This window comes from Dermacentor silvarum, chromosome 1, assembly GCF_013339745.2.
Source record: "Dermacentor silvarum isolate Dsil-2018 chromosome 1, BIME_Dsil_1.4, whole genome shotgun sequence".
NCBI classification, from domain to species: domain Eukaryota; kingdom Metazoa; phylum Arthropoda; class Arachnida; order Ixodida; family Ixodidae; genus Dermacentor; species Dermacentor silvarum.
The window spans coordinates 91,425,431-91,561,649 of NC_051154.1; the positions used below are offsets into that span (position 1 = coordinate 91,425,431).

General features: G+C 46.1%; 3 protein-coding genes across 6 annotated transcripts; 1 reads left to right on the forward strand and 2 right to left on the reverse strand.

Moving 5' to 3' along the window:
- Positions 1 to 22,616: 22,616 nt before the first annotated feature.
- LOC119432193 (probable aminopeptidase NPEPL1) lies at positions 22,617 to 78,998 on the reverse strand. 2 transcript variants are annotated; one of them, XM_037699485.2, is made up of 12 exons: positions 78,850 to 78,998; positions 76,824 to 76,974; positions 68,946 to 69,128; positions 66,780 to 67,040; positions 62,803 to 62,884; positions 53,749 to 53,891; positions 49,139 to 49,216; positions 43,703 to 43,803; positions 43,544 to 43,598; positions 36,661 to 36,906; positions 33,711 to 33,821; positions 22,617 to 23,003 (listed from the first exon to the last, which is right to left on the reverse strand). In XM_037699485.2, the coding sequence occupies exons 2-12, from the start codon at positions 76,971 to 76,973 to the stop codon at positions 22,854 to 22,856; spliced, it is 1,560 nt and encodes a 519-aa protein (XP_037555413.1). In that variant the 5' UTR covers position 76,974; positions 78,850 to 78,998; the 3' UTR covers positions 22,617 to 22,853. The 2 variants fall into 2 exon arrangements, with proteins under 2 accessions (XP_037555413.1, XP_037555412.1); XM_037699484.2 differs by lacking the exon at positions 78,850 to 78,998 and adding an exon at positions 78,469 to 78,799.
- A 217-nt stretch (positions 78,999 to 79,215) lies between these two features.
- LOC119432177 (ATP-dependent DNA helicase Q4) lies at positions 79,216 to 106,582 on the forward strand. Of its 3 annotated transcripts, none has more exons than XM_037699483.2 (22): positions 79,216 to 79,398; positions 79,485 to 79,518; positions 79,800 to 79,855; positions 79,932 to 80,069; positions 80,139 to 81,169; positions 81,265 to 81,488; positions 81,584 to 81,727; positions 81,863 to 81,991; positions 83,089 to 83,181; positions 83,256 to 83,392; positions 89,187 to 89,438; positions 92,595 to 92,777; positions 95,151 to 95,307; positions 95,407 to 95,508; positions 95,590 to 95,765; positions 96,350 to 96,475; positions 96,552 to 96,636; positions 96,737 to 96,867; positions 103,588 to 103,756; positions 103,824 to 104,010; positions 105,246 to 105,381; positions 106,240 to 106,582. In XM_037699483.2, the coding sequence occupies exons 1-22, from the start codon at positions 79,306 to 79,308 to the stop codon at positions 106,465 to 106,467; spliced, it is 4,011 nt and encodes a 1,336-aa protein (XP_037555411.1). In that variant the 5' UTR covers positions 79,216 to 79,305; the 3' UTR covers positions 106,468 to 106,582. The 3 variants fall into 3 exon arrangements, with proteins under 3 accessions (XP_037555411.1, XP_049526785.1, XP_049526782.1); XM_049670828.1 differs by having other exon boundaries at positions 106,243 to 106,582; XM_049670825.1 differs by having other exon boundaries at positions 95,410 to 95,508.
- On the reverse strand, positions 105,564 to 109,098 carry LOC119432220 (solute carrier family 25 member 44). Its single transcript, XM_037699486.2, has one exon. The coding sequence runs from the start codon at positions 108,776 to 108,778 to the stop codon at positions 107,828 to 107,830; it is 951 nt and encodes a 316-aa protein (XP_037555414.1). The 5' UTR covers positions 108,779 to 109,098; the 3' UTR covers positions 105,564 to 107,827.
- Between the last annotated feature and the right edge of the window lie 27,121 nt (positions 109,099 to 136,219).

The window sequence follows — 136,219 nt, forward strand, 5'->3', positions numbered from 1 at the left end:
CACATCTAGGAGGTGCAGAAGTGAGTCTTAAGGCGCAACCGCATGCACGTGATTTTCGAGGGACAGCGACAAGTGACGAGCGACAGGTATTGCCGTCGCGAAGGGCGCTCCGTCGCTGTCGCTGGTCGCGTCGACGGTTTTTGGCCAGCCAGAAAATATCACAAGGTAAATACACCTGGTAGCGAAGCTTCCATAGAAGCCCATACGTTCAAAACATGGCAGTTCATCGGCGGTTCATGGGGCTTAGCGCCATCTGTGTGAGGAGGGAACACTTCCAGCGAAATAAAAAATAATTTAACGTCATATCCGTTAAAAACAGAAGTGACGTCATTTTGTTCTCAAAGGCGCGAAATTTGTTTTCGGAGGCCTGCCATTGTAGCTGTATATTCAAATGCCCCGCCATTCGACTTGATGGGCGTTTCGAGGTTTCAGTGCGGAAAGCGATGCAGGAAAAGATCATCCGTACGGGTGTCGAAATCGCATCGTTGCACAGAAGATACTTTCCTTCGAGGCCGACAAACGCTTTCAGCGTAGAGTGCTCGTAATTTCGTCGGACGCCAAGCCCGTCGGCCAGCGCAGTCCACCGAAAACAACTAAAGTAAACAATTATTTGGCGGTCGCAACTCACTACTTTTGACTGAACAGGTTAAGAATCAATGAAACTGTTCACGTCGCCAAATTCAGACAAACGTCGACAATCAAAGCAACACGAGGGTGGGGGCGTATTGTAACAGTCAACTTTACGAACGCGCCTTTCTGCCCACTTCAAGAGTTACATTGCATTGCAAGTGATAGCGGCGTCAACGCCCGCCGCTATCGGTAGACGCCCGTACGGTGGGCGCCGAAAAAAGGTATTTATTGATAATTATCAGGTAAAATAGAGTTGTTCTTTTCTCGCCATGCGTATATAAAATTGATTAAGAATTTTATTTTCGTTGAAGGAATTTAACTGTGTCTCGCTTTAATTAAAAAACGCTTTTACCTTTCCCAATGTTTCTTCCCTCCAAACGTAGTCGCGCTTCAATCGCTGCTCCCATAACCACCCTTGCTGATGTCGGTGACAATTCGTTCTGAACCGCTTTTCGCCCGAAGCTTCGCGACCTATGTGGATCGTCCTTGAATATCACTTTTCGCCCGGAAGTCAGCGTGGCTACATCCGTTGGGGACAGCGATTGCGCAAAAACATGGCAGCAATCAGTCCGTCCGCTTCGATCTGAATTCGCTCTTGCAACTTGCTCTCGGCCGTGACAGCAAAAAATAAATAGTACAATCAGTCATCGCTTCATCTCATCTCTAGCTGAGGACAAAGTATCGACGCTCTCTTGTCGTTATTATTGAGATCGGTAGCTTGTTTTGACGCTGTTAGGCCTGAGACGCTAATGAGACGCCATCGAAAACCCGCCGTGGTTGCTCAGTGGCTATGGTGTTGGGCTACTGAGCACGAGGTCAAGGGATCGAATCCCGGCCACGGCGGCCAGCGTTTCGATGGGGGCGAAATGTGAAAACACCCATGTACTTAGATGTAGGTGCACGTTAAAGAACCCCAGGTGGTCCAAATTATTCCGGCATCCTCTACTACGGTGTGCCTCATAATCAGATCGTGGTTTTGGCACGTAAAACCCCATAATTTGAGACGCCACCGAAAGCCGCGAAAGCGTTAAATTTTGCTCACCAGATGGCGCCACGGCATTTTACGCTGGCGGCATGGGACGGATTTCGACTGAGGATGATAGCACATCAACGCGACAGCGTTAAGGGCCCCGTGTCGCAGAAAACCAGGCGTCGGTATCGGCGTGCGGCGTCCGCGGCCAAGAAAATCATCCCGCACCACCCCGACCACGCAGGTCCTTCGCATGGTGCAGAGGCGTTAGCGAACTAATTGAATTTCTCAAAGTAAAATACGTCAGAAAAATCGTAAAGTACCACTTAACCACAACCTACAAGCATGATAGCGTCGGATTGTAATTTTAATATACGAGAAAACATCATTGTGTTACGAGGAAACTCGAACACAACAAACCCCTTTTCCAGCATTTCTACCATTCATACAGCGGCGCGTTTCGCCACCCGTCGGCGGTAGGAGCGCTGCGACCCTAGGGTGCCTCGATGCCAGCGCCGCCGTTCAGGGTGGTGCCAACCTTTGACCGCCCACGCGCCGCCGCTTTCTCGCTGCGACGCCATCTTGAGTCACAGCGAGCGGTTGCGAGTGCTTGGTGCCGGTGCTTAGTTCGAGACACAGTGCGCGCGGATGCTTCGCTGACGCTTCTACTTGCTGGACAGTGTTCAGCCGCATGAATGACAAGCTTGTCAAGTGCATCGAGTCGACATGACGGGCTGTTGTGTTCCCAAGTGCACCGGATCGACGCGTAAAGGGCTTCGTTGTTTACGCTTCCCCCGGGACCCAGAGCGAAGGAAGAGATGGGAAGCCCAAGTAAAGCGGTATCACTGGAAGGCAACGGCTAGCTCCTACATTTGCGAGGTAAGTGTCAAAAAAGTTTAGACTATCGCATCGTGTTTTTCATTTAAATAAGAAAGTATTATCTGATCCTCGCTCACGTACCTACGTTCGCTCACGAACTAAGCACTGCACCGATGCTGAGTAGCCTATGGTTTGCGAGCGCGCGTCGCATAGGCTTTTGCCGTTTTGATCGGCGCAGTCTATGCGAGTAGTACCCTTATTTTAAGAACTGACGAAAATGCTTCGCCGCGAAATAGCCTTACATTAGCTACAAATCGTCATGTAAACCACCTATTTTACTTTTTCACGGGAAACACACATCGTGTGTCTCTTGTTTTTTTTTTTTTTTTTTTTTTTGTTTGTTTGTTTTTTTTCCTTCAGTTTCTTTTTTCGCTACTGGTTATTTGGGACTAAAGAACGCAGTGCTTCTTCTGGGGAGAGCGGCTGTTGTGTAAGTGGCAAGCGAAGCATTGCGATTTTCTCTATTCTCAGCAGATATCTTGCGGATCTCAGGTTGTTACGTTATATAGCTGATTTTTTAGACGAATATATTTGTAGCGTGGTGCTCGTAAGCCGATGGTCGTTCGTGCTCATTCCCGATCGTAGTGGGTACTGTGACGCTCTTTAAATGCCTGTGCACGGTATGCCCAGGTGTACTAGAGTTAAGGGGCATCATGGGATCAAAATGTTTCGGCGCTTTCTGGCATGGTGTCTGTTATAGCCTGTGCATTTCTTCGAAACGTGTGAAGCGAGGTAATACAACATTACTTCTGCAACAATTTATTTTTAAGCACTGTAATGGGTTCTCTGTATCTACAAGGCAACTTTTCATATCAATAATCACTTTTGTTGTTTTACTTGTACTTAGAAACACTTTGAAGAGGACCAGTACGAGGGAAATCGACAGGATGGGCGCCGTCTGTTAAAGTCAACAGCCCTACATCATCATGGACTATATTTTCGAAGTGAAAAACATTGCTAATCTGTACTTGACTGTCTTAGTTTCATTTACGGTTTTTGTACGCGATATGTATGCAGTGTTGTTTATTTTTTCAATGTAGTTATCAGTGTTTTAATGGTTATTTATAAAATGTTCTGTACTCGCCATCGATGTGTTTGGCTGATGCGACGTATTCGATGGTATAGCTGATGTATTCTGGCTGAATATCTTGATTAATATTACCCGCGTTTGCGTTTTCTTGTTTGCATTCTTGTTTTCGATTTATATTGTGTGTAATAAGGTAGATGTACTCACTTGAATCCCCCCCCCCCCCCATGTGATGAATAAATTTTTAAAAAAACTCTCACTATCCCGAATTGTGTGTCGAGCCTACCTTGCGATTTTTTTTTTATCTTGTCTTTCAACATAACCTTCAGGGGCCACACAGTACATATAATTTTTCATGTACATATCTCTTTCATGATTGATTGTACTAGACATTATAAGTAAATGTATTTTGTGCATCGTTTGGTTTCTTGTGTGTACTGCGCAAGATTGACACAGACAAGTTACGTTACATTTTCTCTACAGCACTAACTAAACCTTATTTTCACATCGCAGTTATTTTTACACCAGCTTAATCCTGTCAGCACACAGTTTTGTGAGCAAAAAAAAAGCAAAATTGCGCGTAGATATCGTCAAATAATTGCAACGAACGCGAAGAGCACGCGCAACGCAAGGGAAACTAACCGCCGTGCGCGAGTGGCTGGCTACGGTAAAGGAGGCGTGACGTGTAAACCAAAATACAACAGCGAAAAAGAAAAACTTCCACACACAGGGGGTCGCAAACCTTATATACCAAGCATCGAAGCGCAAAAAAAAAAAAATAGTGCGTATTTCAAACATACACACGGCATATTAAATGTAAATTGAATTAGGCAACTTGGGGCATGTTCCCGGCGCCATACATTTACGTCTTGGACCTTCGACGAGTTAACGGCTATTGGTTATAAAGATGTGCAGATGCGATACCGATAAAAAAATCCTAATCAAGGCTAAGTCCTTGGAAGTGCGCCGCGAGTAACACTATTTATGAACGCAAGCGTAGCTGAGTCTCAGCTCGTGTGACTCAATATGGCGGCGCCAGCGGGGTTGTCTCCACCCTGGACGGCGGCGCTGGGCATCGAGGCACCCTATGCGACCCTGACCCTTCTGAAATCCCTATATAAGAAAAGTACCACCATCTACTCTTTCCTCCGCCGCCTCCTCTCCTAAAGCGCTTGCTTTTTTCTTTACTTTTTGCTTGCGAAAGCCAAGTCGACGGTGGCGCACCTAGAAAGTCCACGTTGAAGCTTTCAGGCAGGGCGCGCGCCGCCGCCGGCGACTGCGGCTGCGCAGAGGACTTTCAACATGGCTTTGAGGCGGAAAAAAGAAAATATAAAGAAGTGAAAAGCGCGCGCTATCATCGTCCAATCGGAGATACAGGAGAGAGAGAAGCGGCGTTTATCAAAGGATGGCGGTACTTTTCTTATATAGGGACTTTAGACCCTTCTAGGGTGCCTCGATGCAGCGCCGCGGCGCTGGCATCGAGACACCCCTGACCCTTCCTTCCCCTGCTCCGCGTACATGCGCTTGCCTTCGCGCTCGCACGATCGTTTTCCCGCGCATTTTATTCGGTGCTCTGTCAGTGTTGTTCAGTATGCAGTAATTTGTGGGCTCCTGAAGACGGTCGTACAGCTTTTAGTACGCGCTGCCACAGCCAAGACTTGGCGCCGTTCATTGCACATTGGTATGTAACTGCTGTGTGATGGTGTATTGCTGTCTTCCGTATTGCAAGTCCCGTTCCGGGAAAACACCCGGTGTATCTTTTCACCAGTTCCCAAGCAATGAGTTTCTAGCCCGAATTTCTAGCGCTTTTGGACAAGATATTTGGACAAGATAGCATCAACGAATAAAGGGGAATTATAAGATGGACATAACAAAGATCGTAGCCTTCTCCTCCGGATACGCTACTCGACAGATACATAATTTCACTATAACTGCTTTTTCCTCACGCAGCAACTCTTTTAAGTATTCTTTTTTTCCGCGCGCAATAGTGGACTGGAACCAGCTAATAAATGACGTCGTCTCCGCGCCAACATTAACTTCTTTCTTATCATGTTTACAGTGACATTATTTTGTTTGTGCCATGTTTGCAGTGACAGTGTTTTACTTCTTTAGTGTAACGTTGCATGTGCCCAACCTGTACGCTTTGTATTTATTCAAATAACAGTTTCTTTTTATTGCGATAGCAATTATATGGACACTCCAAAGCAGATTTCTGCCGTCGCCGTCGCCGTGAGGTTCCGTATGACGTCAATGGAGATGAAATCGTCGCCGCGAGCCGCCGAACGCTGTATGTGCGAGTGAAAGGGCGCGAGGGACGCGCGCTTTCACGGGGAGTGCACGCACGGTGGAGAACAAACATGCGTTCTGCGCCATGCTCCCTTAAGGGTTGCAGAAGTAGGCGTCTCTGTCTCTTTCCTCCTTTACAATCACCATATATGTAGAGCAAACGCGCCCTCTTCCGACGCGCGAAAGGCCGGGGAGGGGGGGGGGGAGGGGGAGGCGACGTTTAGCTGCGGCACCAAGTGCCTATTTATATCAGAGGCTCCGGCAACAGTCACCAACGCCGCACGCATATTGTGCGAACGCGGGCAAAACGCCGACGGCGTCGACAACAGTTCTGCGTGTTGCCGGTGCTGCTGCATGTCCAAGTTTATACAGCTGATTAAGCTACTATCATTACTCCGTATAGCTCTCTACAAATTTGCTATCGCAATTGATGCTTCGCCTTTAAGGTGAAACTGCGACAACTTTTTTTATTAACCTGTGCATTTTCTGTACATACCAATGTATTCGTTATACTTGTACCACCCTGCTAAAATCACCGCATGGTCATTGCAGTATTTATAAAATAAAAATAAATAAATAATAGCGTTTTTTTTTCGATAAAGCCTCCGAACACCTGCCACGCAGGAATGTACTAGAAGTACTCGAAAGAGCAGTGCAGCCCTATTTACAACGCGCTCCCATCTTGAGCTGCCCTGAACGTGTTGACGACAGTCATGCGATACGATCCGCAAATCTAATTGCCGAGAAGTTTCTGAGAATACTCCTTGTAAATCAGTCAAACCAACTGACTCACGAAAACGACAAGCCTTCGGCCTATGTACAAAAGCCGCCAAGGAAACACTTTAGATGGTAATTGTGAATAAGACACATTTCTGAGCTACTGTAGTCCGCAAGAGTTTTCGCCTGAAAGTATGGCAACCATTGTAAGTGCATAAGAGCAATAAATATTTATTTTCATTCCTCAAAATGCATTTGATGGCGGAGAGCTGTTCTCCCGGTGCATGCATCCCCAGTGAATTTAAAGAAGCTCGATGTATTAATACAGTTACACTGCATTCATTTATAAGAAGCCTAGATGAACCATTTACGCGTCCTCTACAATTAGGAGGCTTGTTCTTGAATGCACGGTGAGGTAAGAAGCGCGCCCGACCCAATCTTCCAGCGTTGCGCGCGCTGCACAGATCGGCTGGGAACAGCTGAGCAGGGTAGGGTGCCTCGATGCCAGCGCCGCCGTTCAGGGTGGTGCCATCCTTTGACCGCCCCCGTGCCGCCGCTTTCTCGCTGCGACGCCATCTTGAATCACAGCGAGCGGTTGCGATTGCTTGGTGCCGGTGCTTAGTTCGAGACACAGTGCGCGCGGATGCTTCGCTAACGCTTCTACTTGCTGGACAGTGTTGAGCCGCATGAATGACAAGCTTGTCAAGTGCATCGAGTCGACATGACGGGCTGTTGTGTTCCCAAGTGCACCGGATCGACGCGTAAAGGGCTTCGTTGTTTACGCTTCCCCCGGGACCCAGAGCGAAGGAAGAGATGGGAAGCCCAAGTAAAGCGGTATCACTGGAAGGCAACGGATAGCTCCTACATTTGCGAGGTAAGTTTAGACTATCGCACCGTGTTTTTCATTTAAATAAGAAAGTATTCTCTGATCCTCGCTCACGTACCTACGTTCGCTCACGAACTAAGCACTGCACCGATACTGTCTGAGTAGCCATATGGTTTGCGAGTGCGCGTCGCATAGGCTTTTGCCGTTTTGATCGGCGCAGTCTATGCGAGTAGTACCCTTATTTTAAGGACTGACGAAAATGCTTCGCCGCGAAATAGCCTTACATTAGCTACAAATCGTCATGTAAACCACCTATTTTACTTTTGCACGGGAAGCACACATCGTGTGTGTCTCTTGTTTCTTTTTTTTTTTTTCTCAGTTTCTTTTTTCGCTACTGGTTATTTGGGACTAAAGAACGCAGTGCTTCTTCTGGGGAGAGCGGCTATTGTGTACGTGGCAAGCGAAGCATTGTGATTTTCTCTGATTTCTCAGCAGATATCTTGCGGATCTCAGATTGTTACGTTATATAGCTGATTTTTTAGACGAATATATTTGTAGGGTGGTGCTCGTAAGCCGATGGTCATTCGTGCTCATTCCCGATCGTAGTGGGTACTGTGACGGTCTTTAAATGCCTGTGCACGGTATGCCCAGGTGTAGTAGAGTTAAGGGGCATCATGGGACCAAAATGTTTCGGCGCTTTCTGGCATAGTGTCTGTGTAGCCTGTGCATTTCTTCGAAACGTGTGAAGCGAAATAATACAGCATTACTTCCGCGAAAATTGATTTTTAAGCACTGTAATGGGTTCTCTGTATCTACAAGGCAACTTTTCATATTAATAATCACTTTTGTTGTTTTACTTGTACTTAGAAACACTTTGAAGAGGACCAGTACGAGGGAAATCGACAGGATGGGCGCCGTCTCTTAAAGTCAACAACCCTACATCATCATGGACTATATTTTCGAAGTGAAAAACATTGCTAATCTGTATTTGACTGTCTTAGTTTCATTTACGGTTTTTGTACGCGATATGTATGCAGTGTTGTTTATTTTTTCAATGTAGTTATCAGTGTTCTAATGGCTATTTATAAAATGTTCTGTACTCGCCATCGATGTGTTTGGCTGATGCGACGTATTCGATGGTAGCTGATGTATTCTGGCTGGATATCTTGATTATTATTACCCGCGGTTGTGTTTTCTTGCTTGTATTCTTGTTTTCGATTTATATGGTGTGTAAAAAGGTTGATGTACTCACTTGAACCCCCCCCCCCCCCCATGTAATGAATAAATTAAAAAAACTCTCCCTATCCCGAATTGTGTGTGTCGAGCCTACCTTGCGATTTTTTTTATCTCGTCTTTCAACATAACATTCAGGCGCCACACAGTACATAGAATTTTTCATGTACATATCTCTTTCATGATTGACTGTACTAGACATTACTAAGTAAATGTATTTTGTGCGTCGTTTGGTTTCTTGTGTGTACTACGCAAGATTGACACAGACAAGTTACGTTACATTTTTCTCTACAGCACTAACTAAACCTTATTTTCACATCGCAGTTATTTTTACACCAGCTTAATCCTGTCAGCACACAGTTTTGTGGGCAAAAAAAGCAAAATTGCGCGTAGATATCGTCAAATAATTGCAACGAACGCGAAGAGCACGCGCAACGCAAGGGAAACTAACCGCCGTGCGCGAGAGGCTGGCTACGGTAAAGGAGGCGTGACGTGTAAGCCAAAATACAACAGCGAAAAAGAAAAACTTCCACACACAGGGGGTCGCAAACCTTATATACCAAGCATCGAAGCGCAAAAAAAAAATTGTGCGTATTTCAAACACACACGGCATATTAAATGTGATTGAATTAGGCAACTTGGGGCATGTTCCCGGCGCCGTACATTTACGTCTTCGACCTTCGACGAGTTAACGGCTATTGGTTATAAAGGTGTGCAGATGCGATACCGATAAAAAAATCCTCATCAAGGCAAAGCACTTGGAAGCGCGCCACGAGTAACACTATTTATGAACGCAAGCGTAGCCGAGTCTGAGCTCGTGCGATTCAATATGGCGGCGCCAGCGGGGTTGTCTCCACCCTGAACGACGGCGCTGGCATATCTAAACTTTCTTGACACTTACCTCGCAAATGTAGGAGTTATCCGTTGCCTTCCAGTGATACCGCTTTACTTGGGCTTCCCATCTCTTCCTTCGCTTTGGGTCCCGGGGGAAGCGTAAACAACGAAGCCCTTTACGCGTCGATCCGGTGCACTTGGGAACACAACAGCCCGTCATGTCGAATCGATGCACTTGACAAGCTCGTCATTCATGCGGCTGAACACTGTCAGCAAGTAGAAGCGTCAGCGAAGCATCCGCGCGCACTGTGTCTCGAACTAAGCACCGGCACCAAGCAATCGCAACCGCTCGCTGTGATTCAAGATGGCGTCGCAGCGAGGAAGCGGCGGCGCGGGGGCGGTCAAAGGATGGCACCACCCTCAACGACGGCGCTGGCATCGAGGCACCCTAGCATGCACCCTAGAGCAGGGTGGGGTCGCAGCGCCCCCCTCCAAGCAGCGGCGATAGGCATGAACTAGCCCCGATGCGAAGGATGCGAAGGCCGTAAGAAGCATGGAGGAAGGAAACCCCAGGAGAGGCCCTGGCCAGCACGAGCGTATTGGAGAAGGTGTGGCGGAAGTCACGTGCTGTTTTTCGCAAAGGAGCACTGGGATGGGTACCCCAAATGTCAACGTTGCCATGACAACCGCGCTCCTGAAGCTTCGCTGCTGCTCTCGGTCTATGAAAAGTGAGATAAGATTTTTCCGCCGGTGTCTTTCCCGCAGCACCTTTTGTTCGCGAGAAAAGCTGACTTTGGGGTTTGGTGTGTAAGCTTGAAAGTTGTGTTTTGGGTCTGTGAGTGTGAGTGTCGGCCAGCAAATAGATACACTCAAGCAATCACGGCGCGGGTCATCGTCGTCTTCAACGTGCCCCGTAAAAACACAGGAGCGCGTCTGCTTCACTAAACCTGCTACAGAAGTGTCGTAAGCTTTGTTTTGACGCGTGTCGGCAGCACACACTTCCGGCAGCTCGTAACAATGCAAGTTCAAAGTTCGCGCCCATCTGCTCCGGCGAGCTGCAGAACCCCTGATTGGAGGCGCAAAGAGAGGTGGCACACCAACATGGCTGCACTTCCGGCTTAAAAAAAGTGACGTCAGGGCCTCTCATGTTTTGTTTCTTTCCTCCATGGTAAGAAGCGAGCGCGCGCGCCAGTTGAGCCCGGCCGTGGCCCGGGTAGGTTACTTGCATAAGCACCCTCCAGATGGCGCTCGCCTCCTCAGCAGCGGCGCGCCGAGGCGAAGGTGCAGAAAAAAGAAAGCTGCAGTTGCCGGGAAGCATGACAAAAAGTCAGGGTTCTTCGATTGATGTCACGTTCCACTCTTAAGGCGAAGCTTAAACGTCCTCCAATTTTTTGAGAGGAAGCTTTAGCTCGGGCCAAACTCCGAGGCGGCCTATCTAAATACATGTAAAACGCAGAAATGCTTTTCTGAGATAACCCCTGGACCGACCTTAACGAAATTTGCTGCACCTGAGAAAGTCAAATTCCAGTGACTGTTGAACGCAGAATCTCGATTTAAGGCCTGCATTTTGTTAAAAGAATTTTCAAAAATTCGAAAAAAAATAGAAGCATGAAGTTTACAAATTAATAGCTCTGCATCAAGACCAGATATCGCGGTTCATTATATTCATTAGATCATTCAAAGCGGACAAATTCGATACGTCAATTTATATCTTGCATGAATTCGTTACGTTGTGTACGAGGGTTCTGCAAAAACTGTATTTCCATATTATTATTTTTTCAGATTCATGTGTCCCATATCAATTTTTTCCACTTTAGATGCAATTTACAGAATTGTAATATCACTTTTCATGGCCGAGTTAATAGTTGCAAACTTGATAGTTTCGTTTTCTTAAAATGTGCGATCTTTGCCTATTTTTAATTAAAGAAAATTGACGACCGAAATGAAAAATCCGAAACCAACAGTCACCAGATTCTAAGTTCCTCTCCAAAATGCAACAAACCTCGTCTAACCCGGTGCAGTGGTTGCCGAGAAAACGAGTTTTTACGTGTATTTAGATAGGAGCACCCGAGCTAAAAGCTTCCTCTTAAATCTAGATGAAACGTTGACTTCTTGATACGTTTGAGATTTCGTTACGCGCACACGATATCATTTATTCGCACAACAATGAAAATCCGCCGCTACACTTTTTCGCAATATCGCGGTCATGTGGTTGCTCCACGCCGCGACACGACAGCGCGACAGGGTGTGCCTGTCCCGTCGCTTGAATATCGCGTGCATGAGGTTGGGCCTTTAGACAAAAGGCCGAAATCGAAGTTTAGGTACCGCGAATATGCCCGAAGTCCCCGATTCACGAACAATTGGGGCCGCAAAGTTGTAGGGTTTTACAGTATACTTACCTTTACGTGATGCGGACCAATGTATCTCTGGTGTTATTACGCACGATGTTGAATACAGTGGGACTAGAGGCACGCAAGCATACTGCGATTTGTTTTGGAAGGGCCCCACAGTGCCCAATCCATTGTAAACACATATAATTGTATTTATACTTGCACCTGCAAGCTGTCGTACACGTGCGTGTTATATAGATTGAGGGCAAGTGAGCGACTAATATTGTCACGTAGTAGTGACGGTCAAGAAAAGTCACAAGACTGTGAATGACGAAACGGACTTTTTATTGGGCGAACCTGTGCCCACAAAAGCAAGTTGCACTCGAAGCACAACGATAGCGGCGAACACAGCCGGTGATCGTCGAAATCTGATCAGTGGCGAAACGCGTCGGCTTTTATACATGAGTCATCAAAGGTTTCAGATTAATCCCTGGTGCCCGCGTGTCTTCCAGAAAGTACTAGACAATTCACGTCGCTCATACAATCAGATTACATAAGCGTCGGTGACAACAGACAACGGATAGAAGCATCGATAACGTCCCAGAAACTTCCGCTACATGCAGGTGCGTCCTGTGCCTAGTGATAACGTTTAACATTTGTCAGCACGTTTAACATTTGTCAGCCGGTGAAAGATAAACATGTACGTGTAAATATATTAATATTTGCTAATGACACAGGCTTGTGTGACACACGCCCTTACAAAACATGTTCTGTTCTGCACAGTCTGCAAATATATTTAATGACGCATCAATGCAGGTGGCTGAAACCAACACTATCACATTCTTTTACTATGACATTACAGGCTTTTCCACCATTTTGTAGCTGTACATTTGATGGAGATCAATTATTTTATCGCCACACAGCACTGCACCCAGCCTTGGTTGCACAGAAATTAACATGAGTGTCAGAACTAAGTTATTGTAAGTTATTTGAGCCAAGCCTGTAGCGTGGGGATCGTTTGCCAACTACGGGAGCCTTTGCGCTTTCGTCCAACGCTTCCCCTCCAACGTGCCCTAGCAGAGGGACTACAGGGCCTTCAGAGACATTTGTCGAACCAGTTCGGATTAGTTCCTCCAATATGTTCCGGTTCAGGTTCAGCTCCAAGATGACGGAAAAATAACGGTTCGGTTCGGCTCTGGTTCAGATGAAAATAACGATTCAACTCCGGTTTTTAATTTGATCGACACCCTATCTGCAAGGGCAACGAGGTGCGCATGTGCCGCACGCACTTGCACAACATCAACTTGCGCCGCACCTTGCATGGCACTCTCGAGAATTGGTTCAGAAAGTGCAGCCAAATCGAAGACACCTATACTTACACTGACAGGATAAAACTCTCTACTACCGCTGTCAGGTGGCCTCACTGCTGTTGGGTCTAGCGGTCCTTCGGGACAAAGGGGCCCTCATCGACAGACATGACGCTATCAAGTGCTCTTTACCACGCTTGTCGTTTATCACGGCCGAGGAGTATAAGTCAGTCACCTGGGATTGATGAATGAGCAATCAGTCCCCTGACTGCAATGGGTCATCAGCCTCGTGCGTAGCTAAAACAGCAACATTGCTCTTGGTGTATTTTGTGAAGCACCAGCGCCCGCCCGAACTACGACGAGGCACAGCGCCGACTGTGACGCGCCAACCTGGAGCCCCTTCCGAGACAACAGCCACCGCCCTCCCTGGAAATGGTGGCTTCCGCTAACTGACTGCCACGGAGAGGCAACTGATTCTTGCAAGGGGCCAGCGTCAAGCATTCTGCGGGAACCGCATCAATGTTTGGTTCCCAAGGTGTCAAGCGTTGCCTGTGTGCGGGGGCGATCAGGCGACATTGGAGGCGGAGCCCGGCGGGATGGGGACACATCATGGGCGGGATATGGCGAACTGATCGAAGATGGTCATTGACTAAAAAAAACTAAAGTGCATTCCCTCGTCGAGTGAAAGAGAGAAACGAAAGGGATAAAAAGCGGGACTTGAGTGTTTTGACAGGCTCGGAGATGTAAACGCTAGATCATGCAAATATGTTAGAGAATGTAGACGGCTCCAATATCATGGAGCCTTTCTTGTAAAATATGTACATTTTTATATAAAACCATTTTATGGTCTCACTGGACCTCTCCTTATCCCGGCCCCTGGCACGGCACCATCCATGGAACCTTCGCGGCCGCTCGGACTTCCCAACACCGCCAAGGAATGACCGAGCAATGATTATAGCTTTGGTCATCCGATGAAAACCAGCGTACATGCTCGATCGAATCGGCGCGACGCTCTATATGCTGTAGAACGCATGCTGCTCCGTGACTGCGCATTGTTAAATTATAAGGTTTTACATGCCAAAGCCACCATCTGATTATGAGGCACGCCGTAGTGGTGGACTAGGGATTAATTTTGACCACCTTGGGATTCTTTAACGTGCATCAAATGCACGGTACAAGCGTTTTTTTGCATTTCGCCCCCATTGAAATGCAGCTGCCGTAGGTGGGATGTGATCCCGTGACCTCGTGCTTAGCAGCACAATGCCGAAGCCACAACCACAGCGGGTGCATGCTGTTATGTTATGGGCGAGGTCTTTAAGCAAGCAAGAGCCTTCAGCCAGCTGTCCAGGCCGCCTGGACTTGATGCTGTCAGGCCGGTTTCCGGAGTTCCCGTATTGTTGAGCAAGAAGTTGGCGAGAAGCTTTGGAAAACTGAACTGGACGTTCAATTACATAAGAAATCGAGCACAGGCCAAAGAAATACATAAAGACAAGTAAAATGTATACATAGGTTGCAGGGAGAACGCTTCTTCTCGACTGGTTGCATCGTGTTATAGCTGCCTTCCTTTATTCATACGGCTCCGTCACGAGTTTTATTTGCTCCGCCGACCCCAGTAAACCACAGCTGTCCTTGCGATGTACAAATTGAGTCCTAATGCCCAAGTCCAAGACTGACATCTGCTAGGCGTAACAGGCAGATGCATTTTGGCCGGAGAAATCCAGGACGTCTAAAGTATGTTGGTTTGACTTAAAAAAAAAAAGACGGCTTATAGATTTTATCACATGGCCTCTAATGTATATACATTGTAACAACACGACAAATATATATATTTTTTTCTTCGGACCACACATCAACAGTTGTCTTCCGATAAGCCTTTTTTTTCCAGTTTCCCTATGAGAGAATGATATCTTCTCATTCGTTCAAATTATGGTTCGAAACGATCATGCCTAAATGTCATATGTGTAGATCTACTTTATTTCCCAATACAATTTACTTTAAAAACTTTCGTTAATTCAATGTGCTACTTGTGCCAGGCGGGGGGTCCAGAAAAAGAGTAGACTGCGCTTCTTCGTCTCGCTGTCTCGGGCAGTGCACTTGTGCGTGTACGCGATGTACAGTAAAAGCTCGACGATACGAATCTCACGGGGTCACGAAAAATATTCGTATTAGCCGAAATTCGTATCATCGAAACACAATTAAAACTACTGTCGAATCTCGATAATTCGAACTCGAAGGGGCCCGCAAAATTGTTCGAATTAAAAGGACGTATTTTTGAAGTATTCGTGCACCATAGCACGATGCACGAACGGTGCGAGTCGTGAAATATCGCGGCGCGCAAGCGCATAGCAAGCGCGGGCCACGAAACTCCAAACAAATCACGGCCCTATACAAATCGCACAGGCTCAGATTCCCACCACCGGCATCGAGCCTAAACAAGGCGGACGAGCGCTGGCTCCTCCGTCTCTACACCAACACGGTATTGTGCCCGGCCATACTCAGACACTTTAACCCGGCGTTCTCCGGGGCCTGCCCACACTGTGACCATCCGTTCGCGGACCCATTCCACATGGTGTGGGCCTGCCCATCAAACCCGGCGGTCCCGCCACACCCCTTCCCATCCCCCCCTACCCGAGAGAGCTGGGAGGCTGCCCTGCTCGGCTGCTCGACCCTGGAGGATCAACGCGCCCTAGTGGCCCGAGCGCGTGCTGCAGCAGAAGCCACAGGGGTTCCGGACTAGGGACCCCTCCTAGATTTTGTGAGAGGCCGGCCCTTAAGGCCGTGCCCAACTCTCTCCTGTCATCACCCAATAAAGTTTTTCACCACCACCACCACGAAACTGCCCACGCCGGCTAACGGTCGCTTCCCGATAACGACAGAAAACGAAGCTTCAGGGAGCGAGCGGGCGGCGCCGGCACACGGGTGCGCGCGGAGACCCTCGAAAGTGAGGGAGGAGGGCGGCAAGGAAGCGGACGCGTCAACTCCGCCGCTTCGGTGGCTCCCCTCGCCCTCCCTCTCAACTCCCTCGTAGCTCTCTCACCTTCGACTTCGTGCGCACATCTCCGTGCGCACATCTCCGTGCGCGCCCGCCGCCGTGCTGGCGCCAGCTTATTTTAGCCGCCCCCTGAAGTTTCGTTTTCCGCCGTTATCGGGAAGCGAGCGTTTGCGGGCGTGGCAGTTTCGTTGGCCCGACTGTGCCTCCGCCGCTGCTTCCCTCTGCGCTGCTGCCGCAGCGTGCAAGGTCAACATGTGACTAGAAAATAGAGGAGAAGGGTTCACTGCCATTTTATCCGCGTGGCTGAGACTGAGACGTCGGCACTAGTGTGTGCTAGAATACGGTTGTCTAGAACACTTTAGTCGGCACGTACACGCTTGTTCTGGCGCGATGCAGAAACGGCGACCTTGCAATTTGAGAGAGGGGAAAATTTCCGCCGCGGGTTCTTTTTTTTTTTTTTCACGTTCCTTCGCGCGCGGCATTGAGGGGTCTCTCCTGAGCTTTTGCTCTATGGCGGTGTCGGAGCAATGCCGGTCGGAGGCGCCGCCGCGTTATTTGGCGCGCTGCTAAGAGCATTGTCGGTACGCGGTATGTTCGAAGTAAGCGTGTTCGAATTAACGAGATTCGACTGTAGCTAAATTAAAGAGTCAGAGGTGAACTCACTCAGGCACGTGTACGTAAAAAGCATTTATTTCTTGAAGCGCCACCGCTTCAAACTCTTCGCGCCCAGTCGCGGAGTCCGCGCTGTCCGGCGCCGCGCCTCCGCACCAAAAGGAGAGAAAGCGCGTGACTGCGCGCTGTTCTCTTTCGCGGCCGTCGGTGGGGCGGCGTTTATTCGTATCAACCGACGCAGGCTGAAAATCGATTCGTAACAACCGTTCTCTAGCACGTTGCAAAGTAATGGGGCTCGGCCGGGACCACAGAAAAATTCGTATCATCCGGAAATTCGTATTAGCCGTGATCGTATCATCGAGCTTTTACTGTATCTAATCTTGATGTGGGGGCATTCTGGCCATTGCACCTGTTGCACAGCGCCTGCTTCGAATGTAGTCAATATAGTAAACACTATGCAAAGGACCTGTAACGTAACATGGATGGGATATTGTAGTTGTAGGTACGTCTGTCCTAGTGAACCACCAGTATCCTATCAACATCCAGGTATGATCCATTTGTCCACATCTCATCATATCTCCTCCCCGTGGCGATTTCCTCCTCGATTCTCCTCGCGCGCCGGCTGCTTGCGCTGCACGGACAGGCCACAGCATTTCATGGAGGCGCATAATCTTGGCCAGCTACGCACCCCTCTGGTGTAGAAAATATTGAAAAATGGTGATAACAGCATCGAGAATGCTGAAGGCAATGTTTATGAGGACGCTGGTTTCTTCTTAAAGCCATATGAATGGGGCATGCTGATGTAAAAGGAGCTTTGAGGCGAGTTCTACACTCCATACTTCAGCGCCATGTCTCTCATACTCACTTCGTCCTTTCCAAGCACTTTTTGTTCCCGTCCTAATGATGAACCAACAAGCCCAGACCAGCACACTCCTTCTATACTCCAAACATTTTTTCTGCCACATGATAAGATGCTTTACCTTGTGCATCTCATCTAGTATTGCTTGTGGCACATACCTCTGTGTTTGGCCTGTGCGCGCATGTGCACCGCAGGTATCATATTCAGCGTGCCTCCTTATAATGAACTACTCGCGAGTGCATCGTCCGTCCATGTGTTAGTCTTCTCAATGTGAAAGTACCTTTTGCGCTGTGGTCTCCAAACTGAATAGGAAGGTCGTGCAATTTCAGTGCGATCAAGCAGTGCCGGCAACCACTCATCGACGATAATAACAGAAGCTGAGGAAAAGGATTTATAGAATATTGTTTAGGCATCGGTGTTAAGAAAGCTTTTAAAAAATACTTGGTATACCTATGAGAGAAGAAGGCATTCTATATTTTTAGGCAAGAGAAACACCTCTGGATTACGTATTTTGATAGTTCACGCCGAAATGCCAAATCGGCTCGTATTAAATCGATGAAAAAAGTTTCCTCAGAGAACAAAACTGCAGAAAGGTGGTTTTAAAGCATTCGCTATTAAAGCGAAGATTCCCGGCCTCCGCCTAGAAGTTGGTATCAACAGCAAGCGTGCGCGATCATGTGAGCGTGCGCACACTGCCTGATAAGAGAAAACCAAATAATAATTGTCACCCACTCATGCGTGCGTGGCAGCCCAATGCAAAGCAAATTCAAGAACTGAAGAAATGCAATGTGGACTAGCTAGTGCTCATTACCTGCAATACCACAGGTATACTTGCCATTAATTTTTTCAGGGCCTGAATTCATTGTATCTAAGTAACTGACACACACATCGAAGTAAGCTCGAAAGAATAGCTCCACTACACGCCACTATTTCAATTTTCAATAAAACAGGCAACAGATCCTAACAATCCTGAAAAGTGCGATCGAGAGGCTGTGTCTTCGCACATCATTGTTAACAGCAGAAAGCAGAATCTATAGTGCTGCATTTCTGAATAAATAACAGCCGACGACATGCAAGGTGATGATGTTCCTGCAGAATATTCAGCATACTGAGGACAACCCCATGGCAACGTACAAATAGTTGCAGCAAAAGGGCTAATGAGCAGGCTGGAAGAATTTTCGTTTAAATGCGGCATTAGGGGATGCTTTGATACGAGCAATAAAAAAAGGCGCCTTCTCGCAAACACTGTTCTTTGTCGGAACAAAGTTATTTCGGCCAATGTTGTGCAGCCACTGCTTCTTGCGCAAGCCATCCCGATTTCCTTGTGGTATTGCAAAAACTGCATAACCATCTTCAGGCTTCTTGCTGCAGTTACATATGCGCTACGGCACGGCATAGCACGAGCACAACACCGCAGGAAACACAGCGTGCAGCGTTCACTGGGCCAAGCCAGCTGAGCTAAGGAGAAAAATGGTGTCAACGAAAAAGAAAAACAGAAGCAAAATGCAAGATCCACGCGTTTCCAAGGGCAACGGCAGGGAGACCAATCGTCGTGCAGAAGAAATGCCGGAAAACCAGTTCCCGCTAAGGGGACGCGCAAGGGGCGAGGAAGAGGTGAAGAGGTCGCGCGGCGGCAGAGTTCAAAGAGTAGCGGTACTTTCAAATTCTCAAGAATTTTAATGCAACATTGCCACTCCCCACTTGGGGGCGGGTGATTTGAATTGCGCTAGAGGTATGCAGACCCTCCAGATACGATTTTCTCAAACTAGCTCTTTTTCTTGGCACGAAACAGGCACTGCGAGGTTTCTGGAATGGTATTTTAACTTAATATTTGCCTCTAGTGTCCCTTTAAGGGGACACTAAATAGAAAAATAATTTTTGCTGTATTAGTAAATTGCTTTTCTACAATACAAAAAAGTGAGAAGAGGCTTGGTTAGGCAGAAAAAAAATGCGAAGAATGAAAGACTGGTGATGACACTGCCTCGGAAGTTCCTGCGCCTGCTCACCCTGACATGATGGATTTTGATGGCATCTACTCAGGCCTAGCAAATCTTTTATCGCCCAAGGTGGATTACATGGTATTCTAATAAAGCTTGGCATATTTCATGAACTTTTACGGAGCCACAACAGCCCAAACACGAAAAAAATACTCTGAAATCCATGACATCACAGTCAAGTGCCGGCTCTCGGGTTTCAGTGCGAAATTCTGAAAATTTAGCTTTTCGACCTTAATTTTCTCTTTTAATAATGAACCTATTATAGTAAAATAACAGTTTTGAAATAATAGTTTATCAGTCTAAACTGATAAACCTTTATCATGATTAAATGTTTCTCTTTAGTGTCCCCTATTAAAAAAAAAAAAAAATAAGTAACGTTTTTTTTTTTTAGGGCAATATCTAGCAGATGATACAAAAGGACAACCCATAAGCCATGCCACCGTCCAGTGGCAGACAAAGTATGTTCCATAGCCAGACAACATCATTCAGTAGTCTTCCACTATGGCCTTAGCAATGATTTCGTGTGCCATTCAGTGTGTCATTATTTGCCCAGTTCTCTGTCAGCGATGTCCAAACCACACCAATGCTACCTCGTGCAATATGAACCCATGCCACATCGATTAAAAACAGCAGGAAAAGAGCAGTTGTTCCCAAGCCTGACTTGTTTGCAAGTCAAGCATCTAAATAAGTGTAGTACAGTTAAACCTGGATATAACGAAATTGACAAATTCCCGAAAAACTTCGTTATTAAGAGGATTTCATTATATGCAGGTTCGGCACGAAAATTCGAAAAAGAAACGCTTACCGTGTTAACTCGATTCTAACGCGCCCTCAATTGTAACGCGCACCCGTTTTCCGTTTTCGTCGAAGCACTCATCCTTGGAATGTCACACCAGGTACCGGATGCGTGGACGCGCACAAGCGCGATGCATCAGAAACGAAGAGCGAGCGTCACGATGGCGTCGTAGTGTCGTATAGTGTTACAGTAGAACCCCGCTGTTAAGTTCCCGGGGGCTGCGTTTTCCCGGCTGTTCGTTTTCGACCGGTCCCGGCACAGCTCCCATAGAACCCAATGCATTGGTAACCCCGCTGTTGCGTCGCAACTGTGGGACCGTTCCAGCATCATACGTTGCGAACTGCCACCCCGTGCCGGCCCGAGCGGCCATTCTGACTTTTCATGTCCCTTGGCTTGGTGGCTTGACGATGGCATTGGCCGCCCAAAGTGCCGGGGGCGACAACCTATGACGTATTTTCGGTTTCCGCCAGCAAAACTATGGCCCTTGAGATCCGTATTTGCTATATAAAGATGGTGTCTATGACGCGTTGTGGCCATAAAATTGGTTTTGGCTGATAGATATCCCGTATAAACTCCAAGGGCGATAACGCAGTCGCCGCGCGCCGTATGCTGTATGTGCGAGTGAAAATGTGCGAGGGGAGCTGACGACCGCGTCTAAATCTCGCGCACGCAAGAAAAGCAGGGAGGAAGCGCGCCTTCTTCCGTTGCGCTCGAGGCACCGGCGAGGGAGCGAGGGGGGAGGGATAGCGGGGCGGCGGCGCGCGGGCCGTATCTTGAAAGCGATCTGCGTTGGGGCAGAGTCTAGCGTAGGTGCGTTGGCGGCTCGTAGCTTTGTGCGTGCTGCGTGTTCTCGGCGCTCAGTTTGCGTTGAAGCGATAGACAACAGCACGAAGGTCACTTCGCTCGCTTCTCCAGCGGCGCTTCCACAGCCGCCAGCGTTTGACAGCGCGTGTCCGCGCTCATCGAGTGTGATGTGTCACAGCGTGTACCAGCGCGTCGGCAACATCAACTGGAAAAGGAGAGAGTGCCGGCTTGGCGGGCTAGGCCAGCTGCAGCAAGCGGCAGGATCAGGTTTGAATGAATGAAGGGAGGGGGAAAGGTCACACCCGCGGCGGCAAGATCGCTGGGTCGAGGGATGCAGGCCCGCCTCGCACATGCACGCACGCACACATGCGCTCGCTTTGCATTCCGTCGCGGCGGAGAAGGTGTTTCCGGTTGCTCCTCGCGCAAAAATGACAAAATTTGCGGCGAAATCTCTAGGTTGTCGGAGGGGAAAATTCGTTATATCGAGGGGGTCTCCCGCTGCCACTTCGTTACGTAGAGGTCTCAAATACATGTGCTTCTATGGAGTAATGGAGGGGAATAGAAAAACTTCAATATATCCAGGAATTCGTTATATGGAGGTTCGTTATAAGCAGGTTTAACTGTATTGGCTGTGGCTTGGTATGCTTATACTCTGCACATGTATACATGTCAGCAAGCAATGTGCAGGCTATAGGTTTTTACCAAGCGCTTTCTAACTTTATAACACTTTGTTGAAGTACGGCACATGTGAGAGTTTTGCATGGCCTCCGATACGGCAGTGTGCAATTGTCTCGATTGTCTGCGCAACACGATATTTTGCCATCTTGGAGGCGCTGGTCTCCCTGTACTGAGGTTGTCACCCCTCGTCATCAGAGAAGCAGGACATCTTTTTATAAGCTGAAATGAACTGCAGAAATCGGAGCTTGTTCCGCTGCCTAAAATTTTCAGCATAAGAGTTGGGAGAGCATACTGAAAAATATCCTATGGCATTTGCACACCAAAGCAACAATATGCACAATCGTGCAGTGAAAACAAGCCAACCCCTTACCCCCCCCCCCCCCCCCCCCTTGTTCCTGAGAGACCACATTCGCAATGTTTAGTAATGCCAGGCATGGACACCACCTCTACAACTTTATTCATGGAGCTTAATGCCTCAAAGCGACACTGGGGCTACGAGAGACACCGTAGTGAACAGTAGTCATTTTTTGGGCCATTTTACCCACTGTCTTGCCCTGAAGTCCACTACAGTTTATTACCTTAAAATTAGGATCCATAGGGAGCTCATCAGGTTTGACACTGAATGCATGAAATACCTGGGACTGACAGTCATTATGAACACATTTTCAGTTTACTTTGCTGGTGCAACTTGGTTTAGTATGAACATGAGGCCAGCTTTTGTATAGTATTGTCAGTAAGCGTCTGACAAAGTGATGAAATTTCATAAGACTCTCGGGACATTACACATTCTATACAAGGAAAAGCCAGGCCAAGCCATCAAGCCTTACGTCCCACAACAGTCAGATGGGTGAAAATGTTTAATTGTAACTCTTGTCACAGCCACACAAATATTGTAAGCACACAACCACAAGTCAAACATCATGGCCTCTACACAATTTAATGGGTAGCAGATGTACTCGTGGCATTGTCTTATTTAAAAACACCACGTCAAACAGACTGAAATTTTTCTTAATTAAAAAAAAAAAGCATACTGGAGTCTGGCCTAGCAATAAAGCCTTGAAAAAAAAAAAATTACGCTAGACCAACCGGATTTTCTTCGTGGCCCTTTCTACATCATCTGCATTGGCACTACACCAAGATGAAAGCTCTTTCAAAAGTGGGTTCTTTGAACAGTGTCCGAACAAGGTCAGGAGGAGTGCAACTCCATAGCCAGTTGCCCTTTCACCCTGAAATAAAAGAGCCAAAGCTGTTAAGATAAATTACATAAATTGCAAAACATACTACATTGCTATGGCATAACAGTGACACCTTTTCATTTTCTTCCTTTTAAGTTTTAAACCTTCATGCCCCCACAGAAGGTATTTCAAGCAATAATGACAACTGATGGAAGTCACGCAGCTAGATCTCTTGCAGCTAGACTAGAGAAATGTCATAGTGGAGGACTCCTAAATACTTTTGACAATCTGCGGCTTTTTAACATGCACTAAAACCTCAATGCTCAGGTGTTTTACAAATGTGGCTCCCATTGGCCACAAACATCATGCAGCAATAGCTACTAAGATAGCTCAGTGGGTGGTCTCCCAAGCAAGTTCATTCCAAACTCAAACCAAAATGTTTTGCACAAATATTCAACACACAGCAAATAAAGGCACATATGCATCATTCAATAACTACGGTAAAATGTTTCATGTATGGTGCAGAGCATGAAATTTGCACTCTGAAAAGAAGCACACAACCGTTCATTTCATGGAAGCAAATGACTACTGGCCATTTGCTTGTACCACCATGTTGTAATACAGCAAAACCTCGTTAAATCGAACTTTGATAGCTCGAAATATTGGTTAACTCGAAATTTTCTTACGGCCATGGTTACAAACCATATGTCATTCACCCCTAATCTCGCAAAGTTTTTGCACACGACTACGAATATCTAGAACTACCAGAAAAATGGAAACAGGGCAGCGTCGCTTGCACTCGCTTTTTATGCACTGGCTATCTATCACCGCTCGGGCACCTTTGCTCAGCTGCTTCGCATTTCGTTAGTGGCCCCACACGGCAGCAGTGAGCTCGAAGTCAGTCATTTTATTGCAATAACAATCATATGCACGCTCCAGGCGCATTGCTACCGTTGACGTCCCCGTGATGTTCCGTATAAAGTTCCAGCGCAAGAACATCGCGACCGCGCGGCCTATGCTGTGGGTGCGAGTGAAAGCATGCAAGGGTGAGATGAGAACGATGGTGGCTCGACCTCGCGCGCGAAGGGAGGAAGATGGATAGGAAGCGCGCCGTCATCCATCGCACGTGCAAGGCAAAAAGAAGAGGGGGGGGGGGGTTTCTGGCGGCGGCTGCGTAAGTTCCTCAGCAGCGCGGGGGTCCTATCTTGAAAGCGATTTGCGGTGAGCACAGAGTTTAGATGCACTGAGGGCTGATAGCTTCGTGTATGCTGCGTTCTCGCGCGCCTAGTTCGCGTTGAAGCAAGAGACAGCAGGAAGGGGAATTCGCTCGCCACTGCTGCCGCTCTTTATCACATCAGCGTTCTGACAGCGAGTGTCCGTGGTCATCGAGTGAGATGTGCTCATGTTTACCTGTGCGTGCGTGACATCATGCTTGTTAATTTAGCTATAGTACGCAAATGTTTACTGGAATTTATACGGACGATAAAACTACTACTATGCTTACTTCGTATAGCTGTCGAATAATTTGCTATCGCAATCGATGCTTCGTCTTTCGGGCGAAAGTGCTTATTTTTTCCCTCTCATTTAGGACACTCTCAGGGACGCATCAATGTGGTCACAACGTATTAATGGACCTTTCCGGAAATACGTGCACACCGTCAGCGGTAGCCGCACCACTGGCGGTTAGGCGCATGTCATTGTGGGAGAAGGGAGTGCCGGGCCGCCCGCAGCTCGCACGCTGCAGGCAAGGCGAACAGGCGAGTGTCCGGCAGTCGCGGCGTCCTGCGCTCCGACTTCCCATACTGCTTTGCGGCCGCCACTGATAGTGTGCGCGCATTTCCGGAAAGGTACACTGTGACCTTGGGGAAGATGATTAGCACTTTTGAGCAGGCATGATAAGCCCACGCACTGCCCCCAAAGGAAGCCACGCGAGCCCTCAACGTTTCAGCGAGATCGCGGTTTGATAAGGACGCTCCCTTCATGCTCGCACGTATGAGGCATAAATGCTGCGTCTCTCGTGAGCATCCGCTAAAGGAGTGACAATTGTGCTCTTCCGTAGTTTCGGTTTTCGAAGTTAAATTGTCAGGAATTCATTACGATACAGAAAGTGGCAGCGTCAGCTTTTCGAATGTCCAGTGGTGCAACAGCCAAAATAGGATTTGGAGCAATTTTTGGAGCAGGAAAATCTTACTTTTGGAGCAGGAAAATCAAAATTTGGAGCAGGTTATGGGGAAAAAAAAAACCTCTGTTTTGGAGCAGTAAATCCCATATTTGGAGCAGTTTCACAAAGAACGCTTACTCATAAAACACCCTAAAATTTACCCGGCATAATAAACTGCACCACTCAACTTTGCATTGGATATCTGGGAGTATATACAGTAATTCGCATTAGCAGCGTAGGTGAGGGCAGGGGCGCGATTGGAGCGCGCGTTCAGTTTCACCGTGCACGGTTGACTTAGGCCGTGCCTGGCGAAATTGAACGCGCGCTCCAAACAACGACCTCGAACGCACCCCAGCAGTGCACTGCACACAACTTTTTCCGCCAAACATGTGGCAAATACACATGCATTTCTTCGCGAGTGGTTCCCTTTCGTTTTTTTTTTTTCGTTTTTTCTGCCGACGTGTTGTGACGTTCCGGCGGTAGTCGAAACATGCAGCGAATGTTTGACAATCGTTTGGTGTTTCGGCGGTGGCCTCCAGTTTCAGATACTACGGACTTCGGATAAAACGTCCTTTTTTTTTCGGATTATCAGGGTCCGTTGTAACGAGAGTCGACTGAGTATATATATATATATATACACACACACAGTCGAGTACTGCTACAACGAAAATCACGGGACACGCAAAAATTTCGTTGTGGCGGAACTTCATTGACGCTAAATTAGCATGTATATATCGTATTTTCCGGTGTATAAGTCACAGTTTCTGAATTTTTCGCCGGTGCGTCTTATACACCAGTGCGACTTGTGTACGTTTCCTTCCCCGGCAAAACTGCCATCAAAATCGGATTGGAGGCTACGGCCACGCAAAGCACGCTGGGTTGATCTCCTCTGCCACTTAATTGCTTTGGGTTCTGTGTGCGCTATCGTTTTCCCGCACGCCGTGCGAGGATGGAGCAGCAACGCAAGGGGCAGCAGGCCGACCGCGAATCAAGCGACGCCGAAGTTGTCGCATCTACAGATTGCTTTCAAGATACGGCGCGCGCCGTTGCGCAAACTACGCAGTTGCTACCAGAGTACAAGCCAACCCCCTCCCTTCTGCGATACCCTCCCACAATACCATCCCGCTTTCCTCTTCTGTGCGCGATTCGGCTCACCGTCACGCGCTTTCACTCGCACATAAGGCATAGGGCACAGGAAGACGATGTTAGCGCCTTTGGTCTTTATACAGAACATCGCGGCGACCAAGATTCCAGAAATGCGCCTGGTGTGCCTTATCATTGCTATCGCAATTATGTAGGAATGACACCCATATGTGACCCGCGTTCACGGAGTGAATCGTCACGAATTTTTTAAAATCGCATGCCGAACGAACAGGTGCGTCTTGTACGACTTATATAGGTTTTTTTCTTTTCGGAAGAACTGCCGTTTTTAGGAGGGTGCAACTTATACAAAGGCGCGAGTTATAGCCCGCAAAATACGGGTACAGTGTAATACGGGCAAACGAAAGCCGCGAACGAAACCGAAACTATCGTTCGGGAAATCTTTGCGATGGTGTGGGGGCAACAGTTGAGACATACTAAAGGCTGTCAATGAAGTGTGAACTTTACGAGAGAATGCATTTCGCGCCGCAGTTACAGCATTTTTCGTGCATTGCGGCCGACGCCTAACTCAAAGCGCGTGCCCGTGGCTGATCGCGAAACACCCACTTCACGGCACATGCACTGTCGCAATGAAGCAGTTTGAATTATCTCAATTTCATTGCATATTTATGACAAAGCCGGCAAGCTTAGCAAACTTGCGCTTACCGGAAGTTTTATTTCCAGAAGTCGGTCAGCCTGGATTTCTTACGCTTCACGGCAAGCAAAGGCATTACGAGAGTCCCACAGTCCATTACAAGAGCCATCGCAATGTCATTGTAACCGAGAAATTTTGCAGCTGGTCGGGTGTTTTGGTGCAGCGTGATGCAATTTCGACATATATCATGGTTTTGGTGCAGCTCGGCGCAAAAATACGAAATTGTATAAAAATGGCGCAACTGACACAGCTGTTGCACCCCTGGATGTCTGAAAATCGTTATGCTCAGGGGACGCATTCTCAGACATCACTTTTGGCGATACTATCACCTTCGCGTGACGTAGTGCTCAAGCAGCCAATTAGCTTATCCAGCTTTGCTCAACCAGCCAAAATGCGCGTACTGAAAGTGATTTTGCCGAAAGCGATCGTCCCCGATGAATGGCTTCAAATATTGCATTACGATCGATCATCTTCATTCCGCCAAGCACAATGTCAGTAACGCCGCTGCCCATAGATCATGACGTCTACGGTGCCGATGCACGCAAAAGTGGCTGAAAATATTACTAGTTGTAGTTAACAAAGGCCCAAAGGCTCAATGCGAGACTCAGGCGGGATTCTATTTTTGTGATTTCGCTTATCTCGAAACACCCTTAGCTCGATTTTTGTTCGGTTCTTTACAGCTTCGAGTTAATGGGGGTTTACTGTAGGTATTAGTAACAGCACTGCCAAGGCAAGCATGGGTGCAGTACTTGCGCCAAACAGGACTACATGCATTTATTTGATGCCCTTTTGGTAACTTATTTGCACATATGCCTGGCGACAGCACCCTCGAATAGAAAGGCAGAAAAAAAAAAAACTTGCAATGTAAAATAGTTGAAGTCAATTACAGCGACTTCAGTGGTTGTGACAGTGCCAAATGCACTCTTAATTCTCATATCACCATACATTAGCATTCCACCCTTCCTATAGAAAGCTTCTCGAAAACTTTGTTATTCTGTGTATTCAGCATGTTCAAGGCAACTACAGCATTGAATAGAGGATTTACTGACGCACAATGTGTCACAGCACCAATTGATGAAAGCAAAAAAACAAAATAATAAGGGGGGGGGGGGGGTAAGCCTGATGCAAAAAAATTTCCACCTAGAGTCCGTGAAACTAGAAATATATATTTATTGAAAAAAGAAACTTTCTGGTAAAATAAAAACCAACCAAAGTGCACCAAATTTTGGCAGGTTAGAACATGAAAACGCTGAACCCTATTATATGCGGTGATCATTTTCAATTTTTTTTTGCAATTTTTAAAAATCACCTGTAAGAAACATAGCATAAATCTTGTCCTTGAGCTAGATTATTCAGAGGTGGACATTATTAGCACGAGAAATTGAAACAAATATTCAACAAATAACATACATTCACTATTTAACCTCTTAATTACTTTACAGCACATATTGCAATTTAGGAATAGTAGCCGGCGAGTTTGCCTGATGTATCCGCTTGAAATAAATCTCTAGGATGACACCAGTTTCGAGATATTTCCCAAAGTGTGGGACAAAATACGTGTGCATTCCAGTTACTTTTGTGCTTCAATGGATAAAAGATTGCTTTGTTAATGTAATGGATTGGAACAACAGTTCATTTTTACGGCGAGTTTGATGACACATATCTCCAAACTCGGGTCATTCTGGAAATTCTTTCCAAGTGGATACGTATGATACACCTTGCAAACTCACTGGCTACAATTCGTAAATTACATGTCTTGTAAAGTAATTATTTAAAAATTTCATTAACACCTTTCTTTAATTAGTTGAATGTGTGTTTTGATTTTTCGTGCAAGTAATACCCACCTCTCTTGAACCCAGCTCAAGGACTAGAATTACGTTATCTGCAACAGACGATTTTTAAGAATTCCAGAAAACTTAAAAATGATCACCTCAAATAATAATGTACCTCTTTGACAGGATTCCGAATTCCTTCGAAGTACTACTCATACGTTTTCCTGCAGTGCCACAGTAATTCAAAAAGTTCATAACAAGGTCGGCCTGCCCTCTACTTCTGGAGCAAGCTCCAAGGAGTATACCCAATTACAGTATAGACCACTTATAACGTAACCGCTTATAGTGCAGGACCGGATATAATACGGTCTTTTCAGACTGCCGTTAATTTTTCCATAGCACTCTATGTATACTGGTATCGCTTATAGTGCAGCTGTGGGACACGAAATACCGGTTACAGTGTGGCTGCCTGGAAGTTCGGCAGTCAACCTAGATGGCAAGCGCTCCCCTCAAGCCACAAATACCATATTTACTCGAATCTAACGAGCACTTTTCAGATAAAACAGGACCAAAAATTGCATGCGCGTTAGAATCGAGTACGACCCTAAATCTGCGTTAGCATATACAGTAAAAGCTCGATGATACGAATCTCACGGGGTCACGAAAAATATTCGTATTAGCCGAAATTCGTATCATCGAAACAATTAAAACTACTGTCGAATCTCGATAATTCGAACTCGAAGGGGCCCGCAAATTTGTTCGAATTAAAAGGACGTATTTTTGAAGTATTCGTGCACCATAGCATGATGCACGAATGGTGCGAGTCGTGAAATATCGCGGCGCGCAAGCACATAGCAAGCGCGGGCCACGAAACTGCCCACGCCGGCTAACGGTCGCTTCCCGATAACGACAGAAAACGAAGCTTCAGGGAGCGAGCGGGCGGCGCCGGCACACGGGTGCGCGCGGAGACCGTCGAAGGTGAGGGAGGAGGGCACGCCAGGGAAGCGGATTTGGCCGCGTCAACTCCGCCGCTTCGGTGGCTCCCCTCGCCCTCCCTCTCAACTCCCTCGTAGCTCTCACCTTCGACTCCGTGCGCACATCTCCATGCGCGCCCACCGCCGTGCTGGCGCCAGCTTATTTTAGCCGCCCCCTGAAGTTTCGTTTTCTGCCGTTATCGGGAAGCGAGCGTTTGCGGGCGTGGCAGTTTCGTTGGCCCGACTGTGCCTCCGCCGCTGCTTCCCTCAGCGTTGCTGCCGAAGCGTGCAACGTCAACATGTGACTAGAAAATAGAGGAGAAGGGTTCACTGCCATTTTATCCGCGTGGCTGAGACGTCGGCACTAGTGTGTGCTAGAATACGGTTGTCTAGAACACCCTAGTCGGCACGTACACGCTTGTTCCGGCGCGATGCAGAAACGGCGACCTTGCAATTTGAGAGAGGGGGAAATTTCCGCCACGGCTTTTTTTTTTTTTCCCCGTTCCTTCGCGCGCGGCATTGAGGGGTCTCTCCTGAGCTTTTGCTCTACGGCGGTGTTGGAGCAATGCCGGTCGGAGGCGCCACCGCGTTATTTGGCGCGCTGCTAAGAGCATTGTCGGTGCGTGGTATGTTCGAAATAAGCGTGTTCGAATTAACGAGATTCGACTGTAGCTAAATTAAAGAGTCAGAGGTGAATCACTCAGGCACATGTACGTAAAAAGCATTTATTTCTTGAAGCGCCACCGCTTCAAACCCTTCGCGCCCAGTCGCGGAGTCCGCGCTGTCCGGCGCCGCGCCTCCGCACCAAAAGAGGAGAGAAAGCGCGTGACTGCGCGCTGTTCTCTTTTGCGGCCATCGGTGGGGCGGCGTTTATTCGTATCAACCGACGCAGGCTGAAAATCGATTCGTAACAACCGTTCTCTAGCACGTTGCAAAGTAATGGGGCTCGGCCGGGACCACAGAAAAATTCGTATCATCCGGAAGTTCGTATTAGCCGTGATCGTATCATCGAGCTTTTACTGTATATAGCCGTTGGCATTCCAAAATGGTCGCCGTGCACGTGCGTCGAGCCTAGCTACTCTCGAGCCTAGCTACCGTAGCTTCCTCCGTGTGCTGCAGTACACGTGCTTAGGCAATAGTCTACCGTCTGTCTTCACGTCCTCTGCGTCTACTCTATCAGCATGAAGTACCGAGTTCATCATGATGCCGCATTTAAAAGGAAAGTGATCACATGTGCGGAGACGGATCGAAGTCGGGCCGCATCACGGGCGTTCGGAGAATCCGCAACTTCTGCTCGGGACTGGTGCAAACAGAAGGAGATTTCACCAGCAAAGCAATGCGGAACGGTTTCAGTGGACCGAAGCAGGACGTAATCTGCGACGATCCACTTTGGCGATACGATCGCCTCAGCCCTATCTTGAAAGCAATCTACGACGGGGAAAGTCCGCCGCGCGCCATGTTTTCACCACTTATAGGTCGCATTGAAGCAAGAGGCATGATAGCATGAAGGTCAATTTGCTCACCATGCTTCGTCACTCGAGCGTTTTGACAGTTCGTTTCCGCGGTCAACGAGCAAGATGTGTTCATGTTTGCTTGTGCGCGCGTGGCACCGTGCTTGTTATAATTTATTTAGTAAGTGAATATGGAACCTAGAGCACGGTGACAGCGATGGCAGAAATGCGCCTCGAGTGTCCATTTCGCAATAAAATAGTTGTTTTGGTTATACAGTGTGGACCGCTTATAACGTAAGTCGCCGGAGTCGTGAATATCTGTACTATAAGTGGTACCGCACTATAACCAAAACAATGATTTTCAATCCCTGCACATATGCAAAACATGTAGACCAAGCAGCTGCACGTATCCGAGAATCGAAGCATGCGACTGGGGTTTTGCATTCATTTAAATTTATGAACGTTGAAAGGTTAATGTCCAAGTACCCACGATCTTCGCATGAAGCAGACAAAGTAATAATTTTTAAAAATGTCTAAGTTTCGCCCGAAAGGCAAAGCATCAATTGCGATAGCAAATTAGTAGAGAGCTATAAGAGTAGGGATAGTAGTTTTATAGGCTGCATAAACTTGACACATTCGCTTACTAACTAATTAACAAGCGTGGTGTCAACGCGCACAAGCAAACATGAATAGACTCAATGACCGCAGACAACCACTGTCAAAATGCCGGGCGTGGGAAAACGCGGCCGTCGCAGCGAGCGAAGCTTGTTTGTGCGGTCTATCGCTTCAACGTAAACTGAGCGGCGTAAGCACAGCGCATACAAAGGTCAAAGCCATGTGAAGATCGCTAAGATACGGTGCGGGCGACAGCACCGACAGCCGGCACAGGCTCGAACGCATTTGTTGGCAGAGGAGAAGCCACCCCCCCCCTTCTCCCTCTCTCGCCTGCTGCCTTCCCGCTTTGCTCCTTTCACGTGGGAGATTGCGTCGCCAGTTCCCCTTGCGCCCTGTTGCAAGATATGCATTTGGTGCCACAGCACAGCGTCGCCACCCCCCCCCCTTCTTTCCTTCCTCCCATACCCCTACGGCCTTTCCCGCGATGGAAGTCGCGTTTGCTCTCCGTTGTGCGTTCGCTCTCCGTGAAGGCACGCGTCCTCCACGCTCTTTCACTCGCACATACGGCGCGCATCGACGATTTTATCGCCCTTGCACTCATGCTCCACGTCTCTTGCTCCTCCTCCGCATCGTCCTCGTTGATCTCCTCTCCCACCGGTGGGTGCACCTCGTTGCTCGCTACCGCCCTTGTCGGCGAGATTTTCCCACGGAAGCCGCATTATAACCGGTATTTCGTCTCACGCGGCTGCACTGTAAGCGGTATGAGTATACATGGAGTGCTATGGGAAAATTAACGGGAGTCTGAAAAGACCGTACTATATGCGGTCCTGCACTATAAGTGGTCTATACTGTAGTGCGGTACCACTTATAGTGCGGATATTCACGACTCCAGCAACTTACGTTATAAGCGGTCTACACTGTATTATTATTTTCTACACAATAGTCCTTTTTCTGTTGGCAAATGTTCATTTTTTTTTTCTACTCTGTGGAGTGCCAAAAACACTGCTACCACCATCAGACATTATTATTCTACTTGTCAAGTACGTTCTTTATTTCAGGAAAAATCCTCGGCGCACGCGCACACACGCAGTCTGCGTTCTGTCCCGGCCGCACCGCACGCGGCTTGCTCCGCCGATTACTTCACTCACTCAGTTCGTTGTCACGCGCTCCCCTTGTTCACACGCCTTCCTTGTTCCCCTGCCCGCCACACACCATTGCCTACCGTCCCGTGCCTGCTACTATACACCACCTGGCGTCGGCCCGGTACCTTCACATACTGTTAAACGTTGTTAAAGGCAGCAAAATTTTGGCGTCTTAAACCTTTACTCGGCAGTGTTGCTTGAGCACTTTTATGACACCTGGAGCCACTCTGCTAATGCTCCTTGGCATGTAGCAAGCACTCAAAAATACTGGGTGTCTTCACCTTCAATCCAGCATATAGCCAAAAACAACTAAAAATTTAAGCAGATGGCCAACTATAGGTCATTCCTGAAACATGTTTCATTGAAGGAAAGGAGAGTACTTTCAGTATATTTTAAGTTCAGGTTCAAGCAGAGCAATTTTGCAACTTTTAAACACTTGCCCATCTTATGTTCCTCAGGGTAACAGGGATGAAATTCTTTTACCCATCCCTTGTTTAAACATCGCTTTGCAATACATGTGGAGAAAAAATTTGATTTAGTGCACTTTTTCCACGGCATGTACACATACAGCACAAGCCAAGCTGTGAGCAAATTCACTGTGAGTGACTAAAATTTACAAACAGCCCCACGCAATTTGCACAGTATTGCAACATACCACACCAGGGTACATTGATTTTCATTTTGTTTCATGTCAGAAAACACCAGTCCCTGCCCCACCCCACAAATGAGCACTGAAGTTTAAAATAATGCCTTATGTGTGACAAGGTGTGTTGTAAAAAAAAAAAAAAAATTAAAAATCACTGTTTTATAGTAAGCAAAAGCACAACAAACAATGTAAAAGTACTTACACAGTGAACTGGATAAGCCATATCTACATGCATCCACACACCAGGATATTCAAAGCCCAGATGAGAACAAATGAACAAACCAGCACAGGATGGCTGGGCATTGTTGCGGTCCTGTAGGAATGAGAGTAGTTCATATGAAGCTTAAAGTGCTTTCAACATAATTTTAAGGAAACTATATGAGAAACAGAGCTGGAAATCGCAGCTACACAAAAATATAGCAACCTAGCTCTGAAAGGCTACACTATACTCAACATAACAAACAAAATCAACTAGTGCCTAGATGCACTTAAAGGAAACTGAAGTGGTTCTAGAATTAGAAGATGCGATGCTTTAGAAAGCTGTCAGTGTAATTCAATACAAGTTCTTTTCTCGATTGAGTCAACTCAAATTATTTTCTTGATTGTGCATGTCAGAGCACAGCAACCGTCGATTAAATTTCAGTCATGGAAAAGACCAGGAAAAGAAAAGGCACCGTAAGTGACAACACAGGTATCACATAGGCCTTCTGCCACACCCTCCAGCTCCGAAACAGCCAAGGAGCAGCTGGATGAGTAGATTTTTCGTGCTTTCTGTACAGACCTTAAAAACTTGCTTAATGCTTGCTCAATTCAGGCAGGTTCTGATCAGAGCTAAAATGAGCCCCCTTTCAAACTGAGCCCCCTTTCAAACCTTCCTTGAAACAAATAAAAAAATAACTTGAAACGACAGTTGTAACACACTCGCTTCAGCACATCTTGAAAAGAGAAGAAGAAACATCATTGTCCTTCGTCCTTATCATCAAGTTCACTAACGGTGACTAACTATTCTCAGTCAACAGGACTCGGGATTACGTGAGTCAATTCTCAGTGTGGAAAGATGTCTGCTGAAAAGAAAGTGCACATTTGCATTTGTTCCTGCTCAATTGCCTGCAGCTTCTCATGAGTCTGTTAAATGCCATTTGAAAGAGGCAAAGCTCTATTACAGAGCGAGGCTGGCTACATGAGCAGCACAGTGCAAAATTAACAGCAGTAGTGTTGTCAACTGCTTCTCCTAAAGTAGGGCTCATTCTAATGCTGAGGCAAAGGCTAGCTTTTTGTATAAATATATAGTCAACATTCCCATTATCTATAACCTTGCAAACTTATCATAAGAAGCCAACAAACAACTACACCAAGGACAACATAGGGGAAATTACTTGTACTTACTGATTGAAATAAAGAAATGATAAATTAATTGAAAATGAAAATGGATTAAAAAACAACTGTCCGCAGGTGGGGAATGAGCCCACGTCTTCACATTACGCATGCGATGCTCTCACCATTGAGCTACCACGGAGCCGTTTTCGCATCCACTTTCTGGGGTAGTTATGTTGTACAACTACAACTAACCCTGGGAGTGTTAGCCGGCGCCACCACTCACAAACCTAGGGGCGGATGTGGAACATCCTTTCTGCCGAAGGTGACACGAGCACGTGATCTTTTTGGGTGATGGCAACTGGTCAATAAACCCACATATGCTACCTGAAGGCATCAATGTTGCCGGATTCGAGCCCTCATTATGTAACGAACGAGAAGAAAGGCAAAGCGAAGACGTGGGTTCGTTCCCCACCTGTGGACAGTTGTTTTTTCATCCATTTTAATTTTGAATTTATCATTTCTTTATTTCAATCATTAAGTACAAGTAATTTCCCCTATGTTGTCCTTGGTGTCGTTGTTTGTTGGCTTCTTATGATATGATTAATAAATATCGAGCCCCTCAGTTCCCTTTCTTCTCGTTCATTACATAACGAGGGCTCAAATCCGGCAACATTGATGCCTCCAGGTAGCATATGTGGGTTTATTGACCAGTTGCCATCACCCAAAAAGATCACGTGCTTGTGACGCCTTCGGCAGAAAGGATGTTCTACATCCGCCCCTAGGTTTGTGAGTGGTGGCACTGGCTAACACTCCCAGGGTTAGTTCTAGTTGTAAAACATAAATACCCCAGAAAGTGGATGAGAAAATGGCTCCGCGGTAGCTCAATAGTGAGAGCATCGCACGCGTAATGCGAAGACGTGGGTTCGTTCCCCACCTGCGGACAGTTGTTTTTTCATCCATTTTCATATTCAATTAATTTATAATTTCTTTACTTCAATCAGTAAGTACAAGTAATTTCCCCTATGTTGTCCTTGGTGTCGTTGTTTGTTGGCTTCTTATGATATAATAAAAATTGGGCCCCTCGGTTGCCTTTCTTCTCGTTCCTTGCAAACTTATGCGGTATTTGCAACCACAGTGATATTGTAGTTTGTGTTTGCTGCATCAAAAAAGCAGCACATGCCAACTTGTGCAGCTTGAAAGATGATTCAATCAGTTTCATGCAGTAAATTTTCACCAAGCAGCATGCCTTGAACTCACGCCTTCACCTGTAAAGCCCTCCTAACTATTCTTTCAGTGCATGCAGCCAAGTGGTACAATGTGCAAAGCCAATGTGACAGCAACTTGCTGTTGTAGCTGCATCATGCTTTCTGCCAATGTTATGCTGGCATTAACTGCCCAGTTTGAAACAGTGTGCAACAGCCTCTAGACAACAGCAAGTGACCCTGCACAACAAGCTGCAAGCTCCACACAGTGCACTGATGACAATATTCAATAAGGGAAATCAGAATGTTATCTTCAACAGTGCACATTTTAGTGGAATATTCAAAACCTGTTTAAGCATTTTTTAAGTAGACATGTTGCTAGTATATATTTTTTAATTAAGGAGGGCAAGCAACAATTTGTAGCAATAAAGGACTTTTTTAAGCCCCTTCATCCAGTATGTTGAGTTTGATATGTTTCAATGCAGCGAAAGTGAAGGGGCGCCCCATTCATGCAACATTAGCAACACAAATGGTCTTAAAGATGACACAATTAGTTGGTGCTCAACTTGCCTTTAGCGACAAGCATACACAAAAAAAATGCAGCTACAAAAAGAATAAGTATTTAGTACTCACTGCCACCGAGTTCTTCATGTCAGCAAGGGCACTAGCAAATTCAACAAAGTGCAGCTCAGGTGCAAAGGGCATGGCATGAATGAGGTCACCAGAAAGGATGCCTGACCGCATGGCCAACTCCTCCCAGTCAGCAGAATTGCTAACCAAGGCAGCATGGTACTTTCCGGTTGCAACACCTTGTGCCCCAGTCAGAGTTGCCATATCGAGGATTATGTTAGCCTTCAGGTCTTTGTGTGCATATGCCACCTGACATCAAATGTGCAACAGAGAGTAGAAATAAGCAAAGGTCCATTCATACACAATAACACTGGGGAGTCAAATATCCCAGCAGCAACAGAAGTGCAACTCAGACTTGGCAAAGCACCTGTTTCAGCTGTAGGAGCCATGCAACCATTTCAGTATCCCAAGAGAAAATAATTTACCTGGTTGCAAATGGAAATCTAGTGATCCCAGTAAGGCAATAGTTGGTCCCAGCTATGAGCCAATTGGACGGCAGTTTGCCCTAGTTACAGAATGACAGGAGTGTGCTGGTCCCAGTTTGAAACCAACTGGAACCTAAGCTCATTAACTGTACTGGAACCAACTGGAAATGGTAGTTTCAGTAGCAGACAGACCAGAAGTTATGTTACACCTGGTTCAGGTTGACTTCGTAACAAGAACTCCAAACTTGAGCAGCAATTTTTTTTTCATTTTCATTTATGGCTTGGGAGGACGCCCTGGCGGGCTAGTTGGTTCATAGCTTTTACACATTTTTAAAACTGCCCGAAAAAAACGAGGACATCCGAAAGAAACACAGACGACACCACACCTGCACTCGTGGTGTCATGTGTGTTTCTTTTGTGTGTCCTCGTTTTTTTCGGGCAGTTTTAAAAACTTCTAAAAGCTATGAACCAACTTGTTTTTTTCGCGCAGTTTTGAAAACGTCTAAAAGGCTTAGGAGCCCACAGGCAACAATGTCTACCATTACAGTGGGTCTATGAAATAATTCATCAGTTGCCATATTGCATATGAAACGAGAGAATCAAGATATCTCTTAAGCAAGCAGCCACACGTGAAGTCTACTTAGCCATTATGTCATAAAGTACTTTGAAACTTATTGAGTGTATACAGTTAAACCTGGATATAACGAAATTGACAAATTCCCGAAAAACTTCGTTATAAAGAGGATTTCGTTATATGCAGGTTCGGCCCGAAAATTTGAAAAAGAAACACCTACTGTATTTACTCGATTCTAACGTGCCCTCGATTGTAACGTGCACCCGTTTTCCGTTTTCGTCGAAGCACTCATCCTTGGAATGTCACACCAGGTACTGGATGCGTGGACACGTGTCGTTTCGCACAAGCGCGAGGCATCGGAAACGAAGAGCGAGCGTCACGATGGCGTCGTATAGTGTTACAGTAGAACCCTGCTGTTATGTTCCCGGGTGCTGCGTTTTCCCAGCTGTTACGTCGTTTTCGGCCGGTCCCGGCACAGCTCCTATAGAACCCAATGCATTGGTAAACCCGCTGTTGCGTCGCAACTGTGGGACTGTTCCCGCATCGTACGTTGCGAATTTCCACCCCGCGCCGACCCGAGCGCCCATTTTGACTTTTCATGTCATTGGCTTGGTGGCTTGACGATGGCATTGGCCGCCCAAAGTGCCGGGTGCGACAACTATGACGTATTTTCGGTTTCTGCCAGCAAAGGTATGGCTCTTGAGATCCGTATTTGCTATCTAAAGATGGTGTCTATGACGCGTTGTGACCCTAAAATTGGTTTTGGCTCATCGATGTTCCGTATAAAGTCCAAGGGCGATAACGCAGTCGCCGCGCGCCGTATGCTGTATGTGCGAGTGACGTGCGAGGAGAGCTGACGACCGCACGAAAGAAAAGCAGGGAGGAAGGGCGCGGGAGGGGTAGTGGGCGGAGTTGTACTGTCATGGCCGCTGGATAAAAAAAAAAAAAGCGGCCGTGGTACTGTACTCCGGCATCAAATGCGTACTGCGCGGCGGCATGCGGTCACGCGGGCCGTATCTTGAAAGCGATCTGCGTTGGGGCAGAGTCTAGGCAGTGTAGGTGCGCCGGCGGCTCGTAGCTTTGTGCGTTCTGTGTGTTCTCGGCGCTGAGTTTGCGTTGAAGCGATAGACAACAGCACGAAGGTCACTTCGCTCGCTTCTGCAGCGGCGCTTCCACACGCCGCCAGCGTTTGACAGCGCGTGTGCGCGCTCACCGAGTGTGATGTGTCACAGCGTGTGCCAGCACGTCGGCAACATCAACTGGAAAAGTAGAGTACCGGCTTGGCGGGCTAGGGCCAGCTGCAGCAAGCGGCAGGATCAGGTTTGAATGAAGGGAGGGGGAAAGGTCATGCCCGCAGCAGCAAGATCGCCGGATCGAGGGATGCAGGCCCGCCTCGCACACGCTCGCACACACGCACACGTGCGCTCGCTTTGCATTCCGTCGCGGCGGAGAAGGTGCTTCCGGATGCTGCTCGCGCAAAAATAACAAAATTTGGGGCGAAATCTCTAGGTTGTCGGCGGGGAAAATTCGTTATATCGAGGGGGTCTCCCGCTGCCACTTCGTTACGTAGAGGTCTCAAATACATGTGCTTCTATGGAGTAATGGCGGGGAATAGAAAAACTGTTATATCCAGGAATTCGTTATATGCAGGTTCGTTATAAGCAGGTTTAACTGTATAAGATTGACATTGTTTAGATTTAATGCAAGTAACTGTTCTCGGTGGAATTTATTTCATATGTACAATTTAAATGAAGTTACTGCTGATGTAATGATATGGTTGGTCCACAAGGTGATTGCAAATGTCATGCATTTACGAATGGCTCATCATTCGCAAGCCAACAATCTGAGCTGCCACAGATGCACAACAGCAGCTTGGCTGTACAGAAAGAAATTGTATGCCGAATAACTAAGCTTTAGCTGCACATGACTTTAACTGCAATCTAATAACTGCACTTGAATTGCAAATACCCAGCTTGTTCAGCTGGTTCTCTTGCTGGTATCTGACAGTCCTAATTGGTTGTTACCAGGACGCAACAGCTCAGACTGCTTTTTTTCATCTGGATTGTCTAGGGTATCAATTAGCCAAACTCACATTGCTGTAACCATTAGTTTATTTTAGAGCGCAGCTCTTAATGGCCCGTCCCTGCGGCTAGCGGGGGTGGCGTAACCGAGCAAACGAGCACAGCGAAAGATGAAAGAGTGAACGCGAAGCGGGAGATGAAAGACGCTAGCCGCAAGCGGCGGAGACCAATGAGAGAAGCCCCTTCAGTGACGTGTGCGCTGGAAACTGGCGATATGAGGAACCATGGCGGACCATGACTGCTCGTTTCGTACAATCGTCTGCTTGCGTTAGCTCTCGCTCACGCTTGTTTAGTTTGTTTGGTTTTGTCTCGTTCATGCTTGTTTCGACTGTCATGGCTTGCGATTGTTTTTTACAATAATGAGTCTGAACCAAGACGTCCTGATGAAAAGGTTCTCGGAAACAGTGCGTCATATCAGATTCTGCATGACAAGACAGACCCTGAATACAAGGACGCGGAGACGCCACCCAGTACCTCATTCTCCTTGACTTTGGAATGCGGCGCTGCCGCAACAGAAGAGAGCAGACCAACATGATATGATCAGTGGCAATGATGTCGTCATCTTCATAAGACATGACTCGCGCTAAGAACGAAGGACAAAGAACGTAAACACAGCACCGGCCTGTCAGCAGATTAAGGAAAAAGCACACGACATCTCGCATCTACTGAGAGGAGGAGAGATTTTCATGCTGTCACATGAGTGCCGAAGCGGCTCGCCGCCAGTTGGTGCGGCCGCTCTGCTGCAGTTTCGTATTAACGCCGGTGGCGCACCGCACAGATTTTACCGCTAGTGTGTATAGGGCTTTCTGCAGTGATGATCTCTTCGAGATAGCGTCAAAGTAGCACGCATCGTCTGTTCACCAATGATGCCATCAATAAGGCATGGGGCAAGCGCGTCAAAACAAGGTGCTGCATGAGCGAAAGTCTGTCGGCGGTGGCTGCTCTGAATCGCGCCCATGCGTCACTGGCACGCTGCCTCTCGTGATCAGCGAGGCAGTGGCACCACACTTTGCTTGGTTTGCAACCTACCACATGAGACAGATTGTCCACACCAGCCAATATAAAGCGAAATGTAAACTCGTGTAGAGCTGCGCTCACATTTCACATTAGGAAGTATTGTAACTGTCGATGAACTTTTTCCATTTATTTTTCTTATACAGTCGAGTTCTTTTATAATGAAGTGGTTGGGGCCTGTGAAATAATTCGTTATGCAGGTCATTTCGTTGTAAAGGTGGTTGTTGTACAGGTGCTCAACTGCAAAACAAATTGGCCATATACCGTATTTACTCGAACCTAACGCGCACTTTTTTTCGATAAAACGGGTCCAAAAATCACGTGCACGTTAGAATAGAGTATGACCCTAAATCTGCATTACCATATCGCCATCGGCATTTCAAAATGCCCGCCTCGTACGAGCTTCGAGCCTAGCTGCCGTAGCTTCCTCCATGTGCTGTAGTACGTGTGCTTAGGCATTAATCTACCATCTGTCTTCCCGTTTTCTGCATTTGCTCTATCAGCAGGTTCATTATTCTATGTATCAGCAAGAAGTGCCGAGTTCATCGTGACGCTGCATTTAAAAGGAAAGTGATCATGTGAGCGGATAAGGAGAGAAATCTGGCCGCGTCACGGGAGTTCAGAGAATCTGAAACTTGCGTGCGGGACTGGCGTAAACAAGAGAGGATTTTCGCCAGTAAACCAACGCGAAAGGGTTTCAGTGGCCCAAAGCAGGACGTATTCTGCGACGATCCACTTCGGCAATACGATCGCCTCGGCCCTATGTGGAAGCAATCTGCGACAGGGAGTCCGCACGAGCTGTGTTTTCACCGCTTATCGTTCGCGTTGAAGCGAGAGGCGTGCTAGCACGAAAGTCAATTGGCTCGCCATTGCTGCCACGCTTCGTCACTCCAGCGCTTAGACGGCGAGTTTCCACAGTTTCCGCGGTCATCGAGCGAGATGTGTTCATGTTTGCTAGTGTGCGCGTGACACCATGCTTGTTAATTTAGTTAGTAAGCGAATGTTTATAAGTTTATATGGCCGATAAAAAGTACTATCCTTACTTCGTATAGCTGTCTACTAATTCGCTATCGCAATCGATGTTTTGCCTTCATGGCAAAATTGCGACGTTTTTTTAATTCATTGTGACTTTAGTGCATTAGGAGTAAATGTTTTTTGTTTTTTCCAAATGAGAGAAAGTTTTATTTCTGTGAGAATGCGTTAGATGCGCATTACTGTAAAGTTTTTTTTTTCTGTCTTTTCGTCACGGAAAACGGGTGCGCGTTAGAATCGAGTAAATACAGTAATTTGCAGGAAAAAGCCTCCTCATGCACATTTGTTATTACATATCATCCTAGCCTCCTCAAAAGGTGTTGCGAGGAAAAGTTGGTTGGAGCAGACCTCTCTCTGTTAATGTTGTCAACAGAGTGAATTTCTCTGGTACAGTGCAGTGTTCATTTATTTGCCGTGGTGTAGTTACTCGGTCGCAGTGCTGCAGTAATGCTTGCGAATCGTTTCTTACGTGCACCAGTTGAGTTCAAAAACATCAATGCACTTGCTCCTGTTGCAAACTGATGTCCAGCTTGCCACTAAAGCATGCTGCAAACTTGCTTCACTTTGCAACAAAAACCAGTGCACCACCCTAATAAGTTTACAGCAAACCAAACCCAGCTGGGGCCACTAGGCCAGTACAATCTGGCACCATTTTTAATTGTAGCCAGTTTCAATCAGTTCCAGCTGCAGATCCATAACATTTTTCAAAGGAAACCATTAGAGTACTGGATTAGATTTCAGTTCAACATTTTCACTTGGGATAATAATACACTACTGAGAGGACAGAGCCTTCCAGCACACTGCAAATACAGTAGACTTCTGCTAATTCAACTCCGGTTAATTCGATACCGACCGAAGGTCCCAGCCGGCACCCATGCATTTCTATGGGCTCAAAGTTTCGTTATTTCGAGACTAAAATTCGCCTTCGCCGGATAATTCGAACTTGACTACTCAGCACGCACGCACCCACCCGACCCCTATCGTGATGCCAATAGCGATCCCCTTTAGTGGCAGTGTCTGTCCCGGCGGAGCCTTAGAAGACAGTGGATGTGTTGCACACACGTCATCTCCTGTTGAAAACACCTACCTTTGGCCTGTCCTAGAAAGATTTTTAAGAGATAACCGTAGCTCACACTGTCTGATTATGGTATTTATGAGACTCTAATGCACACTTTTTTTTTTTCACGGAAATGGTGCCAGAAATTGCCTGTGCAGTGCAATCGAATACGAAACCAAAACCGCCTTCATATATTTTACTGCATAACACAAGTGTACTACGGCATAGCCAACTTTAAAACACCAGGGGACGAAGCTGACATTACAAAACCTGGCCACTAATGTGCAACACATATTAGGCCATTGCCCATTTTTATTGCTAAAAAATCGGGTGCGTGTTAGAGTTCTACTTTGTTTAGGAGCTTTAATGTCATTTCTACATTAGTTTTCTACTTTGAACACATAGAAAGTGGGCGCACATTTGATTTGGGGGTGTGTTATAGACTCGAGCAAATGCTGCCAAATGAATTGGCAGTGCATTTTGGCATTTTTTTTCCCCCATCTCGTTTAATACAACCCGCCAGTTAACTCGATCAATTTTATCAGACCTGTCGGGGTCGAATTTACGGAAGACGACTGTATTCAATACTGACAGTAAAAGTAGGCCATAGTGGAAAGGCTTTGCCCAATGGGTTGGTGTAAGAAACTGGCAACTAAATATACAACAAAGAAAGCCCTTCTAACAGAGCACATCGATGACATACCCCGTCACCAACAACAAGACGTCCTTCAGCATCAGTATTATTGATTTCAACAGTTCTGAAAGCAGCCAGAAAAAGGAACACTTGTTTGCATGTGCCCAACTAAAAGTGATGTCATGAACATCATTTACACGCAAACAAGCTCTTTGGGGCTTCACTCACCTGCCAGAGTACATTGTAATTATATCATCAGGCCGTGTTGCATCTGGACCAACAGCATTTTCTGCCAGACAGAAGATAGCATGAAGATTATCACTGAACCCCTGCAAAAAAGATCACATTATGATCAAATGCCTCCTTCCAAATGCTGAGGCAAATATAGAAAAACAGTACCCATATCACTAGGTCAGAGGAACATCCATGGAACGCAAGCTAAGCACTGCGGGCTTCAACATTACAGCAGCACTTCAATAGACATAAGACTTTTTATTTTTATTTATTTATTTACATACCCTAAGGGCCCCTAGGGGCATTACATAGGGGGGGAATTTACACAATCCAAATTTGCATCACACACAACAGAAAATAGACTTGATTTGACCTTTTACATGCCACGGTCCATGCGTTTTTTAAAATATATGTAAGCGAGGAATCTCACTTGTCCAGAGATTTCCTTTCATCTACCAAGTGGCGCAGATGAACAGCAGTGGTTTTATCATTTTGGTGCATATCTTGTGCTACTAGATGCTAGCAGCCTCCCAGAAAACTTGTTTTTGTAAATACAGTTAGTGGAAACACAGCGAGTCTGGTGTCCCCGAGTTTTAAAAATGGCGGCGATGATGGCCAAATTTTTCAATGATGGAATCGTGGTGTTTGTGGATGTTTCTTCACCTCAAGTAAACAATTACACCTGAGAACCTTTAGTGAGCCATAACTGGAGCTTCAATTTAGTACTGATAATTGTGAGGAAGAGTTGGACCTGCTGGCGGCCTCTCTCGTATGGACACGACTCAATAAAAACGTTTTGCCGCCAGCACCTTCGCAACTTCCTTTCCTAACAGTGCCAGGAATGATGCCTCGTATGGAGGACAGCGAAAGCGTGCTTAACTTCTGTTCCAAGAAATGTCAAGTTTCATGCGGACTGTTTCTGTGGCAATACCTATCTGAGAATCAAAAATGAGAAATAATAAATGACAGTAAAGTACAACAGAAAATAAATTAACTGGTGATACTGCAATAACTAAAGTTGTTCACAATAGACCAGACATAGAATTTAGAAAATCATTTAGAAACAGTTAAAAGCGTTCAACGTTTTCTGCAAACAGTTAAACGGTTAAAAAGGACCCTGAAAAACTTTTTATCGAAGTGGAGATATGCTTTTGAAGTTAAAATAAGCTATTTCAGAAATACTTTGCCACAAAAAGTACTTCAATGTGTTGCGCAGAAGCGGAGTTTTGGTAATCAAACACCCCCTTCGCAGTGCTTCCACTCCTTTCTTCAATGCCTTGCACTGTGAAGCAAGCAGAGCATGCCCACGATGCTCCACCTACTCTACGTCACCATGGCACGCAGTTCAAATTTGATTTTGGATGTTCACGTAGACGCCACTACTTCCGATTTTGGCACCCACGACGCGCCAAACATAAGCCAAATGTGGTCGTCCTCAGCGAGCCGCAGTGCGCTCAGCCAGCGGACTCGTCCCGCACCTTGCGACAGCCACGGTATCTATGCTACAAAGCAGATCGCACTTACATGCAACTGTCGTGCACAAGCGCAGCATTTGCTTTGGGCACAACAGGGTTTGAGTGCATGCTTGCACTCATATGCTCCAGTCTGGCTGTGCTACATGGTGCAGACCAACTTTGTCTTGCACCAGCTTCACCGACGGCTAGTAGCCACATCCAGCTTGCGCATTTCGAAGTGCTATCAATAGCTCAATACGAAGCGAAGTCTGCCAAGACATCTAACTAGGAGCGGCCAGGAGTGAGCACGCGCTGCCAAGTATGTGTGTGGTCTGACCTTAAGTGTCGGGTGGTTCGAGGCTAGTTGAGTGTTCAAAACTAGTTGAAATTAGTGAGACCCGACAGCTACGACACCGATAAGCAGGGTGGCCAAAGTTCAATTTCTACATAGGCAGCCACGGCTGTGCGTGAGTAGATGATACAGTTAAACCTGCTTATAACGAACCTCCATATAACGAATTCCTGGATATAACAAAGTTTTTGTATTCCCCGCCGTGACTCCATAGAAGCACATGTATTTGAAACCTCTACGTAACGAAGTGGCAGCGGGAGACCCCCTTGATTTAACAAATTTTCCCCGCCGACAACCTAGAGATTTCGCCCCAAATTTTGTCATTTTTTCGCCAGCAGCAACCGGAAGCACCTTCTTCACCGCGACGGAATGCGAAGCGGCGGCGGCGCACTTGGCGAGCTTGAATTCACGGCGCGAGAGCGAGCCCGCATGTGCATGCGTGCGAGCGTGCGCGAGGCGGGCCTGCATCCCTCGACCCAGCAATCTTGCCGCCGCGGGTGTGACCTTTCCCCTTCTCTTCGTCCAAACCTGAACCCGCCACTTGCTGCAGCTGACCCAGCCCGCCAAGCCGGCACTCTCCTTTTCCTGTTGATGTTGCTGAAGGGAAAAAAAAAACTTTTTTTCAACGCGCTGGCTGCTCACTCTCTGGTTACTGCGCAAGTCTCTGCGCTTCACTTCACTAACTTGACACTGTGCTACGACGCCATCGTGTCGCTCGCTCTACGTTTTCGACGCCTCGTGCTTGTGTGAAACGACACGCGTCCACGCATCCAGTACCTGGTGTCACATTCAAAGGATGAGTGCTTTGACGAAGAAACGCGAGATATTGACCTTGTCTGCAGTTCCCTTTGAAGATAAGCCCGCGCGGGCGCACACTTTTTCCACATCGCAGATCGTTTTCAAGATACGGTGGCCGCCGCCGAAGTAAACGCACACGCTTTCTCGCCTCCCCCTCCATGCCTAGCGCGGAAGCGCGCTTCCGTCCCCCCTTCTCCCTCGCGTGCGTGAGATTGAGTCGGCTGACCCCCGCAAGCTTTCACTCGCACACACAGCGTACGGCGCGCGGTGACGATGTTGCCGTGTTTGGACTCTACACGAAACCTCAAAGCAACGTCCACGGCGACGGCACAAATGCGCTTCGCAATAAAATGTGCTTCTGCGCGGTTACTACTCCGACACGAACAGCGAATTCGCACCCCCTACCGGCAGCTTCTCCGCGTTACCGGGAACTTATCTCGAAGGCCATGCCTTTGTGCGCGGCAATCGGCAGAAAATACGTCATGGTGGCCATGTTGTAAGTTTACTATCGCTGGCGACTGTCGTCCGGGCGTTGCAACTCGAGAATCGAACGTCCGCGCGCATGAGATTTTGCCGATTTTGTGCCTGTGCGTGTAGAACAAGAAAAATAGTACGCACTAACCGTATGGTGGGCAATGAGCGACTACGGCTTTAGCGGTCAGCCTACGGCTTTAGCGGTCAGCCACCCAGCCCCCAATGAGCCGGGTTCATTGCGGGCTGGGTGGGGGAATCTTCGCGACTACGTTTAAACCGCAATTACGCATTAAGCGGGTACGTATTAACGAGATTTGACTGCACTATCCTTACTTAGTATAGCTGTCTGCTAATTTGCTGTCGCAATCGCAAGGACCTTCGCCTTTCGGGCGAAACTGGGACTTTCTTGTTCATCGCAACTTTAGTGTATTGGGGGTAAATCTTGTGCGATAGTACATACGGTAAGCGTTTCTTTTTCCAATTTTCGTGCCGAACCTGCATATAACGAAATCCTCTTTATAACGAAGTTTTTCAGGAATTTGTCAATTTCGTTATATCCAGGTTTACCTGTAGTCGGCTTTTTCTGGAAGTGCATAATTATTGAAATTCGAAACCAGATTATTGCTTACTTCAGCCTGTTTATTAAACTAGATCAATAAATATAAACAGTAAGAATAAGTGCACTGATGCAAACACCCTTCTTTACTGATGTCAGCTATTGGGCAATAGCAGCCGCGTATGGGAATCTGCTATATTACAGAATAAAGCGTCTTTTCTTTCTTTCTTTGTTTTTTTTTTCCCCATAATGCCACTGTATTTACGCGCAACTTCGCATTGTAGTCCCGTTATAGCACCACTGTTTGTGTGTGAAAATTTATATTCATGGTTGTTTTCACTGACTGACATGAGTCAATGCACATGTTGGTATTCATGACAGTATTTTAATGCCACTGTGTGTATGTGCAAGTTTGTATTCCCGTTTTTGTTTTCTCTCTCTCACTTCTTTTTTTCACGAAAAACGATGCATAAATTGAGCTGTGTGTGCTTACAATAGAACTCTTGATGAAGGCCGGATCCCGGCCGAAACGTCAATAAAGTCCTGCCATTTTTCCTGTGCTGCTATTCTTTGAACTATTTCTGTGCCGGATCCTGTTGCTCTAAGCTTCACTGATATATATATACAGTAGAACCCTGCTGTTACGTTTTTCACGGAACCGTTAAAAAAAAAAACGTAAGAGCCGGGAAACGCAACAGCCGGGAAACAGGAAAAATTTAGAAATGGGAGTAGTGTTGAACTGCACACAATATTATTGTAATTCTTACGTGTGAAAAAAAAGTAGTTTCTCCCGACAGCCGAAGTATCGATTGCGATAAGCTATACAAAGTAAGAATAGTAGTTTTATCGTCCGTATAAACTTGTAAAAATTCGCTTATTAACTAATTAACAAGCATGGTGTCAGCGCCCACAGGCAAACATGAACACATCATACTTGAGAAGCGCGGACACGCATTGTCAAACGCTGGCGTGAGAAATTTAAGCGCCACTGCAGAAGTGAGCGAAGTGACCTTCGTGCTGTTGTCTATCGTTTCAACGCAAACCGAGCGCTGAGAACACGCAGCACGCACAAAGCTACGAGCCGCTGACGCACCTACACTACGTAGACTCTGCCCCCACGCAGATCACTTTCAAGATGCGACCCGTGCGCCGCCACGCAGTATGCTGCCAGAGCACAACGCTGCCCACTATCCCTTCCTCCTCGCTCCCTCGCCGGTGCCTCGAGCGCAACGGAAGGAGGCACTGCTTCCTCGCTGCTTTTCTTTCTTACACGCGCGAGACGCGGTCGTCGGCTCCCTTCGCACGCTTTCACTCGCACATACAGCATACGGCACGCGGCGACGGCGTTATCGCCCTTGGACTTTGTGCGGAACATCTATGAGCCAAAACCAATTTTAGGGCAGCAACGCATCACAGAACCATCTTTAGATAGCAAATGCGGATCTCAAGGGCCATACTTTTGCTGGCGGAAACCGAAAATACGTAATAAGTGTCACCCCTGGCACTTTGGGCGGCCAATGCCATCGTCAAGCAACCAAGCCAAGCAACATGAAAAGTCAAAATGGCCGCTTGGGCCGGCACGGTGTGGCAGTTCGCAACGTATGATGCGGGAACGGTCCCACAGTTGCGACGTAACAGCGGGGTTACCAATGCATTGGGTTCTATGGGAGAAACAAAAACTGCTGCTATTAGATAAAATTGCAGGAATCAAGTCAGTTGAGTGTGGACAACTGACAGCAAAAAATTTGTCCATAACACTTAAGCTTGTTCCAGACAAAAAAACAAAACATACTTACTAGTTTTACGGCAGCATAAAAAGCTCCAAGAATCCCAGCAGCTCCACCGCAGTCTCTTTTCATGCCACACATAGCAGTCTGGAGAAAAACAGTCAATGATAAGCGTGTTTAAAGCATGTTTAAAGCTTAATTCTGGGGTTTTACGTGCAAAAAACACGATACGATTATGAGACACACTATAGTGGGGTCTCCCGTATTAATTTTGACTACCTGTGGTTCTTCAATGTGCACATATACAGGGTGTTTCAGCGAACACTTTCAAAATTTATTTAAGGTTGCCTGTGACAGATAGCCCAATTCTAGTTCATGAGTTGGTCTACTCGAAGAGGCGGAAATTACTTGCACAAGAAATTGAAATGCATAATCAAATAATTAACATAAATTCACTAATCAAGTTTTTAACTAATTACCTGATGGCCCATATTGCAATTTACAAATTGTAGCCGTGGAGTTCGCAAGGCGGATCCACTTGGAACGAATTCTCGGGATGACACTAGTTTCGAGATATTAATTCCAGAACTTTGCGGAGAAATGCATTGGTGCTCCAGTTAATTTTGTGCTTCAATGCATAAAGCGACGTTTTGTTAAGAACCTAACTGGAACGCCAATGCATTTCTCCGCAAAGTTCGGGAATCAATATCTCGAAACTGGTGTCATCCCGAGAATTCGTTCCAAGTGGATCCGCCTTGCGAACTCCACGGCTACAATTTGTAAATTGCAATATGGGCCATCAGGTAATTAGTTAAAAACTTGATTAGTGAATTTATGTTAATTATTTGATTATGCATTTCAATTTCTTGTGCAAGTAATTTCCGCCTCTTCGAGTAGACCAACTCCTGAACTAGAATTGTGCTATCTGCCACAGGCAACCTTTACGAAATTTTGAAAGTGTTCGCTGAAACACCCTGTATATCTAAGTACACAAGCGTTTTAGCTTTTCATCCCCATCGAAATGTGGCCGCCGTAGCTGTGATCGAACCCGCGACCTCAAGCTCAGCAACGCAACGCCATAGCCATTGGGCTACTGTGGTGGGTCATAAGCGTGTTTCCACTAAGCTACAATTTTGCAGAAAAGCCTAGTAGAATACAGTCAAACCTCGATATAATAAACTTTGATTTAACGAAACTCGAGATGTAACAGACTAATTTTCATTTCCCCATCTTAGTTCCATTGGAAACCATGCATATTTTTTTTTTCTTTGCCGCGATTTAGCAAAGTAATTTCGTGACATGGTTTCAATTTAACGAATTTTTCACCTATTTCAAGCATGTACTTGGAGCCTGTATGGCTGGTAAATCTAGCAAGAAAACCATAAAAAATGTCGGCGGAGGTAAAAGTCATTTACAAGCATCCTTCTGCATGAACAGTTCAAGCGGCAAAGATGGCATCGAAGCGAGTGTGCCGGGATGCAGTATGCAAGAAACACCGCTGTGTCATTTGTCACATAACTTGCGGAGGTTGCTGGGCACGCAGCAGCTCGAAGCGCTTGGAGAAACACGAAAGCTGATCATTTCTTTAGCACAAAAAGGGGGGGGGGGGAGAAAGGTGAGTGCGCAGTAACTTGACCAAGCACGTACTAGAGGTCCAGGGAGGGGGTGGGTACGCGTGGATATCCACTTTCTCTCCTTCTCCCGCGCGTCTCTTACTTACACTTGCTGTAGTTGTCTATATGCAGGCCACGTGCTGTATCTTGGAGGTAATCTTTGGCAAGTGCAAAGGCCTACCGAGATGGTTGGTGCCTTGATGCGCATTTTGTTGGTCGCGCGCGTTGTGCTGGGGGTCGCATAATCTCGAGTTTCCGAGGCACGGTGCGAAGCATTCGCTCGCATTGCGACAGCGAGTGTTCTTGGTCATAGAGTGAGATCTTTGCCTGAGCGTGCATGGCACCGATAAAACTACGAACCTTACTTCGTGTAGTTGTCTCTTTGCTATCACCATCAATGCTCCACCTTTAAACTGCAATATTCTTTTTTTTTTCTTGGGACGAATATCCATATCTTTTCGCACTTTTTTAATTTTAGGGCGTCGTCTGATGATGGCTGCGGGCACCAAGCTCGATCAGCCATGGCATCCAAGATTGATGGCGCCGACGGAGCCCAGCGATGCAACACGCTAATCTCAAACACCGTGAGCCACATCAATGTGTTGCTCTTGGCGCAATCTGCACCGCACGCGTTGGCGCTCATAACCACTCTATTATGGTCCTACCTCCTTACGATTTGTTTAGAAGTGATTACTGACAAGATACCATCCACTAGGCATGTTCTGGGAATTTGTGAAATGATTTTTGCTGTTGAAACTTTAAAACCTCAAATTACCGAAACTCGCAATTTAACAAAGTTTCTCACTGCAAGTACAACTTCGATATATTGAGGTTCGACTGCATAATATGCATGCACCTGACACCCCCCCCCTCCTTTTTTTTTTTTTTTTGTTCCCTCGCAATAACCTTGCTTTGGCTTTCGCCTTTGCCTTTATGTCTAAATTACCTTTGTAGTGAATGTTCGAAGCAATACAACATATAAGCTCTGTGGATACAAGCGAGGCTTTAGTTTAAGGTATGATGAAAAGGGGCGATACTGAGCAAAATACTGAGACACTTTCATGTAGTCTCAAAGTGTGCCTGAGGTAGACATCAAATTACACTGACCGAGTGCCGCTGCCTAACTGAATCGAGTCCTTACAAGAAGAGCACTGAAAATCGGGCACATTTTAGCAGGCCCAACACGATCCAATTATTCTATCTGCCTTTTCCAAAGACAGTGTTGATGTGCAAAGATTAATGTAATCAGTCATTACGCATTTAATATAATCATTTAATATAATTCTGAACACAGTAATGATACAGAGAAAAAGAGCGAAGAGGTTGCAAAAAAAATAACAGAATCCGAACTGTTCGAAAACATAACACATTTCTATATCGGTGAAACTTCTCTACATTTGTACTGCTGTAGTTTAGGCTCTACATTTCTGTGCATTTTTCTTAGGCCTTTAAAGACCAGGTAAAAGTTACGTTTATCAGGCGTTTCATTTACCGGGAGCGTGAGCTCAAAGGTATGCAAAATGACCTTTTGAAAGGGCTTATGAACAGCAGATAATAGGTGTATCAGATCTGATTACAAAGCTTCCTACAAAATTTCTACTTGCACAAAGCCGCTGACTAGGGGCAGCAGCATAAAACATTTACAAGAAGACAAAGACAAAGTCAATTTATTAAAAAAATAGCCCATTTAGTGAAGCAACCATTCTGGAAGTCATCAATAACTTCAATCTTCATATGAACTCCAGCATGAGTGCATTCTATGGGCGTTTCTGTGCTGCCATCGGAAATGCTAAGCAAACTCGCAGCTCACTGAAATTGCCAACACGAAGAAGCCATAGCAAGCCATGACCACGGTAGGGTCACACTCTCCACGGCACCAACAAAAGCCAGCAAAAACTGCCTAGCTGATAGTCATAACAGAGAACTGGCGAAAAAAACCAAAAAGGAAAGGCAAAAACACTGATGCCTGCTGCAATTCGCTGAGATTGGCCACTCAGTTTCATTTTCGGTAATATTTTTTAGTTAAGTTTACCCAGGGTAGGAATAAATGTGGTTTCGATAAACCCTTTTTTTTTGCATCACTTTAATCCAGAACCAGCCAACCCGTCTTAAGGGGAGTTTCGTTAAAATAATTTTCGTTTACCGAGATTTCTCTGTATCTTGTTCTTCGTATTTTTTTAATGCACACAATTCATGTGTTTGAGAAAATAGACTTAGATTAAGACTTTGCATGTATAGTCACTCTTTTTGAGCAGCTTTTTCGCAGACATGCTAATGCCAGAACTGCCACCGTTGGCAGTTGAACAAGTCGGTTGTTTACGCTGCTGTATGAAAAAGGTCCACCGCTTGTTGCCCGTTGGAGATAAGAGGCAAACAGGGCATCTCGTAAGTTAAATAATGAGCCAGCATACATAGTACACTCATGCATGTAGTCACATTTAATTTAGGGAACCACCTTTGAGTGTGACTGGCAGCCTTTGAGAACGACAACTGTACCAATAGTAATAGTGCCCTGTGTAGCCGCTTCTTGCTTTTTAAGTATGCATTGTACAAAATGAAGAACGGTTGATTTTGAATCCATATGGTCAGAACTTAACTGTTAAATCAGTTTTCTTTATCCTAATGGCTTAAGTTTCAGGTCAGGTCCACAGGTAGCAAACGCTCAAACTCTGTGACTGTGACCGACCTAACCTCGGCTGAACTCGATCGACAACGGCTCAATCTGTGTGTGCGGCAGGCAGGAACTGAAGTTTGTGCAGCCAATAATGCAACACCACTTGCCACCATCCCTTGCCCGTCCACAAGCAAAGTAACTTGTCACAACAGCAACTTTTCGTGCCAAACACCACGTAGCTCACAATTATCGAATCAACGCTGTTATCTCCTATTCATTCCCAGCATGCTCTGCACATACCACCATTTACATCATAACACAATGTGGCCAGTAACTGAGGAGTAACTATCTGTCTGCCAACAGACAAACAGATAGTCAGACCCTGGAAAGTCCGTCAAGTACCCTAAGTATGCTAATTGCATTAAAAAAGTGTTAGGGGTTTCTTGAAGCACCTTTGACTTGATGCAGAGCCCTCCTGTGTCATAGACAATGCCTTTGCCAACCCAGGCAATCGTGTCTTGAGAGCCCTCTGGTGTGTGGCTCAAGATGACAAGTGCAGGTGGATGCACTGCTGCACGGCCGACAGAATACAGACCTACAAAGAAAACCGAAACTTAAGGGGTGACCTTTCCAGGTTAGGTAATTCAGCATCAGAAAAATTTATCCTTTGACAGCAACAATTTATTAGTACTAAAACCAAACTTAATTACAATAAAGCAGTGCAGAAACAGCTTGAATTAATGTTGCACCCTGTAGGTGTTCCTAGCCATGTGCACACGGAGGCATCTATCATAAGTGGCTGTTTTATATGTCCACACATATTTTATCTCTGCTTCACGCTGCAGCAAATGGACTACGGTTATTTGCATGCCTACAGTGTTATCAAGTGATTCAGACAAAATGAAACACTTAACTGGACACACTTGAGAAGCAATTAGCAGCAGGTAACAGAAAAGGTCGCCAAATCACTCCAACAGGAAGAAGCAATACATTTTGTATGAACATATTGATAACTATAGCAACATCTATAACTATAACAACTATAACTATAGCACATCTGGTTGAGAAGAGTTGATGCTTCTTATTTTATGTCAGTATTCCTGAACATCAGTGAAAGAGGGCAACATTCATGTGGACAGACCATTCCATGACAGAGTTCATGCTCGCATGTGTAACTTGAAGGCAGAATACTTAAGTTCTTGTCACTTGCATGGCCCCCAGTTTCACATGGCATAGTTGGCAACAAGCCCACAGTGAATATTTTTCTTCTGGGCTGATTCCATGTGACCACTCGTCAAAGGATGCTATTTTCATTTTCCAACTTGAACATTTCAAGTTTGAAATTTTGTTTGAAATTTCAACAGGCATCTATAACTGAATATAACTGGCAAAAATTGTCAAGAACACATTATAATACAAGTTTTAAGGACCACGTGGGCAGTTAACTCGCACCGTAGCACCTTGCACCTTTTATATCAGCTTGACAAAATTCTGCAGCTCCTTGTGTAATGTTCCGAGAGGACTGCTGACGTTACGGATCAGGATGCTCATGCGCACCCAACATGAAGGAAGAAGACGCTGCTTCTCTAGTAGGCTGCTTGCCTGCTTGTTTCTGGCTGCTTGCTCTCCCACATGCACCGTCGAGAATAGAGATTAGAGTGTGTTTACATATGAACACAGACTACAAGTGTGGCATCTGATTCGTTTTGTTTTCCCACATAGGACCCTGACAAGAACTGTGTGCAGTTGTATTTGTTCATTTAATTTTGTGGAGCTTGTTACTGGAAGGTGTCTGGAGCACAATTAAGATGGCTAGCTTGGTCAATGTATGTTTTGTCATGTCCACCTTTGTTACTGCTTGCAGTACTGTCACTTTCCAAACAGCAAAATGGTTACGGGTGTGCGAATACAGAAATTTTCAAATACAAATACTTAACTTCAAATATTGAATAATGACATACAAAAGCATTTTAGCAAGTTTATTTAACATATTGGAACAACACAATTGTGTTGCCAACAGCAAATAAGCTAGTAAGACATTACAGTAAATGCTTATTTATATGACCCTTGTTTGAAAAATTAAGTAATTCACACTCTCTATTCTTGCCAACATGCACATTAATTTACAGCATCAAATACCTGCCAACTTTCAGGCATTTCGCCCTGGGCTAATTGACACTAAGTACATTTGTCATCAAGCAATGAGCTCAGCAGTGCGAGCAGCACAGTAAGGATAATGACAAACGAGTAAAGCTAAAACTGTGCTAGCACCCAACCAGAACAATGCGGTGCACTTTTCACTATGACCACTATTTAAAAAATGACCATGGGATCTTTTCTTTTCCCTGTGTTTTGCACCACATGCATTCAGGACTCTTGCAGCGCAGCACATGCTGCAAGCATCCTTTATTGTTTTCCTTCAGTGTGAGCCATCCGACTGACACATTGTCATCAAAATACTGCATTTGCACAAATATAACACAACCACAAATTAACATGGGGTGTGAGGATGAAGGAGGGCATTTCTGATTGCCATGAAAAAAATATGTTACGATTATAACCTTAGCTAAGAATTTGTAATGCACCCATATTCCTATGTTTAGAACCCCGTCTCGGAGCCTAGTGCAATGCACGCAGGCATCATGGTAACACCCATAGCGGATAGCTTATCACCTGCGGGATCTGTACAAGTCCCAGGTCCTGCCCGGGTGCATGTCATGGTAATGCATGACCTATCGTTCAATCCTATATTATTATAAGAGGAACGGGATGCATTGCACCGAGAGGCCAGATGGGCACACGGTGCGCACCTGGCACGTTTTCATAGTGAGGCCACGCTGATGAGAATCACTGTAGTAGGTCAGCTCGTTAGACCTATACTCCATAGAAAAGTACTCTTATTGCAGTTGGACTCCTTTGAGCAATAACCCCCATTCCCTTTTGCTGAGCATAAGTTGCGCCCTCACTATTCGCAGACTGGGGCTCCTTGTCACCAAAGGTTGGCTTTCCCACAAAACTTACGTCATCCAGTGGCTTAGTTTAACTTGGGCACTTGATTCTGCCATGACGGCAACATGCTTAACCATAAAACAGGCGCACATTTGCGGGTTAGGTAAAAACAGATGCGAAGAATCGCGCCTGCTCTCGCACGGGAGCAGACGGGACTGTACATGTTTGATGGCTGCGTGAAAATGAATTTACAAGTTATGGGAATCCTCGGGTCCCATAACCGCCGCACGGGCAGCGAACGTTGCGTCAAGCGCATGCGTGCCAGGGAGAGTTGGGAGAGGGGAAACTTTCCTTCCGCGGGCGGCACGCGGGAATCGCAAGCGCTATCAGCGCCACCGGGTGGGTCACATGAGATCCCGCTGATATCGCCCGGCTCTCTTTGGTCCCCAGCAAGCGGCGATGGCGGAAGTCTCCGCCGCCGCTCCCGTATTCCCGCACGTGGTTAGTGAACCGCGTTCTTGCCGCGGCAAACGCCGCGGCCCCCCGTATTCCCCAGTTGGTAAGTCGGAAGCCCTTCTTTACCTAGTGTATTATTCTCTTCGAGGGAACCCTCAGCGATGTCAACTATAGCTAGCTGGCCTGCTCGAAGTGTTAGTTGCAGTCGTAATAAATGCTTTCCGAGTGTACACGTGGTTGTCGTCTTTTGTTTCCTCGAGCTTGTACCGGACTGCGGTTGATGCGCAGGCATGCGCCTACCGCGGGGCTCGGTGTGTCGAGGCAGAGGGCCATTGGCATCTCCCCATATCCCGACAAAGTCTATTTTACCCATCAAAAATTTTCTAGTCAAACAGCAAGATTTCAGCTTTCTGCAAAAACTGATGTTAAATGGACTGTGCGTAATTGTTTTTTTCTTATGCTAATGCTGTTTTTTGCAAGTATGCAAGTTGCTCCTTTTGCTGAAATATTTCACTTCAAATTATCAGATACATCAGACAACAATGGCGCAGATATGTTTCGTCAAAATATGTGACATCAGTAACTTTTCTTGAAAGAATGCTAAAAGCTGAACTAAAAAAAAAATGAAGAAGTTAATTTACTTCCAAGTAAGCCATATCTTTAAAACATATGCTCTAAAAATTTATACCTATTTAGCAGTAAAGACATTGAATATAATGTTATTCCTAGAAAAAAAAAGTTTTCAAGGCATGATAAGCTGTGTTGGTGGCCAGAGTAAAATTTGCAGCAAGTAGGGCCCGGTATATGATCTAAGGATTCCTTTTGCCCAATTCTTTTTTTATCCACCACTGACACCGGCCGATGCTGGTACCAATGTAGGCGAAGCGCTGCTCAGACCACTGATGTAGTGGGAAAAAAAATTGCACCCTCATTGTTACGTTACACAAGTCTAGCTCTGTATGCTTTCGAATGTATCCTACAATTGAGAGAAGTTATGAAAATTATTTTTTAAATGCCAGAAATAATTTAGTATCCCAAAAAGGACGGACCTTGTGAAGCTACCCAGTGCTACATGGGTCAGCCGACTAGAAATGTTTCATAATTTCAAATGCGAGCACTAGCAGATAGACAGTAACAGCAGTAACTACTTTGGATGTTAAGGTTGACTTTCATTTCAGTTCTGCAAGAGATCCTGGCTGCAGAGTGGAACAGTTTTTCTAACCCAAGCATTGCCGCAGGAAACCTATACAAGGACCCCTCTTCATGCCACGAATGTTACTCAGCCTTCTTCAGGTGGTACTCATACACAAATAAAGGTGTTCCTTCTTGTGCACTATGATATCGCTTCAAATAGTGTAGAACAGCAACATCTACATTTTAAACAGATACTGCTGTGATTCTAACTTCAGCATGCTCTGCCTAAGATGACAAAATGTATCGTTGCATCTTGTATCATTGATCCTATTTGAGGATGAAGGATACGAGACACCAAAGGTGATCCCATTTGAGGTGGGCGCAGAAGCACTTCCATTTACTTTCTGCAATTCCATCCACTATTAAGTGAGGGCAGGCATTGTCGTAATCCCTTTTTCTTGCAAGTCACTTATAGTGAAATGAGTGATGGAGCTGCTGTGGTGTCTTAACGTATCAAGCAGCATTTATTTTTCTGGTAACCTAAACTTTCAATTATCTCCCGAACTTCATTACGCACTTTTTTTTTCAAGAAATCTTCTATTTCGTCTATTACAGTAAAACCTCGGTAGTACGTAGTTGGCAGGGAACATAGATCAGGTACGCACTATGCAATGTACTAATTAATCAATAATGGCAGATGAGCGGCTATAAACTTACGGGTCAGGAAGAACTATGTCTTAATTCTCACTCAAACACATGCAGACAAGTTTCATTTGTGAGCAGGATATAAAACTGATTTTCACTTGCTGCCATGGCGGCCTTGTAGCAACGACGGTATCCTCAAATTTGGCAAGGTCGCAAGCCAGTTTCTCCATCAGGCCCCACTTCTCTGTGAACACACTCAAGGGGTCAACATATGCGCCGTGTCTGATGCGGAAGGGCCATCATTCACTTCCACGTCATCAAGGTGGACAACGTGAAAGTACAAAAAGCTATGGGAGCAGCAAACATGTCATGGCTACCATCTTTTGACGTCACTATAGGTGGCGACTGCAGTGCGGAAAAGGTCCTTGTGCCGCAATTTCACTATCTATGGTCTGTGTGCATGACATTTAGCCGATTCTACGCTTGTACGCACCGAAAAATGAAGTAAATACTATGCACTAACCGTTTGGCACGCGGTAAGCTACTACAGCTTAAGCAGGCAGCAAGAACATTAGGTTCAATGGCGACAGGTCGGGGGATTTATCACGAATATATTTAAACCAAAATTACTTATTAAGCGGGTAAGTATTAACGAGGGTTTACTGTATTGCTTGCTTTCTTTGATGAGTGCATCAACGGTCTCAATGCTGGCTTGAATAGCGGCTTTTCAAAAAAATTTAATTATGGGGTTTTATGTGCCAAAACCACTATCTGATTATGAGGCACGCCGTAGTGGGGGAAACTGGAATAATGTGGACCACCTGGGGTTCTTTACATGCACCTAAATCTTCTTCTTCTTCTTTCTGGGGTTTTACGTGCCAAAACCAGTTCTGATTATGAGGCACCTAAATCTAAATACATGGGTGTTTTTGCATTTCGAGGGCGACCACTCCGAGACTGATCTTCAATGCTTGTCTGGCCATCTTTAAAATGCCCGACCCATACTCGCACACTGCTCGAGCTCATTCATGCGTCGTCATGCACGAGCTGAAGTCTCTTATGAATTTCTATAGCTGAAATTTGCTCTTTCACCAGAAATTATATCGCCACACGTTGATGAAACGAGACAATAAGTTCTGCCAATTTGGTTCGTGCACTTGTGCCTAGATCATATAACCTGTTACTGCCAAATGGCAATCCATTATTGCAATAAAGATAGAGCTATATACAACAAAATACCCATTCTTGTGCGCTTTCAGAATTGCATACATTTAATAGTTCCATCTTTCAGTACAGCCCTCATATATATTGTGAAGATGAAGTAACTTGGCCTCGGGCGCTGGCAAAGCGGGCGCGAAGAGGAGGAAGACGACGAGGGAGAATAGAGAACGAGCCACTCTCGAAGGCAACGGGTGCTATCTCTGTCTCTGTTCCTTTACAATGGCACAGCCAACGTAAGCCCAGTCTTAAGGCACTCCAGCCTTCAGCACAGTGTTGCAGAGGCCTTGCGTCCTCCGGCATCTCGCGTCCAGGGTCCTTCTGGTGAGGGAACGCCGTCCACGCTTCCTTCGTCATGGATGCCGCACCTGGGACTACCTGGGACTATCTCCGAGCCACCAAGGCATGCCGTTCACGCTGCCTTGGACATGGATCCTCAGCCGTCGTGGGTGCCTCCTGCGGTCTAGGAACGCCATCTTACGCTTTCCGTGATCTGGATCACTGCCCCATGACATCATCGCAATCTCAGCCAGCAAGGGATGCCGTCCATGCTTCCTCGGTTATGGCGCCGGCCACCCTACCACCGTCGCAAGCACCCACCGCACCATCCGCGGACGGCATCCTAGCCTCCTCGGTGGCTCTAGGGCAGGACTCTACCGGTGATCTTGTCCAAGCCATCGCCAAGCTGAATCACCAGCTCGCTCTTTTGACGAACACCTTCGAATCCGTCGGTGGTTGCGCCGTTGCACGTCACACTGAGACAGCGCTTTGGGCCCACCGTCTTGGATCTGTTCTGCCTGGGAACGCCGTACATGCTTCCCTTGGCGAGAATATCATCATGAGCACTACTTCGACTCTTCAGCCACCAAGGTATGCCGTCCATGCTTCCTTGGTGGTAGAACCGGCTGCCGCGACTACCACAACAACCACACTGTCCGTGGACACCGGCCCTGGTTCCTTGGGCAGCTGGACAGGTAGCCTGGCGGAGTTGAGCCGCTGCGACTTCCAGCAGCCGGCTTACGTAAAAATACCGCCTTTTCACGGCTTTCAAGATGACGTCACCCTTTGGGTTCACACCATCAATGGGTGATTGGCATGCTTGGCCAGACCACAAAAGATGGCTGGTTGCAGCCAAACGACTTTTTGGTGCCGCAAAGGCATGGGACACCTATGAAGGCGTCAAGCAACGGTCCTGGCCTGCATGGAGTGCAGCTCTGATCGCTGCTTTCGGCCCACTCACGTATGCCTGCGACGAGCCCGGCCAGCACTGGTCTGCAGCCAGAGCTCCTGAGGAGCACCACCTTGACGTGGCAGTAGTTCCCAGCAACGCCTGGACAGAGAGGTCCGCAGGCTGCCCCACCGCAGACACCGGCTCCACCCCAGACGGTGGGAAGCGCATGGCGACCACCGCTCCTGCGTCGACCCGAGCGGCGCATCACAAACCGACACCACTGGCTTCACCACAAGCTCTGAACACGCAGCAAGTCACCGCTGCTACTTTCATGTGGCAGTCTACAGCCAGCTGAGCTGCTGTGACGAAAACCCTGCGGAGCTAGGAATCTGCAGCATCTCGCCTGCTGTAGCTGCACCCGAAAGGTTTTAGCAGGTAGCCCTGCTGTAGACCCAAAATTCGAGCCATTTTTACCCCCACGAGTCTCGAACTCTGCGTCAACTTCCGACACCAGGCCATCACTTCCAGAGACCGAGACCACTTTCGGTCCACTGCAGCCAGTGAAACAGCTCCCGAACACTTCAACGCCGGGGCGCATGGAGGCGCCGGCGCTACCACTCCAGACACCCGACCTGTCCGGCAATCGTAGCGGGGACATGATTCCCGACTCGTCGGAGCCACATCGCTGCATGTCCCCGCAGTCATTGGCCGAATTCGTGGCCATTCACAGCGCATGGAGGGAGGCCTGCCTGAAGGTCATCATCATCAAAGACCTGCCCACACGCGAAAGCACAAGATGCCAGTCGCGCAACGCTCGCGGTTTTTCGTCTAGCGTGGCTGATTCAAGCACAATGACGAAACTTCATCACTCAGTGGCAACACGGAAAATACGCACGCGACAGCTGAGCAGAGAAGCCGTTCGTCGTCCAGAACCTGCTGCCGTACGTGCACACCTGCAACGGGATAATCGTCGGCTAGACCTGCGACCAGCGCGCTGCAGTCAGTGCCGCCCGCCAGAGAAGCTGGTTGCGCGCTGGACGGCTCACCAACGACGACCTTATTCCCTGGACAAGTTGCTTGGTTGCAAGCGCACCGGAAACTCGCAGCGTGGCCGAGTGTGAAAATGAAGTGAACTTGGCCTCGGGCGCTGGCAAAGCGGGCGCGAAGAGGAGGAAGAGGGAGAATAGAGAATGAGCCACTCTCGAAGGCAATGGGTGCTGTCTCTGTCTCTGTTCCTTTACAATATATATATATACATATATTACAACCCTCATAAAAATTGTTTGTTTGAAAGCATATCAAGTTCTGTATTTTGCCAAATTTTGCCCACCTTTGAGAGAAGTCACTGAAATCTTCCATTCTGACAGCACATATTTGCGTCATTATTGTTTGAACAAACTACATGTGAACAGTTACAGTAACTCGCACATTTATGAAAAAGAGCATTAGCACAAATCAGTGGCTATGACTGAAAGGAAATATTGCACTATACCACCCACACAACTTCACGGAAAACAAAGGCCTCACCATTTGGCGAGTTAAATTTGAATGGTCAAAATAAACTGGGAAATCCACTTTCACGCAGCCACCAACATATAGAAATTTTTTCACTCAAACTTGTAGCGGTATCATCTAGCATGATATGACTTCAATACTCTTTACATATATGGTAATATGCAGGCTTAAATGACAAAATACTAAATGGAGCACTACAAGAATGCAAAATAACTGGAAAGCAGGAAGCCACCATACGTATTTTACATTAAAACCTGCAATGTAAATAAATTCCCACATTTTCTTCAAGCAAAATTCTAGCATGGAACTAAATGAATACATGGTCAGATCTACACCTCAAATTTTAAATGGTCTTTCTAATATGTACATTCAAGTGCTGTAAAAGAAACAGAATAATTTAAACATTAAAAACACACACCTCCAAAACCTTTGGTATTAAGTTCCTCTCCCTTGATTATAGTGGGCTTGAGGCCTAGAGTACTTCCAACATTTTCCACCTCCTGGAAGTAAGAAAACAAAAGGGGAGGGATGCAAAAATCATACTGGACAATGCAAATAAAATAGGTCTCAGTCTCAATAAAGACAAGTCCCCTCCCTGAAATGTTGGTAGCGGGCTGAGCTTTATCGACTTTTGTTCAAACAAATACATTCCAGTTCCATATGGCTAACTCATGTGACAAGCATGACTGAAAAAAAAAAAAAGTTGCATGTTCAATTTAAATCTTGAAAGCACCCCGAGTTTAAAGGGTCCGTCATGAGATATGGGTATTGCAAACAGACTAGAGCACTGCACGAATAATGCCAGTGACAACCTTGTCACAATATTACACCAATAGCTGCAAAAACACCTTAAAGCGCACATGCCCTTCTTAAAGGAGCCACTCTTTATAGCAGCAGAGACAACTTTAGAGGCTGTCATCTCTGCTTCACGTGCGTACCCCCTGCAATACACAAATAGCGACTAGCGACACGAACTCCCCGTGAAACAGAGCACACAAAACCATCTCCAGAAATGCAATGTAAAGCAAGAAACGGGGGAATGAAAAAGAAAGAAGGTTGGGATTGCGACGCTACCATTGCATGTGCTCTGGGCTTCAGTATTGAAGAAGGCAAAGGAAGAATTTCACGTGTGGGCAGGTCAAGGTAATGTCAAGGTAATAAGCTTCTGCTGCAGGGAGCATAGTTTGAAACCTTTTATTTGCTTCTATATTCGCTGCTGCCAACCCTTTTTAAAAATTCTTGCCGTAGCATGCTCCCTGGACAGTTGTTTACAACTTCCAGAGAACATAATAACCAACATTTCAAATGGTGTCTCCGGTGAGGGGCCCATCCCAATTTCTTCCATTAAAAGAATTTCAATATTTGCCTCTTTTTTTTATTATTCTAGCAAGTTCTCGCCATTATATCCAGGTTGAAAAAGTACTACATTACATGTGCAGTTTACCTCTTATATTCACCCAAAATACCTTATCGAAAAAGGGACTCTTCTTCAAGACACGTGTAAGGCTTAAACATAATTATTTGAACAGATGATAGCAAAAGGAATCGAAAGCATAGAAAAATATGTTCACGTGCCAAAACTCAAATGTATGGCAAGAACCAAGTTGACGCAGCTTGTTTCCAGCAAGCTAAGCAGAAGCAGCTGGAGCCTGGATGAGTACGGCTCATCTTTTTGACATAGGTAAAAAAAGCCTTAATGAGTACAGCTCAGGCTTGATAGTTACACAGTTCAGCTCAAGTTACTTAAATAATGTATACCCGTGAGCAAAAGTAAACGGACCAGGAATTGGGCAATAAAACTGATTTTTTTCGCTGCCTGTGAGTGCAACTTGAAATTAAAGACTGCAACCCAAACTTGGCATTGCGAATTTTCTAACACACTCGTCAGTTTCCGGTTATGCGTGTTGATTACGAAGAAATTACGTTTTTTTGGTGACCCCGTGGTCCGTACACTTTTGCTCACAGGTGTACATGCAAGGACACGTACCCGCAAGCATGGATGTCAAGCATGTCAGACACTTGTCTGGACTGACAGGGCAACTACTTAACTAGTGAACATGCTAATGGTGACATCAGAGCGACATTGAAAACAGCCAGCATAAACAGAAACCTAACAACAACTGAAATAGACTGTCATGAGAGCCAGCCCATTTCACAACAAGATGTTTGTTACTAACAGCAGCAAATGCGTATAAAGTGGAATCTCGATGATACGAATCTCACGGGGTCACGAAAAATATTCGTATTAGCCGAAATTCGTATCATCGAAACACAATTAAATCTAGCTAAATTATGGGGGGATGGGAGCATCAAATCGCGAAAATCGTGAGAAAATTTTATTTTTGAAAACCACGCGTTTCGGTAGCTGCAACGCCTAATCTATGCTGTATCAAAATGGTTTGGCTGAAAACGCGCTAAAAGTGGCCGAAAAAGATTTATTCGTCAGTGCGCAGGGCGAGAAATCACCGCAAGTCACGGAGACATAGCTCGTATTTCCCGCCACCGAGCGCCGCCATCTTGGTATCGTTCGAAAGTTCGCCGTTCGCCGTTCCGCTTCTCAATTCGTCCGTCGTCGCCATCTTGTAACAAACGCGCAAACTCAAAAGAAGCGCGGGTCTGCGATAGGTAGTCACATGGACCCTCCGATGAAAGTGGCCTTCGATTGGCTGCCGTGCTGAAAGGCGTCTCTCTATTGGTTGCTGCTGTGGCAGGGGCAAGATGGCAACCGCAGTTGTCTGCTTTGTAAACCACGCCGGTGTCTTCACTTAACACGCAGAATTCGGATTACTGAGAGCTCCCAGGTTAGGATCGTCGCTAATTGGAGAAAAAATTTTGGACGAAGCACGCCTTCGGAATACGGAAGCGCAAGCCTCCTACAGCAAGAAAAATACGGCGATTAGCGGGAGAAGCGGAGGAGCACCCGACTGAACATGCCGCGCTATCTTGCACCATGTGACTCCGGCAGTGAAACCGACAATCGTCCTGTGCCATCGGCACCGATAACGCAGTCGACGGAAGACGCGCCAACGGAGGCTCCCGCGCCTCGGCGTACGGCTGCGCCAATCAGCCGAGATCGTATCTCGGTAGACATAGCTCGCTGCGACTAGGCAAAATGGCGCAAACACAAAGAACGCGGCCCGAAGCACAGCAGCCACTCCGTCCAATGGGCAGCCGCCGAAAAGGAGGAAAAGCACGAAAGAAAAGCGCCACCGCTTCAAATTCTTCGCGCCCAGTCGCGGCCTCCGCGCTGTCCGGCGCCGCGTCCGCGCCTCCGCACCAAAAGAGAAAGGGAGAAAGCGCGTGACTGCACGCTGTTCTCTTTCTCGGCCGTCGGTGGGGCGGAATTTATTCCTATCAACCGACGCGGGTCGAAAATCTATTTATAACAACCGTACTCTAGCACGTTGCAAAGTAATGGGGCTTGCCCGGGACCATGGAAAAATTTGTATCATCCGGAAATTCGTATTAGGCGTGATCGTATCATCGAGATTCCACTGTAATACTAGTCATGGAGAGGTGCTGGTTAATGCATACCCTAAAGTAAATAAACCAAAGTCATCCACAAAGCTGCTTAATTCCTGCAGATGAGTTAAGTTTCACGTTTTGAATGCTTTAATACCTCTTTATGAAAAGTATGGACAAGCTAACAAGTCAGCGAACACATGCACGAGATAAAACATGTCAAAGACTGCAATGAAATCCCCAGACGTGGTGACCCAATAACCATGATCCACGTGGCTGTGTGCACAAAGGTTTGCAAGGTTCACATGATTGTGTGCATGATTAATTGTTTGCACAAAGGTTTGCAGTTCAGCCCTCCCACCGCCACGCCATTTGCCGGTTTTCCTGGATCTCGCTAAATTAGCACAAAACATGCATCGCAAGAGCTCTGTTGGACGATTGTACATAACACAACTGAATTGCAGCAAGCGGATTCATTCCTAGTACCTTAAACTATTCTCTATTGTGAAACTGCAGAGTCATCCAAAGATGCAAGACCAAGCTGTCCACAGTTTGTCGTATGAGCTTTCTCTTACGACTCCAAGCGCACTTCCTGCTTCTCTCCAATACGCACTACCTGCAGCCACTCACTAGCTGGTAGCACTTGTCAGCTGACATGACCAGTTTGAGCCACACGAGCAAAAAAAAAAAAAATGCCCATTGTTCATTCTCCTGCCTCCACACATATATGTGCTACAGAAATGATGCTCAGTTGGTCGTTTTCTTTATCCACTATTCTCCTTTGAACAATTTTACATGCACCAAATTTCATATGAAGTCTGAACAAATTTCAATTATGCAAAGTTTGTACTTTACATATTGCGACTATATTGTATTTTTGTTTGTAGTTTTGTGCACAGTACTTACAGATAAAACTTATCGCTATGGTCATACCTTGATAAAGGCCTCTGTATTCATGTCATGGCAAGGAGTGTCAACAATCTTCGCTGTCAACTGAATGCCTTCTGCAGCTGCAGTGAGACAGCGCAATTCAGGCTCACCCAAGTGGCGACCTCCGTATGCTCCATCCACAAGCAGGAACTCCACTGTAACACTGTGAGACCCTGGAGTACCACTGGACTTTCGAGTGTACACTGGAAATGCTCTGGCAACAGCACAAGCACTGGCAAACACATCTTGCCACTCACATACTACCTGTAAGTAAAAGATTAAGATGCAAATTTTCAGAGCAGTGAAATTTGCAAACATAAGGACAATAAGACTGCCCTCCATACTAGACTACCATACTAGCCCTATGTCAGCGCTCAAAGATTGCGTTTTTGAAATCGTGCTCTTTGGCAGTCTTTTGGCAGGATGTTTTGAAAGGAAACCAGGATCTGGTGCGAGCCCTGTGGCAAAGCTTTATGCGCCGTTCCGTGGTTCATGAATCTTCATATAATTCATGACCTGTCATAGCAGTGGAAAAAATGGGCGAAAAACTTTGGTGCCAAATTTCGCTTCGCAGAATAGATTTTGAAGCACTGTAAAATAAAGTATTTTCTTCGTTTTGGACCATACCGTTTGTGGCAATGACAAATACATAAATATAATGCTTAGTGAAGAGGTAAATTAGATTGCAGGTGTAAAGCACAAAGTAAAGTGGTTCAAATTTTTTCGGAGTTTTAGGAAAAAGGGACATTCAAAATATGCCACAAAAAGAAGCAAAATAAGGTCACTTTTGGTCAGAATAATAAAGTGCTGAAGAGGTAATGAAAGTGTTCCACACAAAAAGAAACACCTGTTATATTTAAACCCACAATGACCATATGTTCAAAGTTCACATGCCTTGCTCGTGTACCAATATACATATATGCAGATTCTTTTATTCCAAGAACTAGCACCAAATGAAACCCCCTGCTTTCCTTTGTCGCTTCAGACACCAACAACACTAAGACAGTCCTTAATGAATATTGTGCCTGCTTCTTATACGATTTCTTGTTAAAACAAAATTATTTCCCACTTCTCTCAGTGCCTCGAGACTGAATAAATACACCAACTCGGCCAGCTTTCCCTACTTCTGGCAAATAACCTGCAGGAACCATGCCATCACACACATTAATTTAAAGCGATATTACAAAAGAGGCCCATGCATAATTTTGTTTCTATAGAACTTCATACAACTACACAACTTTATTGATGCACATGTACATCCTTGTTGTTTATGTATACCACTCCTTTCTGCAATGCCTTCAGGCCTGGAAAGTATTTCAATAAATAAATAAACACTCTTCAGCATTCAACAAAGCCTCATAAAATGTCACTTTTGGAGTTCAAACAAGTCAAGAACAACAGCACATTTTCAGTTTGATTTCTGTTAATGCCCATGGCTTTATTTCGATTCCTCCACATAGATTAGGTTGACACATTTAGAAGTTCACTACACCGCAACTGAATTTCAGGAATGTTTGCTGTTGGGCTAGTTGGTAAATGGTGTTAAGAATGAAAACAGCGGAATAAATGAGGCAAGAAAGACTTTTTCGTGTCCTCTTTCTTGCATCATTTTCTCTCTTACAGCAATTGAATGTCACTCTCTCAAGCAGTTACACATAAATGGTATTTTCATTTTAATTAGTTTTTTCTTCTGTACACATTTCAATTTATACCGATGATACCACCATGACAGTAATATTCAATTCTGGCGTTGTACGAGCCAAAACCACAGTCTGATCATGAGGCACGCCATATGGGAGGCTCCGAATTAATTTTGACTACCTGGGGTTCTTTAAAGTGCACGCAATGCACGATACACGAGCGTTTGTGCATTCTGCCCCCAACAGAATACAGCCGCTGCGGCCAGGATCAAACCCAGGATTTGGAACTCAGCAGTGCAATGCCATAGCCACTGGGCTACCATGGTGGGTCGCCATTACATTAAGTACACTCAATGGTCTACCATGGTTAGTTTCATAATGCACTGTAATTCCATGCACAGTGCTGTGCGAAGTACATCTAGGGCTCAGAAAATAATTGCACTTTGAGGCATATGTAGCTGTGCACGCCTGTGCACGCTGTTGAGCTCCCACTCCAGAATCAGTTCCAGCAATATCAATTAAAACTTACCACAACAAACTCATCCACTCCAGACGTAAGGTTCTTCACCAGTTTGGTGAGTGAGTGAGCATGTGACGGAGTATTGTGACGTGAGCATTTGGTTGGCAATGCTGCCACAATGGCTAGATTCAAGTATAAGAAGCAGTTGTCAGTGGGTGAAGGGTGCAACGAGCCCACAGCCGCTTTGAACATCTAAAACAGGTGGAAAACAAGCAATTACTATTTTTAGATTAATGCCCTGCATAACTGCTGGCACAATGTAAGCAAAAAAAGAAAATGAACTTAAACAGATTATTGGCCATCCACTAGGTAAAGCAGCTGCTAAGATTTAACCCCTGGTGCGCTTTTGGGCAAGCCTAGCTGACAGCACAGTTATGGAATGAAAAACTGATCTGCCTAACAACTGCACGGCCAGAGTCATATTGAGTGGTATACAGGGTGTTTCAGCGAACACTATCAAACATTTTTAAAGTTTGCCTACGGCAGATAGCACAATTCTAGTTCAGGAGCTGGTCTACTTGAAGAGGCGAACATTACTTGCATTAAAAAAAAAATGAAATGCATAATCGACTAATCACGAAATTTTGCTAATTCACATTTTAAACTAATTATATGGCCCATATTGCAATTTACAACTTGTAGCCATGAAGTTCGCAAGGTGGGATCCACTTGAAACGAGATGACACCAGTTTCGAGATATTAATTACCGAACTTTGCAGAGAACTGCATTAGCGTTCCGGTTACTTTTGTGCTTCAATGCCTAAAACGATGTTTTGTTAAGAAAGTCACTGGAGCGCCTATGCATTTCTCCACAAAGTTAGGGAATATCTCGAAACTGGCGTCATCCTGAGAATTCATTCCAATTCATTCTACGATCCGCCTTGCTAACTCCACGACTAGAATTTGTAATTGCAATATGGACCATAAGGCCATTAGTTTAAAATAAATTAGTTAATTTTGTTAGTTAGTCGATTATGCATGTCAAATTTTTTTTAAAGTAATGTCGGCCTCTTCGAGTAGACCAGCGCATGAACTAAAATTGTGCTATCTGCCACAGGCAACCTTTAAAAATTTTTGAAAGTGTTCACTGAAGCACCCGGTATACAGTATGGCCCATGAGCTCAGTATATTTACTTAATTTCATGTGCAGGCATTGTGTGGCAGATAAATAAGTACTTGAATATAAGTGGTAAGCTGCTTCACACTATCAATACACATAGCTGCTTACAAAAACATTTCTGGATGTAGGCAGGATAAGCTAAGACCAAAACAAACAAGGTTGGACCAGCAATTGCTAAAATAATGAATCAGGTAGGTTAACAACCATAGCACAACACTGCTAAGAAGAAACATGCACATGCACAGAGTGTATGTTCTCTGCTTTTTCTACAATGCTTCATAGCATCATATGTTGAATACTGAATACAAAGTGATGTTACTAAGTGAAAGTTAACACTAAGCAGTCACACTGGATAGGATTTGCCTGACATTTTTTCAGAACTATTAATCGCGAAGCACATGACCCCAAGCACTTCATTTTGTACAATGATAAGAGAATCAGCACTGAAACTTTCAAAGCTATGATGCTGAATGCAGCACCATAATGCACAGCCGAGTGAGCAGGCAGAGCAGACTTTGGTATTACACACTGCATTTTCATCACACCACTCGTGTTCAGGCATGTGTGTTCTGGCGATGGCAGATGTACAGCTTAATGTCCCTTGCAGGAATAGGAGCTGATGTTGTTATTAAGGCATGTTCAAAGCCATATTCAAAGTGTAGTCATGGACAAGGCAAAGGTAGATACACTGAGCTAAGACATGCAATAGAACAGTCGCAAATCTGTCAATTAGAATGTCTTCTCTTCAGGACATGCACTGCTGTGTGTGGGATGTATTTCTATTTAAATAATTGCCCACCAGGTAATCATCACGACATCTATTGACCAAAAAGATCTTTAAGTATAGCAGAGAACACACAGCTGTGAGAAATGGTCACCCAAGAAGCAATATATCAATTTCACTGCAGAGACGCCTGATGACAATTTGTCAAATTTCAAACTCCATGGCAGAGCATGTAGGCATATTACACCTCAGGCTGCTTACCATAATTTAGCATTGAAACTGCACATTCTGCTTCATTAATGATAAACATAAGAGCTACATTTTGCCGATGTAGCGACAAACACGGACTCAAGCGAAAAACGAGGACGAAGTGTGTTGGTTGGTGCTCGCGCTCGCTCTGCTTTGCCATTGACCAGACCGTTTTCGTGTCGCCTGATTATTTATATAAATCACGCCCTGACGTCAAGACGTCTGCTTGCATTTGGTAGAGCCTGCTGGTTTCACTCATCACCCTGGAACTCCCGTACCCGGACTCTACCTCCAGCCTCGGCTATGCCTGACGACATGGCGCCGCAAGAAGCTACGCCGCCCACGGCTGTCATCTGTTCTGGCGTACCAAGGCAGCGCGACCCTGTTCCATTCAGTGGAACCGAAGACCACGACGTGGAGGACTGGCTGTCCTCCTACGAACGAGTGAGTGCACACAACAAGTGGGATGACGCCGACAAACTCATCAACGTTATCTTTTACTTGAGCGATGTGGCCATTCTATGGTTTCGCAACCACGAAGTTGACGTTGCGAACTGGTCGTCTTTTAAGACGAGCTTTGCAGAGGTATTCAGCCAACCCGCTGCGCGCAAGCTCCGCGTCAAACAGCGCTTGCGTAGTCGTGCCCAGAACTCCGGCAAAAACTTTACCGCCTACATTGAAGATGTTGTCGACCTCTGCCGCCGTATCAACCTTTCCTTGTGTGAGGCTAACAAAATCAGACAAAGTATGAAAGTCATTGAGGACAACGCCTTCCACATGCTCGTTGCAAAGAACCCCCAAACGATTGCTGACATAATTCAGCTCTGCCAAAGTTACGACGAGCTGAGGAAATAGCGCATTTCCACGCGGCGCTCCAACTTCGACACGACCAACATCTCGGCCCTCACCATTCGCGATGATTCAGTTGACCACAGTTCCTTGCAGAAGCAAATACAGCAGTTTGTTCGCGAAGAAGCGGCACGGCAATTGTCTCTTGTGTCGTGCATCCTGGAGCCTCCACAATCACTCGCTCCGTCGCTTCGACACGCCATTCAGCAGCAAGTTTCCGAGGCGCTGCCTATTGCTCAATGCCTCATGAACAACAGCATCCGCCTGCCTCCGCCCCTCTGACCTACGCTGAAATGGCAGCCAGGCATCGGGCTTTCTTTGCCAGAGATACCAGGCAACCATCAAGCGCTTTCTATGTGGCACGGCCTCCTGTACGTACGGCCCCGCTCCCTCTATTGCGTCCCGCCCCACCACCTGCAAACTTTTGGCGTACGGCAGACAACCGGCTGATCAGCTATTTCTGCCACCTTCCTGGCCATGTCGCACGCTTTTGCTATCACCGTGACTTCCGCGCACGTGACGGCGACCGAAGTCCAGGCTACGCTCGTCCTGAGCCATCACCGCACCCGGTTTCGTCTGGCCCGGCGCCTGAATCTGTCTCGTCGGGTCAACGCACCTTCAGCTCACACCGGTCGCCTTCCCCACGTCACCGTTCACTTTCGCCCATGATCCGTCACTCCCAGCCCGTCCAAGCGGAAAACTGACCGTCGCAGTTCCGGAGGCAAGAACCGCGCTTGTGTCGAAAACTGCAAGGCCTCGGTGTTTTCCTGCTAACGAGATCAACGTGTGTATTGAGGGTGTTACTGTACAAGCGCTTGATACTGGAGCTGCTGTCTCTGTGCTCAGTGGTGAACTATATCGACAGTTGAGAAAAATTATGATTCTACTTTCTGACATTTCCCTGCGTACGGCAACCGCGCACCACGTCCAGCCTTGTGTGTCGTGCACCGCTCGGCTTGTCGTTCAGGATGTTTTATATGTCTTTGAATTTGTCGGGTTAACACCATGCTCACACAACGTAATTCTGGGCTGGGATTTCCTTTCCACACATCATGCTGTTGTTGACTGTGCGTGTGCTGAACTTGCATTATTGCCGATATGTGATGCTCCATCTGAGCCGTGTTTCTCTCTTTTTCCCCCCGAGTGGTCATTGCTGTGGACACTGTTAAATCTCCTTTCTCTTCTGCCTTTCTCTTGCTACTCCCAGTGCCCTATTCTACAGCTGTTTTCACCTTCCGAAGCCTTCACCTCTCGCAAGAACTTCCCGCTTCCCTTTGCCGTTCTCACGATTGAGAACTTTTCTGGAACCATTTATGTTACGAATCGGTTATCGTCATCCGCCACTTTATTCCGTGGTGAATGTCTGGGTCGACTTGAGGACATTGACTCTGTTTATCCTCGTCAATTGCCGGATGATATGACCGACCTTCCTGTCACCAGTATTACTTTTGCTACTTCAGGTGCTTCGTCATCCTCGGATGTCTTCAACAGATCAATTGATTCCCAACTCTCCTACAACCAGCGCACCCAGCTCTTGGAGCTCCTCAACCCTTTCACGACATCTTTAGACCATAAACAGCCTTCTTTGGGCCGCACATCCGCCATCATTCACCACATTGACACCCGCACCCACGCACCTTTGCGCCAGCGCCCGTATCGAGTCTCGCATGCAGAACGCCATGTCATTGACGACCAGGTTAATGATATGCTTCACCGCGGCGTGATAAAGCCCTCACACAGCCCTTGGGCCTCTCCAGTAGTACTGGTGAAGAAAAAGGACGGTAGCATCAGATTCTGTGTGGACTATCGGCGCCTTAATAAAATCACACGCAAAGATGTTTATCCCCTGCCCCGAATCGACGACACCCTCGACTGCCTGCAAGGAGCAGAGTTTTTCCCTTCCTTGGATCTTCGATCGGGGTACTGACAAGTACCTATGAAAGAAGCTGACCGTCCCAAGACTGCATTTGTCACTCCTGATGGGTTATATGAGTTCAACGTGATGCCATTTGGCCTTTGCAATGCACCTGCCACTTTCGAACGCCTCATGAACAACATCCTTCGCAGGCTCAAAGGGCAAACATGCCTGTGTTATCTGGGTGACCGTCATAGTCTTTTCGAGGGACTTCGATTCTCATCTCACCCGCCTCATAGGTGTTCTCACTTGCCTTAGAGATGCTAGGCTGCAGCTCAATTTGAAGAAGTGCCATTTTGCTGCACGCCGCCTCACCATCTTAGGCCACATTGTTTACAAAGATGGCGTTCTTCCCAACCCTGCAAAGCTTCGAGCCATTGCAGAGTTTTCTTGGCCGACTACAATGAAACAGCTCTGCAGTTTTATCGGCCTTTGTTCATATTTTCGCCAGTTCGTCCACAACTTTGCGTCCATCATTGCCCCTTTGACACAGCTTCTTGCCGACAACCAAGACGTATCGGCTTGGTCTCCCGCTTGCGATGACGCATTTGCCACTTTACACCGTCTCCTAACTTCCCCGCCTATTTTGCGCCATTTTGATCCGGACGCTCCTACAGAAATCCATACGGACGTAAGTGGTGTCGGCCTCGGTGCTATTCTGGCCCAACGCAAGTCTAGATTTGATGAGTATGTCGTCTCTTACTCCAGCCACTTTCTCACCAGAGCAGAATCAAACTATTCTGTTACTGAGAAAGAATGTCTGGCCATCGTTTGGGCGATCACAAAATTTTGACCTTACGTCTACGGCTGACCTTTCGACGTCGTGACTGATCACCATGCCCTATGCTGGCTGTCTTCCCTCAAAGATCCATCTGGTCACCTGGCTCGTTGGGCATTACGTCTGCAAGAATGACATTCGCGTCATCTACAGGTCTGGCCGTAAACATGCAGAAGCCGGCGCCCTTTCCCGCTCTCCACTTGCCCATGAACCTGGAGCTGCGTCTGTCCTCCAGCTACGATTCTTCGTCCCTTACATATGCCGACATGCCATCCAAGCAGCACCAGGATCCTTGGATAGCCTCACTCCTAGAGTTCCTGTCTGAGCCGTCGCCGCATATCACCAACCGCTTTGCTTCGACGAACTGCTCGTCACTGTACCATCCGCGATGGGCTTCTGTACCGCCACCATTACCTATCTCAGGGCCGTAAATGGTTGCTCGTGATCCCTCGCCGTCTACGCTCCGACATCTGTGCCTCCTTTCATGCAGACCTGCAATGTGCCCATGCCGGCATATTAAAGACCTACACATGCCTGCGGCTTCGGTACTACTGGCGTGGAATGTACCGCTTCGTCCGACAGTACGTCCGCTCGTGTTTCGAGTGCCACCGCCGCAAGAGCCCACCTTACTCAACGACTGGCCCACTTCAACCCCTGCCCTGTCCCACCCAGCCTTTCGACCGCATCAGAATTGATTTGTACGGACCCCTTCCGAGTACTTCAAATGGCAACCGCTGGGTAATAGTCGCTGTGGACCCCCCCCCCCCCCCCCCTCACGTGCTACGCCGAAACTTCAGCACTCCCGTCTGCCACATCACGTGACATGGCCTTGTTTATCCTCCCTTCTACGTGAATGCAACATAGTTCATCGCACTGCCAGCGCCTATCATCCCCAAACCAACGGCATGACTGAGCGCTTTAATCACACACTAGGCGACATGCTTGCCATGTACATTTCCGCTGACCATACCAATTGGGACCAGATACTACCCTTCGTTACCTATGCTTTCAACAGCACCACTCAGTCTACCACAGGATTCTCCCCCTTCTTTCTTCTTTACGGCCGTGAGCCTTCCTCCTTCATGGACACTATCCTCCCATATCGCCCCAATGCCTCTGAATCCACAACTCTATCTGAAGTAGCCACCTATGCCGAGGAATGCTGCCAGCTCACGCGCTCCCTTACCTCGCAAGACCAGGCCCACCAGAAAGACTGTCACGACTGTAGCTCCTCTTCGCCGTCACATTAACCTGGTACATTGGTGAGGCCCCGCATTCCCTTCTCCGCTCCCGGCCTTTCCACAAAGCTGCTGCCCAAGTATGACGGTCCTTACCGGGTTCTACGTCAGACGTCCCCCATGAATTACGTCATTGAGCCCCTTCAGCCATCTACGGACCAACGGCGCCACGGCCGTGACACGGTTTACGTTGAACGCTGAAACTGCACAACGACCCACCAGTATCTAAGTTTCCTTAGGTCGCCAGGTTGGCTCCCTTTTCACCAGGGGGTAATTGTAGCGACAAACACAGACTCAAGCGAAAGACGAGGACGAAGAGTGCTGTTGGTGCTCCCGCTCACTCTGCTTTGCCGTTGACCGGACCGTTTTCATGTCGCCTGATTATTTATATAAATCACGCCCTGACCTGAACATCTGCTTGCACCAAGATTAGAGGAAACAAACTCATTGTGCATGTCAAAGGTCAACAAGAACTCGCAAAGTAATTGGTTAAAGGCAGGTTAAAGGCCAACTGCAATGAAATTTTGGGCCATGTAAGGAGCCTAGATTCCGATAGTGTAAATATAGAACAGCCTCCATGCAACATTTTATATTTGAAAAATGAGTGGATGCATCACGAAAGGCTCACATAAGTAGGCATTTGTGATACCAAAACTGAAAAAAATGCCACCATAACTGCTTGCCGGAAGTGACGCATGACTGATTGCGGGACTCCTTGGCTTAACCTCGGAGATTAGGCATCGCGTGCGGCTGCCTGTGGTGTGCTAGAAAATCTTGGAGGGGACATGCTGGGACTTATGTCATTGCCGCTAACCACTAGGTTGCACATGCGATCTGCTAAGGCACTATTAAAAGACTGCTAATAAGAGATTTAGATGGTATCAGCCCTACAGCTTTGCCAAGGATGCCACTCATTGATTACCAATTTAGCTAAAGCAAAATTCCTTTGCATTTGGTTTAAGCATGGCATGATTATTAAAATAATTTGAAATAGGAACAAGTGTACAAACCTACCTCCTCTCCAACACGGGGCTCAAGCTTGCACTTGACATCATCAAATGTGATTTTGGCAAGGTTTTTGGGTTGTCCAATAATGAGAACAGGGTTATGAAGAGGGTCACTTTGGGTAAGGTGTCCATTGAACTTTACAATGGTGCTGCACATACTGAAAACACAAGGCAGAGAAGGGCTTGAGCATTTTGAAAAATATCCCACACAACATGACTTCACTTTTTTTAGCCAACTAGTATGAGCCAGATGACCACATTCATGCAGTCACTAGCAATCACAACAGAATCATAAAGTACAAATGACATTTTAGCATTGTGGAAACCAGTTGGTGGACATGTAAACATTTAGTCACGGTTAGCCCAAAAAAGTTGCACAAAGCCAATGTTAACTTTATATGTACAGTGAAGCCCATCATTAAAAGGAAACCACCAGTGCAAGGCACCCACACAGTGGCATGTATGGAAGCACTTGTCTCCGCAGTAAGTGGCACGTTTTTTTCTCTACATGCGTGTGCAGTGCATCGACACAATCATCATAACCCAAAGCTAAAGCCACCCCCACCCCACTGTCTGAATCTCTTGTGTTATCTTCTTAATGGCAGATAAAACGTACATATGGCCCTTTAGTTTCACAAGAAACCATACTTTTCCCATAATTTTTATCCTACATCATACTATAACAATCAGATTAAGTCAAACTTTCTCCAAAAGAGCCACATTCATAAAAAGCAGACACCAACTGTCTAGGCTGCATTAAGTCCTCCAAGTGTTGCTGAAATAAACAGGTCCAAATGAGTTACTACAATAAACTGAAATGAATGAGGCAGAAAATCAGCTTACAGCATGAAATTTAGTAGCTACCTTGGACCAGTCTAAGCACCATCTTTCAAACCAATTGTTTGAGCACACACTTCTTTAAACGCTAGTGCAAAATGTAGGTTTAATTCAGGGAGTTTAACAGCATCTGGGCTCACATCTGGCAGGGCTAGAGCCACCAGAACAAAAATAATGATCAGTCATTTTTGACGAGATATCACACACTACTACACATCAGAAAACACTGCTTCAATGCTCTTTGACCATTCCAAACAAAATTAACTCTCCAACATACAAATAACTCTCCACGACTTGAGGCACATGCAAAGGCACTGTCGGTGCAGCATAGCAATGCTGCAAATTGTGATGTACACGAACGGCAGCCGGAATTAATGAAGCATGGAAAAAATAGAACAGCATGTTGGAGGATACTTTCCTAGAGCAACCTGTAATAGCTTGTCTGAGAAAAAAATGTGCTGGCACAAAAAGCTTGTGGCTGTTCTCAGTGGCAAGCGTAACTCGAAAAGCAAAAGCGAATACGGCGAAGGTCTTTTTCTGAATAAACATGACTTCTCCCCAATCATACAATAAATATTATATAATAATATATATAAGTATAGGTCCAACCTTATTTCCCAAATTTGGCAAAAATTGAAACCCTGAAAGTGGAAGAATCGGTATAATGTCAGTACATGAGCCATCAATCGTTGGTGCAAGTCCACAGAAGTGGCGTGAATTTTAAAAGCGACGGTGTTCACAGTGATCGACGGGTTAACTTGAATAGCAATATTCGGACATTCCATGCACATTAAGGAAACAATATTTTATATTACGCAAGGTTCTGGAGGCGGCATCCATTTCCTGACGCTCTTCTCGACTTGTGCTCCATTTATCTGCCCATCAAGCAGGCTAACTTAAGCAGCGAGGATGTCCAGCAAAAGGAGCTATCACTTTCACGAAACGGCACGTTCCTGACCACGCACTCAAAGCTCCTCTCTTTGTAACAAAATCCGATTACCGTTACACGTCGTCAATTTTGTACACATAAACCACAAGTGCATTTTAACCCGCGTTTAATCAGCTCAGCCACCAAATTTAAATATAACAATCTCGCAAAAATGCAAGATGCGGTACACAAACGACGACGAAAAGGCACGCCCATTAGTGTGTTCTCTTACTGCATGCAAACACCTTCACTCTCACAGTGCACTCACTTTTCTCACTTGAACACTACACTACACAGCAGCGCTAACTTTGAATGCCCCGAAATATACGCCACATAAATCACACCACACTGCACCAAGCACCACTAAGGCGGTCTAAAAAAACTGCAAAAAACGACAGGCATCACAGGCCCCGCAAAAACGAAAACACCTGCATGAGTCTGTGCAGCTAAAATACATTTTATTACGCAGGGTCATAAACCGGGCCTAAAATATTTATGGCCAAATTATTCGAGGGACAAACTGATAAAGCCATTCTGTAAATCAAGCTTTTGTTTAAAGAAAAAGAGAAATAAAATGATGCATCGATGACGCGTAGTCAAGTCACCGTCAAGCCAAGCCTAGTTCTCCAGCTTATTTTTGCCGCGAAACCATTGAAAGATTGCTACGTGCATAAGTTATGTATAATCAAGTTATTGGAATCGCTGACGTTGTTTTCTTGATAAAATGAACTTGAATCAAGATCTTCAACGACTTAAAGTTGTAATTAAAGAGTGGGAAAAGGCATTCATCATTGAAAAGGCTAGAAAACCTTCTGCTGTTAGTATTTTCAGTTGCGTGCTATGTTATCTATTCGAGTTTTACAGGAAGTGAACATAAACTTTTTTCTTGTTTTCTTGTTCCAGGCTGACATAAAGGTCGCGCCAGAAAGTATATCAGGTGCATCTTCTCTCTTACTAAATTCCGAAAGGAAGTGGAATTTTAGCTGTCGTTACCCACATAGCTGCCAGCGGTGACACCCCTGTCACTGCATTGCTAACTTTAAGAAGTGACACCTGCTTGAAGCAGTCGACATAGACGCCACGCTTTTGTTAAAAACGTGTTTACAAGCTCTCAAAACTTTGTTATTGTGTGTATTCTTCAACATACTTTAGGGAGATTGTATGTCCTCTTTATGTGCGCTTGCACTTTTTAACAAAGTGCGCATCTACATATTTCAGAGGCCTATTCACAGTACTGGAAGCTCAAGAAAAGTCTATCTGAACCGAATTCATCGGTAAGCCATAGTTCATTGTGTACAGAGGTTAAAATGCATTAAGTAAAAAGTCGGCTTGCATTGGCTGCAATTCTAGGTGGCCTCAGATGATGGCGTATGGGACGTCTCACTGAACAGAAAGCCTGCAGCGAACCAAAAAAAAGTACGACCAAATTCTTCAAGTGTTTACACCAACAAAATCCGTGAAAAACTACTGGCGTCGTTTCAGCTTGAAGTAAGCCTCCCAGCATGAACTTTTATGTCGGAAACCAGGGAATCTGACTACCTTTTTTTTATATTTCAGGGTCCACCCAAGCCAGAATGCATGTTCCGTGGATATCGATCTAAAAGTATGCAAGATGAACCCGTCTGTCCGAGACTGGAAGAGCACAAGGAAAGCTCAAGCTCTGTAGCACTTTCCAAAACTAACTGCAAACCTGTACAGGCCAAAGAATGCACTCCAATTGAAGAGGCCACAGCCACAAATGAAGATAGAGTGTCTGTATCTCCATGCAAAATGGTATCAGCTTCACGTATGCTGTACTATACACATAGCCTTGATGAGTCATGGCTATCAAGAAATAGCATTGCTGATGATGAGGTGTTCTTCACTCCCCCATCATCGTCATCACAACTTCCCTTGGCATGTAGGCCAAGTACATGCAATGGTGGGTTGAGTGAGAAAGGATACATCAAAACCAAGGTCAGCAAGACTTGTCCGATCCGCTATTCATCCATAGAATCAGCAGATGATGTGTTTCTCACACCCACACCTCCTCAGACTCCTGCTGTAAAGCAGCAGCGTGTGTCTCATCATCCCACATTGATTTCAAAGGATACATCTGAGGAAGATGGTTCTACTAGTTCACAGTTAGGTAAATCAGAAGTAAACACACAAAATGAAAGCGGTACTATTTGTCACATACCGAAAACACGGCACCAGTTATTATGCTCAGATAAAGAAGTTCGAGTAAATAAGCTTAACGGGAACAAGAAATCCCTACCATCACAGGCTGCACATGAATTGAAAGAGGAGTCTCATAAAAAAGCATGGGGTGGGGAGAGTTCCAAGATTGAAGTGGTGGCAAAAGAAGACTGTGAAAAGCCAAAAAGGAAACGGCAGAGAAGAACAGACACTGGGGTAAGCACACTCAAACTGTCTGGAAAGAAACAAGAGACAGTGAAAAGACGAAAGACTTTGAAAGATTCTGGTTCTGATGAACACTGTGAAGTGAAGGAAGAGTTAAACAAGCCATCACTGACAGATCCCGATGACATACAATCACAAAGTTCTGCAGTACAACCAAGGAAAGCTGGAAAGGGTAACACGAAAAGGTAATGAAAAATATATTTGTGTTAAAAAGTTTGTATGTGGTAGCTGTGCTGACTAATGGTGAACGCCTTCAAATAAGAAAAACCTTCTGTTTCAGGCATAAAAGTAGTAACAGCATTAACGAAAATTTTGTGCGGATCAACCTGAAGAGAAAAAAGTTTTCACGTGGTCATCACAAAGTGAATGTCCGGCAGCTGAAATACAAAGAGTGGAAGAAGAAACACACTTTCTCAGAGGGAACCTCTTGTAAAAGCGGCACATCAAAATGCTTTAAATGTGGTGAAATTGGCCATTGGGCGCGTTCTTGTTCTACAAACACAAGTATGTACCCTGTGCAATTCTTTTTAAAAGCATCTAGAGGCAAGAGTGCTGTGCTAGCCAGGATTGTTGTTTTTCCTTTTATTTTTTAATTCTAGGTAAGCTTGAAGTCCCTGCTGAACCAGAAGTGATTCATTTGCCCACATTAGAGGAAGCTGCTGAAATGGCACGTGGTATCAAGCACTGGGGGGGCAACATGCCAGAAACCGTGACAAAGGTCTTTTGTTCAAAAGAAATTACTCGTACGTTATTCTTTTGTACAGATTTTCTGATGTCTAACATTTTTATAAATTCTTTTGGATGGAAGCTCTGCTCAAGTTTCATCTAAAAAACCTTTATAGCCCTACATTCTTCGGAACAATATGTCTCCTCCACAGAACATCAAGATAAATTAGAAAGCACCATGAATGAAAACAAAGTTCATAATCTTGCTGCACACATCAAAGGAAATGAAAGGATAGGTGTCCAGCCACTTCTAGAAGCTGACCTTGATGGAAAACTTCCAGGTGAGGGCTAGCACTTGTGCATCACTGTAAAAACAGCATCTAATTTTTCGTGCATGGGCAGCATTAGTGTTGTATGATAATTTGGCGATTAGTGTACTCTGCATAAGTGCAGACTACATGCAATGTAGAGCCTTTGCCAAAAGAAACAAAGCCAGTGGAAGCCTAAGTGTTATTGAGCCCTGGTTCTTTCATGTCGTGCCCAGGGAAGTCCTGGATTGAGAAAGCTTCACAACTGGTCTTTCCTTGAAAGTGTGTGGATTACATTTTGCCTCCGTCTCCAGGGCTTTTGAGCAGTGCAGGTGCAACAAGAGTCTGATTAGAGGTCCTGGAGCCAACAGCAGTGATGTGCGCAGTGGCCTTGTTTCTGTTGGCAAAGACTGTATGTGCCTCTAATGACTCAGTACATATGTCTAAATTACCTCTCAGCTACACAATATGACCATTAACGTCATCACTCAGCCACTAACATCCTGCTACGGATGATGTTAACAGCTGTGGAAATCATAAAAGCAGCTTGGATGAAGATTACCTCACATTGCATCAAAAACATTTTGCAAGGCTGTATTCCGGTGCGGGGCAGGAGAGTCTGTAGCTGTGGAGCTCGGAAGCAGTGACAACTTGCGTGCAGATTTATGGCAGCACATCGCTGAAACGCAGTTGGCACTTCCAATTGTTCGCTTCTCTTGGAAACACAGGAGGACATACTCTCTCTTCTTGTCCCGTTGAGTAGTGAATGGACTCTGGGCAGCACGACCATAGTGTGTGTGTATGCATCAGTGGTAACTGGTACCACAACAAGACACCACAAGAAGTTTGGGTGATGTGATGGGTCACCTTTTTCACCTCCGAAACCACACTGCTCTTGGTGCATGTTTTGAACTTGTTTCAATAAAAGGGGACGTAATAAATTATTTGTTGCGTTCTCGGTGAATTGAGGCTTAATAGCTTAATTACTGATTCAACGGCTATCCAATAAATAAATAAAAACGAGACAAATTTTGCCAGTACTCTGGTAAGAAATTATATAGGCCTAGTGCCTTTTGCCCCTTTCACAGCAGCCAGAGGCGCTTACTGAGGAATTCTTCTTATCTTTTCAGACACACCAAAATTTGTTTTTGAAACGCTGCATAAGTTTGGCTTTTCAGAGTTTAGACCTGGGCAAGAAGCAGCGATTATGAGAATTTTATGTGGTAAGGTTTTTTTCTTTCTGTCCATTGTAAGCAGAACTGCCATGGTCACTATACTGACCTATTTCCAATTCAAGGTTTGTCAACACTGTTGGTGTCTTCAACTGGCTCTGGAAAATCTTTGTGCTACCAACTCCCGGCATACCTCTACGCACAGAAATCAAAGTGCCTAACATTGGTTGTGTCACCATTGATTTCACTTATGGAAGATCAAGTGAGTGCCTCTCATGTATTGCTAATTGACAGCTCTAATGCGTTAGCATATTGAAAGAATGACATGAATGTGCATCCTGAGTACCAAAACACATGAATTGACATTTCTTATTTCTTCTGGCAGTTCACAATAGACTGGAACAGCCAAATAATAACTGCTCACTTTTCTCTCTTTCTCTGACTTTGCGAGCTGGTGACGATTCACTGCAATCGTTGTACCTTGGGACATCTCCACTCGTCAGGAGAATTTGAGATGCTGCATGTGAAACTGCCGCAGTTTGCACTCACAAGGTTTGATCGAAGTTTGAAGGAACACTTGTAACAGTTTTTACTGCTGGAACCAGCAACTGGGTGTGTCAAACCCACATCATTCTCCTAGTGATGTGGCTACTGTTCCAAAAGCATACAAAGGCTAGATTTTATATTGATCTTGAACACAGTATCATTCTATGTTCTTGCGGTACTACCCGCCGTGGTTGCTCAGTGCTATGGTGTTGGGCTGCTGAGCACGAGGTCGCGGGATCGAATCCCGGCCACGGCGGCCGCATTTCGATGGGGGCGAAATGCGAAAACACCCGTGTACTTAGATTTAGGTGCACGTTAAAGAACCCCAGGTGGTCCAAATTTCTGGAGTCCCCACTACGGCGTGCCTCATAATCAGATCTGGTTTTGGCACGTAAAACCCCATAATTTTTGCTTTATATAGGGTGTCCCACGTCCCACAACTTGTCTTGCGGCTACTGTTCCAAGTGTGCCTAATTACATAATTAGCTCAATGAGAAAATTATATAGCTTTCTTTTGGTGCTACATAAATGTGTTTTTGCATCCCACGCAAAGTGCCTCGAGCAACCAGTGTGCCACGGGCTTCTTTCACTCTCGAAAACACTCTTAACTTTAAAAATGTTGCTCTACAATTTTCTTATGAACTTTTCATCTAATGGTAATATTTGAGAAGTGGTTTAATTAAGACTAATTATGTAGGCAGAATGCAAAAAATAATCTGAGTATCTCTAAGCGATGGACTTCGGTTCTATCCAACGTGGCATTTGCACGTATTTAAGGTTTGCTGTTTGCTGTCGCTTGGAGATACTCAGATTATTTTCGTACGCAATGCATTCTGCCTAATTACCTACACTTTAGGAAGGAGGAGATCGAAACATCGATAGGAAAGCGAGGAAAGAAAAGAAAGAACATGATGACTTATCACCAAGACTAAAGTGAAACAATGACAATGAATGGAGTACAGCAGTAGGAGCAGAAAAAGAAATTGCCACAGGTTGCATTAATTCTAAAAAAAACATATAAGAAAAATGTCCAAGGTCTTGTCACTTGAAACAAAGAAAACATATGCTACAAATGCGAAGCCAAGTAATTTTCTTCTAGAAAAGTAAGGAGGGTGTGATGAGCCACTCATATCGAGATGCACAACCACTGGAATACAGGCATTTATCGGAGTTGCAGGCACCAGTGATAAGACAACAGATTGGCATTGAGCTTAGCATGTACTATGTAGTGATTTATTCATGGATATGTAGCAGTGATATAGCCAATGGATATCTACAAAGCTTCACTTCTCTGAAACAATGTTAATTGTCAAAGAATTCTTTAGGTATCAGGTGGCTTTCACATTGACACCCTCCTTCATCGATGGTGATTTCTTCGTTGCCCTGTTTTTGTTTGTTTTTTCCTGTGTAGGGCTACACTAACTGCACTTTTTATTTTGTCCCCCTTCAATCATCTTATTGCTGGTTTAAGGTTGTCTCATGCACTGCAGCAGTGCTTTGATTATAAGTTACCTGTCCATTGCTGGGAAAACACAGGGAAGGCGGGTAACACTCCCTAACACTTGCCGCTAACACACCCTCGATCGATGCCTCGCCCACCCGCCCAGTCGCGCACCAACCATTTCTCGATGAAAAACTCCCGTACAGCTTTCTTTTGCTCAATACGTGCTACATAAATGTGTTTTCCAAGCATGAGAGAAGCCCGTGAATACACGCAAAGTGCCTCGAGCAACCAGTCGCGCGGTACTATTGCAGAGGTATCGGATTCCACCAAGTATATATAGCCGCAGTACAGCGCACATAAAAAATGCACATCTGTTACAGCCAATTTTACTAATTAAACAAAGAATTGTACTTGGTTTGGAAATCTACATCATAAGTGTATCTCTAGTTTAGGTAATAGTAGTATTGTCGAGGGTGTACGCAACGAAGTACAATCAACATGTACTACTTGCAATATTCACTAGAAAAAAAAAAGACAGCAGATGTGTGCGACCTTCGAGAATTATAGCCCGGTGTCCAGTGAAGCTGTTTCTTTCGAACAGTTGCAATAAAACTTTCAATTTCTTGTAATTACATCGCATACATTAAAAACTATCCCATATATGACTGTTTCGTTTGAAACTTTCATCCCCGTGTAATGCTTTCGAGCACTTCTTGTTGGGAATTTTTAAAAAGCCAGTAATTCATCAACACACATGTTACTTCGCCATAACATTTACCATGGTGTCCTTCCTCCTTCCAATTCTGCCTGCCCCCCCCCCCCCCATCTTTCTTACTCAATTTCCGTTAGATTTGATATCGGTTGAGTTCACAGATCTTCGAGAGCAATGGGATAAATTCTTTGTTCGCAGAATGCCTTCATAAAGCTCCGGATCGCTTGCATGCTTAATTTACTGCAAATGTCATACTTAGACCTCTGTCTCTGAAGTTTACCTACATATTGTCAATAACATACGCATCCTTTATTTTCGCTAAGTATAAACAAAATGTCTTGCTTAGTTCACCGAGGACATTGCTGAAGCCAAGTCTGAACGTATTATGGCACCTGAAAATAGGGACAGAAAAAAGACCGCTCCATAATTATTTCCAACACTTCTAACTGCACCAGGAATGTAACAATTTTGTCGCACCTTGCAGTTTCCATGCCCCCCTCCCCTTTCCACAAAATATAAACCTGTTGTAACCTACAGCTATGTCGAGACAGTGGGAAGCATAGCTGATAGCTGTGATATCACGCGCTCTAACACTTGAATAAGAAATATTTTACAAAGGCTGTGTTTGATCCAACCGCATTTGACTTCGCACAGAGAGTTTCCACAGCATACCAACAATCTTCACTAAATTTGGTCTTGGTGGCTTCTATAGTTCTGCCAGGGCAGCCGGATCAATTCTTCCCCGCTCATTAGACACGCTCATAACACTCTAGAGTGCTTATACGTGATTTATTGTGAAAGCCCCATTTACCCATCTACTCTGAACTTCACCTACACATCACCTATTAACTTGTCCTTACAGTCACCAAACATAATGAAGCTGCCACCTTCAGTTCGATGAGGACACCAGGCGAACCTCGTATATCACGCCAGACAATGTAAAAAGAAATAAAATATGAGGGTACAATAGTTATTGGTAAGGCTTCTAAATAAGCCAGAAATGTTAAAATCTGCAACGCATTGCACTTAAAACCTGTCTATTCCTTCAATGTATAAAATATCTGAAACGCAGAGTTCTTTTGGGAAATTGGGAAACCTAGCAGCAGCATGACACTTTCGAACACTTGGTTACAATTTTTTTAAATCTGTATTTGATCAACAAGCATTTACTATCGCACATAAACTTGGCATTTTGTTCCTCTTATATTCGCAAAATTTTATCTCAGTTGTAGTTGTCATTATGCCAGCACAGCCGTCTTAGTTTTACACCACTCGTAAAACAGACTAATAACGCAATGGACCACTTGCATACGCATTCTACTGGAAAATGCACATTTAACCCACACATTTGGAACATTGCCTACATATTACCCATACCATCACCCTAATTATCCGCAGATGTAAACAAGATACCTTCTTCAGCTCACAGAGGACAGTGGCGAAACAAACTAAGAATCTCGTATGATGCACGAAAACACATGGAAGAACGAGGATTTAGTAATTATCTGCATCACTTGCTTTAAAGCAGGAAAGTGAAAGTTTCGCAACGCACTACGCTTAAAATTTTCTCTATTTTGACGGAATTTCGACCGTTTCTCGTGCTGTTGCTTTAGGAGTCTGGGAAACATTTCAATTAGCAACGGCATGACACCCTGAAACACTTCAATTAGTAACTTTCTACAAAGGCTGTAAAGAACCTACACAGAATAAACATTTATCACTCGTCACTCAGACCATTTCTCCGTACTTCGAATAAATAACTCCGCATAGTACTCCGCATAGTTTACCTAGAATACCGGGGGAAAACAACTGAATGCCGTGTATAACGCATAAAAATTGGGAGAGACTATTCAGTACCTGTTTTCGGGAGCACATAAGCAACCTACACAGTGCAAAATTTCGGTACACGCCACCAAAACGTGGCCCTAATGTTTTCACAATATGAAACATCTGCTGTTTTGCTGCTGTCGGGAAACAAGTAATAGTGCAACTCTTATTTGGAAACAGACTGAAAATGAAATCGACAAGGTGAGAAGTGACACAAGCCTTTAGAAAAAAATTTAGAAGCGTGAATTGCTGGGCTAGTTGGTTAATGTTCTAAAGCGAAAAATACCAGCAAAACACCAAGACGCAGGACCAGAAGGAGGCAAACACACATACAGTCGCCGGACTTGCAACTGATTTATTTGAAGCATCCACGTACTTTTAGTTTGTTTGCCTCCTTCTGGTCCTGCGTTTTGGTTTTTCGCTGGTTTTTTTTTTTTTTTTTTTCGCTTTAGAAAAAATTAAAGTCAGTGTTCTATTAGTATTGAAATGACCTTTGACCAAGGTCATTTTCACGAACATGTCTACAATAAGTCGTGATCACACAGTGAAATTCTACAGTTATACCTGTAAGAGGTTTGATTATATTTTTGATGGTGATAAGATACTGAGGCTGCAACGATGGGTAGGCTATTTCTGGACAGAGATTAAATAGTTCCAGCATTTGATAACCCAACGATTTCGTGTAAGGCACATCAGTCGTTGGGCGCAGCTGATTATAATTGTTTATACAGACCTACCCCTCGCCAGCAGGGTAAATATGGCAAGCTCATTGTGTTTTCAAATACAGATTTATCGGCCCCAAAAGCTAGGCATGATGCAAGTAGCGCAAGCTGACATTTGTTAGGGCAGGAACTGCCCAGCGCCAGGCCTTCTCCGCAACGCGAGTGTGTATGGCGAATCCCGCGCGTCGTCCGCTACAGAGTGTCCTGAGGAGGCACAAAAGACAGTCCTCGCTGCCCAGCCTGTTATACTTCGGTGGCACAGGCGAGGCTTTTCTTTTATTTTCTTTTCTAATGCCTCACCATAATTTTGTCCTCGCTGCCCAAGCAGGGGATACGCAGTAAATAAAAGTATTACATACATGGCCACTCTATTTAGAAAGAAAATTTAGCTTCTGCTGTGGTTTTCTTGGACTCTCCAGCGTGCAGCCAAAAGTGCCAGCTTTCAAAAATGGGGGGGGGGCAAATGGCATACTTCGCCCCCCCCACTTTTGAGAGCGGGGGGGCAAGGGCCCCCCTTGCCTCCCCGGTAGATATGCCTATGCAGCCGCCTTACCCTCTCTCCCCTTTAGAAGAACCGTACCTATATATACTGTGCCGAGGAGAGCATATGTCGCCTTGAAAAAGACAAGTCCACTTGTCGAAACATTGTCTCCTGCTTTCACCTTGTTCTTGTTTTGCTCATCGTCTGTTCATTGCTGTAGCATTGTATTTTACTTGTGAAATTTGTCTTCTAATGCATTCTGGGATGCCTAAACTGCTTTGACCCGGCATGCTGGTAACTGAGCTGGATAACTTATACTTTTAGGTGGCAAGGTTGGCTCCATGTTTAAAGGCATCATTCCTGCACAGCGCTATGCCACCGGCCCAGAAGGAGCAAGTGTTGTCACAGCTTCGAGAAGGCAGCATTCACTTCTTGCTTGTCTCACCTGAAAGCCTCGTGGAAGGAAACAGCATTGTGCACCAGCTGCCTCCAGTGGCTTTTGCTTGCATTGATGAGGCACACTGCCTTTCTGAGTGGTCGCACAACTTCCGGCCTTCATATTTGCAGCTTTACAAGGCAAGTATGAAGTTTGCAATTCCCACTGGGCTTTACTTTGTTTCTGACTGGCTACTCTTACATTTCAGCTATAAAACACTAAAGCACATAACATTTCAACGCGATAGTGTCTAGAGCACCGTGTCGCAGAAAATCCGGCGTCGGCAACCGGCGTGTGATCGCGGGTGGCAGAGAAAATCATCCAACCACATCGACCGCGCAGGCCCTCCACGTAGTGCAAGGTTTTGGTAAACAAAAATTGAATTTCTCACAGTGAAATTCGTCAGAAAATTGGTAAAGTACGACTTTACCATTCGGCGTCGGATTCGCCGTCGGATTGTAATTTGAATGTACGAGAAAACCTAATTCTGCTACGAGGAAACTCAAGCATTTCTACCAGACCTGCGCGCCTGGGCAATAGCAAACAATGAATAAAATAATTTAGAAAAAGGTGCTGGGGCCTTCACATTTTAATATAAGACCACTTATATTGCCCCTGTAAAAACGTCTTTCCAGCTATACATTTTAGTTTAAAAGTGAAGCTGACTCTACGGGGATCGGTGTAAGCTTGGTCTTTGTAAGCTGGCTTTCCCATGTTCAGTGTTGCAGTGAATGAAGCCTACTTGCCGTATGCGAACAATGCGATGTGAACGGGTCCCGATAACGCTAGCGCGTTCTACTCTTAAAGGCAAAGCTTAAGCGTCCTCCAAGTTTTGCATCGGTACTGTCCTGGGTGATCACATCCAACAGCATTTGCAAAGTCTGCCTTCACTAACTTGAACCACCCTATAAAAAAAAGTGGCAGGGTGTCATTTAACAGAGCAGCTAATGTGTCAGCATATTTAGCTGTCTTGAGAATGTGGTTTTGAAACTGCCTATGTGTAAAATGCTTCAGAATGTGTCTTAATGTGCCTGCAAGAATTTTTTTAAACTGGTGCGGAAACACATACACACACTGACCTGAGTCTCGATTTTATAGGTGCTATTAAAGGGACACTAAAGAGAAGCATCTAGTCAGTTTAGTCTGATAAAATATTCTTTAAAAACTATATTTTTGTTAATTTTGTAGGAAGAGGTTGATTACTATATAAGAAAAAATGAAGACTTAACTTCCATTTCTTGAATAGCTTGCTGAAACCTTAGCACAGGTACGTCAGCGTGAAATCATGGATTTCACTGTATTTTATCGTATTTGGGCCATTGTGGTGTTGTAGAGATTCTCGAATCTTTAAAAAAATGGTTTTGGCTCCTTTGGCGTCTTTGGCTCCTTTTGAATACAATGTAGTTGATCTTGTAGTGCAAAAGTTTAACTAGGCCCGAGTGTCAATCCATAATATTACGGCAAGCTGGTGCGGGAACTTCAAGGCCATGTCACCACCCTTTTTTTGTTTTTGCATCATTTCTGGTTGCCAAGCATCCTTTCACGGTAATAGTGTCTTTTTTGTTATTGCAAAAGGGTAATTTATTAATTCATTCTAAACTACACTGAGTGACACTAATCACGGTAAGTAACACAGATACACCAGACAGAACGAGAGAGTGCATTTTATTAATTCAACTCAAATTAATTTTCTTTTTAATGTCCCTTTACATTAAAAACTGTACTTTCAGCAATTCAGTGCCTCATGATGGCACAGAATGGTAAAATGAGCAAGTTAAGAGCACATACAGAGAGCATGTGCAAGCATAAGTATAGTCTGCTATATAGTCCTCTTCAGTATGACATAACCACTTTTAAAGGCCTTACCACTATGTTGTGGCCTCTTATATTTGAAGTGTGTAGTGCTTCACCGCTTTTGCTTGCTTTTGTTTGCCTCCAGCGCTTCTTCTTTTCTGGTGATGTCACATGAGCAGATTGCTTAATTGTCATAATGTTTTTGTGGGGTTTTACTGTACACACTGCCATCTTGTACATGTGGTAACAGCTGAAGGGAGCAGCTTTGCAATATTTATACTCGTATAAATATTGTGGAGAAAACATGAATTAAGCAGATAGAAAAACTCGGAATGGTATCTGCAAATGCTGAAGCATCTTAATAAAAGGGAAAGTACACTTGCATGTTGTTAGCATCCGTGTTGTGAATGCACCAGCGCCTTCTGCAGTCTGCCTAACGAGCAAATTAAAATTAGGTCAGGTTGACACTACCACTCATAGCTGTCATAACTTCTCTGACAAGCGATACCAATGCACATGTTTGCAACTGCAAACATGAAACTCTGCTTTCTTCAAAACCCCGGTATATAAACCATCTTTTATGGCTATAGTCTAAACATAGATTTGGTTAAATTTTTAAAAATTACCTTCTACTTTCTCGAACAGCCAATATTTAGAGGCTTTGGCTTGCCTTTGAAAATGTCACAGTTCTGAACTGCAAGTTATTATTTGCATAGCTACTTTTAGTCTGTTGGCAAGAAAGCCTGTGAAACCTTTTTAAAGGTCAGCACTACCACCTGTGCACACCGTCATAGCATGGCTCTCAACCTCATCCACCACAATTGCCGAGTGGCTATGGCATTCCGCTGCTAAGCACAAGGTTGCAGGTTCAATTTCCAGCCCCAGTGGATGCATTCACATAGGGGCGCAATGTGAAAATGCTTGTGTGCTTGTATTTAGATGCATGTTAAAGAACCCCATGTGGTCGAAATTAATCTGGAGACACCTGCAATGGTGTTGCCCATAGCCCATGCATTGCTTCAAGTCGTTGGACTCCATTATATGAATTTTTGATTTGGTCCTTAAATGGGCTGCGAACAAATGAGCGCTATTCACGACAGTTTTGGCAGTGCTGTAGAAGTTATGAGGTGCCACTTTTGGTGGCAACTGTAATAATCATGCAAGTGACTAGTTCTGTGTGATGTGGCTATTTCTCAATAATGAGAAGAATGTTTTAGAGCTAAGGATGTTAGGGAATATCTGAATTCTTAAGTTAAAAGCTTATGCAAAATATTCTGCAGTAAAAATTCACATCAGCAAACTTGTGTATACCTGTTATCTTAAAGTCAAAAGTCTTTAGAAAACATGAGAACAGCAAGAAAGAAATATCAAAAGGATTATTGCTCAGTGTTTTGCAGATATTTGTTCTAGTTGCTAAAGCAGTGTTAGGTTTACCTGAAGCACAGTAAATTTTTCGCTATGAGGGGGAGGCTTTGTGATTCCAGCTAAGAAAACATTTGCAGGTCCTGACTATGCAGCTAAAGGTTCACTGCATCCTTGCACTGACAGCAACTGCCACAAGGAGTACATGTCTAAGCATAGCAGAACACTTGCAAATTGACAACACCTCTGCTGGTGTTATTGGATCACCTTCTGTGCCGGAGAACCTCATTTTGTCAGTTTCAGAAGACAAATACCGTGATGAGGTATTTATAGCACCTTTGTACTTCACTACATTAGGATGTGTTTAGAACTCCCAGTCATACAGCATGTCCATTCGGCATTAGGATCACATGCACTTCATTGTACTAGTATTTAGTACATACTGTCTCAGCAGTATGGCAAATAGTTCTGCAGATTCCTGCAAGTGGAGAAAGTGTCATGAAAGTGAAAATTGTTATCCTCCTGAATGTAGCACGAAACCACAATGGAAGTTCTTGCAGGTTTCTCAGAAAGAAAGCTTCGCAGTTGAGGAAAAATTCGTTCTGGTCAGGGATTCGAACCCAGGAACAACGCCTTACCGCCTCTGTAGCCAGGGCCTTTTACAATTACAGTTGTGACAAAAGAGAGCATACAATGCCTAGGCATCACTGTCTTTGTCATATCCTCCACGCGCATGAACAATTTTGCTAATTCAGCACATGTAAAATAATCTAATTAACATCTCAATTAGCTACTTCGAGTGACATGTATAATTGCAAAATTAGAGCTAGCTAGTATGCTGAACATGTCCATTTGCTATAAATCCTTTGCCTAGCACTCCTTTCAAGGAATATGTCCTCAGTATGTGCATCAAAATGCATTGCGTTTCTAGTAAACTTGTATCAGTGCACTGAAAGTGCAGTGTGGATGGATGTTGATTGGAACAGCAATGCACTTTGCTACAGATCTTTAAGGCAGATTTCTTGAAATTGGTAATAGCCTTAAGATTCCTGCCAAGTAGAATGCCTAGAGTATTAACAGCCTCCATTCGCAAACTGGTACATGGATGTTGCATTTGTTTAGATCCGTTCATAATTATAATAATAACAACAGCAACAACAAAATTCACTTAATGCTGTATCAAATGAAGAGAAGGAATTGGACAAAGATAAGCATGTTCATTGTCAATGGCACCTCCATGCATAAGGCTACTGCCATCATGCATAGCACAGCTGCCATTTATGTTGATGTTTACGATGTTTAAAAAAAAAAAGGAATACCCATGGACCAGCATTTAATGACCAACCTCAACTTAACACATTCACTGCGGCAACACTTATTGAAATCTCGATTCCTGTGCATCGTGACCCACCGGTGGGACCACATTTCACATCCTTTTGGTTTATCATGGCCCACTGGTGAGTCACCAGGGAGTTCCTCATAGTGCAGGGATCTGGCTGCCTGGTGCGTCAGACCAGAAGAAACAAAAATTGTTCCTCTCTGTTGATTTCTAGTAAAGTCGTCATTTGCGCAATGCAGGAAAGCCTTGCACAATCACATAATGAGAATCACTGCTGTAGCCCAGTGGTGACCCACATCACAGTGGAAATTTTAAAAGGATACTAAAGAGCAAGACTAAATTAGTTTAGACAGGTAATATATTCTTACGAAACTGTTGCCTTCGTTCATTTTATGATAACAGTTTGATTACTAGCTGATAAAATAAAGGTCAGACTGCCTCTTTTTTTTTTTTTCGTGCCAATACCTCAGTATCACAGCGTCAGTGTGGCATGACAATTTCAAGGTATTTTGTCATATTTGAGCCATTGTGGCACAGGAAATGTTTTGAAAATTTGCAAGGTTATCTTCGATTCCTTTAGAATACAATGCAGTCCTCCTCATCTAATCATAAACAATTAACTAGACCCAAGTAGACACAGTCAAAATTCATGACGTCAGGGTAAGGTGGTGCGGCCACTTCAAGGTGTTATTACCACTTGTCTCTTTTTTGTGGCTTTTCTGTCTTGCCAAGCCTTCTCTCACGGTAAGAGGGGAGGTTTTGCTATTACAAAATGGAACTTACTCATACAGCGTTACTTAGTATTCCTGTGTAGTGTCTCTACAAGCAAACACACTGCACAAAATACAAGGACGGAAAGAAAGATAGGACCAGAGTGCAGACTACCAACATTTATTGCAAGAAACGACAGGAAGCCAATATAAAGGCATTCCTATTAATGCGCCACCTGGAAGACAGAGGTGTGAGTGGCCAGGGGGGCACGCTGGGCAAATGCCTCCTCTTTCCCCCAACCTCCTCCGAAATTTCGGTGTGCCAGCATACCTGGCTTTAAACAACGTGCGACAACACCCGCCTGCCCCCCTCCCCTCCTTGTAAAAGATTCCTGCCTACACCAATGCTGGAAGAACGAAAACTTAAACAAATCATTCTGCCACCACTAAAACACGAGATGGGCACTTTTTGTTTCACTTACAAAAAAAAGTAGATACAACAGGGGAAAGCTCCATTAGTAATTCTGCCACATGTCTCCTAACTCACGTTTGGTGCCTGGCAATAATAGACATATGCAAAGAGCCTTGTAACATGGAAAATGCCCATCTCTAACACTCTCTTGCTTCATTCGTTAACCTGTATGCAGGCTCTTATAGAGCTTCTAAAGGGAAGCAGGTTTGGCAGCTGTGAAAGCATCATAGTTTACTGCACACGAAGAGAGGAGACAGAGCGGCTAGCTTCATTGATTCGCACCAGTTTGCAGCATCTTGAAAAGCAAATCGAAAGAGAAAATGGTTCAAAAGGTAAGCAAAAAAAAAAAGAAAACACATGGCATGTGTTGGGCTACTGTATATAGTTTGGCATTTCTTCTGAAGCATTGCTTTCTCAACACTTTATCGCAGCAGCTAAAACGAGACGGTCCTACCTAGCATGGGATGCAGAAGCCTATCATGCTGGAATGACACCATTCAGGCGGCGCTCGGTACAGAAAAAGTTTATGGCTGGTAAGGATCTGTCTGGAAGCCATAGTGTGTGACATTACATTAAAGCAAAGAAACAAAACCACTTGTGTGCTTTGTTTGCAGGTAAGCTCCGTGTAGTTGTAGCAACTGTTGCATTTGGTATGGGGATTGACAAGGCCGACATCAGAGCAATCATTCATTATAACATGCCAAAGAGCTTTGAGAACTATGTCCAGGAAGCAGGACGGGCTGGACGGGATGGTCTCACGTCACATTGTCACCTCTTTTTGGAGCCTGAGGTTGGTATTTGTAGCATCTATTGGTCTTGCATTTTTCTGGCTGTTAAAAGGGTTATCTCTACAATGCACATGAACACAAGCAGGAATCAAATCATGAATGGAGTCAAATGTTACAAATCGGGAAGAGGTGCCAGATTAAATGTGAATTAGGAAGGAGAACTAGAGATGTTTTTATGAAGGGTTTATGAGATATTAAATGATATTATGAGTGATAAAATTAAAGTTGTACATGTTGCAGCTTGTAATGTTACAAATTTTGATGATAGTAAGTGACCAGAATTCCGGTACTGATATTGGTAATTCGAATGTTTGACAGAGAGTGCCTCTGGCCATTAGCTGGGCTGCACTCAAAACAAAACTTAGTGGTAGGGACGTAACATTTATAAGAACCCTATTTGTAAACTGCCATTAATGGCCACCTTTTTTCTGCAAGATATTTTAAAGCCAGCAACTACCTTAGAATGAGTTCAAATGTGGTTTTATTTTTTGTTGTGGTATTTGTCATATGGTATTTGAAGTAGAGGTAATGGGTACAAATGGTGCTAGTTACATTGGCATTGATGTCACATCCTTTTCCCTTTTAGAAGAAAGACCAAAATGAATTGAAGCGCCACATATATGCAAACTCAGTGGACCGGCATGTCATTCGAAAGCTTCTTAAGAAAGTTTTTGCACCTCTCGTGGAAAGCAGAAAAACTGAGGGTAACACTGTACGTACAAAGTTTTCTCTACTTGGGCATACTGTGTCATGTCTTTTGGTTCAAATAACTTGTGCACCATTTTTAGGCACCCATGTTGGATGAAAATTCCATGTATGAGATTGCTATTCCAATTGAAGTTGCAGTAGAGGAGCTGGACTTGAAAGAAGAGAGTAAGTCCTCATTTTTTTCTCCGCTTCATTGTGGTCATATGTGGCTGCGTGTCCACTAACATTGCCAACTATGCATTTATTTTCTACCCCTACATCTAAGATATCCTCACACTGTTGTGTTTTCTGGAGTTCCATCCTCGTAAAGTTGTGCGGCTGCTGAATAAGGTGTATGCGACTTGCACAATCAAATGCTATGGTGGACCACAGCAAATGAGATCAATTGCATCAAAGGTGAGCAAACTTGTGCATTCAATTAAAAAATTGGTGTTACCTAGTTTCATTCCATATTTCTACACTTCATCTGTTCAATATTAAAGTATGTACACAATTCAAGACCATAGCCCCAGTCTTGTGGAAAAGCTTTTTTTTTTTGTGTGTGTGTATGTGATTTTATATCATAGCACCCCTTCGGCACAATCATTTTGATTATGGTATGCTGCTAATAGAGGAATATGTTCACTACCGTTTACACTGACACCAAGCTACTGTACTAATGCAACCCCAGATGTGTCCGTTACATTTTTCTGTTAGTAAGCTAGCTCTAAGCACTGTGTATTGGTGGCACGGTCATACTACTTACAATTTAACTGGCCATTACTGTGCATATTTAACCTTCTAATAATGTGTTGGATAGAATTTTCAAAGTGATTCGGTGTTAACATTACACCCCCCTTTCTTTTTTCTCTTGTTTCCCCCCAATAATGTGGGACACCTCTGTGCATTCATTCATTCTTATTAAAACCAGTTCTGTAGTTTTGTCCTCCAGTAACAAATGCATAATATTCTCATTCTCTTCTATTGCAACAAATGGCATTATTTTTACGTAATCATTTCTCTAGGTAAAGCTACTTATTCATGACTTGCAACGGAATAACATTTCGTCAAGAGTTCCTAGGTGCACTTCTTCATAACAATCTATATTGTTATCCCTGTAAGATGCATTTAGGTCATCTGTTTCCGCCATTGCTTTGTGTGGTGCCAAGAAGGAAGACTGCAGTCTATAAGGTGCTTCTTTTTGTCATTTGCAACTTTCTATATTAAATTCACAACTATGATCATGCTTTTCTTGGTCAAGTTCATTGGTGTAACTAATTATTCAACCAATAGCCGGCCAAATGTGCTTCTTAAGAACACATGTGAAGAATGTTGCTTCACCAGTCTAAACTGTACCTTAATAGGCCTCTCGCCAGGTTTGGGCAGAGCAAACAAACAAGCCCCATGCATAGATCATATGGTGCAAATATTTCTGAAAAAATATTACACCTATGTATGTCATCATGACAACTGTATATTCAAAGGAAAGCCTGAGCACCCTTATTCTTGGATTAGCTAACCTACTCACCGGTAAAGATAGTCACAAGCCTCACCTACCACAGGTCCTGCTTGTAGTGAACAAATAGCCAGCAGCAACGCAAATGACGCAGAGATTTTCGTGAAATGCGGAGCATGCGAAGCTGCCACTGAAAATCCGCTGCACAGTGAAAAAACGAGAGATAAGAAAGAACGAGGCACAGCTCCTGGCATAAATATGGGCTCAGTTACAGTTTCAGAGTTGGCAGACGGAGGAATGTCACTTGCAGACACTGGTCAACATACTGTATTGAGAGCCTTTGCTGCAGGGAATGAAGCTCACCTTCTTGCATCGTCATGCAATGTTGCATTTCCGTCTATCTCAGCTATTATCATACCCTTTTGAAAAGATTCTTGGAGTAGAATGCTCCCTAGTTCGGTGCATTACAAGTTTTAGCATATAAAAGAAAATTTCCTAACTGTTGAACGACCACTTAAGTATGAGTGTGTTTATTATTACCGTATAAAACAGAATATAAGTCGAGATTTTTTCCAGGAAAAAAAAAACAGCTAAGATAGCTCCTCGTCTTATATAGGAGTTTTTCGCACATTGTAAATCGTCGTCTGACCAAGTTAAGGTCAGGGGTTGACCTATTTTCCAGTTCATAGGGTAGCTCAGCTGTATGCGCCTTACATGGCTCATACAGCATTTTCATGCTAGGTTGCACGAAATAAAGGCCTGAATTGCCCCGTAAAGGCCTGGCCTGAATGACTATTTACAAAATAAGTTTGAAAAATACAAGGCAAGCGTCAAAAGTCAGTTCCCTGAGTGCCTGACTCTATGCCTAGAGTCGGGCAGTCTTGAAGATATTACAATATCTATTTAACCAGTTTCAAAGTAACATGTTTGAACGATGTACTACAAGTGTTACTAGCAAAGTTTTGAGGCAGACTGTTACAAATCACTAATACACTTCCAAGAAACAGAGTTATTGGCCGCGAAATTGAGCAAGGTTGCTGCCTGGAGGACACTGGCTGAACCGCAGTTAGTGCAGATTGTGCCGCGCTTCGTCTGCTACGTCCTATTGTTTACATGTGCACGTACAGCGTGCATATCTTCAAACACTGTTTCTTCCTTGGTTGTAGCCCGGGCATAACAGCTGATTCGCATTTTTTTTTTTTATGTACAGACTCATTTAGCCTTGCGCTGTAGTAAGATCAATGACTGCTCATGTAAAGCGCACAATGTGTTACCATTGCACCCTCCGTTCGCTACAGTTGTACTATGTTTATTGTCACTTTGTGTTTCGAGTAAACCCCAGAATGTATTTTCCCTCATTTCAAAGAAATCAAGTGGTTGCAGCAACACGTGATTGCCGCGTTTTAGCCACTTGTCGCGATGTGTTGATCGCTCTGCAGTCTATGATACCACGCAAAGTGAACGAGGTGCTGTGAGTATCACTCAGCAGTAAAAAAAAAAGAATTGTTAGCAAGCACTCATTATTGCGTCATATACTTTATAGTACTACGATAACTGCATCATGATAATTGTGATAATTGCATAACTCTTGTCTAGTGGTTACGCGGCGGGCGGAAGTGTTCCTTTAGCATGTGGTTCTGATGCAACGAAGGAGAGATTATTTTGCCTCTATATATAGTAAATCGTGGACTTTTGTGTGTTGACTCGCTGCTACAAAGAGAGCTAAAATAAGGTATTAGTGAGGATCATGTGTGACAGCCTTTTCTAGATGCAGCACATCAAAACACTGAGTTGAAAGGCGGTTACTATAATTTCCTTTAGCTCTTCAGTGTGGAGTTGTTAGCTCGACGGAAAACAGCGGCCATTACTAGCTGAAATAAAATAACCTAATTACTTTAGCCTCTCAAATAATTGCAATCTTTGCACGTAACCACACAAGGGCAGCTCTGCGCTTAAATTAGATGTTTTTAGTGTTACTGCGTTAAAAATATACTAGTGAGTGCCTCATAATCAGAACTGGTTTTGGCACGTAAAACCCCAGACTGAAGAAAAATATTCTTGTCTGACGCAACCTGGCGATCCTGCTAATGTGCTGCCACTCACAGTGGCCTAGCTTGCTTAATGCAACTCATCTGTTTGCATTTTGCAGTGAACAAAAAAATAAGGAAACGGAAATGTATGCTTAAAATTGGTGATGTAAAGTGCACATTATCTTGCTACTTTAACTTTGTTGTGCAGGGATGCTGACTTTTTTATAACTAGTGCAAGATGTGCAGATAATGTGGTAATGATTAAGTTGCACAACAATTTTAGGAGGGCAGCTGGAATGCCAGGGAAACATGCACAAAAAGCCCCAAGGAAGTGCTGAAACACTCATTGTTTGGCTGATTGCCAGTCCCCGTTGAATGGCATTTGGCACTTCTTTCAAGTAAAAGGAAACATTTAGCAGATTTCATACAAAAATGTGCCATTGGAGGGCAATACAGTGGAATCTCGTTGATACGATCTTCACGGGAACCGGAAAATAAAGCGTATCATCTGAAAATCGTATCGTCCAACGTATTATCCAACCAAATCGTATTATTGGGAAAAGAAAAGGAAACATATTATCCTGAAAAACGTATTAGGCAGAATCGTATCAATGAGATTCCATTGTATATAATCAGTCCACCACAGTCAGCGCGATTCATTACCATAAAATCGGGCCAAATTGCTCGCAACGAAGCACCGACATGCACACGCTTCAATGCATGCCGCCTACTGTCTATCCACACTAATGCGGCGACAGTTCTGCCTCCTGTAGCTCGATCTCACAGCGAATAGCAGCCCCCTTAGTGATTTGCCCAGGCAAGCCTTATTGCCGATTCTTGCAGGGCTAAATTTGTTATTGTCTGCTTCGCACTCTATCGCCATCTGCAATAAAGCTGGAAAGAGAGCACCTTCGTGTTATTACATTTTATGACTTCAAGAGTGCTTTAATTAAAACTGACAGCCCTTAGTGTTTACAGCCAGCTTTTAGGAAGATTGTCCTTCCCCATGCAGCGATTTTCCGCTGGTTTCAAGAATTTAGCAGGGGCAGAACTTAAAAGACGAAGAAACGAGTGGCTGCCTGGTGACCACAGTGGGTGAAGAAAACATTGCCGCTGCTGAAAAAGTTGTGTGTGAGAACAATCAAGTTCCATTTAAGGACATTGAAATGGCCCTGTAGACTGTGTCACCAGCAGTTTCAAAAATCTAGCTTCAGCATCTGAGAGTCTGAAAAGTTTCATCCTGATGGGTGCCTCACACTTGACAAATGAGCAAAAGTGCATCTGTGTTGAATGGTGCGAGGAAATCCTGGTCAGTTTTTATGGAATCAGCTTGCAACAGGTTTCTGACATTTGATTTAGAGGATAAGTGCCAGTCAGCAGTATGGATTTTTTGCAATGAAGATCCACCAACAAAGTGAAGCAGCCATGAAGTGTCGGCAAGAGAGTGGTGGTGACCTTCTTCAAAGAAGAGGTCACATCACCACTATTACTATTGCTTAACAAAGGACTGTTACAACAAAGTGGTACACAACAGTATGCCTCCCTGGAGTTTTAAGCAAGCTGCAAGAATGGCAGCCAAGGACAGCACTGAGGGGGGTCATTTTGCATAGTGACATTGCACTTGTGCACGTGGTCAATACAGTCGAACCCAGATATATTGAATCTGAAAGGTATCACAAAAACGTTTGATATATAGGTAATTCAATATATAAAATAATAAGCCTCGAGACAAACGGCGGCTTACCGATTAGTGCGTCTGAGGGCCGCTAAATTACTGCACGCAACTAGGGAAGAGAAAAAAAAAAAGCAAGCACACTTTATTTACCTGGAAAAATTTGCTGGATCACTTTCAACGTTATTGCAAAGTCCAAGTTGATTCTTTTCTTTACACTTGCAGTGGCCATCGCTTGCGGAAAATGAACTCGCGAATAGGCACTCAACCCAGACAACGACGCCATTAAAATCGGAAAGAAGGAATGTTGACATTCGAGGTAGCATGCGGGTTAGCCGAACAGCTCGCGGGGCTCAACTGACTGCACATTATCTTCTCCACCTCAAGGTGCCAGAAGACATCAAAGTGCACAAAGAAGTGCACTTTGAGGTCGTCGGCATGGCACCACTTTCGATATATTGAATGTGCTAGTGAATGGCCGTGCTATATACACGTGCACCAGCCCTATACATTTGCATGGGATTTTCAAGGGGATTTTACAGCTGTTCGATACACACAATAATTCGTTATATGTGGGTTCGATATATCTGGGTTCGATTGTATCACTCAGTTTCTTCCCACACAGATTAAACTCACGACTCATCCACCTTACAGTCTTCACGTGGCCCTGTGTAATTATTTCCTGTTTTCTACAGTCAAATGCCGCATGCATAGTAGGAGGTTTTCAAGCCCTGAAGAAGCCACCCATACATAGGAGAGTCAGAGTGCAGCACTAGGAGAAAATGAGTAGAAAAAATGCTTTTAAACATAGTTTACCAGAATACAAAAGTACATAGAATCTCACGACATTTCAAGAAAATGTTACGATATATAAGACAGAGCATCTTCATTTCTGGTCATCTCAAAACTTTTGTAGTGCCCTCATAATTTAGCATTGGTTGGCACATCTTCACTTCAAAGGAACCTCAGGGATATGACAGTTTGTCCCTGTGGTTTCCTCACTGTCCATTGTTACACTGCTTGTTTTGTTAAAGTTAACATGTTCTTCAGTTTACACGCTAGTTGCTTGCTATGAGAGGGTAAAATAAGTCCAAGGTGAACAAGGCGTACACCTGAAAGCGCACGTTTTCCGAGAGCAGGCGAGTGCGCATGTTGTGCTATTTTCAACAGGGTTTAGCAGCAGCACAAAGCTTTTAACACTGCATCTGCTCTCCCCAGGAATGGCACCCAGGATATCAACATTTGCAGAAACAGTTGCTGAGAAGATACTTTAACAGCTGCAAACCAGTTTAAATGAGCCCGGATAAATTACAATGATTTCAAAAACAGTATCCTTCCCACTGATTACTGAGCAGCTCCATAAAAGGAAATGTCTTGTTCAGTTCCCCATATTTTTGTGGAGCACAAGAAGGAAATTTATGTGCAATCCACAAAGAGCTTTGTGAAAAAGTTTAGTATCAAGTGACTATTTTCACCATATATTCCCCAGCAATGAGGCCCATTTTCTTTATGTCGAACCAAAACATGATAAGGAGAGCAATGGTAAGGGTTTCCAAGCTCAAAATAATGTTCTGGCAATTCTTCATAAAGTAGATCCTCATTGATGCAAAATTGTGTCAATGTCACTTACAAAGGCAAATTATAAATAATGTCCTGAATTTTTTTTTTTTTAATGTGCATTGTACCTTAGTCTTTTACAAAAGTGTAGAGTGTTTGGAACTCTCATTGTAAAGTATGTAACACAGTGCCTCCCAAGTGAATCTTGCTTGCATCTTTCGTTCTACATTTTGTTCAGCAGTTTCAGTCACACCTCTTAGGAGTTTTTAATTTATGTTGGTGGTATTAAGCCCTGGGATGCATCAACATTTTGTTTCATACGAAGACCATTAAGGGGTTAAGGATTGACTAAAGTGAACTAAAGAGCATGGTTTCATTAGAGCGCATGATGTAAAACAGCAGCTGCTATCTACCAATTTCAGAACGCGGCAGTGGCAGCTGCAATGGCCTTGCAAGAGAAAAACTGTGAACAACAGCCTGCCAACGCACTGTCATTTCCTGTTGTGGATGTGGCTGCACGTATGGGCTGGAATTCTAAGCTGGTCAAGAGTGATCTGAAAAGACTAGAGTATGACAACACTATGCTTCATGGTGAGTGACTGTGGCAGAAAGCTGTCCATTGTAGTGTGCACTAACTCTCGACACCTCCTTCCCACAGCAACAGGACATTCGCGCAAGACAGGTGTCATTGTGGAGTTTTCCGACCTTGCCTTTCACCTGAATGTCTCGGCCAGCCTCACTGAAGAGGACTGTGATCACCTGCTGGATTACTTGTATGAAAGAGTACAAAAGCAAGAGAAGATGGACATTGCCCGTCTAAGAAAAGTGCATGAAGCCTTTCAGAGGTAGCAGCTCTACTGCAGCTCATCATGACGAGTCTCCATTAGTGCTTTATCTGTTTTTGTTTGAGAACTGTTTGTTGCTCAGAAGCCGTTACTGCACCAGTACCGCAATCCACATTGACTTTGCCGGAGGTGCGACAGATGCAATTTGTAAAACCAAGCGCATACTGTGTGTGACAGTTACTGCACTGGCTCTGTAAAATCATTAATAAGCACTATTTGCTGTAACCATGTAGTTGTCCTGTACGTTTATGTGATGTTATTTTACAAATGTAAGTTTTGTGGGGACTACAGTATAGACCGCTTATAACATAACTGCTTATAGTGCAGGACCGGATATAATACGCTTTTTCAGACTCCTGTTAATTTTCCAATAGGACTCTATGTATACGCGTATCGTTTATAGTGCAGTTGCGGGAGACGAAATACTGGTTACAGTGCGGCTGCCTGGAAGTTTGGCAGTCAACCGAGACGGCAAACGCTCCCCTCAAGCCGTAATGTACTTCGAAGCGCGCGCGCGCGTCTCGAGCTCCGCAACGTTATGGTGGCGAACAATCGTCGTCTATACTCCAACAACACGACGCAACTAGCGTGTCTGGTGCCGTCGGACGCGTTCCAACGTTGCTGGCGCGTGAATAGCTCCGTTCCTATTTTTCGCCCGCCGCGCTGCGCCAACCACGTATCCCAGCATTCTTCTCGCGGAGCAGGCAGAATGACCCAATGGCAGGAGCGCGCGAAAGCACGTCCGCTGCCGCGGCTCTAAGCATGGTATGAAGCGCGCACAAGCAAACATGAACACATTTTACTCGATGACCGCAGAAACTCGCTGTGAAAACGCTGGAGGAAGCACGGCAGCGAGCGAATTGACCTTCGTGCTAACGTCTCGCATCAACGCGAACTAAGCCGCGAAAACACAGCGCATGGCGGATTGTGCCCCCGTCGCAGATGGCTTTCAAGATACAGCGGCCCCGGCGGGCCGCTGTATCGGGGCCGCTGTATCTTAATTTTGGCCACCTGTACCAGCGGCCCAGGTGGCCAAAATTAATCCGGAGTCCCCCACTATGGCATGCCTCCTAATCATATCGTGGATATGGCACGTAGAACCCCAGAACTCAATTTCAATCAACAGCACAAGAGCAGCTATTTTTTATGTGTCAGTTAAGACTGCATGTGTGCCAGTTAAGACTGCATTCAAGTATTTCAGAGTCGCATCAAAACTTTATTCTTTTGCTCCACAGTGCATCTTGTGAAGAAAGTGCCGAGTGTGCAGAGGCTGCAAGCATAGAAAAAAGCAATTCACTTAAGAAGTTGGTTGAAGATTATTTTGATGAAAGGTTGGACCTTGAAGAAGATGAAGAAGAACCTGCGCAGACTGTAAGTAGTACTACAAATACCTGAGAAAGTTGGTTGGCATATTTTCAATGTCCTTATTTTGACAAAATTGCCCCACTGCTGTTGGCAACAACAGTTGAACAATTTATACTTGTTTCTTGTGATAAAAAAAAAATTCCGACATGGGCAAAAATAACTATTAGCAAGAAGTTCCTGAAATGGGGTAGGTTTATGGTCATTTTATTCATGACTTTAAGCTTGCTCATAGAGAATACCAGCAGACCTCATTTTTATTTTTCTAGGCTTTGCAAGTATACGTCATAAGCACAGTGAGAAATTTTTCTTTAATGGGCTTGGAAAAGCAAAGCTGAGATTTAAAGGTTTTAAAATGTTAAGTATATATCATGGTGCAGTATTACAGGTGGCTTGATGCTGCAAGATTTATGGCAGCACTATTTTAGTATGGTCAGGTGTAAACAGGGCCACCTAATACGTATGCTGATGTGCATATTTTGTTTCTCACTCTGAAAGGAAGGCTGCAGCTGGTGTGAACCATCAAAAGTATGATCATACAAGTACCCATCTATATCACAGTGTAATCTGCTCAAGTCTTCAGCACCAGAGGATGCTTTGTAGCTTCCACTCCTTGGCCAGATTGTGAAGCAGTACATAGGTTTCTGCTAGTCTGCAATGTGCGAGTCTACCTAGGCGACAGTAAGCTAGCATGAATAAATGTGAAAGAACAAAACAATGTTAATTGGCACTATCCCACAGCTGCCATCATACATTACAGTACATTATGGTTTTAGAGTTGGGGTGTCACATTGTTGCAGCCTTGTAAGAGTTTAGCATCAGGCTAACTATTTCCTCTTCCCCTCTTTGCCCTTCCCTTTCCAACAGGAGCCATGCCTGAGCAGCCTTCGACAGGAAATTCGAAACCTTGTGATGCAACACAGGGACCACTCATTCAATGGTCGAGCGGTGGCACGGATATTTCATGGCATAGGGAGCCCATGTTTTCCAGCACAAGTGTGGGGAAGAGTGCACCGGTTTTGGAGAAGCTTCTTGGATGTGGACTTCAACACAATAGTAAACATTGCAAACAAGGAGCTTCTCTCACTGCGTTAAACTGTGCAGTGAAATTCTCGCAGCTCCCTCAATGTTGCAATCCACATTTGCAGACAATTTTATACCTAAATACATATAGCCTTAATTCTTTTGTAATAAAAAAATGCTTATTATTCATGTATACTATAATTAGCTATTACTGCTCTTTCCTTTCTTGTGCATTACATTTACATCGACTAGTCTCATGAAATACCGTATAGACTCATGTAAGGACCGCACCCCCAACTTGGCAACCCAAAATTTTGAAGAAAAAGAAAGAAAATTCCATCGGAGAAGCAATCGTCTTTGGTGCCCCGATGCTGTGCACACGCATCGGCGAATTTTTGCACGCTGCACACTTCCGCGTGCCCCTACTAGATGGCGAGAGCTGCGCATTGACCTCTAATGCACTGGTACATTCGGGGATCCGGTGTGTGCAGTAGTCGCCGGCTGCGTCGGCACCATTTTGACCAAAGGGTTCAGTCCTGTGTAAGGGCCGCACCTCGTCAAAGTTGTGAAAAAAAAAAAGTGCGGCTCTTACACAAGTCTATACAGTAACATGCTAACATTGCAATTTCATACCCCTAAGTGTCGTACTGCTATAGCAAGTTTGCAACTCTGCAAACATAAAAAACAAACATGGAAAAGAGAGAATCTGAAAACATGTTAATGTTTGAGTCCTTCAAAGTGCACCAAGCAAGAGAGAGAGAGAAAAATCTGCAGGGTACATGTTTGCCAGATGTACTTTTGGCTATCATTTTGATGAGCATTCCATTTCATGGCTGCCTATCTGAAAATGATTAGCACTAAAGGGAACTGTTTTATGAATGCTCTTACAAACCTGTAGACTAGAAAGTGACACATTTAAATTTATGTTAGTGAAAATCTTTACTTATTGCACATAGGTGTGGTGATGTGCTGTTCAACAAAGTCCAGCCTGCCATAAGCTTGAGATAAAATTATGACTGCAAGGGAAAAATGTTGACAGTAAGCAAAAAAGGAACGGGGAATTGTCTCCATCTAACATGAAAGTTTCTTAAAAATACTGTTCAATGTGCTATTCGTAAAAATGGTTAACTCACTTCAGCAGCAAGCTGAAATTAAACATTAATTATAAATAAAGAACAAATATGGTGCGCTTTAAAAGCAGGTAATGCGTCTGCCACCAGAATGTGACGAGGCACGACATTAGCAAATAAAGCACACCATAATAAGGTCTCTTTTTCTTGCTCTATCATTCTTTATAGAAATAAATCAATCTTTGCTATGGTACGTTGGCGCTCAGGAATTAAAACACTATCACGTAGTACAAGCACACATCCAGCAAGGAGCCCCTTAACTATAATCTTCTGACAAGCTTGCAGTAATGGTGCCTGGTAAACTACCACCGAATCTTGTCCTTGTACTCGTCATGTACGCTCCACCGCTTGAGCGTCTCGTAGCCCAAAGCCAGCAGAAATGAGCTGATTACGCTCTGCATTACGCGAGCCGACAGGCCAATCTGGAACATGCGCATGCGTTCTTCAGTCCAGAGCTGCCAGAAGGTTTGTGTCACTGAATTCATGCGCTGCACTTGGATGCGGGCCCGCACAACGTCCATCGGGTTGGTGATGAAGCATACGGTGACGCCACTCATGGGTCCTGCCATGCACTGCACCAACATCTGAGGCGTCCAGCCAGGCAGGACGCGCCGCAGCCCATCGGCGTAGGCCGGGTAGAACATCCACCATAGCGCACTGCCGGGCACGTATGCAAGTAGGGATGCGAAGTAGCCCCGGTAAAACCCGCTGAAGCCGTCTCTCCGATACAATTCGCGCACAATGGCAGCAGAGACGAGGTGCTTCCTCTTCAGGTCGACGCTGATGTTGAGCGGGTTCATGACCATACCGCCGCTTTTGCTCGATCGGCCCAAAACCATCATGTGCTGGGAGACAACGTCGAAGGGTGTGATGATAGTTTGACTCACGAGAGAACTGCAGCCACCAGCTATAAGACCCTTTAAACGTCGGTCGTGTATGTCAGCGTGTCGAGACAGCATGTCCCGTACTTTTTCATACGTGAAGATGTAGCCGATGCCCGAGACCATCTGTATTGTATTAATCCAAAAGCCTCTGTACAAACCTACGAAGCCTTCGTAGCGTAGAATCTTTGAGCAGGCGTCAAATGTACCACTATAAAGCTTTCCAGGTTTTTGGACTTGCAGTCGCGTTTTGATGACCGTCAGAGGGTACACCAGGCAACGCAAGGTGAACGAGTTGATCATACTGAACACGAAAAATCGGGATTTGTCCATCATCTCCCATTCTATTGTAAGAATTTCGGGATCCTCCATGCTTGCAGATGTGTACCAAATCTGGCGTTTTCTTTAAGTACAAATACGTACAATAAATAATCGGGTGCTCTTCATGTCGTCCACTTTTCGACATAGCTCGGCACGAGGTCCATGAAGCAGCAATCACAGGGATGCAGAAACGTAGTTAGGTGAAGAAGTTCATCGCGGAAAGCACTCATGTCCACAAAACTGGCTGATCTAGAAAGAAAAGGAGACAACCAGCACTCTTCGCAACGTTTCATAAGACGTGAAAGCACACCATTTCAACAAATCGGCTGAGTGCCCGCTGATCATGCGATCGTACGCTTGTTGCGCGTTTGTAGCGCTAGAGTGTACTAGAATATGGTCGAGTGGGACGAGCGGCTGGGGCGGCGCATGCTTTGCAGTGAGGCGCCCGACGTGGAAAAATACTGTGGCGGCGCTGCGATCGAACTGGATTGGGCCGCATCAAGGTCGCGCCGTTGGAAACTGCTGGCGATACTGCTCGGCAGGGTCAATCGCACTACTTCGCGCGCTGGTATTTGCATTCAGACCTCTCAAACGGTGTTCATAATCGAATATGACATGTATATATGTCTTAAGAACAAATGCCTTTCTTTCTCTTCATTTTATTTTTTAATGCCGCTCGGTGATTGCCCGTGCATTGCGGCCGCAGTGTCGGCTTTCATTCTACTATGTTATTGTACGGTTCCCTTTGGAGAACAAATATTTTTCTCGTTCTTCAAGCAGCATGTATCTCTCGTGTGTATTGTTCCGCATACAGTTTTCCATCAGTAGGTCTTGCGGAACGCAAACGGAGAAACATATGTAACCTTCCTGCTTGCCGCTTCAAACAAGTAAAGCATATCTGCCCCATCCGGCACCTTGTACTCAGATTTCTTTCTTCTTTTGGGGTTTTTTACGTGCCAAAACCAGTTCTGATTATAAGGCACACCGTAGTGCAGGGCTCCGGATTAATTTTGACCACCTGGGGTTCATTAACGTCCACTACAACGCAAGCACACGGGCTTCTTGCATTTCGCCTCCATCGAAATGCGGCCGCCGCGGCCGGGATTCGATTCCGCGAACTCGTCCTCAGCAGCGCAACGCCTTAGCTAACTGAGCCCCCGCGGCGGGTACTCAGATTTACGGGAAGCATTGTTATTGAAAAAAAAAAAAAACTGCAGCGCAACATTCTATTCAAGTTTCCGCCTTACTCGCGTAACAGAATGCGGAGTAATGGGTACGGGGTCATTTATCGCGGTCAGTGTCATTCTGGTGTCATTCTGGAAATTAATTTCAAGTGGATGCGTTTTGCAACATCACCGGCTACAATTCGTAAATTGCAATATGTGTCGTAAAGTAATTAACTAAGAAGTTCATTAATCAATTTTGTTAATAAGGTGAATAGGTGTTTCGATTCTCGTGCTACTAATGTCCGCCTCTTCGAATAACCCAGCTCATCAATGAGAATTGTGCTAACTGCCACAGGAGATTTTTAAAAATCACCTAAACCTTAATTTCGAACACCCGGTATAGTGAATATACGGCGCTGCGCTGCTAAACTGGAGCTTGCGGGTTCAATCCGTCGCGGAATTCGATGGGAACAAATGGAAAACACTCGTGTACTTCTATTTAGGTGCACGTTAAAAAGCCCCAGGTGGGGAAATCTAAACCGGGTACCTCATACTCATATCGTGGTTTTGCCACGTAAAACCCACAAATTTCTTTGAACTAAACAAAAGAAAGACAGGTGGCTGCGTTCTTCGTCTTTTTGCTAGGAGTGTAAACAAAATAAATTATTCTCGAGCCTGATTTCCGAGAAAAACATGTTACGCTTATCCTATATTTCACACATAAATGTAATGCCATTCCCAAATGTCTGTCCGCTCAACTAAGCAGCTTGTATATTATAAGCGGCTGCTTTCAGTTATTCGACGCACTATCATAACGACAATAATGAAGCAATTAGAGAAACGGCATACCTCACATACACGTACAGATATGTGTAGATCTGCTGCGTTCGTTCAAGAAGATAAGTGTGGTACCACATGGGGCACCCAGTTTTAATGGGTTGCAAAGATGGTGAGACTGTCAAAAAAAAAAAAAAGTTTTCCTTGCCTGAATCAAGTTAGCAGATTTACAGGCTGCCCCAAAACGGGGCATTGAATGACAGCTTATTACACTTATTAGCAGGGCTTATTAGCAGCTTATTAGCCGGACTTATTAACACTCCTGCGTTAATTTTCTCAGGAACTGCGCCTCTGCGCAACAGCCACAACTCTCCGGCAGCACGATCATTCGGAATAACAGTCCGCACTTGCATCGGGCTCTCACCTTTGAGACTGCAATAGTGCGGCTATGCGTTACATTCGTACGGAAACGACTGTTCGGCGTCGTACAGCATATCAATAGCACTATATTGTATATATATAATAGCACTATATATATATATATATATATATATATATATATATATATATATATATATATATATATATATATATATATAGTTTTAATTGCCTGCTATGAATAATATTTCTGCGAATGAGAGTTTTATGTGCAGTATTCACTAATACGTGTGTTTCGTGTGCAAACGTGCACGGTCGGGAGTTCTCACTGTACCATTTGTACCATTCTCAGTACCCTTTGATTTAATTACGTAGAAATACATCGGTCATTCTTCGCGCCACGCAGCTAATAAACCTGGTTTAGTTCACTTTAATATTGTTTTCTTCGATCATTGTTCCTGATCAATATCCACCGACAAGAAGCGCGCGTAAAATGACACGCTATCATAATAAAATTTTCGTACGTAGCTTCATGTTGCAGAGATGCCAGTTGCTTTTAGAAGACAGTGTTAAAAACAATGGTTCACTTGACTGAAACTACCTTTGGTACCCGCCGTGAAGAGTCATGAGCGCACCAAAGCAACTAAAACATAAAAACAAATGTACTACAAAGACGTTCTGCGAGAAAAACTGGGCGCCGCCAGCGTCCGCGTAGCGAACGCGCGCTCGCTAGCAGACGACGCGCTTGACAACGACAGCAAAACTGAAGACGACGCGTTGTATAATCCATGCCTCAAATATATATGTTTGGCAAGATGGTGTAAACATAAATTTGCAGTTGAAATAAAGCACTATTTTAAGAGCGTACTATGCGCAATCGGCCTCGGCGCCCGCAGCGAAAGTGCGTTGAATATGCCGCGGAGCGCGTCTCCGCCCCAATCCAGTTCGCTCGCAGCGCCCTCGCAAAATTTTTCCACACGCGGCGCCTCAGCGTGAGAGCGCCGTTCGGCCCACTCGACCATTATCTAGTACACTCTAGTAGCGCCAATTGCGGCAAGTATGACGGTCGTGTGAAAAACATGGCGACCATGACGTGTTTTCGGCTCATGCAATTGCTTTTGGCGCTTGTAGTACATAAAAGCATGACCTTTGAGATTAATTTCTTTTACTTCGAGATAGCCGTCACTGCATTGTGTTTGGACGTTGCCGTCTAATGCAGTATTAATAAACACATTTTAATATACTAAATAAAAATAGTTTTTTTTTTGCTAATGCTTACAATTTTGTCTCCGGCGCCCGTAATGTCGTCTTTTTGGAGTTTGCTCTTGACTACTGATGCCTTTTATGCCGGAAGTTCATGCAGTAGCGCAATTACGGCGTTGTCCGAGCATTTGAGCTTCGTGCAGCGCGTTCTAGTTGTCTGGAACTATCGGGTACGTCACAGTATCATGCAGTAGAACTAGCCACCATAGTAGAACCGCAAAACACCGCAGCGCTCCAAAAGCATGACCTTCGAGATGATGGCGCACCGTTCTCGGCAAAATATGTCTAAAAGAACGTTGATTCTTGGTATGAAGCACGGTCGTATGAAGCAGAGACAAAGTTCGGAAACTCTATGGCATGAAATGCCTTACTTTAGCTACAGTGCACTTCAGCTGTGTACCCCTGTCATTCTGTTCCCCCTCTTCCACCCACTCTCTGCCCCCATTCACATCATCATCTGACCTCGCTTACATGGTGGTTGGCAGCGGGTGCTCACGCGTAAGGGTTTTTACCTTTCCGACTAGCCTGGCACGCCACCGTGTATGCCCACATTTCTCGGTGCAAATAAAATTACAATTATCATTGCCTCCACGGTAGCCCTGCCAGGCATACACCATGAAGGAAATAAAGCTATTTTCTTCCCTCTTGCCCTACGCCGGTGCATAGAAATTAATCCGTCTACACGTACGTAACTATGCATGTACACCATTGAGTAAGTGAGAAAACTTTTATTGTTCGTAAGGGGTGACACCGGAGCTCCGGTACCGCTCGTAGGCATCCAGGGAGCCCGATGTCACCCCAAGGGGCAGGGGTTAATAGACGAAGCGGCTTGCCGCTTCAGCTGCCAGACGGACAATGTTGGCCTGTGCCGCCGGGTCTTCGCTGTGAAGCGCGGTCTCCCATTCTTCTTCGTCCGTGAATAAATTATATCCCGAGGAGTAGCTGCCCTCCCATAGGATATGCCTTAAAGTTCCTATTTTATCGCAAAATCTGCAGACTTGGTCCTCCGGATTTCCCGTTTGCGTGAGGTCCATCTGGGAGACATGTGGTCCTTGGCTTGCAGGCGGCGCCAGGTGACACCATTAGTTATACCAGATTCCTTTGGTTATAATACTAATTCTATGGTGCCCCTGAAGCCCGATGTCACCCCAAGGGGCAGGGGTTAATAGACGAAGCGGCTTGCCGCTTCAGCTGCCAGACGGACAATGTTGGCCTGTGCCGCCGGGTCTTCGCTGTGAAGAGCGGTCTCCCATTCTTCTTCGTCCGTGAATAAATTATATCCCGAGGAGTAGCTGCCCTCCCATAGGATATGCCTTAAAGTTCCTATTTTATCGCAAAATCTGCAGACTTGGTCCTCCGGATTTCCCGTTTGCGTGAGGTCCATCTGGGAGACATGTGGTCCTTGGCTTGCAGGCGGCGCCAGGTGACACCATTAGTTATACCAGATTCCTTTGGTTATAATACTAATTCTATGGTGCCCCTGAAAGGTCCTGTCCCAGTGAGCACTATAGATATCCCGTGGGCATCCATTGCCAGGACATGAATATCCCAGGCATGTGTCGAATACGTCCCGCAGACGTCCTTCACCCACTCGTATGGCAGCAGCTCCGTGTCCTGCGAACATCCCTTGCATGTCCGCGAGGGACATCATGGGGACATGATGCGTACATTTTACGTGCATTCGCCCAATATGCCAGGGACGTCCGCCGGACGTATTTGACACATCCCTAGGATATCCATGTCCTGGCAGTGGATGTCTGCATGATATGTGGATGTAAATGGGATATTCACGGCCCCCAGGCGGCACATTTTCGTCCATGGAACATCCAAGGGACATTTCTTTCTGGACATCCATGCATTTACCTCCACAGTAAATCTGAAAGACATCCAGTGGACCATCCGCAGTCCAGACATTTTAACATTCATAGACAGGTCCCTGGGATATCCAAAGACGGACATTCGGATATTTCTTGCAGAATGCTCATGGACCTAAATTTTTGCACTGATCAGGTTTCACTTGCTTTTTCACTCATAAGAAGCCATGCAAATAGCGTAAAAACACAATTCCAAGAGCTACGTAGAGTTTTTAAAACACTTATTTCGAAAATGTAAAAAAAAAGTACACATATAGACATTTCAAATATAGCAGCAAACTCGCAGTAGTATAACACCCGCTTGGTATATGAAGTAATGTAACTAGACTGCCGCTCTTTAAGCAAAAAGCCATAATGTAAAACATATATATTCGAAATACCGTAACAAACTCGCAGTAGTACAACACACGTTGTGTAACAAGAATGGTCGCTGGCATCCTATCACCCGCTTGGTTCATGAAATGATGTATCCGGACTGCTGCTCTTTGAACGATACCATAATGTAAAATATAGGTCTTTGAAATACCGCAGCAAACTCATAGTAGTATAACACACGTTGTGGGAAAAGAATGGTCGCTGGCATTCTAACACCCGCTTTTGGGAGAATATTTTTGCGAGAATACACCGATAAAGACTCAGCTGCAGATACCAGATGTATATAGCAGAAGCCCTGTGCGTCTTACAATCGAAACACCTGACAAAGCATTCATTCGCATCGCTTGTAATAAACTGCGCACTGTAGCATCTATTTAGCGTCATTGTGCCACGCTTAAAAATTAAGTATACAGCCGACATCCACATAAGTATTCTAACGCATATACCACGATCGAGTAACTTTATAGATGGGAATTCAATTGGGCCAGGCGAGAAGCGCGTAAATTAATTCCTGATGTATTTTAAAACTTACATTTTTTAAGTACTGCGAACGTCCCATGGGTGTCCCTGTCGCAATGACCGCACTGGGATACTTATTGTAATTCCGGTGGATGTTCGGGCTCGGCTTCAGACGGGATCAACATACATCCAAAACCGTAAGTACCGCGAACGTCCAGTGGAAGTCCCGCTCGCGACGTCCGCATAGGGACGTTCGTTCTAGGTCCGGCGGATGTCCATGCTCGGCTCCGGACATACGGATCTAAATCGGATATCCCTCGGACAATGTGTGCCGTCTGGGCCAGGACATATCGTCTGGGCCAGGACACATCCCCATATCCTGGGGATGTGCTAAATATGTCCTTCGGATGTCCCTCACATGACCCTTTGGCCACACATTCCGTGTCCTGCGGACATCCCTTTCATGTCCGCGAGAGACATTATGGGGACATGCTGCGTAAATTTGTATATAGATATGATTGCGATATGCCAGTGCATTTTGTACTAGTGTTTGCCTTAATGTGTATTACGTTTGCAGCACATGCTATGTAACAGATGCAACGGGCAGAGCGCCCACGCTTCAAGAACCGATACACTGTGTGCACATAGTAATAGCGCACGCACGTGTGCGGAAGTGCAGCACATACTCCTCATTCTTCTAGGCCTTCCGCCAAGCGCAAGTTCCTTTTGGACTAATGAAATTTTAAAATTCCGTCAGAAGATTAGTAGAGTAGGACGTACTACGTACACACGAGCTGCAGACATGGTAGCTTAGTATTGTAATTCGAACATGCGAGATAGCATAATTCTGTTAAGAGGAAACTCAAAGACAAAGCCTCAATTGGAGGACAAATATTTACGTGCATGTCAAAAAGAAGTCCACGTGGGATATCCTTGGGACATCCATGGTAAGATATCTGAAACAGGTCCTTGTGCAATATCCCTGGAGCATTCGTAATAGGATATCCGAAATTGGACGTCCAGCGGGTGTCCTATATGTATCCGATATGATGCATGGTCATTGGGACATGATCAGATGTCCTAAGGACGAAGTGTTTTCACTTTTACGTTTCATGTTTATTACGTTCGGAGCATACGTACGCTGTATAACAGATGCAAAGGGCCGAGCGCCCACGCATGAAGAACAGATGCATCAGCGTGCGCACTTTACGCGCACGCACCTGTGCGGAAGTGCAGTATACGCTTCATTATTCTATGCCTTCCACCACGCTCAAATGGCTGATTAAACTAACAGTGAACTTGTGAAAGTAAATTCCGTCAGAAAATTCGCGAAATATCATGTACACGCGAGCTGCAGACATGATAGCTTCGAAATGTATTTCGAACATGCGAGAAAACATAATTCTGCTACGAGAAAACTCAAAGACAAAGCCTCTTGGAGGACAATATTCACGTGTATGTCGAGAAAGGTCCATGTGCGATATCATTGGCACATCCGTGGTAGCATATCCGAAACAGATTCAAGTGCGATATCCTTAGGACGTCCGTGGTAGCACGGTGCACGGACATTGGGAGTCGATTGGGATGTCCTACGGACGAAATGTTTTCACTGGGCGTTGGAACAGCGGGACCGCACGATCTCATATGTGACCGTACAAAATTGTTGAGCACGCTGAGCTTTAATCGTCGCGCCTAATTAAAAAAAGAAAATGCTTTCATACGCTTCCGAGCTACGACGTTCTCACTAGAAAATAAAAAAGTAAGAAAATTCGGTGTTTCTACATATGGTCAGCATACTGAGCTGCCAGGTTTGGAAAACCGGTTTCTCGGTGGGATTTCAGACCGCCAGCTGCGATGGACTCGTCATTTGACTGCACTTGAAGACCAAATCAAGTGTATTATAAAGGTTCTCCACAAAATTGGGGGGTGGGGGGGGGGGGGGTGAATAAGGCAGCGTGATGACTGCGTCTCTGCTCCACGTTCACTCTGCTCTTGTCCACCAGAAAACTGTCCAGTGCAAACACTTCGTCCGTAGGACATCACAATCATGTCCCAATGTCCGTGCACCATTTCGGAGGTAAATAGGACATTCAGTGGACGTCCATTTTTGCATATCCCATCACAGACGCCCCAAGGACATGGACCTCTTTCGGCTTACATTCGACTATAGATTGTCCTAAAAACTATCTTCGTCTTTGAATTTCTTCGCAAGAGAATTATATGTTTTCTCGTAAATTCGAATTACAGTCCGAAGCTATCATGTCTGCGGCTCGTGTGTACGTCATACTTTGCGAATTTTCTGACGCAACTGACTGAAAACTTCAGTTTAATTGTGCATGGCGGAATGCATAGGAGAGTTAGAAGTATAATGCACGTCCGCATGCGTGCGTGCGCGCGTGACGTTTGTGGGTGCTCTGCCCGTTGCATCTGTCGCACAGCGGGGGATGTGAACACAATTAAAATATACATTATAGCAAACAATGTTCAAAAGGCTCTGACATGTCCATAAAATGTAGGCTACACAGAAGTCCCCATGATTTCCCTCGCGGACATGCAAGAGATGTCCGCAGGACACGAAAAGTGCGGCCAAACAATCGTGTGAGGGACGTCCGCAGGATGTATTCGACCCACCCCAAGGATGTCCATGTCCTGGCAGTCGATGTCCATAGGATATCCACTGGACGTCATTTTAGTGACTGCATGGGTGCATTTCACCACGACTATACAGCTGTTACAAATTCGGAATTTATGTGTGTGCCTCAGAGTCACCTCAGAAGCACGGGAACCACATTTTGCTGTAATTCGCAGCCTGGAAACGTGCCCGCAACCCTTCAGACTTGCTACTCAGCATTCTGCCCACCCACTTCTTTCAGTGACAGAGAACCGTCTGGGTGCGCATGATAGCCATGTTTCAATAGCATAAATCACGACTCAGACCTCTGCTACGCCTCCATGGCTTCTACAGGCACCGAAAATAGAAACGTTGGTATTCAAACGAAAATCGACGTTTCGACATTGACAGCGAAATAATTAGCATTACATCAACTATTTGAAAAAGTATCAGGACTCTATTTACGTTTACACGGACGGTTCCGCCAACAAAGAAGGTGCGCGACAGCTATAGCTTATGTATATGTGATACCAGCTTTACAAGTAATGTATAGGCTTGTCGGCTAGCACGCACGTCGTCACCAACAACAGCATAATTAGTGGCAATTCTCGGGGCCACAGATTTTGACGCGACAACAAGAAAATGATCTGTATAGAGATATACTTGACCGCTTTAGCATTTCTTGAATATATCGATAAAAGCCAACCACATGCCCGAATAATGTATGCGATACTAAAATGTATTACATAGCTCTACCCGCATTGGGTAGAGTACTGCAAGTGCAACACACTTGCATTGTTCGTATTTATGTGCGCTTGTTATTGTTTAGAAGACTTGTACGTAACGAATTACATGTAATTATACCTGAAATCGCTTACGCTTTTGTCACTTTTGTAGTTGATCGATTACTTTTTTTACACGATAATGCTCACTGTAATTCAATATTTTTTTTCAGTATAACACGTAAAGAGTTACTTTATTGATGCGACAAGTTGTAACAGGCGACGCAAATTTCAGGGCTTCAATGTGGCGAGAACTATATATATATATATAATGACGTCTCTGTTGGCACGACGTTTATTCGGCCCGAGTACTCGGGAGCGAACCAGCAAAGGCACACACCCGATGGTGATGATCACACATAACTGAATATGAGGATCGAGCAACGTAGCATGATGATGATAATATACAGATGAAGAAGACGTGCGTAATAAACGCCCACATTAATTCCCCCCCCCCCCCCCCCCCCCCACGTGGAAGCGGCCATCCTGGCCGCAGGTCAAGGTGACGAAGAACGCCACGTGAAGGGTTTCATGCGGGAGACATGAACGACCTCGGTGCTGCGACAACGGTGGTCTGTTGCAGCGACAACAGGAGTCACGCGATAATTGACGGGCGATGCCTGCTCCAGGACTATGTAGGGCCCGATGAATCGGGGCTGGAACTTGTCGCACAAACCAGGCGTGCGAAGGGGTGTCGATAGAAGTATTTCGTCACCAGGTCGGAAGGACACAACGCGATGGAAGGTGTCGTAAATGATCTTCCGTTCTTGTTGTCTGGCCGCTGTGTTTACGCGAGCACGCTGGTGGCACTGGGCGAGTCGTGAAACGAATTCTTCGCTAGACGATGCAGATGGGTGGACAGGAGAATCGAAGAAAGAAACGTCGAGAAGGGAAGTAGGCGACCGTCCGTAAACTAGGTAAAATGGCGAGTAGCCGGTGGTACGCTGAACGGCCGTGTTGTAGGCGAAAGTGACGAATGGTAGAAGCTTGTCCCAATTCTTGTGATCAGGCTGAATATATACGGCGATCATGTCGGCAAGCGTGCGATGAAATCGCTCTGTCAAGCCGTTAGTTTGTGGATGGTAACTCGACGCTGTTTTGTGGGTGGTACCAGAGGCGCGCAGGACTAAATTCGTTTAAAAGTTGCGAAAGAAAGACCTTTCCACGGTCGCTTAGCAGTACCCGAGGAGCACCATGGCGCAGTATTATAGCTTGAAGGAAGAAGTCAGCAACCTCCGAAGCTGAGCCAGTGATCACGGATGTTGTCTCAGCGTAGCGCGTCAGGTGGTCGATGGCGGTCACTATCCACCGATTGCCAGTTGCAGTAACAGGAAGGGGCCCGTAAAGGTCGATGCCTACAACCTCAAGTGGTGCGGTGGGACACGGAATAGGCAGTAAGTTCGCCGGCAGGAGCAGAGGTTGGGAGTTTGCGACGCTGACACGGAGTACAGGAACCGACGTATCTCCCCACACTAGTAGAAAGGCCAGGCCTATAGTAACGGCTTCGAATGCGATCGTAGGTCTTGTGGAAACCGAGATGGCCAGTAGTCATGTCATCGTGGAATGTTTCGAGGACATGGGCTCGAAGAGAGCGCGGTAGAACGGGCACCCAGCGTTGACCGTCAAGGTGGTAAATGCGCCGATACAGCACGCCATTGTTCAGCTTGAATTGTGCGAGTTGGCGTCGAAGCCGCGCGTTAGGTGGTCGAGAAGCGCCAGAGAGGTGTTCTATCATACGCCGACAATATGGGTCAGCCCGTTGGCGAGATGCAAATGTTTGGTGGTCGTCCGGAGAAATGCGGTCTATTGAGGCTAGAGAGGAAGCCGGCGTAGAAGTGACAACCGAAGAGCTGCTTTGCGACACAGTTGCCGAGGTGTCGAGTGGGTGCGCAGGAAACGGGCAACGAGAAAGAGCGTCAGCGTCTTGGTGTTTTTTGCCTGACTTATGAATAATGTCAAAGTCATATTCTTTCAGGCGGAGAACCCAGCGACCCAGGCGTCCAGTCAAGTTCTTGAGAGTGGAGAGCCAGCATAATGCGTGGTGGTCCGTAACAATTGTAAAATGACGCCCGTGCAAATAGGGACGAAACTTCTGTACGGACCAAACAACAGCCAGGCACTCCTGCTCAGTTATCGTATAGTTCTTCTCGGCATCGGTGAGTACGCGGCTGGCGTATGCAACGACTCTCTCGCGCGAAGAGTTGTCGCGTTGCAGGAGAATAGCACCGATGCCGTGGCCGCTAGCGTCTGTGTGCAAGAGAGTCGGTGCAGTCTCATCAAAATGGCAAAGCACAGGTTCAGACGTGAGGGCGCCCTTCAACATGCCAAAGGCTGCTTCACAATCTTGAGACCAGTGAAAGGGTACACCGGAAGCAAGTAGTCTGTGTAGTGGCGCAGCGATGGAGGCAAAGTTCCGTATAAAGCGACGGAAATAAGAAGCGAGGCCAAGGAAGCTTCGCAAGTCTTTAGGCTTTCTGGGCGAGGGAAGCGAAGGACCGCAGCAATCTTGTCAGGGTCAGGACGTATGCCCTCCTTGCTCACGACATGCCCCAGGACCTTAATAGATCTGCTGGCGAAATGGCATTTCTTCGTGTTGAGCTGAAGACCAGCGTCGGAAAGGCACGTCAGAACTTCATCTAAGCTTTGCAGGTGCTGAGGAAACGTGGATGAAAAGACGACAATGTCATCCAGGTAGCAGAGGCAAGTTTGCCATTTCAGGCCACGCAGCACGGTATCAATCATGCGTTCAAACGTCGCAGGTGCATTGCATAGCCCGAAAGGCATGACGTTGAATTCGTAAAGTTCATCAGGGGTGGCAAACGCTGTTTTTTCTTTATCGTCTTCGTGCCTGGGAATTTGCCAATAGCCAGAACGCAGATCGAGGCTCGAAAAGTATTCTGCACCTTGTAGTGAATCAAGGGCGTCGTCAATGCGATCGAGGCATAGGGTAAGGTATACGGAGGCATAAGGTATACGTCCTTTCGAGTGATCTTATTGAGGGCCCGGTAATCGACGCAAAAACGCACGGAACCGTCTTTTTTTCGCACCAAAACAACCGGAGATGACCAATGGCTAGCTGAGGGCCGGATGACCTTCTGTTGTAACATGTCCGCGACATTTTCTTCTATGATTTTCCGCTCGGCTAGGGACACGCGGTACGGGCGTCGGCGCACTATCGACGCTTCGTCTGTCTGAATGCGATGCGCTGCAGCTGTGGTTTGGCCCAGAGTCGACGAATGGACATCAAATAAATTTGCGTGTTTGTTCAACAAAGCAAGCAGCTGCTGCATATGTGAAGGTGGCAAGTCACTGCTGATGGCTGCAGTAAGGGCGGAGGGAGAAGCAGTAGCACAAGTAGTATGGTCTTTGGAAGACATAGTCGTAAGGGGCACGACGCATACAGGCCCTGGGTCGGCCGCGCAAGCCACTGTGGTGCTTTGCGGAAGGAGAATTTTCTCCGATGTCGCGTTCGTGGCGGTGACAAGCGCCGAGCCATTGTAAAATCGAACCACACCTGGCGCAAAAGCGATGCCTTTATGAAGGCAACGGGAAGAGGGCAAGACCAAGACGTCACCATGGTCGATTCGACATAATGGTAATAATGCGCTGTCGGCCGGGAGGCAGTTCGGTATCTTCCGCAGCGAGCAGGCGCAACGGCGTGTACCTGTCTTCCCCAAGTAAGTAGTCAGTGTCCGTAAGATGGACGACACGTTGGCCACAACAAATAGCCGCGGAAGCAGAAGAGAGAAAATCCCACCCTAAAATAAGTTGATGAGCGCACGGGGACAGCACAGCTAATTGTATATGGTGCAGGATATCATCGATCAAAACACGGGCAGTGCAAAGAGCGGAAGGTCGAACAGGGTCTCCTTGGGCTGCAACTAGCGTCGGTCCATCGTATGGCGTCGTGACTTTTCTGAGACTTTCCCCGCACCTCCACCACTTATGGCGTCTCTGTTGGCACGTCGTTTATTCGGCCCGAGTACTCGGCAGCGAACCAGCAAAAGCACACACCCGATGATGATGATCACACATAACTGAAGATGAGGATCGCGCAATGTAGGATGATGATGATAATATACAGATGAAGAAGACGTGCGTAATAAACGCCCAAACTATATATATATATATATATATATATATATATATATATATAAAGAGGAACGGCGTCACGCGAAGCAAACCTAGTGCTTATTGTTTCCAGTGCAGTGGAGTAGCCGCAAGTAATTTTTTTCGTTGCTGAGATTTAATTAGCTAATTGTACATAATTATCTGACCCGAGAAGTGCTGCCCTAATTATCAAAGTGTCAATGAGAAAATAGTAGAGCGACATGAAAAACCACCGATACAGATTTCTGTTGCTCCGTACGTGCTACATAAAATTTTTCCGAGCGTGAAAGAAGCCCGCGAATACACGCAAAGTGCGTCGAGCGACCAGTCGCGCGGCAATTCTGCGTGTATTCGCGGGCTCCTTTCAGGCTCGGAAAAACACATTTCTGTGGCACGTATTGAGCAACAGAAAGCTGTATCGGGAGTTTTTCATGTTGCTCTACAATTTTCTCATTGACACTTTGATAATTAGGGCAGTAATTTTCGAGTTAGATAATTAATTACAATTAGCCAATTGAATCTCAGCAACTAAACAATTATTGGCGGTTACTCCACTGGAAACAATACGCACTAGGTTTGCTTCGCGTTACGCCGTTCCTCTTTTTTAAATCGTGCTGCGTGATAGCTGGGACAGCCTATATATATATATATATATATATATATATATATATATATATATATATATATATATATATATTGTGAGCATTATATTACCCCTTCATCTTCTTCATCTGTATACCTACTCATCATCATGGCCAGCGTCATTATCTTCAGTGCGCGGCATGGAGGAAGGAAACCCCAGGAGAGGCCCTGGCCAGCACGAGCGTATTGGACAAGGTGTGGCGGAAGTCACGTGCTGTTTTTCGCAAAGGAGCACTGGGATGGGTACCCCAAATGTCAACGTTGCCATGACAACCGCGCTCCTGAAGCTTCGCTGCTGCTCTCGGTCTCTCTGAAAAGTGAGATAAGATTTTTCCGCCGGTGTCTTTCCCGCAGCACCTTTTGTTCGCGAGAAACGCTGACTTTGGAGTGTGGTGCGTAAGCTTGAAAGCTGTGTTTTGGGTCTGTGAGTGTGAGTGTCGGCCAGCAATAGATACACTCAAGCAATCACGGCGCGGGTCTTCGTCGTCTTCTTCAACGTGCCACGGAAAAACATAGGAGCGCGTCTGCTTCACTAAACCTGCTACAGAAGTGTCGTAAGCTTTGTTTTGACGCTCGTCGGCAGCACACACTTCCGGCCGCAAGTTCAAAGTTCGCGCCCATCTGCTCCGGCGAGCTGCAGAACCCCTGATTGGAGGCGCAAAGAGAGGTGGCACACCAACATGGCTGCACTTCCGGCTTCAAAAAAGTGACGTCAGGGCCTCTCCTGTTTTGTTTCCTTCCTCCATGGTGCGCGGCCTGCATAATAAACCGTGGAGGTTGAACAGCTGTCTAGCAAGTGATGGAGGTTGCTCTCGATCCCTTGGTCCTCTACGACTTCGAGTTTCCCTGGAGCTTCGTTCCGGTCGCCGCTTGCCCCGCCTTTCCGCCACCATGCCCCAAGAAGATCCACCAGGAGCCCCCAGCGTCACCGTCTCTGCCCCACCGGCCGTTCCTTCATGGACCGTCAGCGTGCGGCAGCGCGATCCCACCATGTTCGCTGGCCTTCCTAGTGAAGACGTTGACGACTGGCTGGAATATTATGAACGAGTGAGTGAGTCTAACCGATGGGATGATTTTCACAAGCTTCGGAGCGTCGCATTTTGCCTCACTGACGTTGCCAGGACTTGGTTTCTTAACCATGAGAGCTCCTTGCCTGACTGGGCGGCTTTCAGACACCTGCTTCGGCAAATTCTCGGCGCCCCAAACGTCCGCTCTGAGGTAGCCAAGAAAAAGCTTGATGCACGCATGCAACTTCCCGGGAAAACATGCACCTCTTATATCGAGGACGTCCTCGCCCTTTGTCGCGGGGTGGACGCAGCCATGACTGAATCTGATCGTGTTCGTCATATCCTCAAGGGCATTGCCCACGTCCCGTTCAACGCACTGGCCATCAAGAATCCAAATACCGTTAACGATGTCATCGCGACTTGCCAGCATCTGGATGCCCTGCAGGCCATCCGTTTACAACCTGTCGCCTGTGACGCGCCTCCTTCCTCGGATACGGACCTGCGTGTCCTGATTCGGACTCTCATACGCGAAGAGCTCTAAGTGCTCCCGTTCTTCAGCCGCAACCTTCGGTTCCTGGCCTGCGCGACATCATCAAAGAGGAGCTGTCCACCATGACCTGCACTGTGGGCTGTGCCCCTCCTTCGCCGGCGCCCTCGTATGCTCAGGTAGCGGCTATGCCACCAGCGTTCGTTCAAACAACGCCTCCTGCTCCTGCTACTCCCAACCATCTGGCGACTCTTGCACCTCGTGCACCTGCCACAGCATATTACCCTACCCGGCCTACGCCCCGCCCCATTTGTTATTATTGCGGTATTCGCGGGCACATATCGCGCTTTTGTCGAAGACGACAACAGGACGAACGCCGTGGTTACGATGTTTACGAGAGAGACCCGTTGCTTCTTCCGAGTCCCTCCCAGCGCCGGCTTCCTCAACGCTCACTTACTCGCCTCCAAATCCCGAAGAGCCTCGCAACTACCGTCCAGGGCGCCGCCGCTCGCCTTCCCCTCTCCGACGCTCGACATCTCCTCTGCTATCGGCCTCCCGCACTCCTGACTACCGATCGGAAAACTATATGGTGCAGTTTTTGGAGGGAAAGCTACATGGCCCGCACAGACTACAATTCCTCCAGTGTGCCCGGCCAATACTTTATTAGTGTATGTAGAAGGTGTACCAGTTCCTGCATTGATTGATACGGGCGCAGCTATTTCTGTTATTCGCGCTGACTTGTGCTCTCGTCTACGCAAGGTTAGTACACCTTACAATGGAGCTATTCTACATGGCGCAAATAATGTTGGGATTCGGCCATCGGCGCAATGCACCGTTCGAGTTTCGATTGACGGGATTCGCCATCATATCCAGTTCGCAGTGTTGACTTCCTGTGCTCACATGCTTATACTAGGGTGGGACTTTCTCTCTTCAGCGTCTGCTTTCATTTCGTGCCGTCAACGCCTCGTTAACTTGACTGAGACCGACAATTCCGACGACGTACCCGACCCGCGCCTTCGCTTACGAACTGCTGACGATTGTATGGTGCCTCCTGGCCGCGAACAACTTCTTGTAGTTAACTCTGACATCGCCGATGGTGACGTTTTAGTTGTACCATCAGCTCGTTGCCTATCCAAAGGGATTGCTCTGGCACCTAGCCTTGTTCGCTTCACCAACGGCACGGCCACTTTGGCTGTACTCAACACAACCACTGAGCCAGTACTTCTTCCTAAAGGCGCTGTTGTAATTTGCGTCTTGGACGCTCAGCCTGTCTGTGCTTACCTCGACTACTGCTGTTTCACAAGCACCTACAGCTATAGATACGGTCCCTGCTTCTGTTCTCGCCAGTGCAATCAGCACTGAGCTAACACCACAGCAGACGGAAGAGTTACTGGCGTTGTTATCCGAGCATAAAGACTCCTTCGACGTGCACTCTCCTCTTCTGGGACAGACTTCTGCAACGGCTCATCGCATACACACAGATGGAACTTCCATCGTGCGCCGGCGGCCATATCGTGTTTCTTCCGCCGAACGCCAGATCATCGATACGCACGTTGCCGACATGCTGAAACGAAGCATCATCCGCCCTTCCTCAAGCGCTTGGTCGTCACCTGTCGTTTTGGTGCGTAAGAAAGACGGCTCAGTGCGATTTTGCGTAGACTACCGTGCCTTGACCAAAATAACCCGCAAAGATGTATATCCACTGCCCCGAATCGATGATGCGTTAGATTCATTACAAGGCGCGGAGTATTTCACCAGCCTTGATCTACGCTCCGGATACTGGCAGATCCCCATGCACGAAGCAGACAAGGAAAAAACTGCATTTGCCACACCCGATGGACTTTACGAATTTAACGTAATGCCTTTCGGCCTGTGTAATGCTCCCGCCACATTTGAGCGGATGATTGACACTGTACTACGGGGCCTAAAGTGGAAGACTTGCTTATGCTACCTTGACGACATCGTCATATTTTCTTCGACCTTCCATCAGCACTTGCAGCGCCTCGACGAAGCCTTGACATGCCTCTCTGCTGCTGGCCTTCAGCTAACTACAAAAAAGTGCCACTTCGCCAGCAAAACCATTAAAGTGCTCGGACACCTTGTCAGCAAGGAGGGCATTCGACCTGACCCCGATAAGATTACCGCTGTCCTGGGCTTCCCCAGGCCTCAACGCGCCAAAGACTTGCGTAGCTTCCTTGGCCTAGCTTCGTATTTCTGGCGCTTCATACGTAACTTTGCCACTATTGCGGCGCCGCTCCATCAACTACTTCCTTCTGGAGCTCCCTATGTATGGTCAGACGAATGCCAAACTGCTTTTGACGCCCTAAAGCGTGCCCTTCCGTCCGACCCTGTGCTTTGTCATTTCGACAACATCGCACCCGCTCTCCTACATACTGACGCCAGCGGCCATGGTATCGGCGCTGTTCTTCTGCAACGTCAGCAAACTTCCGAAGAACGTGTGGTCGCATACGCAAGTCGCACACTAACACCTGCAGCGAAAAATTATGCCATTACCGAGCAAGAGTGCCTTCCCGTTGTTTGGTCCGTCCAAAAATTCCGGCCTTATCTGCACGGCTGCCACTTTACGGTCGTTACTGATCACCACGCCTTGTGCTGGTTGGCGACGCTAAAAAATTTAACGGGACGTCTCGGCCGTTGGATACTTTGTTTACAAGAATACGACTTCAACGTCACCTACAAGTCTGGAAAGAAACACCAGGATGCCGATGCTCTCCCTCGTTGTCCCCTACCACCGTCTTCAAACACTGCCTGCTTACCACCTTCCATGAGCAACCCGCCGGACGTATCTCCTGCATTTCCATCACTCGCAGCTCTCGACCGGCTCCCACCTAGCCATTCTCATACGTTTGCAACTTGCCAACGCAGTGACTCCTACTGCCACTCCATTATGGAACGTATTCGGGGATCCTCTCGCACACCTTAAGCTCGACTCCGTCGGCAGTTGAAGAACTTCAAGATTGAAAATTCGATGCTATACCGGTACTTGTTTCATCCCGAAGGACACCGTTGGGTTCCTGTAGTTCCCCGATCACTTCGGACCCAGATACTGGAGACCTTTCATGACGATCCCACTGCCGGTCACTTTGGTTTCCATAAAACCCATGAGCGAATTCGCAGCCGCTTCTCTTGGCCTGGACTTGCAACAAGCGTAGCAAAATACGTGGCTTCCTGTTCGATCTGCCAACACCGCAAACGACTGACCTCACCTCCGGCTGGACTACTACAACCTGCCCGTGTCCTGAAGCTCCTTTCCCAGTCGTTAGTATCGACTTGTATGGACCACTACCCTTATCGGCTGACGGTAAACGATGGCTTGTCACAGCTGTAGAACACTTGACACGGTACGCTGAAACAGCCGCAGGTTGCATCCTTTTTCTTGGAAGCCATCTTTTTACCACACGGAGCCCCACGTATCCTTTTGAGTGACCATGGTAGGACCTTTCTGTCTAAACTTCTCGACTATGTTCTCCGTGCGCCCAATACCATTCATAAAACGACTTCCAGCTACCACCCTCAAACTAATGGCCTCACAGAGCGCTTACATCGTACGCTGTCCGACATGATTTCAATGTACATCAACCCTGACCACACCAATTGGGATGTTATTCTCCCGTTCGTCACCTTCGCTTACAACATGGCCGTCCAACGCACAACGGGGTACTCGCCCTTTTTCCTTGTGTATGGTCGTCAACCGATCGCTGTCAAGGTCGATCCACATAGGTCGCGAAGCGTCGGGCGAAAAGTGGTTCAGAACCAATTGTCACCGACATCACCAAGGGTGGTTATGGGAGCAACGATTGAAGCGCGACTATGTTTGGAGGGAATAAACGCTGGGAAAGAGAAAAGCGTTTTTAAATTAAAGCGAGACGCAGTTAGATTCATTCAACGAAAATAAAATTCCTAATTCATTTTATATACGCATGGCGAGAAAAGATACAACTGTATTTTACTTGATCATTATCAATAAATACTTTTTTCAGGGCCCACCGTGAGAGCGCCCATCGATAGCGGCGGGCGTTGACGCCGCTATCACTTGCAATGCCATGCAACTCTTGGAGTGCGTGGAAAGGCGCGCTCGTAAAGTTCACCTGTTAGAATACGCCCCTCTATCATGTTGCGTTGTTTTGCATGTCGACGTTTGTTTGAATTAGGTGACGCGGGTATTTTTATTGTTTCTTAACCTGTGCAGTCAAAAGAAGTGAGTTGCGACCGTTAGATACTTGTTTACTTTAGTTGTTTTCGTGCAACAGAGCTGGCCGACGGGCTTGGCGTCCGACGAAAGGACGAGCACTCTACGCAATCGCCCAAAGCGTTCGTCGACCTCCAAAGAAAGTATGTTCTGTGCAGCGATGCGATTTCGACACCTGTACGGCTGATCTTTTCCGGCATCGCTTCTCACGCTGAGAACTCGGAACGCCTATGAAGTCGAATGGCGGGGCATATGAATATACAGGTCTAATGGCAGGCCTCCGAAAACAAATTTCGCGCCTATGACAACTTCACTTCTGTTTTTGACAAATATGACGTCTATTATTTTTTCTTCCGCCGGAAGTGTTTCCTCCTCACACAGATGGCGCTAAGTCCCATGAACCGCCGATAAGCAACCATAATTTGAACATAAGGGCTTCTATGGAAGCTTTGCTACCCGATGTATTTACCTTGTCACTGTCCTCGACTTCTCTTTCCTTGACGTCCCCGTGCCCTCGTCCACATCAATGTGTGAGCAATTTGTTTCGAGCATTGCCCAGTATCGCCAACACGCCCGCCTCTACACCGACGCCAGTGAACAAGACCGCAAAACTCGCTACGATGCATCCCATCGTGTCGTTTCCTTCCAGCCTGGAGACGAAGTGTTGCTGTGGACTGCAGTTCGCGTTCCTGGCTTATGCGAGAAATTTCAGTCCCGTTTTATCGGGCCCTACATTGTTCAGGAACAGACTTCGCCAGTTAACTATCATGTCACTCCCGTTGTTACGCCTTTGGATGGCCGCTGCCGTACCACAGAGATTGTGCTTGTTTCACGTTTAAGGCCTTTCATACGGCGTTCGCCGCCATAGCCAGCGGCCAGGTTGGCCGTTTCCATGCGCGGGGGCAATTGTGTGAGCATTATATTACCCCTTCATCTTCTTCATCTGTATATACTCATCATCATGGCCAGCGTCATTCTCTTCAGCGCGCGGCCAACATAATAAACCGTCGAGGTTGAACAGCTGTCTCGCAATATATATATATATATATATATATATATATATATATATATATATTATGAGCGCATTTTGCGCATATCGTCGTCGTCATCTGTACATACGACTCATCATCTTGTGTGAGCGCTATTTGTGCATATCGTCGTCTTCATTTGTACATACGACTCATCATCATCTTTTGTCTCGTGCGGTGCTTCGTCTCTGACTCGGGCGGCTGCTCAGAAATAAAGGCATCGCATCGGACGACGTCTCACAAGTGGTGGAGAGTGCTTTCGATTCCCACGTCCTCTTACTTTCCCGATTCCCCTGGAGCTCCGATCCGGTCGTCGTTTGCTCTCGCCTACCACGGTGATGGCAGAAACCAACCCGTCCACCAGTGCTGCTACCACCTCTGCTCAGCCCGCTGGGCCTACCTGGACGGTGAACAACACACACCGAGATCCTCCCGTCTTTGCCGGCCTCCGCGGCGACGACGTCGACGATTGGCTCGATCACTACAACAGAGCCAGCGACGCCAATCATTGGGACGACACGCACAAATTGCGGTATGTCGCTTTTTACTTGACCGAAGTTGCGAAGACATGGTTTTTTAACCACGAAAGTGACTTTTCGGACTGGTCATCATTCACCCAGCAATTTCGCCAGATATTCGGCATGTCCTCTGGACGCTCCGCCGTCGCGAAACAGAAGCTGGCAACGCGCATACAAGAGCAAGACGAGTCCTATACGTCCTACATTGAGGACGTCCTCGCTCTCTGCCGCCGCGCACAGAGTGACATGGCGGAAGCTGATCGCGTTCGCCACATACTGAAAGGCATCAACACGGTCGCCTTTAATGCTCTCGTCATGCAGAACCCAAACTGCGTTGGGGATATTATCACGGCCTGCCAGCGTCTAGACACGCTCCAGTCTATTCGCCTGCCACGCGCCTCTACCGACCCTCATCTCAACGGTGATGCTGAGCTGCGCGCCCTGATACGCACTCTCATCAGGGAGGAGCTTCACGGCCATCTTTCTGGACCTACGACGCTTGCAACCGTTCGCCCCGCTCCTCCTGGACTGCGTGACATCGTCAAGGACGAACTGGCGTCGATGACAAACGTCCAAATGGACAAGTCTACTGCACCATTTCATCCGCCAAGTTATGCCGAAATTGCCTCCCGGCCTCCCTCGACCGTTCCGTCTCCACGTGCCGAAGCTTACCGCGACCCCCTAGCTTCGCTGGCAGCGAATACTCCTGCAGAGCCGTACTACTCTCCGTGGCGGTCGTCGCGCCCTGTTTGTTTCTACTGCGGTATTCGCGGCCACATTTCTCGCTTCTGCCGTCGGCGTCAGCAAGATGAAAGGCGGGGCTATGCTACCTATGAGCGAGACAGCGCACATAGGTTTGACTCCTACGTTCCCGGGCGTCACCCAGGTGAAAGGCGAGGCTATGACACCTTTGAGCGAGAAAGGATACCAGGCCCAGATTCGTACGTTCCCGGACCGTACACAACCTCTTCCGGTCGCTCTCCTTCACCTTCCCAGGACATGGCTCGAGCATCCCGCTCGCCCCGGCGTCGCTCTCCTTCACCTTACCGCCGTTCCTCATCGCCCTTGCGTGCTGCTTCCCACGTTGTGGACACCCGTCCGGAAAACTAGAGGCTGCAGTTTTCGGAGGAGAAACTGCATCGTATCGGACTGTCCCAATTCCTCCTGCTCGCCCCGCCAATTTGCTCTCAGTTTGTGTGGAAGGTGTTTCCGTCGACGCCCTTGTAGATACTGGAGCCGCTATTTCTGTTATACATCGTGAACTGTGCTTCCGTCTGCGAAAAGTGCAAACGCCGTATGTTGGTCCGGTCCTGTGTGGTGCCAATGACGTTCCCATCTTTCCTACCGGACAGTGCACAGCTCGCGTCCTGATAGACGGTATTCGTCACCATGTGCAATTTGCGGTGCTTTCGACGTGCGCTCATGAGATGATATTAGGATGGGACTTCCTGTCTGCTGCTTCTGCACTAATTTCGTGCGGCGACCCAAGCATCCACATCAGCGACACCGAGACTTATCCTGTTTTCGATTCCCCGTGTCCCAACCTCATTGCAGCAGCGGATTTTATTATACAACCAGACGAAGAACGTGTTCTTACCCTTGAGTCAACAGACATTGTCGACGGAGACGCATTGGTTGTACCTTCTCAGCGCTGCATTTCTCGAGGACTCGCCATCGCTTCTTGCTTGGTCCGATTCTCGAGTGGCTATGCCAACCTCACAGCCTTTAATACGACTCCTGAGCCACTACTACTGCCCAAAGGGTCTACCGTCGCCAAGCTCGCCGACGCTGCGCCGGTATGTGTCGTCAGTGTTTCGCCTGCCACATCTTCCGCGCATTGTACGCCCGCAGAAGGCCACACTAGTGCTATTAAGGCCACCTTGAGTGGAGATCTCAATCCGGCCCAGACGGATGCACTCCTCACCATTTTAATGAAGCATGCAGCTTGTTTTGACGTTTCTACGCGAGGCCTGGGTCAGACCACTGTAACTACTCATCGAATTGAAACAGACGGCTCTCGCATCATTCGCCGTCGCCCGTACCGTGTGTCACCTTCGGAGCGAAAAGTTATAGAAGAACAAGTGAACGACATGCTGACACGCAACATTATAAGGCCTTCAGCAAGCCCTTGGTCTTCTCCTGTTGTGCTTGTTAAGAAACAGGATGGTTCTGTGCGCTTTTGCATCGATTATAGGGCGCTAAACAAAATTACCCGCAAGGATGTTTATCCTATGCCTCGTATTGACGATGCTTTGGATACCTTACAAGGTGCCGAGTATTTCTCGAGCCTCGACTTGCGCTCAGGATATTGGCAGATTCCAATGCATGAGCAAGATAAAGAAAGACTGCGTTTGCTACACCTGATGGCCTTTTCGAATTTAACGTGATGCCTTTTGGACTGTGCAATGCGCCAGCTACGTTTGAACGTATGATAGATACAGTACTCCGTGGCTTAAAGTGGAAGACATGCCTTTGTTACTTGGACGACATTGTCATCTTTTCGTCGAGTTTCTCCCAGCACCTACAACGTCTAGACCAAGTTCTGACGTGTCTAGCAAAGGCTGGTCTCCAACTCAATACTAAAAAGTGCCGCTTTGCAAGCCGAAGCATTAAAGTATTGGGCCACGTCGTCAGTAAGCATGGCATCCAGCCTGATCCCGATAAAATCGCTGCAGTGCTGCAATTTCCGCCACCAACCACACTTAAAGAACTCCGCAGCTTTCTAGGACTCGCGTCCTACTTCCGCCGCTTTGTCCATGACTTCGCCACCATCGCCGCTCCTCTACACAAACTTCTGACTTCGAGCGCGTCCTTTGTGTGGTCGGACGACTGTGAAGCCGCCTTCCAGACCCTCAAACGACTTCTCACGTCAGGGCCCGTGCTCCGTCATTTCGATGCAACCGCCCCTACTATTCTACACACTGATGCCAGTGGGCATGGACTTGGCGCTGTCCTGCTGCAGCGGAATCAGAAATCTGAAGAGCAAGTCGTGGCTTATGCAAGTCGTACGCTTTCTCCTGCTGAGCGCAACTACACAATTACAGAACAGGAATGCCTCGCCATCGTGTGGTCAATACAAAAATTTCGACCCTATCTCTACGGCCGCCATTTCACAATTGTGACCGACCATCATGCCCTCTGTTGGTTGTCGTCCCTGAAAAACTTGTCTGGACGCCTAGGCCGTTGGGTGCTGCGCTTGCAGGAATATGACTTTACTGTCACGTATAGGTCCGGCAAACAACATCAAGATGCCGACGCTTTGTCACGCTGCCCGCTGTCTCCAAACGCCCATGCTTCACCTTCGGTCTGCACGTCCCCATCTAGCCACACGTCTCAGAACACGTCCAGTAGCCCGGGACAGGCGGTTGCCTCAGTTGACTTTCTTCCGTCCACTGACCTCGTCTCACTCCAGCGTACTGACCCATACTGCCGAACGCTGATCGACCGATTTACTGGCTTGGCACGACCCCCCAACAGTCGCTTAAGACGACAACTTTCACGTTTTAAGCTTCAGGGTGGAGCGTTATTTCGATTAATCTACCATCCTTCCGGTAACCGGTGGGTACCAGTCATACCTCGCTCACTTCGACTCCAAGTATTAGAAGCATTTCACGACGACGCGACGGCTGGCCACTTGGGCTTTCTTAAGACCTACGACCGCATCAAAACGCGTTGTTTCTGGCCGGGTCTTTCCGTCTCTGTCGCCAAATACGTTAGCTCCTGCGCGTCATGCCAACACAGAAAACGCTCGACATCCCTTCCAGCCGGTCCTCTGCAGCCTCTACCATGCCCGTCCACCCCCTTCGAAATTGTGGGCATAGACTTGTACGGACCCCTCCCACTCACGCCCGCTGGTCACCGCTGGATCGTTACCGCAGTGGATCATCTCACGCGGTACGCGGAGACAGCTGCTCTCCGCTCTGGTACTGCCTCCGAAGTCGCCGACTTTTTTCGTGCACGCTATCGTTTTGCGCCACGGCGCACCTCGTGTCCTCCTGAGTGACCGTGGCAAGATGTTTCTTTCGCATGTTCTTCGTGAAGTCCTCCAGGCCTCTGACACACCCATAAGACCACATCAGCGTACCATCCGCAAACAAATGGCCTTACCGAGCGTTTTCATCGAACTTTGTCCGACATGATGTCAATGTATGTTCGACCCGATCACACCAACTGGGACACCATCCTACCTTTCGTGACGTTTGCGTACAATACTGCCGTCCAACGTACCACCAATTACAGTCCCTTCTTCCTTGTGTACGGTCGTGCGCCGTCTTTCGTCTTGGACACTACACTCCTTTCAGCACCTGCGGCTCCATCCGCGTCTCTTCCTGAAGAATTTGCTGCTCGCATCGCCCGCTGCCGTGAAATTGCTCGCGCCAACACCGCTACCATTCAGGACAAAAGGAAAATTCGTTATGATGCGACGCGTCGCGTTGCTTCGTTCCGCCCAGGCGACGAAGTTCTTTTGTGGACACCTGTTCGCGCACCGGGCCTCTGTGAAAAGTTTCTCCAGAGATATCTCGGCCCCTACACCGTTTTGCAAAGAACTTCGGCCGTTAACTACCGCGTCACTCCTGTCAGCTCAGCTACTGACCGCCGCCGCCGCTCTACTGAAATCGTTCACGTCTCTCGCCTGAAACCTTACATTCGCCGTACCTACCCTTTCTAGCTTGCGGTCTTGCTGACCGCTTTCCTGAAGGGGGGAAGTTAGTGTGAGCGCATTTTGCGCATATCGTCGTCGTCATCTGTACATACGACTCATCATCTTGTGTGAGCGCTATTTGTGCATATCGTCGTCTTCATTTGTACATACGACTCATCATCATCTTTTGTCTCGTGCGGTGCTTCGTCTCTGACTCGGGCGGCTGCTCAGAAATAAAGGCATCGCATCGGCCGACGTCTCACAATATATATATACATATATATATATATATATATATATATATATATATATATATATATATATATATATATATATATATATATATATTGTAAAGATGAAAAGATGCACTTGTGCTCGGGCGCTCGCACACTGGGCGCTAGGAGGCGAACGAAGAGAAAACGAGGACGAAGCAGAATATAGGACAGTCGGCCCAGGAACGGGTCTGCCCCCACAGTGGGTATGCGCCACAACCACTCAGGTCAACAACAACAACAACGGGTGCTGTCGACTCTTGGCCGATCCCCGTGAGTGGCTATGCGCCAAAGATGATAAGGTCATCATCATCATCTGTCTCTGTGTCTGTTCATTTACAATGGCGCAGTCTACAATAAACCTGCCTTAAGGCCTTCCTGGCTTACGTGTCTCTTTGCGGTTCTTTGGCGTGCCGGGTCCAGGAACGCCGTCCACGCTTCCTCGGTTATGGAGCCGGCCGCCCTACCACCGTCGCAAGCACCCACCGCACCATCCGGGGACGGCGTCCAAGCCTCCTCGGTGACTCTATGGCAGGACTCTACCGGTGATCTCGTCCAAGCCATCGCCAAGTTGACACAGCAGCTCGAGGTTATGACAAACGCCTGCGCATCCGTCAACGGGTACGCGGTCGCACATCACACTGACACAGCGCTTTGCCACCTCCCCCCCCCCCCCGTCTTGCACCTGTCCTGCTTGGGAACGCCGTACACGCTTCCCTTGGCGATAATGTTATCCTAGTAACTACTTCGACTCCCCAGCCACCAAGGTATTCCGTCGATGCTTCCTTGGTCCTGAACCTACTGCCGTGACTACCACTATGACCGCACTGTCAGTGGACACCGGCCCTGGTTCCTCGGGCGGCTACACAGGCAGCCAGCCTGGCAGAGTTC

Coding starts and splice junctions, on each gene's coding strand:
- LOC119432193 (XM_037699484.2), bottom strand. CDS start 78,524: ATGGAGCACAAGTCGAGAAGAGCGTCAGGAAATGGATGCCGCCTCCAG. Junction 53,892..62,802: donor TAATACCAAAGGTTTTGGAG/GTGTGTGTTTTT, acceptor TTTTCTTTGTAG/GTCTGTATTCTGTCGGCCGT. Junction 43,599..43,702: donor ATTACAATGTACTCTGGCAG/GTGAGTGAAGCC, acceptor GGCTGCTTTCAG/AACTGTTGAAATCAATAATA.
- LOC119432177 (XM_037699483.2), top strand. CDS start 79,306: ATGAACTTGAATCAAGATCTTCAACGACTTAAAGTTGTAATTAAAGAG. Junction 79,856..79,931: donor TATCTGAACCGAATTCATCG/GTAAGCCATAGT, acceptor CTGCAATTCTAG/GTGGCCTCAGATGATGGCGT. Junction 103,757..103,823: donor TGACAACACTATGCTTCATG/GTGAGTGACTGT, acceptor TCCTTCCCACAG/CAACAGGACATTCGCGCAAG.
- LOC119432220 (XM_037699486.2), bottom strand. CDS start 108,778: ATGGAGGATCCCGAAATTCTTACAATAGAATGGGAGATGATGGACAAA.